We start from the raw sequence: 144,179 nt of genomic DNA on the forward strand, positions 1-144,179 counted from the left end.
ACTATTATGGGGGGATCACTATTACTACTGAGGCCAATATAGGGGCAACTGTTACTACTGGGGCCACTATGGGGGTCACTGTTATTTCTAAGGCCACTATGGGGGGTCATTGTTATTTCTGAGGCCACTATGGGGGTCATTGTTATTTCTGAAGCCACTATGGGGATCACTAATTACTACTGAGGCCACTATAGGGGTCACTGTTACTACTGCAGCTACTATACAGTTCACTATTACTACTGGGACCACTATTACTACTGCAGCCACTATGGGAGTTGTTATTACTTCTGGCGCCACTATGGAGGTAACCATTACTACTGTAGGCACTATGAAAAGTCACTATTACCACTGGGGCCACAGATGAATTATCGCTGCGGAATTCGCGGTCAGACACCCGCCGCGAATTCTGCTGCAATGTCTGTCTATAGCCATGCTGTGGTAAGCGATTCTCCCCTGCCCACGAGCAGAAATCAACTGTGATTTTTCACTTGCGGGGGAGATTTGCAGCATGTTCTATTCTGAGCGGAAAATCATGTGGGCGGTTTCCATTGCAGTCAATGGAAGCCGTCCGTCCCGTGATACATCCGCAGTGTGAGCACAGCAGAAGTACAGTGAGAATCCACGTCACAGCCCAGCACTGGCGCGTCATGCGCTGCAAGGCACATGCTCGCCGGCTCACCGGATGAGACACTCGCGGAGGATCCGGAGAGGTTAGTATGGGTCTCTGGGGGGCGCTGGGTCTGATTCCGCTGCGATATTTCACAGGCAGAATTCGACTCGGCCGTGGGCATGAGGCCTGAACGTTGGCTGTCAGAATACCTTACTAGCTAATCTCTGTTCGGCTGGGCTCACACAACCTGGTCAGATTTGGCAAGCGAGAGGCCAGCAGCAGATTCCGGCCTTGGGCCCAGCCAGTGACCCTGCCCATTGCACTTTACTATATTGCGGGTGGCTCGCAGGCGCTTATGTGCAGTACAGTTTTTTTTCCCTTTGTATTGCGTATGGGCTGCAGGTCGGACACCTCCACTCATATCAATGGAGACCATCTGTGCGAATTCCACGGTAAAATAGCTCGCGGAATACATATTTCATACCCGAAGGTGTGTAGGCAAAATCGAAAATATATGCCTTTCAATGCCTGAGTCCGACTTTAATTGCGGAATCCGCAATCCAAATCCGGCCATGTGAAACAAGCCTTTTAACACTACTAAATCATCACTACAAAGACATTCTCTCGTAACATTTGACTATCTACTTGGGGTTAACTTTTCACGTTCCCCTTCCACACTCCTCCAAATGCATAATGCAAGCTGGGCCCGCACATATGATAGAAGCGTGCAGCAAGCTAGGCCCGCACATATGATAGAAGCGTGCAGCTGCTGACCTCCTTTGTTATTCTCCCTTATCCCTGCCTGTTTGTATGTTGCAGCCTCTGTGCTTTCGAAGACCAATGATGTCACAAGGTAGCAACTGCTGGTCTACTACAATACTTACAGCACTTGCTGGGCAGGGTGCCTGTTGTAGGATAATTGCAGTATGCCGTCTCCTTGGAGGCATCAACAAAAAGGAGAAAGTTCTGCAAACAGCAGCCCTGGGATTGAATCAGAACCCTAGACCGATTTAAAGAGCTAAATGGGCACCTATCAGCTCCTGGCCATACTATCGTAAATGGCACGAAAAGTTTTCTTTCTAAACTTTTAATTATCAAGCAGCTCTGAGTTGAGCATGGAAACCATGGAGATTTCAGAGTTCAAACTGCAATGTGCCCCAGATCTCCGCTGCGAGAACCAGTCGTCACGAGTGCCACTTTGCCAAATGTGTGAGACGTGCGTATTGGCCACCAAGGTTGCTGTCACCAAAGAACTGTTTCTAAGAGCTGGGCACGGCTCCCAAAGAAAGTTCCTTTTTGGGGTAATCAGGAGGTTCAAGAGCTTGGACTTGCTGCTTTACATGGAGAAAGTGCTGGAACCAGCTCTGGGCAAGGACTTTACTTATAGCCGGTCACGGATCAACCCGAGCCTTGCAGAGGACTTCAGTACCTGCACCTCAGACCGGGCACTGAACAAGCATGTGTTGCACCAGGTTATGACAGAGACTTGGGAATGGTTCAGGAGTGGATCCTATTGGACCAAAGTGAATTATGCCTTGCTTCTTCTTCAGATGTGCAGCTCTCACCTACTGCAAAGTGCTGCCAACTTAATCCATGTACTCATTGCCCAGGAGGGCCAACAAGCAGGTATTCAACAGACTGATCTCTTACATGTCAGTCAATGGATAGATGCAACTATTTTTATATAAACTGCATTGTGTGTATAACAAGCTACCCCCAAACTGATTACCCTGAGTGCTATTCATTCCACAGCAAAAGGATATTACAGTTTTGGGTGATCAGAGCTCGTTCTACTTCCTGTTCTATCAGTGCTACTAACATTCACTTTGTGTTATTTTAAAGCTAAGAAAGCTTCTCCTTACGGTAGTAGCAGAGCTACAGCCTTTTGAAGTGGGATTGGTAATACTGTCACTTTAGTCTGTGTGCAGAGCAGAGGGCAGCAGTGCTGGATGAGCAAGCAGCAGAGAATTATCTGTGATTCTTCTAAGGCTAATTTCACACGGGCGAGAGTGATGTTGGGCCATGAAATTGAGCCTGAAATTGCGCTCGGGAATGTGCGTTTTCCCCATGGATGCAAGGTGTTTTTGGGTTAGGGAAGTAACAATCAGCAAGTGTTTCCTATTGTTTTCAATGGGCAAGGCGTTCCAAGGAAACGCCCAAAGACGGGACATGTGATGTGGAGAAAAAAATTGCTCATGTATATGACACCATTACAGGTAAATGGGGTTCATATTCGTGCGTATAGCAACGCACAAATCTTGCGTCCTTTTTCCAGCTCCATTAAAGCATCTTAAGGGCTCATGCCCACGGCTGTGATGGACTCCGCCTACAGAACATCGCAGCGGAGTCCGTCACGGCGCCCTCCTCCAAGGACCCCATACTCACCTACCGGGTCCGCTGTACTTGTCCTGCCTGACGCGCCACTGCGCATGTGCAGTACAGCATATGACGCGACGGCGGTGGGCGGGGTCGCGTATTCACGTCATAGTTCAGCTGTCTTGACAGCGGAAGTGTAGAGTGGCGGCTGGCTTCCATTGACTACAATGGAAGCCAGCTGCACGGTTTCCCATCGCAAATAGAACATGCCGCGGGTTATTTCACGCTGCAGTGGAATTCAATAGAACCTAATAGCTGCGGTGTAATGCCACGGATTTCTGCCGCGTTACACGTGGCGGAAATCCAGTCGTGGGCATTAGCCCTACGGATGGGATAACATGCGTGGACTTTTCTTCATGCTATTGTAGAAAGTACATGCTTTCCTGGCCCCTCCATAATGTCATACATGTCATGTGACATGTCTTATGTTGATGCGCTGTGCAAAAGTGTCTAGTCATTCTGTTATGTGTATTGCACAGCTGCAGCGTGTGATGGGTTAATGTCTGCAAGAGCCTGGGGATTGCCTGTTAATGTATTAATTTATGTCCTGTCATGTGGTATGAGTGTGATTATAAATAGGAGTGTCTAAGAGCGGGAAGAGTTCCATGTCTTCTGGGTGCCTGATAAAGAGTGCCGGCTACATAAGGGCTCACATCCACTGACGTTTTTTTCCTCTTGCGCTGCGAGAGCAAGTGAAAACACTCGCCTCACAGCGCAAGAAAAACGCTGTGATATCGCCAGTGTTTTCAATGGGGCCAGCGGCAGCAGCGCTAGCCCCAATGAAAACATAGGGAGAATACCGCAGACTTCTGCCACAGCTGTCACAGCTGTGGCAGAAGTCCAGCATGCTATTCCTCTTGCTTTCAATTGGGTCGGCGCTGCTGCGGGTCCCATTTGAAGCAGTAGTTTGTGGCAACCCCCGCAGCATGATTTTCAGGGAAGGGCTTGAAACATAAGCCCTTCCCTGAAAATCATCATTAGCTGGTTAAAAAAACAATAAAAAAATTTACTTACCTCTCCGCCACTCAGACGCGTCCTCCGGCTGGCTCCCCTGCACTGCTGTCCAGCACTTTCAGCAGGCGGAGATTTAAAAATCCCCGCCTCCTGAAAGGGCTGTGCTGATTGGCTGAGCGCTCAGCCAACTACAGCCAGCGCTTAGCTATTCATTCATGAAGGACGCGTCTGAGCGGCGGAGAGGTGAGTAAATTTTTTTTTGTTTTTTTAACCAGCTAATGATGATTTTCAGGGAAGGGCTTATATTTCAAGCCCTTCCCCTTAAATCATGCTGCGGGGGTTGCCACAAACCACTGCTTTCAATGGGGCCTGCATCAGCGCCGACCCCATTGAAAGCAATGGGATAGCATGCTGTTTTTTTTGCCACAGCTGTGACAGCTGTGGCAGAAGTCCACAGTATTCTCCCAATGTTTTCAATGGGGCTAGCACTGCTGCCGCTGGCCCCATTGAAAACACTGGCGATATCACAGCGTTTTTCTTGCATTGCGAGGTGAGTGTTTTCTCTTGCTCTCACAGCGCAAGAGAAAAAAAGACGCCAGTGAGTGTGAGCCCTAAAGGTACCTTCAACCCTCATGTAGTGAAGAATGAAAGAGGAAGAGAGGTTTCGTGGATTGACTGTTCTAGCATGAGAGAAGAGTAAGCCCCTAAGTGGAAACAGAGAGCGTCAGCAAACCGTGAGTTCTTCCCAAGACCAAGTGCAAAAGTACTCTTTGCTAATTGTTCACACCCAAGCTTCCTGAAGTCTGGGACTGCCGGGTGGAGGTACTCTTCTCCAATTGTTCACGCCCAAGTGACCTGAAGTCTGGGACTGCCAGGTGGAGGTACTCATCTCCAATTGTTCACGCCCAAGCATCCTGAAGTCTGGGATTGCAGGGTGGAGGTACTCTTCCCCAATTGTTCACGCCCAAGTGACCTCAAGTCTGGGACTGCCAGGTGGAGGTACGCATCTTCAATTGTTCACACACGGGTGTCCTGAAGTCTGGGATCGCCGTGTGGAGGTACTCCTAATCAAATCTGTCTAAATGCCTGCACTTGGAATATTGTCTACTTTGCCTTGTACTGTTGGAATTATCTTCAAGTAAAGTTGTTCCAGGCCCTGACCGTTCCCATGGACCTGAGGTACGTTATATCTGTCCGTGGCTCCTGTATTCTCCACCAAAGGTCATTCCGGTGTGTAGCGGAACGGTGGTCTCACCCGTAACAACTACTGTCCCTGTTCTACCATTTATTGGGCATTCCTCTCCTGGGGGTATCCAGAAGAGGCCCAGCATTGCCCTGGCCGTGCGTCCCTTCAGGAGGGAGCGTGGCAAATGCCGCCGTGACAAGCCAACATCTTTCTCTCCCCGCTCCTCAACGTATGCCCTGTGTCTAGGGTCAGCCTTCAGGACGCTGCACTATCACTCCCCCACCCTGACCAGAGAGCATATCTACTCTCTCATTGTCACATATGGGGCCTTTTTTTCCCAGAAAAGGAGTGAGAAGATGACACTTGCTCATCTAGTCACATCTCTACACTGTTTAACCCCATAAATGTTGTAGCCATTGCTGACTCCGGCATCTTAAATGTTTTCACTGGAAAGATTAAAAATTGTATATTTTCCTCCAAAACAGGAATTAAAAGCAATCAAAAAGTAGTATATGCTTCAAAACGTTCCTATAAAAACTAGAACTCATCCCACAAAATACAAAGTGTCATACTGCTACACTGATGAAAAAAGTTATGACCATTGGAGCACAAAAGGGGAAGCGAGTTACTGGTTTTTAAGTTAAAATTAATTATGTCACTAAGGGGTCAAAAATGGACTTAACGTGACTGATTTATATGCCAACCTATGAGACAAATTAAAACTCCACAATCAAAAGAGAAGTTTTCAGTTTTCCCCCCCAATTTTAATGTGACTGTTAGGAAGTTAAAGGGCCACAAAGTCTACAAATATGGACGTCAGTGTTTTTAAAAGTAGCATTCCCCTATCACCTTTCTAGGGCCCATTTACATGGCCGCAGGCGGTATATGTGCGCCTGCCAGCGCCCTGAAAATGCCTAAATGGCAAAGGGCCCGGCGAAATATGCCAAGGCTGTAATGCCACGGGGCCTGGGGAGACATTCCCTCTTGCCGGCTCACTTCCTCTCTCCTCCCCTCCGTCCGTTTGCAAGGGGAGGGGCAGGGGTGGAGCTAAATTCCAGCCACCTCTCCGCCCCTTGTCAGCAGCCAGCAATGGGAGGGGGTGGAGATTGGCTCTGCCCACATTCCGCCCCCTCCCATTGCAAACAGTGGCAAGGGTTGGAAAGGAGAAGAGAAGGGGGAGGGAGTTTAGCAGTCACGGTGCTAAACTCCTTCCCACCTCCCTTCTCTGGCAGCCAGCATAGGCTCCCATAGGAATCTATGCAGCTGCCGCCGCCAGCGTGGGGGCGCCCAGTCGGGCGCTTTGAAACCACAGAAATACGCCCCTGTGTACTGATGAATTGTAAGCCTTTAAGATGATAACAGGAAATAATAGACTGAATTCAGCTTCAAAGCAAAATAACACACGATAGTCTGCAGGTTTAGTATAGGGCTGCCTTGATCAAAGATGCATTGAGGTGAATGGGGTCATAGTGCAAGTCACAGGTGGCTGTGACTGTAACCCATAGGTTGCAAACATTGCAAGCAGAAGGGTGCCAGTTATGTGTACTATACATTGGCAATGTTTGGGTAAATGTCTACTTTGGACTGGATTGGTGCTTTAAATTGACATGTTGTACAGTGAGGAGGCCTTAGCTTACATTGAATATATAAGCCACTTTATAGGTTGTTTCGTTCTTCATATCCCAGCTGCAATAGCTGTAGTGTAGCAGGAGTATACTGAAGGGCATAACAGGGGTATTCACAGAATGTTCAGCACAGGTGATTGGGCCTAATCTGAAAAAGAATGAAATTTAACAAATATAATTAATTTTCACAAATAAACGGTTTCTCTGGATCATCAATGGGGGTAATAGGATGCATTAGATGGAGATATATATATTTTTTCAGCCTGATGACGCACGGTCCCCTCCTCCCGTCTATGATACGGCGCCTCCTTCAGTTCCAGCTGATAGTGGATCACATCTAGGCTTCGCTTCAGCCCTCCTCATCTATCTCCTCTTCCTCCTTATTTCCTGCAATTGTGTGACTTAGAATCTGTTATATATCCTGCAATGCAGGTATGTTGTGTCGTGGATGAAAAATGTCCTATATTGACACCAAAACGTGTTTTAATATTTTGGTTGTTTTGTCTGTTTCCTGTCATTAACCCCTTAGTGATCACCCTATAGTGTTTTTATGTCCTGCAGCTACAGGACGTGTATGGAGGGAGATTGCGCTGCGACCTCCCTCCATACATTGCGGATGTCAGCTGTTTCTTAAAGCTAACACCCGCGGGCAACAGCCCCGACAAGCCACACGACCGATCGGGTTGTTAACCCTTTAAATGCCACTGTCAATTCTGACAACAGCATTTAAATCCCCCGAACACCCCCCCCCCCCCCCGCCCCCTGCGATGAAATCCAAAGGAACATAAGTCAGAAAATGTAGAAGGGCTTAACATAAATGTCTATAAGTAAAGGCCCTTTTACATGAAACGATGACATCGCGGACAGCAGGGAAGTGGGCCGGCTGAGGAAGCGTTCTTCCCCTGCTCTCCCTCTTCTCAGTCTCTACATGCATTTATATGGGGTGACTATGGTTCAAAACCCTGCGGGAGCGCGAGGTTTAAACCAACTACCAACGATAATCGTCCCGTGTAAATGGGCCTTTAGTTTCAATAAGTCAGCAGGGTATGCGGATTTTGGAATTAAAGTCACATTTTGGTCTAACCCCTTAATAAGCTGGGACTTTGCAGCATACAAAATGCTGCAAATATGGCACATGTGGACACAGTGGTGGCCAGATGCATCAATACTTGGCCATAGCTTGGGCCATAGCTAGTCTTTGAAGGCAGCAGAGAAAACTCTCATAGGCTACATGCACACGAGCGAGAATCTCGCTTGAGTTTTAAGCATTGTGAGACGCACAAAACTTGTCCGAATATGAACTCGATACTTTTGAATGGAGTTATACACAAAGCGATATTTTTTCTCTCACTACATTACGAGGTTAAAATCCGCTGTGTGTCCTAACTTTTGGCGTTCCCACAGAACGCCTCACCTATTATTTTCAGTGGGACCTTTAAAGACATTGCATAGCACTCGCATGTAGTGTGATGTACACGCAAGTGCGATGTGATGTTTCCCACTGAAATCAATGGGAAGCGCTTGCAATCCTCTAGTGAGCGTGAAACACATGAAAGAGGATCGCAATTTCACAGAAGTGATGCGGTTTTGATTGAAAAACGACTCCGATCCATGTGTAAAACGTACGTTGGCAAGCGCGATATTGGTCTGAATTTCTCGCCCGTGTGAATGTAGCCTTTGTGTAACCTGACCTAAAGGAATGAGAAGTGATTGACCTCCGTACCAGGAACCTGCGACTTTATGCCGCACGCTGCCGTCAGTGACCCTGGAAATCACGTTTTAAATCTTCAATTCATAGCCTGATGCGAACATTTCCTTTGAGAGACGGGGTTTCACTTGACGTTCACTCTCTCAGTTTATCTCTCACTGCTCTTATGTTACGGCACTCTGCCCCCTTGAGCGCCAGGTGGGATGCCCTGATCTTCCCGCACCCCACTGTCCCTGCCTACTTGCCTCGGTCCTGGCTAACCCCAGGCGGACAACTGGGCGGCGGTCCCTGCGCTGGCTAGGGACCTGGCAACTACCTAGATGGAAACTCACTAACGGGGGACAGAGTGCCGACAGGAGAGGCAGGTGGAACAGACCAACAGAACTTACAAGTACAAGCAGGGCTGGAGATGGAGCTCACAGGCAAATAGACAGGACACTGAATAGCAACTAGTGCTGACTGAGACAGACCTGACTAGAGGCTAACAGGACCAACAGAAACAGACTGAGAAAGGATAGAAGGAGCTGACAGACAACTAGGGACTGGCTGAGGAAAACTGACTAGATGAAAGCAGAACCAATAACTGGCAGTGAGCTAAATTCACTGCCAGTCTTTTAACCACATGGCTGTCCAATCTGTATGCAGTGACCTCTATGGCTATGTGAAAGCAAATAGAACTATGTATCAGAAAATCAGAGCCCCAACTGCTATTAACATATACTATGAACTTAATGGGCACAGAATTTAGCTTTTTTCCGCCTGACATTGACACACTGTGTTACAAAGGGTATATTTTCCTTTGTAAACTTCAGGATTATTCCCTATATTCAGGCCAGGCGCGATAATGAAGTTAGACAGCACAAGAAAGTAGGATATTTAATACTGTACCATTCTGTTACAATATATATCCGTTACAATATAATCATGGCCCTCATTTATCACAACTGTCTAACTACTTCCCGGAGAGATGCGGTGACTTATCAGATGAGCAAAGAGAAAAATTTCACCCAGACATAGGAGCAACTGAAAACTGGTATGAAGGGAAGTGTCCGCCTGAGACGCCGGCTGATAACTGTGGGAATATACCACGGGAGAACACTGGCGGACAGAGAAGACATAAGTGACTCCTGCAAACATTACATCTAACTTCCTGGAGGTTCTCTATAATTCTCTTCCTCCATCTGCCCCCCCCCCCCCCCCCCCATGTTACCTCACTCAGGAGTTACTGTGTATAAGGACATTTATAAGACTGATTCAGTTACAATTCTGTCTTCACTTCTTTATTTTACTGTTAAGGTTATTGTCTGCAAATCTGTTCCTGCCAGTCAAAATCTGAGCATAAATTTGGAATCAGCACCCAAAGCTCTGTAAGAAACACATAATAATAATCTTTATTTATATAGCGCCAAACATATCCCGCAGCGCTTACAACAACAGGGGAATACAGAAAGTACAAAAATACAAAAACCACGGTTACATAGTAATCAGTTGATGGAGGCAGTAGGGGTGAGGGTCCTGCTTCAACGAGCTTACATACTACAAATAATGGGGTGATACAGAAGGTAAGGGGCTGGAGATGTGCCCGGTATGGCGAGGTGGGGAGTGAGGGATGCCATACACATAGACAATGGTCAGACATTAATCCATATAGTGGCTGAATCCGTGTGACTGCATGGGGCGGTTGATGGCGGATAGCAAGGTTGCCATTACTAGGAGCACGTTATCAGGCGGAGTACAGAGGGGTTTGGTTTAGGGGATGCGGTATGCCTCCCTAAAGAGGTGCGTTTTTAGAGGACATCAGAAGTTTTGTGAATCAGGGATTGCGCAAATAGTTTTGGGTAGCGCATTCCAGAGGACTAGTGCTGCTATGGAGAAGTCTTGGAGGCTTTGTCCAGAAAAAAAACTTTTGTTTTTTTAAAGTTACTGATGCAATGCCTTAATCAGTACCCTTCCAAGCTGTGACACTCCTATATTTACTCCTCTAGTAATTCAGGAACTACAGGAAAAGTCCAATGTAAAAGAATCACGTAAAAACTGGGATCCCGCTAAAGATGAACCATTTCTTATGGTGGTGCCCACTTCCTTCCAGTCAACATGCGGTGTCAGGAGATACAAAGACTTCATTCGCTGCCTCCCAGTGCATCTGTCCAAAAAAATACTAGGTAGGTCTACCAAACTACCACTGATTCTCCAACACAGGATTTGTTGCAGTCAATTATCCCAAGATGCCCTGTCCCTTTCCTTGTAGGATACTTGAAGAAGAAGCATCTCTTTAAGTGTCTTTTTGTTTCTCATCACTGGTGCTACTTGATAAAGGACCTTCTCCTGGACCTTCATGCTGAGACACTTGTGAAGAATGAAGCTATGATTCTGCAGGTATATGAACTACTGTACAACCAAAGCTGACTGAGTAACTACCGCTGTGGTCCCTCAGCATGCAATATTAATTGGTTCTGGGATGACCATTGTATGTTGAAATTATTATATGCTGAAATTATAACTATGGGAAGTTGGCGATTGGTTATGAAGCCCCCACAATGTCAATCAAAAGTTATACAAAATAAACATTACTGAAAATCTAGCAGATAGACTGCCACCATGGCCTTCTAGGCAATTTCTCTGCAGGACACCCCTACACATTTAAGAGTTATAATTGTCTATCTATCATCTTTGGTTAATTGCCTTTTTTTGCCATTAAGATAACAATGGGCTCTGTCCCGAAGAGCAAAACTTTCAAAAACAGACTGCATTACACTCCCTAGAGGGTGTAATGCAGTCTGTTCCAATACTGGTTATATAGAATCAGAGGGTTTGAAAGTAATCTACAAAAGTTGAGACATCTGTAGGAATAGTTTGCATCCAATTTCAAACCATAATTTGTTTTCTGTGTTGCAGAGCAGCTGTCCTTGATGTGTTCCCTGAAAAAAAGCCCCTTGGTTAATATCGTAATTTAAGAGTATTGTAGCATTTCAGGTTAAAATGTATATTTTAATTTAACATAACATATTTTAATGTTTTTATCACTTCACGTTATTTGTTAGACTTCAACTGTGTCAATGTCAAAAATAACCGGAAAAAACTGGTGCCCTTCATTCCTGGTGAGAGCCTCGGTGACAAGAGTCCTTGAGGATTTCCTTGGTACAAGTAGATCCACCAGGCCCAAAACACAATTCGAACGCTCCTTAATAGATCCTGACCCCAAGGCGCGCAGAATTTCGTGGCTTAGAGGTCAATTTATAGTTCCACAGGTGATAAATAAGCCCGCTTTCTTGACCTCATGGGAAAGGGAATTGGGTATCCAGCTGACATCAGCGGACACTAAGTCAATCCTGGCCTCCGCGTATGGCCTCTCTCCATGCATCCTCGCCCAGGAATCTCACTATAAATTATTGGTTCGATGGTATAAAACTCCACAATGGTTGCATGCATACAAGTTGGCTCCAGATGACAGATGTTGGAGATGTGGAGTGGAGACTGGCTCCTATCTGCATATATGGTGGTCATGCGGGAAACTTGAGACCTTCTGGAGAGGAGTGGACGTGGTGCTGAGTAAGATAAAACAGAACTTTGCTTTAACACCAGAGATGATCTTTCTATGGAGACCGTCCCAAACGTTCCATCCGTTGAGAGACAGATTGGTAGCTCAACTGATCGACGCAGCTAAAGCTCTGATTCCGTTGCATTGGAGGGAGGAGTCTCCTCCCCTTCTCTCACATTGGAAGGAGAAGGTGGATTGGATTTATAACTTAGAAGAGCTCGCTAGCTGGCAAAACAATACACAAGAGAAATTCATTACAACGTGGCACCCCTGGCGTGATCTGAGGCTCTTAGGCATACTAGCCCAGTAGTCAATGTGCTATCCTATACCCCCCCCCCCCCCCATACCCTCACCCCACCCCTCTCTACCGCCCCCGGCTTCCCCCACAAGTTGTTATCCAGGTACTGAATACAAGCACTTATCCCCGGGGCCAATAGGTCCATTCGGGGGGTGGATATACTGCGGCTGCAGTACCCTGAATTGGTGTAATACGCGTCTGTTGTGAATTATCTCGTCAGGGCAGTAGATACCTGTGTATAGGTTAATGTTTATATGACAAGTAACTTTCCTTGTATGTATCGAAAAATCTTGAATAAAATTTGATTTGAGAAAAAAAAATAAATAAATAACCGGAAAAATTGAAGGGTTTTAACACTTTTGACCTGTAGTGTATTTTGGAGGTATGTTGGGAGTTTTTCCTAAAATATATCATGGACAGATGCCTCTAAGGTATGCCACCATATAGAAATACAGTGGATAATATGATCCATTTCCTATATGTCAAAAACGTATTTCTTTTTGCGGAGTGCCTCTGTACGGAAAAATGCAGAAGACTGCATAAACACCCAGCAGAAACAAAGGTATACCAGTCTGATGGACACTCTTTTGGCCTTTATCAGGGACATGGAGCCTATGAATAAATTTGACATATGCATGGGGAGCTTGTCTGATACATATGTCAGATGGACACTGCATTTGCAGTGTGAATGTAGCCCAATACTGAACTTTTGGGTAACTTGGAGCGGATGTAGCTGAATGCTGCACAATGTATATATTTAACTAGTATACTATACTGTTACTTTATAGAAGATGCTTTCACTGAATTTAACAGTTCTACTTCTGCAGGTTGTAATTTAATTTAAGTTTTACTTTTCCTGGCTGTCTCATTTTGACAGGGAACGTCATATAAGGGGGTGAGCGTTTCATATGCCAAAATCCAACAATTACCAGTACCGAAAGTTGGTGAAGATGGCAATGCTCTGCCAAGGCTTGAGAAGTACTACCAAGAAACAAAGGTAATAATGGCTGGGAGGGGGTCACAACCTGATGGTTGAAAAAGGCTTTTTCCAGCAGCACTGATTATTTCAGGAGAGAAGTGTGATGATTTTGTGGAGAGCAGTGACCTGACTCCTCAGATGATGATGTTAGTGTAGACAGGGTTGCATGTGACTGGAGTAGTGTCATGAGACTCAAGTAAGAAGTAACAGACTGAGAGTTATATGGTAAAAGGAGCAGGGTCTTGCAACATTACAGAATATTTCAGGAGAGGAGAGCGCTGGTCTTGTGGGAGGTGACAGACTGACCGCTAAATTGTGAAAGCAACAGGGTTCCCCAGCAGTGCAGAGTATTTTATGATAGGAGTGTAGTGATATAATCTGAGATGAAAGATGTACAAAAAGTGCTAGGAAAAAATCTCCACACTTGGTGGATTATGGGAAAAAAAGTTAGCCCCCGGAGCTATATAGCAATCCGCATTTATTTACTAAAACAAACTAAAAGTATTCTATTGCGACATGTTTCGACACATACAAGGGCCTTTTTCAAGCATACGTAATACATACAATTGGAAGGTTTATATAGTAAAAACTTACAGATGAAAGATGTGAGAGCTACCCTAAAGAAGGAGCAAAGTTTCCCAGCAGTAGAGTATTTTTGGAGAAGAATCTACTAATTTACGGGAAGGCTCTGGCCGGGGCCGCTGTCACGATAGGGCAAATATTGCATCTGCATTGGATCCCTGGTAGCACCAGACCCCCCTGACCGTGGCACAAATTTCAACTGCATCTGTGTCCTTCTCAGGACGCGGATACAGTTGAAAAGTATTGAGGAGGTTAAAAAATAATAAACAGCTATACTTACCTATGAGTTAAGTGAGTTTTATGTAGTTTTAATTTTTCTTTGCCACAAAAAACAGTGTGGGACAGTGGAGGGAGGGGTGCCATTATAATACCCGTGCAGTTGGGCCCACTCGGGTATTTAAACAGCCATGGCTGTGACTTGTCCACTTCATTTTATTTCAGCAGCTTAGTAATTCCAACCTCATTAGAAGTGCTAATTATGAACAGTTCTATTAAAATATCTTCATAATCACTATTATAGTAATGCAATAGTGTAGATTATAGTACTATTAATTCCATTGTTATATTATAAAATTTATGCAACATTTTATTTTTGGCAGCCTGGAGAGAGTTTGGAGGCAGCATATATAGACATACAGACTGAAACCGTGTCCCTGGAGGAAAGAAATCTATTCTGTGGATCATATAATGTTCTCATTCTTACAGGACAGTAAGTGGCATCAGGGATTAGATTACCGCAGCACCTGAGTAGGTGGGGGCAAAAACCTGAGGAAAAATTCAAACTGTGTTGCCTTACTTTTTTTAACCTTTAGGGGTGACCCGCACAGGGTAATCGATTTTGACGGGGGGCAGCTGGTCGCTGTTGGCTCAAGAGATCGCAAAATTAAGCTATATGATATTGCAGAGATGGCACAGATTCCACCCCTGATTCAAGGACATGCCGGGAGCATCCGTGTGGTGCGGTTGTGCGAGGAAAGGGGCTTCGTATTCAGTGGAGGATTTGATCTTAGCATAAGGTATGGCAAACAAGTAAGCAACTAAAGCAGAATTGCATCTGTGGAATGCAGTCATGCCATCGCTTTGACAATAACCTAAGAGGATTGTACCACTTATTTGGATATGTCTTGTTCTTGTTATTTGGAAGGGGGAACACACTGTGGCTTTTGTGTCTTCGGTGCATCTTTAAAGGGGTTGTCCCGCGGCAGCAAGTTGGTCTATACACTTCTGTATGGCCATATTAATGCACTTTGTAATGTACATTGTGCATTAATTATGAGCCATACAGAAGTTATAAAAAGTTTTTTACTTACCTGCTCCGTTGCTAGCGTCCTCGTTCCCATGGAGCCGACTAATTTTCGCCCTCCGATGGCCAAATTAGCCGCGCTTGCGCAGTCCGGGTCTTCTGCCTTCTTCAATGGGGCTCCGTGTAGCTCCGCCCCGTCACGTGCCGATTCCAGCCAATCAGGAGGCTGGAATCGGCAATGGACCGCACACAGAAGAGCTGCGGTCCACGGAGGAAGAGGATTCCGGCGGCCATCTTCACCGGTAAGTATAGAAGTCACCGGAGCGCGGGGATTAAGGTAAGCGCTCCGGTAAGCTTTCTGTACGTCCCTGCATCGGTGTTGTCTCGCGCCGAACGGGGGGGGGGGGGGGGGTTGAAAAAAAAAAAACCCCGTTTCGGCGCGGGACAACCCCTTTAAGTTATAGGGGTCTATCATCATAACAGATTCCCTCAGACACTAACCACTGGTTAATACCTTTGCGCTCTGACATATACATCTGTCATAACTGAGAGCTACTTTCTGCTCATTGACATATATATATACGTCATGGTGATCTCCGGTATGCTGCCACTGTTTCCAAGAGATTAGCAGTTGGAGCATGGCTGATCGACATATATCTAGGCTCCTACTGCAACTGCCAAATCGAAGATAACTCCTATTCTTGCAGTTTAATCCTTTAGATACTGTAGTCAGTAATGACTGTGCCATTAAAAGGTGTGTAGACAGAATGATCATTGTTCCAAACATCTTTCACATGAACGAAAATGAATTATAAGCGTTCAGTGTAAACACAAGCTAACGACTGAATGGCAAATTAGAATCATTTGCTTCTCGTTCGTCAGGACTAAAAACCATTGTTGGCTCTTTTAAACACGTCTCATTCAGTGTTTCACACCGGGGTTCTTTCTAAGGCATAATGGAACAGATCTGAAGACGCATTTATATAAAAACTTATACACATGAAAGGGCACAGACATGGTGTGATTAACAGCACTTAGATAAATACCAGATAAAGTCCAGTGACAAGGGATGTGAAAGTTTTATGGTTTCTAAATTGATGTTAGGGGGTCACCAGGCCAGCGTGTTACCTCTGCTCTCATATTCTCCAATGATGCAAAAAACAGCCTCCGAGATTCATTCCGTTTTTGATAGTATCAAAACTTGTATTCCCAAATTCTTCTGTGACGTTGGGATTTGAAATTGCCTTTAAGTATAAAAACTTTCATATGTTGTGTCCGTGACAAATGCTTTGCCACAGGTAATTCTGTCTTTTTCTCTTTAATTGTGTGGCGATGTGATCTCATCCTTGATTTCAGTTTTTGTCCTGTTTCCCCAACATAAAGGCCCCCAACAGGACATTCACTGCACCGGATCCGGTACACAACATTGGAAGTAAAACATGTGAATGTCCCCGGGATCTTACAGTCCGGCTGTGTGTTGGAGATTTGTATCTTGTCTGTGGTCAGTACATGTGAGCAGGTCTTGCAGCTCCTTACATTGCAGGGATAAGTTCCATTTTGTGTGTCAGAGAGCAATGCACTCCTGATTATACAGTTCCTCAAATTTGGAGGTTGCCTGTAACTTTGCTGTCTGGTCTTTATCCTATGCCACTTACTCTTGGGGTTCAGCTGCCAACCACAGCGGACTATTGGTTCCCGCTGCAGAGTCTAGATCCCTGTACAGGATAAAGAAAAAGTAGAACTGACACTCAAAAATCACAGGAAAAAAGACGCGATGTTGCCGCGATTTTCTCACGCTAAAATCACGATCGCCAGTATCAAGTAGGCCTTAGTATAAGTTTTTTTTGTTAATGGCCCGAGGAAGATGACAATTTGGCACTGTAACGTGTTACTACAAATAACATGGTAACATAGTTTGTAAGGTTAAAAAAGACATACATGCATCCAATTAATGATATTATGCTCAAAACTGATCCAGAGGAAGGCAAAAGAAAACTGCAATGAGGTAGAAGCCAAGTTTCCTCATTTTAGGGAAAATAAATCCTTCCTGACTCCAATGTAGCAATCAGTATAATCCCCGGCTCACCGGCCCTTCTGAAGTAATTAGTGATATAACATATAATACTGTAATGCTCAAGAAAGGCATCCAGGCCCTTCTTATACTCTTTTAGTGAGTTCGCCATCACCACGTCCTCAGGCAGAGAGTTCCATAGTCTCACTGCTCTTACAGTAAAGAATCAATCCCCTTATATGCCAGTATAGAAATCTTCTTTCCTATAGAAGCAGAGGATGCCCTCTTGTTACAGTCACAGTCCTGAGTATAAATAGATGATGGAGGAGATCCTTGTATTGCTTCCTGATATATTTATACATAGTTATTAGAGCGCCCCCTTGCTACAGTCCTGGGTATAATAGATGATGGGAGAGATCTCTGTATTGTCCCCTGATATATTATACATGGTTATTAGTTCGCCTCTCAGTCGTCTTTTCTCTAAACGAAATAACCCCAATCTTGATAACCTCTCTGGGTATTGTAGTCCGTTCATTCAATTTAGTTGCCGCCTTTGTATCTGCTCGAGCTTTAATATGTTCTCCTTGAGTACCGGTGCCCAAAACTGTCCACAATATTCCATGTGTGGTCTGACCAGTGACTTGTAAAGAGGAAGAACAATGTTCTTATCATGTTCCCCTAGACCTCTAATGATGCACCCCATGATCTTATTTGCCTTGGCAGCAGCTGCCTGACACTGGTTGCTGCAGTTAAGCTTACAGTTAACTAAAATTCCCAAATCCTTTTCCTTGTCAGTGCTACCCAGTGGCTTCCCATTTAGTGTGTAATGGTGACACATATTTCCCCTTCCATGTGCAGAACCTTACATTTATCAGTGTTAAAACTCATTTGCCACTTTTCTGCCCCAGCCCACAACTTATTCAGTTCCATTTGCACCCGTACATTGTCCTCTCTTGTGTTAATTACTTGAAATAGTTTTGTATCATCTGCATATATTTAGATCTTACTGTACAATCCCTCTACAAGGTCGTTAATAGAGATGAGCGAGTATACTCGCTAAGGCTAACTACTCGAGTGAGTAGTGCCTTAGCTGAGTATCTGCCCGCTCTTCTCTATAAGGCCTCATGTCCACGGGGAAAATAATAATTAAAATCCGCAGCGGATCACCCGCGCGCGGATCCGCGCCCCATAGGAATGCATTGACCACCCGAGGGTAGCTAAATACCCGCGGATGGTCAATAAATGTGAATTAGAAAAATCATGGAGCATGAAAAAAAATGGACATGCTCCATTTAGGTGCGGATCACGCTCCGGATGGCCCCATTGATCTCTATGGGGTGCGGGAAATCCGCTGCGGGTGTTAAATGCCATTTATTTGGGTGCGTGAAATCTGCATGCGGATTACAAGTTTGGCTTCTTTTTCAGTGGCCTTGCATTTTTTTTCACGCGCAGATGCAAAAATGCCATCCGCGTGCATACACGCGTGAAAAAAAACGCATCCGCGTGTCATCCGCATGCAATAAAATACTATTTTAAGCTCATCCGCACTGCATCCGCGGCCCAAATCCGCGTTACAAATCCGGAGCAGATTTGATTTTCCCCGTGGACATGAGGCCTAAAGATTCAGATGCCAGCAGGGGGCGGGGAGTGGCGGGGAGGAACGGAGGGGAGATCTCTCTCTCCCTCTCTCCACCCCGCTCCCCCCTGCTCACCGCCGCAACTCACATGTCAACTGCGCCAGCAGCCGAATCTTTAGAGACGAGCGGGCAGATACTCGGCTAAGGCACTACTCACTCAAGTAGTTAGCCTTAGTGAGTATACTCGCTCATCTCTAGTCGTTAATAAATATATTGAATAGAATTGGACCTTAAACTGATCTTGTGGTACCCCACTAGTAACGGTGACCTGTCCAATACTGCCCCCTGTGGTACCCCACTAGTAATGGTGAACCCTCCAACACTGCACCTCTGTGGTACCCCACTAGTAACGGTGACCCAATCAGAGTGTGTACTCATTTTATATACCAACCTTTTATGTGGCACAGTATCAAACGGTTCTGAATAGTCCAGATCCACAAGATCCAATGACTCTACCCGGTCCCGTCTAGAAGTTACCGCTTCGTAGAAGCTGATCAGGTTGATTTGACAGGAGCGACCCCTCACAAACCCATGCTGATATGGAAATATATGGCTAGTTTCATTAGGTACTCAATAGTTTATTTTTTCCTTATAGGTTTTTAGTGCTTCTTCGCTGCCTTCTTGTTTTAGTAGTTAAGTGCTTTTGTTTTGCTGTTTATTGCCCCCTTTACATCTTTATTGAGCCACATTATGAACCGCTCTCACTGAGTATTTAAGATGTTTTTAAAAATCTCCCATTATTGCCTGTACTCTTATTTTTGAGGACAGACAAAAAGGTTACACCATCTCTAATAAAAGTGTCACAGTTGGGGAGAGGGTAGACTCGAACGATCCCGCCTGTATCATCGATTTGTCATAGATCAACTATTCCGAGCGCCTCACCACTATGACCATGTGTCATGGTCGAACCTCGATCGATCACTCTAGCGGGACTGCAAGCTTGGAGTTGTTAGAATACAGGTTGATTTGCACCCAGCTTTCCCGAGCTTCTGCGTGCATGCAAAGTGAAAGCTTAAATCACTACCTGATCCAGCCTGACACACCCCAGCACTTTACAATGCCGTACACATATGCGCTGCCATTACCAGCTTGTAAGTCACCGGTAAGCTGGAACCCAGACTTTGAATTATGAACACAATCTTTGAGTTATGGTTCGTTGTAAAAGGGACAAGACCTAACTAATAAATTGCACATTTATTCTAGAAAAAGACTAGCAGTGCAAATATATACAAAGCATATACAAAAAGGTTTTTACATGGGAGCAAGAGGGTAAACAGGTATACACAACAAGAAAATATAATTCATATCAGGCTGGGACCTTCATACGTCCAAGAATCTTTACTAAAAAAAATTCCTTTTTTTAACTGTTGGTGCCTAAATGTCTGGGAGAACTTAGCCCTCGACGAATGAGCTTCCTGAGACTTCATTAACAGGCAAATGATTCAAACAATGCCTTGTCCTCATGCTAATTCTAACTAAGCAGATATTTGGAGCCAGGAGACTTAAGGAGAATGGAGGGACTTAGTTACTTCACAGCTAAGGTGAGGTCATACAATTATCTTTCAATATGCAAACATCCAGCAGGGGCCTGAAAAATACCAATGCTATCTAACTGCACACAACATGGTTGACATACAGCCAGGCCTGAATGGGCTGATATAAAAGGGATGCTGAGACAGGTCTACCAGGCTCTATATCACAAAAAAGTTCTTAAGCCTTTGCTGACTATGGCCTTCATCACTTCAGAAGCACCAACCATCCTTTGTTTTTCTGCTTCTACATTTCACGTAAGGCATCGCTGGTCCATCTAGGGGAGGCAGCAGCTCTGTGACATGTGTTGCACCATCAGCGCAACACTTCAAGGTATTAATATTTCTTGGTCACCTGATTTTATCGATAGTCCCCTCTACACTATGGTTTGCTTCATTTCTCTTGAATCACAGAATAGCTGTAAACTTGCTATATAGTGAGCTATATTTATCATATGACCATATGCTTAATGTCAATTGCCAAGTGTAGTTCTGACAGATTTCTCTACATAAGGTGACCTTATAGTACGGTCTGCTGGATCTGTGATGAATACTTTTATACTTTACCATACTTTTGCCTTGCAGGCAGTGGGATTTGCACAGTGGACTGTGCCTCAGAATTTATCACGGACACATGAAGACCATAACATGCCTGGATGTACACGAGTTCCTGGTTTCCGGAGCGAAAGATGGACTTGTAAAAGGTTCGCCAGAACATGGATACTAGCACAGAAATAATATTACAATAAAAAATGAAGACAGGATAAATAAAATAATAGTTATATACACTCACTGTCAAAAATAGTTAATCACCTAGAAGGAGTTGTCAAAGTCGAATGAAACTTTCTCTGTGTGAGTGTAAGGGATTACAATATTAGAGCAAAAGGATCATTTATTGTGGAGAATTGACCCCTTGAAGGGAGGCTTTAGTACCCTGTTGGGCCACCTCTAGCTTGGATACAAGATGTGATACAGGCAGGCATGGAGGCTCTAGTACCCTGTTGTACCGCCTCTAGCTTGGATACAAAATGTGATACAGGCGGGTATGGAGGCTCTAGTACCCTGTTGTACCACCTATAACTTGGATACAAGATGTGATACAGATGGGCATGGAGGCTCTAGTACCCTGTTGTCCCACCTCTAGCTTGGATACAAGATGTGATACAGATGGGCATGGAGGCTCTAGTACCCTGTTGTACCACCTCTAGCTTGGATACAAGATGTGATACAGGTGGGCATGGAGGCTCTAGTACCCTGTTGTACCACCTCTAGCTTGGATACCAGATGTGATACAGGCGGGTATGGAGGCTCTAGTACCCTGTTGTACCACCTGTAGCTTGGATACAAGATGTGATACAGGCGGGTATGGAGGCTCTAGTACCCTGTTGTACCACCTGTAGCTTGGATACAAGATGTGATACAGGCGGGTATGGAGGCTTTAGTACCCTGTTGTACCGCCTCTAGCTTGGATACAAGATGTGATACAGGCGGGTATGGAGGCATACAGGTTTCATATGGTATCCCTTTAGCATATCGCTACACATTTGCTGTAACTGAGCCTCTAGATCATGGAAACTCATTGGCTGTTGAAGCTGGTGTATCTGATGGTCCCCTACTTGTTCTATTGGCAATAATTCTGGTGAGCAGGCAGCCCATGGAAGTGTGGCAATATTGTGGAGACATTCCTGTGATACTCCTATGTGTAGCCAAGCATTATCCTGCAGGAAAATGCCTCTAGGAAGCTGCCATGAGAGGCAATATTTGTGTATACAGGATGTCCTGGACATATCACTAAACTGTCATCCCACTACTAGGGGTGACCGACTGTCATATGCGGTGACCCCCAGGCCATTACTCCAGCAGTGGGGGCAATGTGTCATTCCACCGAAAAGGCAGGACTGAGGCACTCACCCTTAGGTCCTCAGATACAGCAAATTCATCATTGAAGACAACCTTTGCAAATTGCCTTAAAGGGGTTCTGTCAGCAAGACAAAAAAAAATTCTACTCCCCTCCACCCTGCCCTGCATCACTTTGCAGTGTAACCTGTGGAAAGTTAAGCAGAAAAGTTAAAAAAAACAAAGCATACTCACCTAATTCGGTTGTTCTTGGTCCCTCCGTTGCTTAGGTGCCGCGTGTGGGGTCATCTTCAGTGGCTCCTGCGCGCTCCCGCCGTCCTGGCCGCGTCTAATCTCTGCCGTCCACGGAGAGTGGACGGCGAGTGCGCATGCATGCTGGGAAGGGGGACGCATGCGCACTCGCGTTGACTCTCCCAAGGACGGCAGACGTTAGATGCGATCAGGCCAATCAGTGGGCGGGGGGTTAGGGTTTAGCGTTAAGTTTAGCGTTAGGTTTAGGGTTAGGTTTAGGGTTTGGGTTTAGGGTTAGGTTTTGGGTTAGGTTTAGGGTTAGGTTTAGGGTTTGGGTTTAGAGTTAGGGTTTAGGCTTGGGCTTAGTTGCCGACCCTCCTACAGCCCTGCTGCTGCTTTTTTAACAGGCCGGCCACTCGTGCACATCTCCAAAGGGGGGGGGGGTGTCCCCAACAACCAAGCAGGTCGCTGGAATCGCTCACCGCTACTGAACTGCGGCTGAAATCCCAAATATGCGACCCGGGCGGCAGTACTTGCCGTCTGGCAGTGGTCGGAGCAGAGGCAGCTTCTGCCCTGCAATCGGATGGCTGCCGGAGGGAGAGGAGAAGACCTGCAGGATCCCGGTGACCGGCCCCGTACGGCACAGGTGAGTATAAATTTTTTTATTTCTCCGACAGAACCCCTTTAATTAAAAATGTCCTTTGGTTTTGTGCGTACAGCTCCTATGCAGACATGTGTCCATGATTACTGACAACAAACAAACCCTGTGTAGTCTGATCCTGCAGTCGTTATCTGTTATTCTTGTCCTACTGTCTGTAGTTTTAAGAAGAGGGACTAGAGGGCCTTTTACGGCAAGAACATTCACCAGAGAGTTCATTCGCCCCAAAATAGGGCTGTGTAAATATGTCCATATCAGCCTGCAAATGAGCAAACGCGTGTTCATTGGTTGATCGGCTCCTTTATGCAAGCCTAAAAATGCTTGCTTGTCAGCTGCAAATCCCCCCATGTAAACAGGGAGATGTGCAGCCAACCGACGATAGATGTAGGGCTCCCACACACTTGCGTTTGCGTTTTTTGTTAACGCGATTGTCAATGGGACCTTCTAATGTTAAAAACGCAACGCACCAAAAACGCAAGTGTGTGGGAGCCCGTATGGGAATGAAAATTTGTATCAGTCCCTTAAAGACCAGGCTGTTTTGTACCTAAAGGACCAGACACTTTAGGGATTTTACCCATGTGGCGGTTTTACTGCCCTATTGTTTTCCTTTAGCTACCAAAATTATTTTTGCTAGTTTTTTTTCGCTGTGACATATAGGGTGATTTTTTTAATATTTTTTTTTCCACTGACTTCTTTTTCTGTTTTTTAGTTTTATTGGCGGTAAAAAGCTAAAAAAAACTATTTTTTTTTACATTAATAATTGTTTTTTTTTAATTAGTAGATTTATGCTAAAATAAAATGAGAAAATGGGTTCCTCATTTTGTTTCAGACGTTTTGATATATATTATGTATAGTTTAGGATTACAGGGCCCATACGGCGACGGTTTTGGTTGGCGTGGGCTCATTTTCTTCCTTATGCTTATATTTTTATTTTATTCTGTAATTTTTTAAACGTATTTTTGTAAGAATTTTTTTTTACCATGTATGACCCGCCATGACATCATATAAGACCTCTGGGGGTCATTCACATTGTCTTTTTTTCATACACACTTTAATAACTGCTTCTCTCCCTTCTCCTCCGAGTTTTCTCAGCTGTGACTAACAGCTGAGGACCTGACCTGCTCCTGCTTGATTGTAGAGGCTTTAATTCCATGCTGTATTTTTGTTATCGGTGGGGATGAAGCCCAGGATAAACCACCGTAGATTTACTGCGCTTGGTCCTTAAGGGGTTAAAGATCATTTTCCCCCATACTAGTGACCCCCCTGTCATGTGTGAATGGCAGTAGAGATGAGCGAGTATACTCGCTAAGGCACATTACTCGAACGAGTAGCGCCTTAGCCAAGTATTTCCCCGCTCGTCTCTAAAGATTCGGGGGCCGTCGGGGGGCGGGGAGCGGCGGGGAAGAGCGGGGAGGAACAGAGGGGAGATCTCTCTCTCCCTCTCTCCCCCCCGCTCCCCGCCGCAACTCACCTGTCACCCGCGCCGACCCCCGAATCTTTAGAGACGAGCGGGGAGATACTTGGCTAAGGCACTACTCGCTCGAGTAATGTGCCTTAGCGAGTATACTCGCTCATCTCTAAATGGCAGTAAATGAGCACCAGTTGACTTGCTTTATGCAGCGCTCATTGCATGGGCTGATTCTCGGTCTGTGTAAAAGCACCCTAACATGTAATCGCAGGATCATGAAAAGTCTGCATAGAGTTTAAATCATCTATTTGTAAAGTTGTCTCGTTCATAATATTGGATGCATGAGAGCAGTAAAAATGGTAGCAGGGGTGTATATACTCTGTAAATAACCAGTTCTATATACGCATAGTGATGTCACATAAGCTAAAAAGAGTATTTACCCCAGAAAACCCCTTTGTATATGGGGAAACCCAGGCACAGAGCCAATTGTTGCTAGAAACCTATCAAACAGTTGGCTACAGCTCTTCGGAGCCTCATTGATTACATGGAAAGTCTTTTCCAGATCTAATGATTAAATCATCTCTTCCTTTTATAGTGTGGGACATCACTACTGGGAAATGTGTGCGGACATTTAAACATAGGGACGCGGTTCTGGCTGTAAAGATGAAGGACCAGTTGGTGGTGAGCGGCTGCGAGAAGGGTCTTGTCAAAATATGGCACACTGAATCTTCTGAATTAATCAAGGTGGGTGCAAAGAATATACAAGACATTTGGTTCAGTTATACAATTCAACAAAAAAATTACATATTTTAGTAGCCATTTTCACAAATGTAATTGAATACATAAGACATAATTACCAGGTACTGCAGCAAACAAGAATTTGTCCAGTTTCTTCCACAGTTCCCATTCCAAAAGGATTTGCTGTACTTGAACCAAAAATCAGCTTCGTCGTAGTACATGTAAAGTGGTTTTACCACGAAAGTAAGTTATCTCCTACAGGATAGGAATAACTTGCTGATTGGTGGGGTCCAACCACTGGGACTTCCATCAGAACGGAGCTCCGATGCATCCCCAAATGAATGGAGGGGTGGCCTGGCATGCGCTCTTCTATCCCTTTCAACAGGACTGCTGGAGATAGTGGAGTTCACGCTTGGGAGCCAAACCCACTCCATACGCAGAAGGTGTCCCTGATGGTCGATGCTCATCTGCAACAGACACAATCAAGAGATTTAGATGCCACTGTCAATTCTGACAGCAGCATTTACATGGCCCAACAAAGGGAGGGAGCTTCCTCTGTCACCCCAAGGGCTCGCCCACAATGAGGTTCATGTCCTCTTTCTATCTGAAAATGAATCTTTCAAAAGCTGGATTTGTGTTTCCACCATCTACTAACTTACCTAAATCTGCTATTTCCATCTCAGTGTGTGATGCTCCCAAAACTCCCAGGCAGCACCCTCGCTGTCTTGGGGTCATATTTGATTCTGAGGTTTCCTTCATTCCCTATACTCAATTACAAAAACGTTTATTGTTGCTCTGATCCATTCTCCTCTTTACTATTCTAATTTGCTACTGATCAGATCCCACACTAAACTTTCCCCTCTTCAACCCATCCTGAATGCAGAAGCCAGGCTCATCTTTTTGTTCAGCTGCTACACTCATAGCTCTACTCTGTGCCAGTCACCGCACTGATGCCTCCACCCTGTGCCAGTCACTACACTGATGCCTCCACTCTGTGCCAATCGCTACACTGATGCCTCCACGCTGTACCAGTCACTACACTGATGCCTCCACCCCGAGCCAGTCACTACACTGATGCCTCCATCCCGAGCCAGTCACTACACTGATGCCTCGACCCCATGTCAGTCACTACACAGATTCCTCAACCGTGTGCCAGTCACTACACTGATGCCTTCACCCTGTGCTAGTCACTATACCGATGACTCTACCCCGTGCCAGTCACTGCACTGGTTTCCTGTCCAATAAAGAACACAATTTAGACTCAGCACTCTTATCCATTAAGCTCTCCAAGGTGCTGAAGCGCTCAATATCTCCTTCTTCATCTCTGTCTACTCCCCTACCCATGCTCTCTGGTGTGCTAATAATATTTCACTAACTTTCACTGTAATCCAAACCCCACATTCTCATCTCCAGGACTTATCCTGAGCTGCACTAATTTTCTGGAATGCGCTACTCCAAGCAATCAGCTTGATCTCCAGCACCCACAGTTTTAAGTGTGTCCTACTTACACATCTATTTAGGGATGGCCCATCACATTCCCTAATCTATCTCCTTCCCATGTGCCCCGTTTTTATGCTGTCCTTCAAAACCTGATCACAGCATCATCCACTCGTCATATAGCCTTATGCACTTAGTATCCGTACATACAGAGATACCGGCTGGTGACTGCTCTTACAGCTGGTTGTATACTACCCTATTTATTTAAAAGATGGCTGGATCAGTGTATAGAACAATCACTTGGACCTTTTATGTCACCCCTATTTTCTCATAGATTGTAAGCTCTTGTAAGCAGGGCCAATGTTAAAAATATGCTAATATAAAATCATATAAAATACAAAAAAAAGTACACAGACCACTAAGAACTATATGAAACAATATATTTATCTGGTAGCACACAGCTGAAATCAGCATTCACGGGTACCGCTATATAAGATAATCTCCACACGTGTCACTGTCCAAGTGAAACTTCAACACATTTTCCTGTATATGTGGGAATGTAACTTCAATATACTACAGATTAGCCGTATATTGCTGGGCCAACACTCAAGAGAACAAAGTATGTCAATGAACAGTTAGCAATTGTTTCACAGATTACGGTAAATGCCAGACACATGCCAATCTCCACCCACTGCGCCCAGCGTCCTCTCCAACCTGTTCTACCGGTGTTACCAAGTGTCCATGCCTCTGAGCATGCATAGTAGTCCTGCAGGTGGTTGGCTGGGTCCTGTTGCTCGAACAAGGCAATTAGTTCTACAACAGAGCTGTATAGCAAGCCGTGATTTTCAAAGCGGAGTCCTTTCATATAGAACACACTCCATGCTTTGTGGCCAATACTAGAGAAATTGCACTTCCCTCTGGCATGTGCTATAATAGCGATTTGCTCCTCCATAGTGGAAAGCATTCCTCAGGGGTCTCACATGGACATCATATTACCATATAGTCCAATTCAGGTATACTCTGGTGTTGTGACATGCCAAATACATTTCGAGGCACCCTTGACTCTTCCTCAGTGGCCAATGATTCCAGAGTAATCTCTACTTCCTTCTTATATCCATTTTTGATTATTCTCCAAACCCTAAATGGATCCATGGAATGTATAGAATATCACTCCACCTTCCTCTGGATAACTCTTAAAAGATGAAATGGTAATGGTTTTTTTAGACAAATGGCTGTGTCCTGAATGGGTTAATAGGATTTCCCGGTTTTATGTATAAAAGCATAATCCGTGTATGCGGTGCAAAGTTCTACAACTTTCTAATATACTTTGAATTTCATTTTCAAGATGTCCGTTCACTGTCAGTTGAATGGAGACATTCTTTTTTATGTTGAGAGACCGAGGACCTGTCCTGGCCAAGTCCAAAAGATACACCGCTTATCACGTATCAGGGCACGCTTTTATATTGGTTGTACTTGTATAAATTAGACTAGGTTGCGATGGATGTAAACAAGAATGTTTCAATTTCCTGACAGCAATCGCTAAACTTAAAAATGGTGAGAAATTTTTCATTAAAATTAAATGAAAACATTTTTTCAGAACTTTTCTTGACACAGTGATAAAAACGTATCTAGACAATGCAAAAATAACCTTTGGTGCAGAAAGTTAAGGCAGCAGTATGCAGTCCTAAGGTTGCGAGTTCAATCCTCACATGGTTCTGGTAGCCGGCTCAAGGTTGACTCAGCCTTCCATTTTTCTGAGGTTGGTAACATGAGTAGCCAGTAGAGATGAGCGAGCGTACTCGGTAAGGCAAACTACTCGAGCGAGTAGTGCCTTATGCGAGTACCTGCCCGCTTGTCTCTAAAGATTAGGCTGCCGGCGCGGGTGATAGGTGAGTTGCGGTGGTGAGCAGGGGGGGGGGGGAGAGGGAGAGAGAGATCTCCCCGCTCTCCCCTGCTGCTCCCTGCCCCCTACCGGCACCCGAATCTTTAGAGACGAGCGGGCAGGTACTCGCATAAGGCACTACTCGCTCGAGTAGTTTGCCTTACCGAGTATGCTCGCTCATCTCTAGTAGCCAGCTTGCTGTGGGGTAATAAATAAATTACCTGAAAACGCTGCGGTATAAGTTGGAACTATACAAATAACAAGTCTCCCCCCCCCCCCCCCTTTAAACGGGTTGTCCCAAGTTTTAAAATTATTCTCTTTTACAGCAATCCCCAGCGCTATCAATGAAGGGAATGGAGCAGTGGCACGCCTGTATGACCTCTGCTCCATTCACTCAGGGACCAACCGAACTTCCGTTCTCGGGATCCAGGCTCAGCCCACCGGAAAACAGAGGAACCCCAGGTGGGCCCCGAGCCAGGATGAACCCCCAGCCCGACAATTAAATTGCGCACATGACCTGAACATATTGGGTGAACAGGAGTCTATCATTTCCCGCTTGCTGCATTCTCCATATACTTCAGTGGAAACAGGGCCACAGGCAAACAGAACAATCTTTCTCTTGAAGTATATAGAGAATGCAAACGTGAGGAATTTGGAAATGGGGATCAGGTAATATTTGCATGTAGCGTAATAGTGGGCTTTCAGAACGAATTTTATTGGTGAGCCCTCCGCACCCTCCTCCAACACTGTTGGAACCGGTCAGAGTCCCAGCGATCAGACTCCTACTGATCATAAAGTTATCCCCTATCCCGAGGATAGGGGATAACTTTATAACTTGGTGCAATCCCTTTAAGATCAACATGAAGAGTAGTATTGTATTACTAGGCAGATAGGTGATATATTTGTATTTCATGCCTACTTATTTTGCACTCTTCTATTGGTTAGACACTACATGGCCACCAGGGAGCTATAAAATGCCTGTCGTTGAATCATTTCCACTTGGTATCAGGAAGTTCAGATGGATATGCAATTGCCTGGAGCATGATGGGAACTTTTCAGAAACGGTTAATGACCTTCAGACATCCAAAGTAAGTAAATTATCTGTTCAAGGTTACAAATAGCTAAAGCAGGTCACACATAATGGCTTACTCGCTAAAGGTAATATAAGTGAAAAATGGAAATGCCCACAGCGACCAATCAGATTTTAGTTGTGCTTTTCCTGTCCAGGTTAAATCATGTAATCAGTTTTGCACTAATTTTTAGAAATAAGTCCCATATACATTTTATCATTGACCCAGTATAATAATGTATATGGTCCCTTAGAAAGCTAGAAGCTCTTTCAAGGATTTAGGCCTCCTACAATCAGCTGTGATCGGTCAAGGAACCTAGCAAAATGGGACTAATTTCCCTACAGTGCCCCCGCAGGAAAAATGGAGTATTACACAGTGTCTAATGAAACCAATGGGCTGTGTGTAACTAAGCAAAATACATTAAATGCGGTTTGAAACTAATCCTTCACTTAATATGCTAACAGGGAGGTGATGTGTCTGGAGCTGCTCTATCTCAGGGTTATTACAGGATGTGCTGATGGCAAAATACGTGTATTTAATTTCCTCAATGGAGACTGCCTCCGAGTGATGAGAGCCAATAGCAGAGGAGACCCGGTGGCCGCGTTGTGTATTCGTGACAACAGGTAACCATATTATAATATACTAGCATCGGGCTAACCTTATCAATGATGATTTTTGTATCAAGATCGAGGAAAAATGTCACTCTACCGGTCAATTATTTTAATGACTAAATTATGGAGTATATTTAAGCAGATTTTGCAACTAGATTGATTTACTATATATACCCCCTCTGGAGGAAACCGAAATTGCCAGAGTTTTTTAAGAGGGATTTTCACTGTGGGAGAGGAGAGGGGTAATCTTTCTCAAACCGACACATTCTGGGGGCTTTTTTCTACAGTTTTGAACAATTTATAGAGCTTTAGTATATTCTCTATAGTCACTTTTTTCAGCCCCTACAGTTATAACATGCATTTGCTGTTTACGCCGGTCAGTATCTGTGTTTATGGTCCAACACCCGTTGGGGAATTTTCTTGGGTGTGCTGGAGCTACGAAGGGTGTAATATCTTGTTTATATAGATAAATGCTTTCTTACTATCTACAGCAGTTGCCAATACAGGCCAAATTAGTGAAGATAAATGGGCTGTAGTGATATGTACGATTCCAACAATATCGCCTGTATCGCCATCTGAAAGTCAACGAGTATGGCAATTGTATTTAGTGCATGGAGTTTTTTGCACTCCATTAAAGTTGTTTAATATGGGTATTAGATAAAACTCCCCGTCCGAAATGTTATATGGAAGGTGCAGATTTAATGCATATAGTCTGGGATAGTGATCCTAGAACTTGTATATTGGGTATTGTTGATGGGCTTACTCTTCTGGGAATTCAGAGGGCATTGAATCAGGCATGGAAGTTGATTTCTGCCCATTGGAGGCAGCCTGCCCCCTGGCAGTAGGAGATTTTGTGGCAAAGATGAGAGATAATATCCTTGGAAAGGGCGATATATCAAAAAAGAGGCTGATTGACCAAGTTTGAAGAAATTTGGGAAGATATATCTAATACATAGTACATATTGAGTGCTGCTTGCATTGAGATGTTGTAGAAGGTGATGAAGAGAGGTGAGAAGGTGGAGAAGGGGTAGAGTTTTTGTTTGTCTATTTGCCTGTATGTCTAAATACAGATAGTCCCCTACTTGCGAACGTCGCAAGATACGAACAACCTGTCCTGCAGTATGATGTAATGCTATGGCATTACATCATACTGTGCCGCGATCAGACAGGCAGACTATCAAGCCATGGCATAGGCACACCTTGATAGGCACTATGCATAGGCAACCTTGGTGCCTTTCAGAAGGCCCCTGGCTGCCATGGCAACCGCAAGGCATCCCACAATCTAATCACAGGAGGCTGTATGGGACCCCCGAACGTCGGGTACAGGCTGTTTCTTACAGGCAACACCCGGCGGTAGCAGTTCTGACAAGCTGCGCCGCTCGTCGTAACTGTTAACGCCTTAAATGCCACCATCAATTCTGACAGCGGCATTTAAGGCGTTAACAGTTCTGATGAGCGGCGCATAATACTGTTCATGTAGCCCCAATAATCCCTGTATGATCACCAGGTTCTGGCATCTCAATGTCATATCTTTTCTAATACTATTGACAGACCTGCATCTACAGTAAATTCATATATCCAACTTGTTTTCCTGAACTCTAGGATGGTGATTAATGTACTGACAAGCATCATGATCTTCCAGTTTGAGGAGGTCTCATGGGATTACTCACAAGCATCAGAACGAGTCAATGTTATGAAGGAATTGCAACAGTTTCAAGAAGCGCCTATCCAGATTAGGCCATACAGCTATGTACGTGCCCAGAGAATGAAACGCGTTGGCTCCAGCAACAGGAAGTTCTACCAGGAAGATGAAAATGGTCGAGATACAAAGAGCCAGCTGTCCCATCATGCTCGTAGCCTTTCTGCAAGAAGCATGAAGAGAGCGCATGGTAACATACTGCTTTTATTCTTATGTATACAGTATATTCATATATAAACTAGTAAATGAAACCAACACGTGTCTATATCTAATCCGAATATGCACCAGACGGGACACCTCCACTCTATACAAGTTCCATAATATGACTCCTCTTACACTGAAAGAGCCATACAAACCATACTATAAATGAATATGTAAATGATGTATGTAGTTCATGCTAATTATACTCTGATCAATGCCATTGCAGATTTACATGAGGAGTCCTTAAAACCAGTTACTTGGACAGAGTTGAGAAATTACCGCAGAAGTTTTGCTTATATTGATCTGCAACCAGAATTCTATAAGAAGCCTCCATCTGCAGGCAGATCCCGCACAGCAGGAGAAAGAGACCGAGAGCCATGTAGTAGGACAAGCTCAGCTCCTGCCATGAAAACAAAGGATTATTCTGGTACCAAAAATGTTACCATCTGTTCCTGTTCAGATCCAGATACTTATATAGGGGCAGTATTATAGTAGTTATATTCTTGTACATAGGAGGCAGTATTATAGTAGTTATATTCTTGTACATAGGGGGCAGTATTATAGTAGTTATATTCTTGTACATAGGGGGCAGTATTATAGTAGTTATATTCTTGTACATATGGGGTAGTATTATAGTAGTTATATTCTTGTACATAGGAGGCAGTATTATAGTAGTTATATTCTTGTACATAGGAGCAGTATTATAGTAGTTATATTCTTGTACATAGGAGGCAGTATTATAGTAGTTATATTCTTGTACATAGGAGGCAGTATTATAGTAGTTATATTCTTGTACATAGGGGGCAGTATTATAGTAGTTATATTCTTGTACATAGGGAGCAGTATTATAGTAGTTATATTCTTGTACATAGGGAGCAGTATTATAGTAGTTATATTCTTGTACATAGGGGGCAGTATTATAGTAGTTATATTCTTGTACATAGGAGCAGTATTATAGTAGTTATATTCTTGTACATAGGGGGCAGTATTATAGTAGTTATATTCTTGTACATAGGGAGCAGTATTATAGTAGTTATATTCTTGTACATAGGGAGCAGTATTATAGTAGTTATATTCTTGTACATAGGGGGCAGTATTATAGTAGTTATATTCTTGTACATAGGAGCCAGTATTATAGTAGTTATATTCTTGTACATAGGGGACAGTATTATAGTAGTTATATTCTTGTACATTGGGAGCAGTATTATAGTAGTTATATTCTTGTACATAGGGGGCAGTATTATAGTAGTTATGTTCTTGTACATAGGAGCAGTATTATAGTAGTTATATTCTTGTACATAGGGGCAGTATTATAGTAGTTATATTCTTGTACATAGGGGGCAGTATTATAGTAGTTATATTCTTGTACATAGGGGGCAGTAATATAGTAGTTATATTCTTGTACATAGGGGCAGTATTATAGTAGTTATATTCTTGTACATAGGAGGCAGTATTATAGTAGTTATATTCTTGTACATAGGAGCAGTATTATAGTAGTTATATTCTTGTACATAGGGGGCAGTATTATAGTAGTTATATTCTGGTACATAGGAGCCAGTATTATAGTAGTTATATTCTTGTACATAGGGGGCAGTATTATAGTAGTTATATTCTTGTACATAGAGGGCAGTATTATAGTAGTTATATTCTTGTACATAGGAGGCAGTATTATAGTAGTTATATTCTTGTACATAGGAGGCAGTATTATAGTAGTTATATTCTTGTACAGAGGGGGCAGTATTATAGTAGTTATATTCTTGTACATAGAGGCAGTATTATAGTAGTTATATTCTTGTACATAGGAGCAGTATTATAGTAGTTATATTCTTGTACATAGGGGGCAGTATTATAGTGGTTATATTCTTGTATATAGGAGGCAGTATTATAGTAGTTATATTCTTGTACATAGGAGGCAGTATTATATTAGTTATATTCTTGTACATAGGAGGCAGTATTATAGTAGTTATATTCTTGTACATAAGAGGCAGTATTATAGTAGTTATATTCTTGTACATAGGAGGCAGTATTATAGTAGTTATAGTCTTGTACATAGGGGCAGTATTATAGTAGGTATATTTTTGTACATAGGGGGCAGTATTATAGTAGTTATATTCTTGTACAGAGGGGGCAGTATTATAGTAGTTATATTCTTGTACATAAGAGTCAGTATTATAGTAGTTATATTCTTGTACATGGGGGAAGTATCATAGTAGTTATATTTTTGTACATAGGGGGCAGTATTATAGTAGTTATATTCTTGTACATAGGAGCCAGTATTATAATAGTTATATTCTTGCACACAGGGGGCAGTATTATAGTAGTTACATTCTTGTACATAGGGGGCAGTATTATAGTAGTTATATTCTTGTATATAGGGGGCAGTATTATAGTAGTTATATTTTTGTACATAGGGGGCAGTATTATAGTAGTTATATTCTTGTACATAGGGGGCAGTATTATAGTAGTTATATTCTTGTACATAGGAGGCAGTATTATAGTAGTTATATTCTTGTACATAGGGGGCAGTACTATAGTAGTTATATTCTTGTACATTGGAGCAGTATTATAGTAGTGATATTCTTGTACATAGGGGGCAGTAATATAGTAGTTATATTCTTGTACATAGGGGCAGTATTATAGTAGTTATATTCTTGTACATAGGAGGCAGTATTATAGTAGTTATATTCTTGTACATAGGAGCAGTATTATAGTAGTTATATTCTTGTACATAGGGGGCAGTATTATAGTAGTTATATTCTGGTACATAGGAGCCAGTATTATAGTAGTTATATTCTTGTACATAAGGGACAGTATTATAGTAGTTATATTCTTGTACATAGAGGGCAGTATTATAGTAGTTATATTCTTGGACATAGGAGGCAGTATTATAGTAGTTATATTCTTGTACATAGGAGGCAGTATTATAGTAGTTATATTCTTGTACAGAGGGGGCAGTATTATAGTAGTTATATTCTTGTACATAGAGGCAGTATTATAGTAGTTATATTCTTGTACATAGGAGCAGTATTATAGTAGTTATATTCTTGTACATAGGGGGCAGTATTATAGTGGTTATATTCTTGTATATAGGAGGCAGTATTATAGTAGTTATATTCTTGTACATAGGAGGCAGTATTATATTAGTTATATTCTTGTACATAGGAGGCAGTATTATAGTAGTTATATTCTTGTACATAAGAGGCAGTATTATAGTAGTTATATTCTTGTACATAGGAGGCAGTATTATAGTAGTTATAGTCTTGTACATAGGGGCAGTATTATAGTAGGTATATTTTTGTACATAGGGGGCAGTATTATAGTAGTTATATTCTTGTACAGAGGGGGCAGTATTATAGTAGTTATATTCTTGTACATAAGAGTCAGTATTATAGTAGTTATATTCTTGTACATGGGGGAAGTATCATAGTAGTTATATTCTTGTACATAGGAGGCAGTATTATAGTAGTTATATTCTTGTACATAGGAGGTATTATAGTAGTTATATTCTTGTACATAGGGGGCAGTATAATAATAGTTATATTCTTGTACATAGGGGGCAGTATTATAGTAGTTATATTCTTGTACATAGGTGGCAGTATTATAGTAGTTATATTCTTGTACATAGAGAGCAGTATTATAGTAGTTATATTCTTGTACATAGGGGGCAGTATTATAGTAGTTATATTCTTGTACATAGGAGCCAGTATTATAGTAGTTATATTCTTGCACACAGGGGGCAGTATTATAGTAGTTACATTCTTGTACATAGGGGGCAGTATTATAGTAGTTATATTCTTGTATATAGGGGGCAGTATTATAGTAGTTATATTTTTGTACATAGGGGGCAGTATTATAGTAGTTATATTCTTGTACATAGGGGGCAGTATTATAGTAGTTATATTCTTGTACATAGGAGGCAGTATTATAGTAGTTATATTCTTGTACATAGGGGGCAGTACTATAGTAGTTATATTCTTGTACATTGGAGCAGTATTATAGTAGTGATATTCTTGTACATAGGGGGCAGTATTATAGTAGTTATATTCTTGTACATAGGAGCCAGTATTATAGTAGTTATATTCTTGTACATAGGGGGCAGTATTATAGTAGTTATATTCTTGTACATAGGGGGCAGTATTATAGTAGTTATATTCTTGTACATAGAGGGCAGTATTATAGTAGTTATATTCTTGTACATAGGAGCAGTATTATAGTAGTTATATTCTTGTACAGAGGGGGCAGTATTATAGTAGTTATATTCTTGTACATAGAGGCAGTATTATAGTAGTTATATTCTTGTACATAGGAGCAGTATTATAGTAGTTATATTCTTGTACATAGGGGGCAGTATTATAGTAGTTATATTCTTGTACATAGGAGCAGTATTATAGTAGTTATATTCTTGTACATAGGGGGCAGTATTATAGTAGTTATATTCTTGTACATAGGAGCAGTATTATAGTAGTTATATTCTTGTACATAGGGGGCAGTATTATAGTAGTTATATTCTTATACATAGGAGGCAGTATTATAGTAGTTATATTCTTGTACATAACAGGCAGTATTATAGTAGTTATATTCTTGTACATAGGGGGCGGTATTATAGTAGTTATATTCTTGTACACAGGAAGCAGTATTAAAGTAGTTATATTCTTGTACATAAGAGGCAGTATTATAGTAGTTATATTCTTGTAGATAGGAGGCAGTATTATATTAGTTATCTTCTTGTACATAGGAGCAGTATTATAGTATTTATATTCTTGTACATAGGAGGCAGTATTATAGTAGTTATATTCTTGTACATAGGAGCAGTATTATAGTAGTTATATTCTAGTACATAGGGGGCAGTATTATAGTAGTTATATTCTTGTACATAGGGGAGCAGTATTATAGTAGTTATATTCTTGTACATAGGAGGCAGTATTATAGTATTTATATTCCTGTACATAAGAGGTAGTATTATAGTAGTTATATTCTTGTACATAGGGGGCAGTATTATAGTAGTTATATTCTTGTACATAGGGAGCAGTATTATAGTAGTTATATTCTTGTACATAGGAGCAGTATTATAGTAGTTATATTCTTGTACATAGTGGGCAGTATTATAGTAGTTATATTCTTGTACATAGGAGCCAGTATTATAGTAGTTATATTCTTGTACATAGGGGGCAGTACTATAGTAGTTATTTTCTTGTACATAGGAGCCGTATTATAGTAGTGATATTCTTGTACATAGGGGGCAGTATTATAGTAGTTATATTCTTGTACATAGGAGCCAGTATTATAGTAGTTATATTCTTGTACATAGGGGGCAGTATTATAGTAGTTATATTCTTGTACATAGAGGGCAGTATTATAGTAGTTATATTCTTGTACATAGGAGCAGTATTATAGTAGTTATATTCTTGTACATAGAGGGCAGTATTATAGTAGTTATATTCTTGTACATAGGAGCAGTATTATAGTAGTTATATTCTTGTACATAGAGGGCAGTATTATAGTAGTTATATTCTTGTACATAGAGGCAGTATTATAGTAGTTATATTCTTGTACATAGGGGGCAGTATTATAGTAGTTATATTCTTGTACATAGGAGGCAGTATTATAGTAGTTATATTCTTGTACATAGGAGGCAGTATTATACTAGTTATATTCTTGTACATAGGGGGCAGTATTATAGTAGTTATATTCTTGTACATAGGGGGCAGTATTATAGTAGTTATATTCTTGTACATAGGCGGCAGTATTATAGTAGTTATATTATTGTACATAGGGGACAGTATTATAACAGTTATATTCTTGTACATAGGAGCAGTATTATAGTAGTTATATTCTAGTACATAGGGGGCAGTATTATAGTAGTTATATTCTTGTACATAGGGGAGCAGTTGTAGTGGAAACCCAATATATCTATATTCTGGACTGTGGGCCTTTGGTAATGGACAATGAACCTGTTTTTATTTTGTATACTAAGTGCCAGTACTTTTCCATTACTGATACAAATATAGATATCCAATGTATCTACTTCCTCTTGTGAAACTTCTGTTCTCAAAACGCTGACAAGATAATATATAGTATAAACACGTTACATTTTCCATCTGTTTTGCAACTTTGGAAGACAGTATAACTCAGACATAGACAACCGCAGTCTGAAACAGCTACCGCAATAATTACCCAAGCAATTTTACTGGAAACGTATGCAAATAACATGGGAGGTTTGTGCAATTTATAGTTCATGATTAAAGATGAGCGAACACCAAAATGTTCGGGTTCACGTTATTCGAAACGAACTTCCCGCGATGTTCGGGTGTTCGTTTCGAATAACGAACCCCATTGAAGTCAATGGGCGACCGGAACATTTTTGTATTTCGCCGATGCTCGCTAAGGTTTTCATGTGTGAAAATCTTGGCAATTCAAGAAAATGATGGGAACGACACAGCAAGTTCTCCTCTGCCACAGCTGTAACAGCTGTGGCAGAGAAGAACGATGTTAGCCCATTGAATTCAATGGAGCCGTCAATACAGCCGACTCCACTGAATGCAATGGGCTGCCGGCGATCGCGGGATGAATTGTCGGAAAGGGGTTAAATATATAATTCATGAATGGGTGTGAGTGAGGGCTGGCCTCTGATTGGTCAGGCTGTGACCATTCAGAGGCATCTTATTCAGCAGGCGGGGATTTTAAATCCCCGGCTGCTGAATACTACTCACAGCTGTTCAGAGCAGTTCAGGAGAACTGCAGCCTGCCGCGCTGAACTCCGTCTGCCGGCACCAGGTGAGTATATATATATTTTTTATTTTTACACATTTCTGGATGAATTGCAGGAAAGGGCTTATATATTTAACCCCTTTCCGACAATTCATCCCGCGATCGCCGGCAGCCCATTGCATTCAGTGGAGTCGGCTGTATTGCCGGTTCCATTGAATTCAATGGGCAAACATCGTTCTTCTCTGTCACAGCTGTTACAGCTGTGGCAGAGAAGAAGGATTTGTCTTCTATATGTTCTCAATGGGGTTGGCGCTGCTGCCGCCGGCCCCATTGAGCGCATATAGAAAAGATTTCTCAGGGAAGAAAGTTAAAGTAACCCGAACATCCGAACATCGTGTGGTGTTCGTTACGAATAACGAACATCCCGAACACCCTAATATTCGCCCGAGCATCAAGCTCGGACGAGTACGTTCGCTCATCTCTATTCATGATGTAACAACCAATCATATCGAAGGAACCACACGTGGGCCAAGACAACCCACTCATCTAATCCACCACCTGATGGCCAATCACAGATGACCAGAGGATGGAAGAATTGCAAGATGCTTATCCAATAATTAAACAATACGTTGTATCTATGTAATCTTTGACCTGCCCAGATGGGCGGATATGTTAAACTCTTTAACCCTTTCCAGTCCAATGTCGGGCCTGCCCCGACATCATAATTTCCCTCCACAGCTCCGATGTCGGGGCAGGCCCGACACTGCAGTGCAGGAGTGGATCTACACCCGATCGTCAGACACATCGGGTGTAGATACACTTCTGCACTGGTCCTCATTGAGGACCCCCGAGGAGAAGGCAGAAAGGGTTTTTAACCCTTTCTGCCTTCTCCTTTACACATTACATAGCGCTCAATTAGCGCTATGCAATGCATAGAGATTCCGGCCGGCGATCATGTGACCGCCGGTGTCACCAGACCCCCAGCTGTCACATGAACGCCGAGCCGGGAGCCTGCACCGTGAGGGAACCTGCTTACCTGTCCGGTGTCTTCCGCATTCTCCCTTCTGTCTCCGGGCTCGGCGATCATGTGACCGCTGGATGCCACCTGACCCCAGCGGTCACATGATCGCCGAGCCGGGAGGCAGAAGGAGAATGTGGAAGACGCCGCACAGGTAAGCAGGATCCCCCACGGTGCAGTGAGCACCTGCACCCTCCTGAACTCTGTCAGTTCAGGAGGGTGCAGGGAAATGTATTTTTTCTCACCCATTCTCTCCAGCTCCAATTTATTTGGAGTTGGGGAGAATGGGTGAGAAAAAATAAATGGATTGGAAAGGGTTAAAAGAGGCTACACGCCCAACATTAAAGGAGAATTGAGGAAGCTATACATGCTGAACCTGAGTCAGTGTGGAAAATTCTTATCGGCATATAATCAATTCAGAATTAATATGGAAGGGTGTAAACATTCCAAATTGAGTAAGCCGTGGTTCCACAAAGGAATTCCACGACACAGTATTATAGTAGTTATATTCTTGTACATAGGAGGCAGTATTATAGTATTTATATTCTTGTACATAAGAGGTAGTATTATAGTAGTTATATTCTTGTACATAGGGGGCAGTATTTTAGTAGTTATATTCTTGTACATAGGGGGCAGTGTTATAGTAGTTATATTCTTGTACATAGGGGGCAGTATTATAGTAGTTATATTCTTGTACATAGGAGCAGTATTATAGTAGTTATATTCTAGTACATAGGGGGCAGTATTATAGTAGTTATATTCTTGTACATAGGGGAGCAGTATTATAGTAGTTATATTCTTGTACATAGGGGGCAGTATTATAGTAGTTATATTCTTGTACATAGGAGCAGTATTACAGTAGTTATATTCTTGTACATAGGGGGCAGTATTATAGTAGTTATATTCTTGTACATAAGAGGCAGTATTATAGTAGTTATATTCTTGTAGATAGGAGGCAGTATTATATTATTTATATTCTTGTACATAGGAGCAGTATTATAGTAGTTATATTCTTGTACATAGGAGGCAGTATTATAGTAGTTATATTGTTTACATAGGGGCAGTATATAGTAGTCACATTTTTGTACATAGTAGGCAGTATTATAGTAGTTATATTCTCGTACATAGGGAGCAGTATTATAGTAGTTATAGTCTTGTACATAGGGGGCATTATTATAGTAGTTATATTGTTGTATATAGGGAGCAGTATTATAGTAGTTATATTCTTGTACATAGGAGGCAGTATTATAGTAGTTATATTCTTGTACATAGGAGCAGTATTATAGTAGTTATATTCTTGTACATAGGGGGCAGTATTATAGTAGTTATATTCTTGTACATAGGGGACAGTATTATAGTAGTTATATTCTTGTACATAGGAGGCAGTATTATAGTAGTTATATTCTTGTACATAAGAGGCAGTATTATAGTAGTTATATTCTTGTACATAGGAGGCAATATTATAGTAGCTATAATCTTGTACATAGGAGCAGTATTATAGTATTTATATTCTAGTACATAGGGGGCAGTATTATAGTAGTTATATTCTTGTACATAGGGGCAGTATTATAGTAGTTATAGTCTTGTACATAGGGGGCATTATTATAGTAGTTATATTGTTGTACATAGGGACAGTATTATAGTAGGTATATTCTTGTATATAGGGGGTAGTATTATAGTAGTTATATTCTTGTACATAAGAGGCAGTATTATAGTAGTTATATTCTTGTAGATAGGAGGCAGTATTATAGTAGTTATTTTCTTGTACATAGGGGCAGTATTATAGTAGTTATATTCTTGTACATAGGGGGCAGTATTATAGTAGTTATATTCTTGTACATAGGGGCAGTATTATAGTAGTTATATTCTTGTACATAGGGGGCAGTATTATAGTAGTTATATTCTTGTACATAGGAGGCAGTATTATAGTAGTTATATTCTTGTACATAGGGGGCAGTATTATAATAATTATATTCTTGTACATAGGAGCAGTATTATAGTAGTTATATTCTTGAATGTAGAGGACAGTATTATAATAGATATACTTGTACGTAGGGAGCAGAATTACTGTAGTTATAATTCTGTACATAGGAGGCACTATTATAGTAATAGTCATATTCTTTCCATAGAAGGTAGTATTGTTGTACTAGGGGGCAGTATTATAGTACTGATAAGTGAATGACTTCTTTAATAGTAATTGTGAGTAACAGAGTTATAAAACCTGTACACACAGTAGTTGTATGTGTACTTCTCATGTAAAGTATATATGCTGATATCTTGATTGCTTGCATTTGTATTCTAGATGACGAATCAGGTTATGGATCTCCAGGGCGCAAATCTGCTCTTTCTATAAGCGAGACTGCAGTGCTGCAACGTATAAAACAACGTGGACCGCACACTCCTATGAGTCCCAATCAAATCCTCCTAAAAGTCAGTACTATTCAGAATCTGCAGAAGACAGATGTAGTTGGCTCAATTATGGAGCAGAACTCTACAATTCGAGATAAGTGGGGAGTTTTTCTATCTGGTAATGAACGGAAGACATTTAGGTCGCCTACTCTTCAAACAGAAAATCAAGACACTGACCCCCTGACGCTTCTGCAGCATTTAAAGTCTTCTAATGTACCTATAGATGTAACAACGTTTCTAACAAGCTTTGAGAAAAGAAAAGTCAGCCTGCAAATGAAAGAGTCCTTGCATGGTCCAGAGATTCATTCCACCATACCCTGTCCTATTCTTATTCGCCCACGCACAAGCTATGGCTACCAGATGTCAAAAAAGTGCAATGGTTCTCATAGAAGATCAACCTCAGCCCTTGATGCCGGTGTGAAGCAAATTGGTCTATACAGAAGTTGTGAGTCTATTCAGCCCATGCGGATGATCATGGGGCAAAATATGAAAATTAATATCCCGAAACGGAAAGCGCCAGACCATGTTGGGACAGTCAACCCCTACAGAGAATATAGCAACTTTCAACTGCTGACCGTGAAGCAACTGAAGGAATTCCATGGGGAAAAGTCATCACAGCAGAAAGAGGCAGACAGCCATGTGCAGGCCACAAAGAACAAAGAAAGTAAGAAAGCGTGGCTCAAGAAGATTAAAGGGAAAACTATGGACGACTTCACCGAAGCTGAGAAGATTGCAGCAACAGAGTTTGCGCCGGAGGTGTTTCTATGATCAGAGCTCTGTAGCATAGTTTCTGTGAAAAGTGAATATTGCAGGTATACTGATTTGGGTTACTGCTAATCAGGGCTGATAAAGCTAATTTTATTCTTTCATCTTGAAGGTTCTCAACCTTTAGGACTCCTACACACGGGCATATTTGCACACAGAATTTATGCACGCAATACGCAGAGAATAGAACATTGATTTTAATGGTAGGGCCGGGGGGGGGGGGGGGGGGAAGAGAGAGAGGGAGAGAGATCTCTCTCTCCCTCTTTCTCTCCACCCCGCCCCTCCCGCCCCGCTGCATGCTGCTCGGTCGAGTAAGCAGTTACTCGCCTATACCGATACTAGATCAAGCAGTATGCTTAAACGAGCATGCTCGCTCATCTCTAGTTAGTTCACATTTCTGTGTTTTGCACACACATTTCGGTCATGCAAAAAAAAAACATAGCATGCTCTACTTTACTGCGCATTTGCATACCAAACTTCACCATAGATGTCAATGGGGGTTCGCTAATGTGCACGCAAAACTCAAGGAGATGTGTAATACGTTGCGTAATTCTGCTGAAAAAAGAAGGCATCAGGAACTAATTAGACAAATTAGCCATTTCATTTGCAGCTCGGTAATAAACGTGCCGTGCCGGTGGAAAAAGTGCAATAAAATATGCTGATACACGGGTAAAAAAATTGCGCTACGACATATACAAATGCTTGTGTGAAGGGGCCCTTAGAGTATGTTCACATGGAAAAATTCTGAGCTGTGGATCTTCCACTGAAGATTTTGTCGTGATTCTGCACCATAATCAGCATGTAATACAGTCAAACCTCTAGTTTCGTTGGTAATTAGAGATGAGCGAACGCACTCGTTTAGGGCTATTTCGCAATCGAGCATCGCTTTTTTCGAGTAACTGCCTATTCGGGCGAAAAGATTCGGGGGGCGTCGGGGGTGAGCGGGGGGTTGCAGATGGGAGTGGGGAGAGGGCTCCCCCCTGTTCACCACTGCTACCGCCCGCTCCTCCACGCCGCCCCCCGAATCTTTTCACCTGAGTAGACAGTTACTTGAAAAAAGGGATGTTCGATTGCGAAATAGCCCTAAACGAGTACGTTCGCTCATCTCTATTGGTAATCCGTCCAAAAGTAATCGGCCAAACTTGAAACCAATGAAACTGGAGGCAATTATTTCCATAGGAATCAATGTAAATCCAATTAATTTGTTATAGATATTTCAAAAAAACAGACCAAACCCAATTTAATAGAGAATAAATATAGTTTTAAATACCAAAAACAATAACAATGAAAAATGAATGTAAAAGACTACTGTAAAGAATAAATGAACATTGAACATGTTATTGAACATGTTACTGTGTGTTATCTGTGGTGTTACATAGGACTGCAGGTCACATCTATTACATCATCTGTACTCAGCATTATCACTGTGTTCTCTGTGCTGTTACGTAGGACTGCAGGTGACATCTACTACATCATTTGTCCTTAGCATTACGTAGGACTGCAGGTGGCAGCATTATCTATCCTCAGTGTTATCACTGTGTTCTCTGTGCTGTTAAACGGGACTGCAGCTGACATCATTATCTGTCCTCAACGTTATCACTGTATGTTACCTATGGCGGTATATAGGACTGCAGGCGACATCACTGTGTTATCTGGGTAAACATGGCTGCTTACATTACACTACAGTACTGTTTTACTAGCACATAAAGCAATGCTGGAGAAGGGTGTGTAGTGTTTTAGTATCAGGAGGAGGAGACGCTGAGCAGGAGGTCACGTGGAACGGCAGCTGCCAATGAAACTAGAAGCAGCCAGTGAAACTAGAAGCAAAATTCTGGCTTGAAAAATCTGTGAAACCGGCTAAACTAGAAGACAGGGAAACTAGAGATTTGACTGTACATGGAGATTTGACCTGATGCATTACTAAGGGTGGCTTCACACGAGCGTGTGCGTACATAGGAGCGCACCGATGTACGCACAAAAACACACGTGTGTAAAGGTCTATGCATTGCCTTCAATGGAACCGCGGCTGCTGACAGCGGATCTATTAAAGGCAATGGTCTACCAGCACAACTGAAGTGATTTTCAGGGAAGAGCTTTAAATATAAGCTCTTCCCTTAAAAACCATCCCTTTAAGTGTTAAAAAAAAAGAAAATAAATAATAATTAAAAAAAAAAATTATATATATATATATATATATATATATATATATATATATATATATACTAACGTGTCTGCCGCAGCCGTGTCCCCCGCAGGGATAAAGAACACATCTGCCACATGCGGCAGATGTTTTCTTCATCCCCGCGGTGAATAAAGAATTCCCTACCACAGCTGTCACAGATGACAGCTGTGGTAGAGGATACAGCTGCCGGCACCCCTTAATTTTTTTTTCAGGGAAGGGCTTTAAATATAAATCCTTCCCAGAAAAACAACCCTAACTGGTGTAAAAAAAAAAATCATACTCACTATTTTTCAGCTGCCGAGGCTCAGCCGCATCCTGTCTCTGCTGTCCCGACACTGCCCTGAAGTTCTTTCAGCAGGCGGGGAATTAAAATCTCTCAGCCAATCACAGGCAGCACTCGCCTGTGATTCATTGAATGGCCGAGAGCTGCCTGTGATTGGCTGAGCATCTCAGCCAATTAGAAGCAGCTCTTTCAGCAGGCGGGGACAGCGGAGACAGGATGCAGCTGAGCCCCGGCAGCTGACGAAAGGTGAGTATGATTTTTTTTTTTTTACACCAGTTAGGGATGATGTTTAGAGAAGTGCTTATATTTAAATCTCTTCCCTGAAAATCTCTTCAGGGGTGCCAGCAGACCATTACCTTCAATGGAGCCGACGGCAGCAGCCAAGGTTCCATTGAAGGCAATGCGTGCAGGAGCGATGGTGCACGCATGTCTTATCTTTACAGGGGAACGTCTGTAAAACACGGACATGTGAACACACCATAGGGAATTCATTGGTTGTAATAGACGCGTGTTTTTGTGTGCGCGTATGCACGCACATAAACACGCTCGTGTTAATCCACCCTTAAGAGTGAAATCTGCAGCATAAATTGATTTCTTGCTGCATAATTTAAATTCTGCACCGTTTATCTATTTCCAGGCAGATGTGTTTCTGTGGAATGTAATTTTTCTCCTCTATTTTCACGTTCAGATTAATGAGCTCACACTGGCAATTCACTCTTAGAGCAGTTTGTGCTTTTACATTTTTATTAAGTTTTTTTTTTTCATTTAGAGAAATGTTATTTCCAAGGCATTAATTATATCCTTAGGATATTGTTGGAATGCAAACCCCAACAATGCCCCTTTCCAAAATCTCCCCACTCCCGCTCTACCCCATGCAATGTTAGATGTCATGTATAATTTTTCAGAGGTTAGGTCAACATACACAAGACGTGTCAAATTATAGCGGTTATCTCTTCTATGAAGTGTAGTATTTTCTAACCTGTGGTTCACTCCCATCTGTCATCCAGTTTCTAAAAATTAGATTCCTAGTAGAAAAAAAAAAGATTCCGATGTAGCAATCCGTTTTTCCCCTGGAGCAAAGAAGACCTGAAATATCACCAATTAAACACAGGCTTGGATAATTTATTAAACACATACCAAAAAATATTTTCCAAACATGTCACCAGTTTTGGGCGGCGCCATGAAGGATGGACAAGGTCACTCCTTTCCCTTTTACATTTAGGACATAACCATCTTGTATAATCTGCGGGAACAAAAACTGTGAAATTGTGCTGCTAAATTTAACTCCACCGTGGCTATAAGACCCGCGGTGACCAATCAGCCCACTGCTGGATCACTAAGGAAGTGGGATCAGGGGTCTCTGGATCTACCAGACCCCCCTGACTCTGGATGATAAGGTGCAGACACTTTTTATGAAGATTTTATCTTGCTGAAAACTGCATCTTATAGTTAAAAAATACGGTAATAATCAAAATCCACTGATAACTTCTCAATATCTAAGTTTCATTTATTATTAAGATGAAGTATAGATTGGTTAACATGCGCTTTAACCAAATTTGATATATTTTGAAATTACACTTTTGCTTTGTGACAATAATTCCCAATGAAAATGTGTTAATGTTACCACAGTAATTCATTAACCCCTTGAGTGGCAGGTTTCCTACCACCCTGTCGTGCCCACCAGGGCAGGTTTTTTTAAAATGGTCTAATCATTGAATTTCAACTAGTTTTGCAGTTGCGTCTCAAGAGCCATAACTTTTTCATTTTTCCATTGACATGGCCATATAAGGGCTTATTTTTTGCGGGACAAGTTGTGATTTTTTAAACAGGGGGGAGGAAAAAAAGAAATGGGGAAAAAAGAAAAAAGGGGCCATGTCATTAAGGGGTTAAATAATGTATTAACTTCCTTCTCTGGGTCATTACGACGCACACGGATACCACATGTGTGATTGTATTTTTGATTTTTTACAAAGTAAAGGGAGACAAGTGTTTTTTTTATTTTTTTAATAATTTTTTTCCTTTTTTTTTTTAATTTTTTTTAAATTTTTTTTTTTTGTCCCTTTAGGGGACTTCCACAGGGACCCATCAGGACCCCTGATCACATTCCAGGGGTCCGATGGTGACAGCCCTTTACATGCTGCAGTGACAGCCCTTTACATGCTGCAGTCACAGACTGCAGCATGTAAAGGGTTAACACAGCAGAGATCGGAGGTTTTCTCTGATCTCTGCTGTAAGAGCTAGTACCTAGCTGTCCTCTGACAGCTAACAACCAGCTCTCCCTGCCACAGAGACCATCGGCTTGCTTCTGACAAGCCGATGGTCTCTATGGCAACCTGTAAACAAAGCAGGACATTGCCGATATACCGGCAATATCTTCTGCTGGTTTTTCAAAGCCCTTGCTTTGTTCTCTGTGGGACTGTGCAGGCAGAGCACACTGTCACAGCTTGTGGCATTGTGCTCTGCAGCTCCCATAGTGATACATAGCCCGGAAATCTTCCGGGCTATGTTGCTATGAGCAGTGGAGCTCGTCACGGAACTTTTCGGGGCGTGCCACTCAAGGGGTTAAAGATGATTCCAGGTAACAGTAAATACTTTTTCTGCATTGACTAGTACCCTGTTTCCCTGAAAATAAGACATACCCTGAAAATAAGACATAGCACGATTTTCCAGAATTTTTGAGGATGCAAAATTATTTTTCAGGCTTTTTGAGGATGCTTGAAATATAAGCCCTACTCCAAAATTAAGCCCTGCTAACAGTTAATTAAAAAAGTCTATTTAAATAGTGTCCAGGCAGCTATACATGTAAAAAAGTTAAACCCTTTTGAACAAAAATTAATATAAGACACTGTCTTATTTTCGGGGAAACACAGTAGTATTTCACAATAAATAAATATAACGCTAGAAGTCTTTCTTTCCGAAGAAGTAATGTTCAGTAGGTAATAAAACTGGATGACCAGTCTCTCTCTCTTTTATCTTCTTCTTCAGAGGTTTTCAGTATGGTCTCCGCAGCAAATGATGCTAAACAGTTACAATAAACTGACTGCAGGAGTACAAGACCATTTGTGTTATTATCTTTGTTTTTCTTTCACTTTTCTTAAAGGGGTATTTAGGAGACTAAAAGTTTTTTAAAGTTTTCACCCATGTACTGGAATTTGTGATCCTCGGGTGCCTTTTTTTTCCACGTGCGTCAGAAGATCGCAAATATTCCAGAAGGTAAAATAATGAAAAAGGTTCTCAGCGCTCGTTGGATGAGCTGATATAAAGTCACCACTAGTGCAGCAAATCAGGCTCCATTTAATAATTCCAAAACATGACAGGTCAGGTAACAATTGCGACGCGTTTCGATGCTCTCCGGCGTCTTCATCAAGGATAGACTATATATTCTTATACAAAACATTTAAATACGACATGTAAAACTTACATTACAAGCTCCGGATGGTAGTGTGGCTGCAGCGGTGACGCCGACTTCCAGTTCCGAGGAGGCGGTGGGAGGGACCTCATGTGCTGCGCATGATCAGACAGGTATGATACAGATGCGTTGCACAGCACGTTCATACGGCATGCGAGAGCCATGCAATGTCTTTTAAGGTCCCATTGAAAAGGATGGGTGAGGCGTTCCGAGGGATAGAACATGCTGCAATTTTTTTTTCCATCTTTGCAGCATCGCTGGAAGTGGAAAAAAAAAATCACTCATGTGAATAAAAGAATGGAGCTCATTTCTGTGCAAGTTTTGTGCATCTTGCAAAGCAAAGAACTCAAGCAAGATTCTCGCCCATGTGAATGTAGCCTCATTGTCATTTTTCTAATTTCAGGATATTCACCTCAATATCCCCATGTCAGCCCCTCCCCTTGTTCTGACTTCAAAGCCCAATCAAAGGCTTGGCTGTCACATGGAAGACACACCGCTCTATCATAAAACACAGAAAATAATGAACTGAAGGCACAACTCTTAGGACAGAAAGCCTAATAAGCCACCATATATAATAGGGGATGAGAGTACTAATCACAAAAGATAGAAAATAATGGACTGAAGGCACAACTCTTAGGACAGAGGCTCATTAACATAAGGGACCTGATTAATCACTGCACTCTATCCAGCCATTTCTGAGGAAGGAGCTGTGTCCCCGAAACACGTCACATGGGTGTTAATTAATAAATAAGGAAAGAAACCTGGGTAATCCCCTTATTTTAATGAGCCTTCAGTTGTAAGAGTTAAGGCCCATTTACATGCAAAGATAATCTTTCAAACGATTGAAAGTTTTAGTGATTGTTTTGCATAAAGTACTAATGGGCACTAATGCCCATTAGTATTTTATCAGCTTCATTTGCGTTGCGATGATTTGGCATAATTCATCTTTCAGCCGAACCGTTCCAGAGTGAGTATGGAGATGTGCAAACTCTCCAGGCTGGCCATCCACAATGGACCCTTGATGAGGGTATTGTCCAAATAAGGTATGGCTATGATTCTCCTGGAGAGGAGTTCCATTATGGCTGCCAGTATCTTGGTGAAGACCCTGGGAGCCGTTGCCAACCCGAAACTGATAATGCCTGCCTTGAAGGGCAAACAGCAGGAAACGTTGATGCGCTTGCCAAACTGGAATGTGTAGATACGCGTCCTGGATGTCGATAGATGACAGGAATTTGTGGCGGTCCAGGGACGCTATGACCGAGAGGAAAAAGCCGTACTTAAAAGTACCCGTTCAGTACTGGATGAACTGAGCCATCTTTCTGTGGCACGATGAACAGGTTCAAGTAAAACTCTTTAAGCGCTTGCCTTGCGGGACTGGCACTATGACCTGCTGCACCAATGGATGTTCCATGGCCCCCAGGAGTTTTCTTGCTTTGGTGGCACATCCGGGAATGGGGGATTCGAAAAAACGAGCCGGTGGAGTGCTGATAAACTTGATGGCATTACCGGAGGTGACGATCTCTCAAACCCAGGCGTCTGGCACAAACTGGAGTCATGTGAACTGGAACTTTTTCAACCGACCCCTACTGCGATGATCGGCGGTGGTCGACCTGCACGCGGAGGGTTTGGACGAAGAGGGCTTTGCGGAGCGAGATTGCTGCTTCCACGCAGGGCACGGTTTTAGGAGGGACCTTTCCTTTGCTCCTGCGAACCTATAGCAAGGTCTGACAGTCGCGGGCTAGAGCGACAAACGGAACTAAAGGACTTGTTGCCTTTGTTCGTTTTGGCCTGTTTTGAGGTAACAGAGTGCTTTTGAAATAATCTTGGCCAGCTTGTCCCCAAACAAGAGCCCAGGAAGAGAAGATTAGTTAGCTTTTTCTTAGAAGCGGTGTCTGCATCCCATGCCTTTAGCCAGATGATGCGACGTGCTATCACTGATGACGACAAGCCATATACTAACCGTCAAGTGGCATCTGGGGAGGCCTCACAGGTGAAACCACCACCTACCTCTAGTTGCATGAGAAGTGTCTTTGCTTGCGGAGAGGCGTCCGCAGGCAGGACCTCTTGAAGCTGCTTGGCCCATGCGACAACGTTATGACATACCCATGTTGCTGTGAACACCGGTCGCAGAGCAGAACCCACAGATTCAAAAATCGCCTCGTAGACTGATTCCATCTTCTTATCACGTGGGTTAGCGAATGACGTGCCATCCTCCACTGGAATGGTGGTATGCCTGGATAAGCGGGCAATCTGCGGGTACACCATAGGGGAGCAGACCACTTCTGCATCAAATCCTGCGGAAAAGGGTATAAAACATCAAAACCTTTCAATTTAGCAGGTCGACCCATTCCAGGGAAAGCGCTTCCTCAAATTCCTTGTGCTTGTGAAGGAGCTTAGGAGCCGCCTAGAGTGTCTGAAGGAGTGAGCCTCCTGATTGGCAGAGGAGCTCTCCTCAGATATATGAAAGTTAGCCTGATTACCGCAATAAAAGATATCAACTGTAGCCGCCATCTTGGATAAGCGCTCCGCCTCAAACTCCGGTACGGAACGATCCTCTGAGAGTTCCACTTCCGAAAGTTCCGGATTCGCCGCCTGGGATGGATTAAGAGAGGCGGAGGATGGAGAAATAGACTCCGGAGAGACCTTGAGGCGGCTGGACCGTGAACGCCTGTGTCTACCGCGAGAGGGCATGTCAGTCAAACCTATCCACCATGGAAAGAACCGCCTGTATCAGGGGTCTTAGCCATTCCGGTTCGGAGGTGGGTTGCGGTTGACCGCATCGGCAGAATCTGATTCTGAGTGAGGAGTCGCAGGGGGCGGCTGCCGTGGAGGGGTGCAGGCTTTGCAGAGCCGGGTTACATGGCCACGGGAGACTTGCTTCTGGCAGCGTTCGGACGTATAGTAAGTGTGGAAACCAGGCATTGGCTCGGCTCTCTCAGATCTCAGTGACATGATGGTAGTAGGAACAACTATCACTGGCCCAGAACAATAAGGGGTTAACTTGTGCTGCCTAATGGCAGTCTTACCCACTGTAGACCAGCAGCTGGAGTCCCCTGAGAATGTGCCCAGCAGTCTAGCAGCACCCGAGGCGAGAGGAAGCAGCTGAAAGCAGCCCCCACCTCCTCAGTAAGCTGTAAATACTAGGCCACGTTCACGCACGGGAAGGAGGCCCGGTCTAAACTGTGGGCGTGACCTAAATAGGCCTGAAGCCAGGGGCTCAATTTTTAGCAAGGCCAGAGGCCTCCCCTGTGCTGACATCAAGCGGCTGAGGGCAGGTGGAGACAGGGCATGACGCCCACCCACAGTAAAGGGCAGGTGGAATTTCAATGAATGGCTGAGCGTTGCCTCTGATTGGTCACAGCACTCAGCCAATCAGAGGCAGCGCTTTCAGGAGGCGGGGATTTTTCAGTCCCTGGCGAGAAGAGATGCTGAAGAAGAGTGTCGGGGACTGGGAAGAAAACAGCGCTTCTAAGGTGATGTATTATTATTTTTTTCTTTTCTGCAGTTAGGGATTATTTTTGGGGTAGGAATTATATTTCAAGCCGCACCCCGAAAATCCTTGCCGCAGGGAGTCCCCTCATCAATAAACAGTGTGACAGTAATGAGGGGACAGCAGTGGCAGAGGAGTGTGATTTTGTCCCATTGATTTTAGTATGGCCAGTGCTATTGCCCTGCAGCTGTGACAGGGGATTCCTCCATCCCCGCAGGGAGTCCCCTCATCACTGTGACAGCCACAGCAGGGGATTCCTTTAGCCCTGTAGGGATGGGAGGCTGTTTCCCTGCGGAAACGCCCGGCACCCAGGGCTGCAGAAGGACTGCGAGAGCGATATCGAGGCCTTATAATACTGCCCCCTATGGCCAGGAATACAACCACTACCCCGGCCCTGTGTGTGCAGTGCTATAACTACTATAGCGCTGCTGGCCACGTCTACAGCCCGCAGCCACCAGCTGACTCTACCCCTGTAGCCTCTCCTGCTAGCTGTATACAGGGGTCGGTCACCCTCTGCAATGACTGAGGAGCACGCTTCCCGCCCTCTCCGCGCCGGCGCTTCCCAGTGGGCGGGGCTTGTAGGGACACCGGAAGTGAGTCGTGTACAGGAAGTGAGCGTCTGCCATAGATCCTGGTGGCGGCTGCTATGTTACGGCAGGTAATGTCCGGTGCCGGCGCCGTACACACCGGGCGGGTTATTGAAGTAATGTCCGGTACCGCCGTTGCACACCCCTGGCGGGTTACTGAAGTAATGGCCGCTTCTGTGTTGAGCGTTACAAGTTGTCAGTGACGCGCAAGGAATGCTGGGGGTTGTAGTTCCACTGGATGGGGCGCCTGTGCCGGGGTTGTCATGGCTGCGCAGCTGATGAGATGACCGGGTTAGAGCCGGTGTCATGGCTGCAGCTGTGGCTGGTGACCGCGGTGCCCCGGGCTGTACGTCCTCACCACTCATACTGGGTTACTAGGGCACCATGTTGTCTGATCTCCTCCCGGTGTGCTGGGACTTGTAGTGCACCCCTTTATTCGGATTAGCGGGTGTTCTGGATTATTAGATGGTAAATCGTAAAGGACTGAAGAGCACTTGTCAGGGATTGGTGTATATAATATGGCGCAGGAGTCTAAGGCCCGCCTCCCACGGCGAGAAAGTCATGTGATGCGCGCAAATCTCGTATCAATATGATCCCCGTTCTTGTCATTGGTGTCAAAGCGATGATCAAATGGTTTTTTCCCCCATTGTGGTGCGGCGAAAATCGCAACAGATCCTATGTCTGCGCCATGTCACCCCCTCACCCCCCTGCCCGCTGTATTCAATGGGGGGCCGGAGGCAGCAGCGGACCGCGTGCTCGGCGCACTCCTGCGAGATCTACCATTGAAAACAATGTGAGACGTCCTGCTCTGCTGCGCCGCGGCGGGGGGTCGCCACGTCCCCTAACTGATGCCAGGCGGTTTTATTACAAAAAGCGACTCACATCCGCGGCAGAATTGCTCGTGTGAAGTTGGCATAAGGGTGCGTTCACACGGAGCGGCGCGGTTTGTGTCCGAGGAACTCGCGCTTGTAAGACTCTCAGAATGTGCGCACAAAGCGTTTTTACTGAATAAAGTGCGTGGCCCTGTACCCGTGCGCCAGCTTCTCCAGTAGTAAAAATCACACTCGGATGCAAATTGCGTGGCGTGCGAGTCGATTTTTTTTTTTTTTTTTTTAATTTAATTTTTTAAATCTTTTTTAAATCCCTTAGGAAATAATTTTCGGTAACCTATAAGGAATCGCCGGACTTGCAGCGATTGTCATTCTCGCAGCATCATTCATGTGTTACGAATATCTGCGCGTTCTGTCCGTATCGCGGCCGGACGGAACCGATGCCTGACTCGTCCGTGTGCATGCCCCCTAAGATCCCTGCCCATCCAGTCCTGGAAGAAGCTGCGCAGGTCTTGTGCCGCCACGTTTGCCCACCCGAGCGCCGGCTAGGGTGGTGGTTTTCCCGGGATGAGCATATGGCTGCCCGGAATCGTAGTGTCGGGGGCCCAGCCTCCTGCGCTGGGCGGAGGGGCCGCCTAAAGGGGTTGTACCAGCATCACACCTTATCGCCTCACCGCTAAGACCCCCGACCGGTCCTGAGAATGGAGGCCCCGTGTCCCCTGGTAAATCTGTCAGCCCCGACCGCACATGCTCATCCAGCGCACCTTTCGTCCTGACGTCCCTGCGGTGCGAGAAGCGACCCTGTAGTGAGAGGCGCAGGGAGAAATCTGGTTAACCGTCTTTAGGCCCCCTGTCCACGGACGTGTATTCGCTGACGGTAAACCGCCGGCGAACCACGCTGGCCAACGCTTTCTATAGCATTGCTATGGAAAGCGCCGGCCCCTGCCCACGAGCGGCGGGCAATTCACAGCATGCCCCAATTCTCCACGGCCAGCCTATCAGATAGGGCTGACCGGAGATTCAGTGGCGGCTCCCGCGGCAGAGATCTGCCGCGGGACTTCGCTACGCCCGTGGACAGCCGACCTTAAGGGAATGTTCACACGAGCCAAAATGTTGTATATCTTCTGCAGCAAAATCTGCAGTATTTTCACATCAAAAACAGAGTCAAAATCTGCATTATCGGTGCAGAATTTGAGTGGTTTTAGCTGCAGGCCTGGCGATGGGGGGTGCGGTGGCGGGTGGCAGTTAGGGCGCAGGATGCTGAGCCACGCTGCAGGTAGATCTGCAGCTGAAACCCTGTCATAACTCACAACGATGGTGCTGAGTTTGACTCAGTTTTTGATGCAGAAATACTGTGGATTGGCCGCTGCTGACGACCCGCAGTATTTCCGCTGTGACTACAGCCATTAGGGGTTTTCTGAGTTTTATTTTTTTAATTACATTTTTTTCCCCCGGCCCCAAACTAGACTTGAATATTATACTTACCGGATCGCTATGGCATTGGGTGCATGACTCGCGGGTGACATCCCTTAAGCATGTCACACTGCAGAAGCCGCAGAATGCTTACAGGACGTCGCTGAGGACGCCTCCTATTGACTGCAGCGGTCATGTGGATGAGCAACCGTTTTGTCGGGACTCCTATTGGCTGCAGCGGTCTTGTGGATGAGCAGCCATGTTGTCGGGTCTCCTATTGGCTGCTGCGGTCCTGTGGATGAGCAACCATGTTATCAGGGCTCCTGTTGGCTGCAGCGGTCATGTGGATAAGCAACCATGTTGTTGGGGCTCCTGTTGGCTGCAGCGGTCATATGGATGAGCAACCATGTTGTCGGGGCTCCTATCGGCTGCAGCAGTCATGTGGATGAGCAACCATGTTGTCAGGGCTCCTGTCGGCTGCAGCAGTCATGTGGATGAGCAACCATGTTGTCGGGGCTCCTATCGGCTGCAGCAGTCATGTGGATGAGCAACCATGTTGTTGGGGCTCCTATCGGCTGCAGCAGTCACGTGGATGAGCAACCATGTTGTCGGGGCTCCTTTTGGCTGCAGCAGTCATGTGGATGAGCAACCATGTGACTACAGCTGCAAAATTAAACAAAACCACCGGAGGACGGGAATGGCGGCAAGGGAGCACGTCAGCAGATAGGGGATTCTTTATTTCAACTTTTCAATTGATGGGGTGCAGCCTGAGGCGGATCCAGGTCAACATTTTCCCCAACAATTCGTATTTTGACCCGGATTTTGGCTGAATACCCACAGGCATGGATGGGATCGGCCATTACCCTGCGTACCTGTCTTCTTTCTTCTGTACTGCAGATGTGTGCAGACATGCTGGTATTGATTGCGGCATGTAACGGGTTAACAGCAGGGAGCGGTGTTTTCATCTATCCCCGCTGGTGCCTGTCATTCACAGCCGACTCCCACTGCACAGGGTGTAAGTTTACATCCTGTTGCCTTAAGTGCTACGCACCTGGGACGTAAACTTACATCCTGTGTCGTGAAGGGGTTAACTGGGAGTGATTTGAGTATAGTTTTTCAGAAGCCGGGAGGAGTGAAGGACTCCAGGTCCGATGCGCGACGTATTCTGTTTGTTAGTGGCGATGCACCTCTAATCTGATGCTCCTTACAGGACAGCAATGATGAGACGGAGGACGTTTCTCTGTTTGATGCAGATGAAGAAACTTCACGAGGTTCCAGGAGGAAAAAGATAAGGTAAATCTCCGGTTTCTTGAGACCGAACCCTGCAACGGCCTTAGTCTTGTCATTGTTACCTGCGAGGCCGCTGTAAGGCTGCTTTCACATCTGCGGTGGGCATTTCGTTTTCTTGCTCCGTTCAGGGAGCAGGAAAAGGGGATCCCCGCAATCGAACGGCTCCGTCTCTGGACTGAACAGACCCTATTGACTGTAATGGGGGTCCGTCTGCTGTCCGGCTATTGGACGGAAGAAAAAGACCTGCATGCAGCACTTGTTTCTCCCGGTATTTTCAGCCGGATCTGCGATGAAACGTCCGACCGGAGGATCCCACGCAGATCTGAAACCGCTGTCATTGTTTGAGGCGTTTTCAGAAGATTCCACTCTGATCTCTCCATAATCGCAGTACAAAAAAGTGTCTTTAATTCAGAAAGTCTGTCAATCTGCCACCAGAACGTAATGAGGAATGTGCTTCAGGTTAGTACTTCTCCCTTTTAGGCCTCATGTCCACGGGGAAAATCAGGCCCGCTCCGGATTCTCCATGGACATGAGGCATAAAAATAAGAATAAACTCACCTCTCGCCCGCTCCGGATCTTCCCTTTGCCGCGGCTTCATCTTCTCTCCGTCGCGGCCGGATCTTCTTTCTTCGGCTCGACGGATGCGCATGATGACGTCGGTGACGTGCCCGCGGATCCGGACGGCTTCCATAGGCTTCAGCAGTAGAAGCCCGCGGGAGCCCCGCACGAAAATGGAGCATGGTCCAGATTTTTTCATGCTCCATTTTTTTTAAAATCACTTTTATTGACCATCCGCGGGTATTTATCTACCCCGCTGGTGGTCAATGCATCCCTATGGGGTGCGGATCCGCAGGCAGGAGAAGAGTTAAAATCCGCTGCGGACTTTAAGGGCTCATGTCCACGGGCAAAATGTGATTTAAAATCCGCAGCGGATCTCCCTCGCGCGGATCCGCACCCCATAGGGATGCATTGACCACCCGCGGGTAGATAAATACCCGCGGATCGTCAATAAAAGGCATTTTAAAAAAAATGGAGCATGAAAAAATCTGGACCATGCTCCATTTTCATGCGGGTCTCCCGCGGGGACGGCTCCCGCGGGCTTCTATTGAAGCCTATGGAAGCCGTCCGGATCCGCGGGAGACCTAAAATAGGAATTAAAAGCATTTACTCACCCGCAGCGGGCCGCGAAGCTCTGCTCTTCCTCACGGCCGCATCTCCCTTGCTTCGGCTCGGCGGATGTGCCCGGCGCATGCGCGCGGCACGTCGACGACGTGCCGCCGGCGTCAGGAATTCATCCGCCGGCCGAAAATGAAGATCCGGCCGTGAGGAACAGCTGACCTTCGCCGCCCGCTACGGATAGGTAAATGCTTTTAAATTTCTATTTTCAGTGCTCATGTCCGCGGGGCAGGAGGGACCCGCTGCAGATTCTCCATGTAGAATCTGCAGCGGATCTGATTTTCCCCGTGGACATGAGGCCTAATTCTTCTTTTGCCCGTGGACATGAGACCTTAGTCCTCTTCTTGCAGAGCTTTGTAAGGATATGGCCACATAGCGTATTTATGCCGCATATTTAATGTGGAACTTGCGGTTAATCCAAGTCAATGCTTTTAATAGGAATCCATGCTGCAGCGTGTGCGGCGCAAATTTTGAAATCAGCATGTAGAAATAAAAGATGTGCCGCTGCATCCGCACCTGATCCACATTAGGAAATTTGCACATGGATTTGCCCATTGAAAAGCACTCAATCTGCTTGGTGATCTGCGACACGTAGAAGTGCAGATCTGCTGATGCAATATGCACCTTGCCACAATGGTTGTACCCTGACAGAATGGAGCTCTGACCCCTGTCCTTCAACACCTTAAATGCTGTGGTCAGTAGCGAACACGGCGCCAAAGATATTTTGCAGAAGGAGGGTGCTCCCCCTGTAAATCCACTTGCTCTCTGTGACGGGCTGCTATGGCAGCAGGTGGGTCTAAGGGCGAATGCACACGGGCTTCGATTCCGCGCAGAATCTCCACTGTTGCACGCTGCCATAGGGTTGCATTGGTTTATGCAATCCTGTGCAGACAGCCAGGGTTTTGATCGCGTAAAACTTCGCGTGGTAACAGAATCGCGGCATGTCCTATTTCAGTGCCGCGTTATGCGCACTGGCACATGCGCAGTGCCGAGCGAAGATGCCAGGCAGGTACGCTGGAGGTCACTGCAGGGGCACAGGGTCCCATCCTGCTGCAAGGATCTCGCAGTTGGAATCCGACCCGGCCGTCTACATTCGGCTTAAATGTGCTTTTACACAGAACGATGATTGTTCATAAACTCTGTATCGTTCGGTGCCGTCACGGCCGATGATTGAACGATACTTTGTTCACTTATTGTTTATTAATTTCACGTAAGCATACCGCTGCGTTCACATGGGGCTGATTCCCAACAGAATGTCCGCAGCCGACATCCCACCCTAGCTAGGCTACATGTAGAAAACCCAAAAAAACAATATTTCCCACCTACCGCTGGCGTTCCAGTCCTTGTGCTGGGCTGCAGGCTGCCACGTCCTCCTTCAAGCCGACAGAGCAGTTCTTCCTGGCAGTGGGGCTTGAATACCCCGCCTCCAGCAAGTTAGTGCTCTGATTGGTTAATCCAGTGCCGCGTCAGCCAATGAAAGCCGGAGCTGGATTAACCAATCACAGCCATTCAATGATATCATTGACTATGCATAATAAGGCACTGTGCCTCTTTTCGGAGAAACACGGTAGTAACTATATCCAGTAATGTGGCGGACTCCCCTACCCCTGGCGTGTCTTGACAGCCGTGGCACACGTTGGAAACCTGTGCAAGAATACATCCCTCTCTCACAGCACGGCCTATGTAGGCCGGGATGCCATTCAGAAGGCTGGGAAAGCTGGTTGATTTAAAGAAATTGCTGCTATGTTTTTATATGTTGTCACGGCCCTTACTGAGTGAGGATATGTCTTTTATCTACGTGTATAGTATACAGAATGTATCTTTGCAGATAAGTGGACAGATATTACATATCAGTTCTTTTTTTCCTTTAGACACCCCATTGCGTCATTTTTTCACCTGTTTTTCCGAGTCAGTGCTATAATCGTATATCTCCTGTGTGAACTGGTCTTCAAGAGCTTCATTGCCTGCATGGTGACCATTATTCTGCTGTTGTCATGTGACTTCTGGGCGGTAAAGGTGAGTGCGTGTTTATAGGTGCGTATAACAATAAGCGTTAGTGATACGACTTGGAAAAATAACCTAGTGTGTCCATTCAAACAATGGCGCAAGCACATAAGTTGACATTATACACATGCACAGCACTGCTGCACGCACATTGTACATGCGCACAACATACACAGAGCTCTGCAGCATTCACACACACATGCACTGCTCTGCTACATGCGCACACGCAAGCACCTGACATATTAAACACTGATTTTATTACCACTAAAACCCCATATAGTGTGTAGTAATGCATGACCTCCTCTAGGTGCTTCCTGCTCACATGGTTATGACCTCATCTACAGTCGTGCTGCTACTACAAGACCTTTAATCTCTCTATTGTCTGTCCCTGTGTGCACAGAGTAGAGAGATGTGAGGGATCTCCAGGCCTGTGAGCCTGACTTCTATACCGGGAAAGATCTTTGAACATATTATTAAACCGCATGTATGCAAGTACTTGGATGAGAATGGAGTTATTACCCAGAGCCAGCATGGGTTTGTAACAGACAAGTCATGCCAGATGAATCTAATTTCCTTGTATGACAGAATCACCAGTTGGGTTGATCAGGGAAATGTGGTGGATATAGTATATCTTGACTTTAGTAAAGCATTTGACAAAGTATCTCGTAGAATACTTATTTGAAAAATGACCAAATCTGGGATTGACGAGGCAACTGTTAGGTGGATTCACAACTAGCTGAGCGATCGTACTCAGAGTGGTCATAAATGGCTGCACATCCAAGTGGAAGAATGTATAAAGTGGGGACCACAAGGCTCTGTCCTAGGGCCAGTGTTGGTCAATACTTTTATGAATAATCTGGAGGAGGGAATTGTGGGAAACTGATCATGTATGCTGATGACACAAAGGAGGGATAGCTAACACTAGGGAAGAGAGAGGATTCAAAAAGATTTATTAAAAAAGGAGGGTGAAGCAAGACCCAATTAGAGTGGTGAAATAGTTCTGGAGTAAAGCGTGTTTCGAATGATAAAGGTGCTAACAACCAGATAACACTCAACCAAGGTAGACGTGAGTAAAGCGAAAGAGAATGTGATAAGATACTGGTGGGGAAGGCACAACACTCTAAGTTAGTAAACTAAAGACCCAAGATGCGATCGGGAAAGCACTTCTTTTTTTTATTTAACAGCATAAAGAACCAGCAAGTGAATACGCGTTTCAGGGGTCGAGCCCCTTTGCCAGTTTGGCTGTTTTAAACACGAAGGGATGCCTGAGCGTGACACAATTCCAAAGGTTTTTGGATGTGCCAGCAGCTGAAGCACCTCTTTCCTCATTGTCTCTTTGCCACATACATGACTTCTGGCACATCCAAAAACATTTTGGAATTGTCACCTTCAGGCATCCTGTTGTGTTTAATCCAGGGGCTCAACCCCGAACCTCCTATTCACTTGCTGGTTCTTAATGTTGTTAAATAAAGAAGAAGCGCTTTCAGCTAACTTAGAGTGTTGCGCCTTCACCACCAGTATTTTACCACATTCTCTTTCAAAAACATCTAAAAAAAGCTTGAACAGTGAGAATGGCATTTAACAAGGAGAAATGCAAAGTCCAACCTGGGCAAGAAAAATGGAAAAAAAGCGCAGAATGGGAGGAATTGAGCTAAGCAGCACACATGAAAAAGACTTGGGTATACTAATAGATCATAGACTGAACATGAGTCAACAATGTGATGCAGCAACCAAAAAGGCAAACACAATTCTGGGATGTATTAGGTAATTATCCCCCTCTACTCTTCCTTAGTCAGACCTCATCTGGAATACTGTGTCTAGTTCTGGGCATCCCACTTTAAAAAGACATAGACAAACTGGAGCAAGTTCAGAGAAGAGTTACCAAGATGGAGAGCGGTCTGCAAATCATGTCCTATGAGGAACGGTTAAAGGATCTGGGAATGTTTAGGCTGAGAGGAGTCTTAATAGCCGTCTACAAATATCTGAAGGACTGTCACAGTATATATGTCCCCCAAAGTGGTGCCATTAAAAGATACAGCTCAACTTGCAAAAAAACAAACCTTCCTACAGCAATGCACAAATTTAAAAAAAAAGAAAACGAAGGTTTTTATAATGTAATGATAACATTCTGAAAGAAATTGCTTAGTCCTCAGAAAATAACCTGTTGTGTAAATCAAGTTCTATATCTGCTTTACTCCCTCTCCCTGCACAATAACCTCTGTACACTCCACAGAACCCGCCTAGAAGTCATTGGGCTCCCTCCTGCCTGTTGCATGAATGGCCAATGAGTTCTGGTGTTTAGTACCTCTACGTATTGTTAACTGCAGCTCAACCACATGGCCGCCCCAGAGTCACATGGTCATGTGCGAAACATTTACAATCAGAAAATCAAAACAGATTTTGCAAGATGAAGTGCGTTTCACTAATTGCTGAAATGAGGCAGAAATAACTGAGGGTGACTCCAGATTATAGTGCCTTTTTTTAAAAAGCAGAGGGGAGAATTGTCTAGCCTTATTTATATCATGAAAATCTATTTTTAACCTCCAGATTCCTACAAAACCAGTAATTATAAGGAAATTATAGTACCAGTGTTTCTGGTGGCGCAATGCGCCACATAGCTGTGCTACATGGTACATCACTATCCCCACACATCACACACACACAGCTCTACTACATTCATGCTGATTCCCACACAGTTGTGGTACATCCATGGTGATTTCCAGACATCACCAGCTCAGCAGACCCCTGGATATAGTGATCACCTCCTCGTCATTTGATCCCTGACCCCACCCACACAGATGATCACATGACGGTGACGTGATCACAGGTCCTGGTGGCTGGTGTTGGCTTTTTGAGTATACAGTACTTTCTGCCAAACTGCAGGATGGCTCCTCCCACAGCAGTGACATCACCGCAGGTCCTTCAGCCCACTGGATCTTTTACCAAACTGCACAGTGGCTCCTCCCACCGCAGTGACCTCACGGCAGGTCCTTCAGCCCACCTGTGGTGGCAGTAGGTCGGTGTCTATATATTTTGTAGGACCTGCGATGGCGTCACCAGGGGCAGAGCATGAGAAGCACCACAAACAAACATACAGCGCTGCGGAATAAGTTGGTAGTATACAACTAAAAGATTATTATACATACTCGCGGTCAAGTGGTTGTTAGTAGTTTGATTAATAAAAATCTGTAAGAACTTGGAATTATTTACACAGTTTGCTGCAGTTTGTCTGTATAGCTGAAAAATATCAACCAGAGTCCTTAGAGGATTGTGCAGAGCTGATGAAATGTAGAAAACCCTTAGCTGTGTGAAGTAGCAGCTCCAAACACGTCTTAAGACCCAGGAGTTCAGCAAATATTCTATCCACCGACGGCAAGCAGAGATCTTGTAAAATTACAGAACTTTTGATTGCTGCATTTAAAGGGTTAATGTGATCATAGCATGTTAAAGGCTGACAGAGTGAGGGGGCTCCCTCTGTCACCCATCATACCCCCACAATGTGATTGCAGGGTCCTAATGGGTTGCTATGGCATCCGGAGGCTTGAATATGGCCACTGGGCCTGCCTCTAGCTGAGCTTTATAGGCAATATAATACACTGCAATACTGCAGTATTGTAATGTATCAAATAAGTGATCAAAAGCTGTGAACTTCAAGTCTCCTAGTGAGTCAAAAGAAGTGTAAAAATAAAAATTACAGAAAAAAAAGTCAACCACCCATTTACCCTCCCTTAGTATGAAAAAATAATCATCACAAATTTAGTATTGCTATTATTCATTATTGGCTATTTCTAAAATGGAATAGAAGGCAAACCAAAAAAAAAATCCTATGGATCACTAAATAGTACCATTAAAAACTTCAACTCATCCTGCAAAAAAACCTCCCATCCAGCACCATTGATGGGGGGAAAAATGTTAGATGTTTTTGAATTTAGCTATAGAAAAAAAAAACTTTTTTTTTTTTTTTTTTAAAGACGTGTGAAAAAATCTATACATAAAAGTATAAATGTAGTATCTACATAATCGCACTGACTTGTGCGGATTCAGAGATATTGTTACACTATTTTGCAGGCTGTAAACTGTAAAAATGTTCGCCGCTCGGGATCTCTGCCCATTAGCAGATTCTCAGCGGCTCCGGAAGCGCATAGCGCTGCCCTTATTACACTGGCCTGGTTTAGTTCTACAGACACAGCAACCATGGAAGTGATTGTGAATTTAGTGGTGGTGGTTCCCTGTAGTAACAAATCAGGCTGCTGCAATACAGACAGCTTCCAGTGCCGTCCATACTGACAGCAGTGCTGGGAATCGGCTGATCAGCGGGGGGTAAAAGCGGTGAACCCCAACCAATTAACTATTGATGACCTATTCTGAGGATAGGTGATCTATAGAAAAAGTCCCGGACGATCCCCCTAATAGTAGACAATCTGACTATTCCTGATCATGCTGATCTCAATTCATAGTCACTACTTTATAAACAGATGGGTAATTGATTTCTCACATTTGTAGAACATCACTGGGAGGTTATTGGTGGGACTGCGATGGTGGAACCAAGTAGATGACGACGGGAAGAGCCATTGGGTGTATGAATCTAGGAAGGTAAGACTGACCTCCAGAACATTGCTGTCACTGTTGCGCTCATCGCCATAGCTAATGATCGCTCTTCTGCTTCTCAAGACAGGCCCAGGAAAGAAAACCACCTCTGAAGCAGAGTCGCGGATCTTCTGGCTTGGCCTTATCTCCTGCCCCATTGTTTGGGTTGTTTTTGCTTTCAGCGCTTTGTTTTCATTCAACGTGAAATGGCTGGTGAGTGAGTCCCTTTCTGGGATTAAAGGGCCGCTCTGGTGAAAAGTCATTTTTCCATCTCTGCTCCCCTCGCCTTATTTCCTTACTCTGTAGGTCTCCTCTGTGTATTGCAGCCACTTCCATGCAGTGCAGCTCCCTGTCTGATGCTTATCAGGCACCATCTTGAGATTTTGGTTTCACTTTCATATCAGTCCCATGATGCATTAGGACATTAGTTAAAGGGGTTGTCCGGCTGTAATAAATTCATGTGAACACTTCTCTTTGGTCATTACAATGCACTTTGCAATTATTGGCCAAACATAAGTTATATACCTACCTACAGGGGTGCCCCCCCCTCCCCGTGTTGATCCTCTGGTGGTCCTTGGATACAACAAATCCATCTTCTTTTCGTGTCTGGTCAGGACGGGACTGAATGGGGGGATTAACTTTTTCTTCCCCACTTCTGCCATAATCAGCAATTCTAGCAACCTGATTGGTTGTTTGGTGAATCAGTCAACCCGAACAACCAATCAGGTTGCTGGAATTGCTGATTAGGGCAGAAGTTGGGAAGAAAAAGTTACTGCTACTGCTCTGCCCTGAAGTGTAAGGACAGGGGCCATCTTGGAGAAGACAAAGATGATAAAAGGTAAGTTTAATAATGTTTTTGCTTGTATAATGCTGTATGTTCTAATACATTTACTTTACAGGTCATTAGTGGGGAAAAAAAATAACCATGGGCGCCCGGACAACCCCTTTAAGGCTATACCAGTTTTGCCTGCAGGGGGCACAGTTTAATTATTATTACGTCTATATACACATGAATAAGCTACAGACAATAAGTATAGGTCTTGGATTTGTCTGCAGTTTTAGTTGTCACGTTTAAAAAAACGGAAACCTAACAGAACGGAAGCGAAAAGCTATCAATTGTTTAAAAACTCCATTGAAAGCAAGGATGGTAAAAACAAAGCCATTTAATTCCATCATAATTTCATCTCTCAGAGACGGAAAGCCTGACTGCAGGCTGCATGCTACCGTGAATGAGCACGTAAACCCCTCTATCTGTATGATAATGCACACTTCCTCCCCCACAGGCTGTCGTTATTATGGGGGTCACTCTTCAGGGTGCAAATCTCTATGGCTACATCAAATGTAAAGTGGGATCTCGCAAGAACTTGACCAGCATCGCTTCCAGCTACCTTGGCAGCCATTTACTCAAACAGGTCAGTGGCGTTGCTCTGATGGGTGAAGGGTATCGTGCCGCTGTTATTACTCCCAGCGCCCCGTCACACAGGCGCTGGTATGCTCTATGTAAATGCATAGTGTTCTAGGTTCCCAAATTAGGGGTATTTTAGCTCTTGGTATTCATTATGGGGTTTGAAAAGGCCTCAAGTTATCAGTTTTAGTTAAATGTCCTGGGCAAATGCCTCTATCAGTTTGTCAGATACCTAATGTCTTATAAGATACTCTAAGGCTTTATTCACACGAGCGCTCCTGAATTCAGTGTGTAAAAAAACGGATCAATTTGAATGTTTTTTGTATGTCCATGTGACATCCATAAGCATTGCATGTGTCCGCTTTCTATATCCCAGTGTGGTCCCTATGATGGATGGGACTATAATGCGACACTGGGCAGTCGGTTGAAAATCTGGGCAGCACATGGACTTGCCTGTGTGAATAAGCCTTAATCGTTATAAAATTGGGTCATACCTCTTGAGGGCCACTGTTAACTTCACAGAGAAGTTCCTGTAGTAGAAACATTGTTGGGTCAGATAGGACCCTGTCTTTAGAATCATCAAGTAGAACTTGCTTTTGGAATTCAAAGCCAAAACACCCGTGAAACTTTGGATTCAAGAACAACGTGACCTTTGTGTCATACGTGTGGATACAGATCATGGCTGTGGTCTGTCTTAGTTCTCTCCATGATGATGAAAGAAACAAGTTATCAAAGAAAGCTGATATTGACTACAGCATCAAAAAAGGAGACACATATAATCAGTTGTGTGCCAGGCACAGTTACAGGGGAACATGAGGATGGGCTCTCGTTATTTTTTGGATTCTCAATGGTGTATTGGTCAACTCCTATTTAGTTTTGCATGAAAAATGATTGTGCCAGAAGCAATTTGATGATATGCCAACCGTAGAGTGACAAGTTAAGCAGATGATAAATCTGTAGGGCTTTGTTGAACTGACCCAGCATCCATAAAATCCAGAAGCTGACCCCCAAAAATCAGCAGGAGCCAACAAACAAGAGCTGAGGGAGATGCAGTCTCTACGAACGGAACAACGACACCAAAAACAAACAAGTATGGCGCACAGGTTAAGTCCACGGATAGAAAACACTCAAAAATACAGGTCAACTGTAAAAAGTGCTCAGATGATCTTACAGCAGAAGATCGTGATTGAGGTTCAGGAGTGATCTTCATTCCTGTCAGATTAAAACTTTTAATGGCATGTAAGCATGCAAAGTTTTGGGATAAAATGTTGTTTCGTGCTAGATAAAATGAGGTATTAAAAGGAAAAAATGAAGTGGGGTCAAAAATGACCCCACAGTAAATACTATGTTACAGTATTCCACTGAGGGTTGAAGATAGTCAAAATTATTCAACCCCTATTGTGAATTGGGTTCATTTGCCAAATGTACAAACTTTAAAGCAGTTTGTACGGTCTTCCATTTGCACAGTAAGAGTCCTCTTACACGGGCCAAGAAATCATTCAGTCTTAGTGTACTAGATAAGTTTGTTTGGTTTCTGCATGCATAAAAACTGAATGACAGATCAGCCCGTGTAACCAGGCAGTCATTCGGCTAAGAACGACTGCCTGTTTACTGTCAAAACGGCTCCGCCTCCATTTTCTAGCGATGACTGTTCCTGTGAAAAAGCACAGGAATGATCATTGCTGGGATGGCCTGTCGGGCATCTGCAGTCGTCAGGTCGTCCCATGTAAAAGTATCCTTGGGTGCATACTAGATGCTGAAGGTCTTCATGCACGTACTCCAAGATGTACAGCTCTACTGACCAAAAGTACAAGAAGAGTCACTGCCAATATGTTCAAAACCTTATAAATAAGGTTGGGGTTCTGTTCTGTGGAGCTTTTCAGGTATGATTAGCAGCAAGTCAGGGGAAGCAAGAATGAAGCATATGCTTAAAAGAAGAAGGCCTTGCCTACAGTGAAGCATGGCGGTGGATCGGTGATGCTTTGGGGCTGCGTTGCTTCCTCTTGTACTGGAAGCCTGGAGCATGTGGAGAGGGTGATGGAGTCAATCAAGTATCAGGAAATCCTAGGAGAATTTATCATATCTTTTGTGGGGAAGCTGAAGCTTGGTCGTCATTGGGCCTTCCAACAGAACAGTAGTCCCAAGTGTACCTCAAAGTCCTCCAAGGTTTGGTTTCAGAAGAAGTCCTGGAAGATTCTGGGGTGACCACTAGTCAGCTGATGGTGGTATTTGAAAAAGACTATTGCAGCACACAAGCCTAAGACTATTCGTGACCTGGAGGCCATTGCCCACGAGGGATGGGGTAAGAGTCCTCAGAAGCCGCTGACTGGCGATGCATCACATTTGCAGCAGGTCATAACAACAAAAGGGTCTCTACTAAAAAACGCTTGTGATGAATGGGTTGAGTAATTCTGAAACTGCGGTAGTAGAAAAGACCTCCTGTACACCGGAGTATTTGCATTGCAGAGTCCACGGCGGGTGTCCCTCTCCGGACTCCGCTCAAATACAGACCATAGTATTCAATGGCAAAACGCCATTTCATCTCCACGAGCGTAAATTGATTATGACTTTCTGCTCACGGAGAATAAATCGCAGCATGCGGGTTACGCATAGCCGGCTTCCATTGAAGTCAATAGAATCCGTTTGTCCCGCTGCACTTCCGCAGTGAGCCCTGTGGGAGTATCGCGGGATACGCATAACTCCACCCCATCGGCGGCAGCTACTGCGCATGCACAATGGAGTTCCGGCTGGCACATCCGCAGCGTGTGCAGAAGCTGCTGGACAGGTAAGCTGGGGTCACTGGCTGGGCATTGGATCGAACTCCGCTGCGGGAGTCCCGCATGGGGGGGGTCCGGACCCGCCTGTGTGCAGGAGGCCTAAAAGTGGCATTTTGTGTTGAATTTGGAGCACCGCCTACTATGTTAGTTGTGTTGAGCTATTTACATTTTTTTTTAAACAGCTGGAAGTTTGGGGAATCTAATTTGCAATGGGAGTTGCCATAAGTGTCTTCGTTCAGCCTATCACTAAATATGTCTGTCATGTATCTAATCATCTTTTGTTTCCTATTATGTACTGAAACATTTCCTCTGCCTTTCAGACTTTTTCCAGGGAAGCTCAGGCGGAATCCTAACCGTCCATTTCAACACTCACACTAAGCAAATCCTAACTCACTGGGGAGAAAACTTTGCCATTCGTTTTTTGTTTACTTTGTTACAATCCAAGTCTAATTCCTTTGGCTGATTTCCTCTCAGAACTGTATTTTTACTGACCCCGTCACTTTGGGTTATGCTTTGCTGGATGCTGATCACTGGACGCCTGGATGACTACTGACCCTCCATGGAGGACTAGGAGAGCAGCGGTCACTGCTGAGGAATGGACTGCAGGACTGACCTGATGAGCTGCAGGACACAACGTGATGAACCATTAAAGCAATACATTTCTGACACAAGAGAAATTAATGGGGGTGGTTTCTGGGTAACGGATATAAATATCTATATACAGATGCAATATTAAAGTATTTTATGCAAATAAATGAAGACTTAGTGACTCTTTGTAATTAAGTGATGCAGATACCAGGTATGCTTATAACCAAACATGGGTACCTTGTTTTGTTTTTTTTCCTCCCAGTCAGATACTGTGTACAGTAAGACCTATCGGGTTTTCGGGGGAGGCTTGAAATATAAGGCCTCCCCTAAAAAATAGGACCTATTTAAGGTGCCCCCCCCCCCCCCCCAAAAAAAAAACAATATTCACCTGCTCCGCGGTGTCCCAATGGTGAATGACATCACTGAATGGCTGTTGTTGGCTCATCGAGCGCCGGCTCTGATTGGCTGCCAGCGCTCGATTAGACAATCACAGCGCTCGCTTTGCTGGAGGCAGGGTATTCAAAGCCCCGTCTCCAGCAGAAGGCAGCCATGAGACGAGGAGGACGCCGAGCCGCGGGACACCATGGGAGGCATCAGGACGCCACGGATCAGGTAAGTATAAGCCCCCCCCCCAGTGTCTTATTTTCGGGGAAAACCGGTAGTTTCAATTTATTTAAAGGGGGTCTCGATCTATAATAATGGTGGCCTAGCAGTAGTGTCAATATCAGACTCTGGCAGATCTGCTTACGGAAGGGGAGTCTGACTAAACTGCACCACCAGGCAAATTTATGGCACTGTGCCTGGTAAACATTCAGGGGGTACAGCGATTCAGCTGTTTGGCAGGGGTGCTAAAAATTTGACCCCAACTATCGGACTTTGAGGCTACAGATAGGCGATCAATGCAGGAAACTCCCTCTGATCTTTTTCATATGCTTTTTCTTTTCCTTCAGAGGTTTTAAGGAGTTATTTCTAAAAAGCCATGAATTTCAAGTATTGCTTTTTTCCTTTAAATCCTGTTTATTGACATTTTCATAGGTTTTAGAGAAAGCAACCAAGGATGTATTACAGAACGTACCCTGCGTGAGGCCTCATGTCCACGGCATGCGCGGATTTCTGCAATGGAAGACCTGCGAGTTGGTGCGGGAATCATTTCTAAATGCTTGGCGATTACGGATGCAATTTCCTTTCCCCGTTCAGATGTACACACAAGCCCAAAGTGACTGCCTTCCTACTTCTCCCCACCTACCTGCTTGGTCTCCAATCAAGCAGAGGTATCCGCCTACAAATCCGCAATGCAATTGCGGATCGCTTGCTTCCATAGGGATCAATGGAGCCCATCCGGGCAGAAATTGCGGTAAAATGGAGCATGCTTCAATTTCTTTTCCACACAACAAATCCACATATGTGCTTGGAGGTGCGAACGCTCTATGCTTTCCTATGGGCAGCTTGAACTGCAGAACTTCCGCGCGGGCGCCGATAGCAGATTCCGCAAATCAAATCTGCCCGTGGGCATGAGGCCTAACAGAAAAAAAGGCCACACCATAAAGAAATGCTCAAAATGAGGCAACACTCAACACACAGGAATTAGGATTTGATCAATTGATAGTAATTTCAAACAATTACACGTCTGCTGTGGCCCAATGTACAGGATAATCACCAAGTAGTGGGGTCATAATGTTGGGCAACACAGTTGGTAACACAGCGTGGCATCAATTCACTGAGTGCTCAGAATACTGTCCTGGGTTGGTGTCTGTGGTATTGACCATAGTTCACTGTTCACCTCCATTCCAATGCCGTGGCAGAGCATTCATAGGATGTTCCGTGGGGTCCCACAGCGTCTCAATTGGAGAGAAATCTGGGGATTGTCCTGGCCAAGGAACCCCTTACCAAGCATCAATAGTTGATCGACTGGGGTGGCAGCGGATCCGTGTCAGTGGTGGCACGACTCTGCACTGCGTTCAGCACATCTGCAGAGCAGAAAGAAGACTTCAAGACAGGTACGTGGGGGTCACTGCCTGGGCACAGGGTCTGATTCTGCTGTGATATTGAGGCCTAAGGCTATTGAATATGGTCGAACAGAAGGGTACCGTAGAGAAAACTTACCCATGGCTAGTTATATGAGAAGTGATAAGTTACCGAAGTGTGAGTGTATAAAATGACCACTTGGTAACATTGGCTAGCTCGGGATTGACTAGCTGTCGTAAGATAGTTGATATATGAAGAAATTATTACTCTAACACGGTGGATTAGGTTTTAAACTAGTAGTCACCAACTTTATATCTTCACACACAGCAAAACAAATCCCCCCAACACGCAAAAATGAACCCTAGGCTGTCTAGCATCTCACTGGACATAGTGTCCCCTACTATAAGGCTCTGGGCCGTGTTCCCATCACCTGACACAACATGGTGGGTTACATCATCCTCATGGTGGCGACTCTCACTGGCCTTGGCACAGTCTGCTTCCCCATTATGGGAAAAGCTTACAACCTTCCTATTAACACCGATTGAGCTTAGTTGCCCAACTCAAAAACATGGATGGTGGAGCCCACCCTTCTCTCCAACAACTTGGTTTTAAACTCAACCCGAATCTGATAGAAATGCTTCGTCTCTGCTGCACGCACTCCCTAGTTGCATGAATTATAATGCTTTGGGGACAGAAATATGCCAATTCAACAGCTGCACTGCCACTATATACACTGGTGAAAATTAAAAGTGTTACACCCAGGAGGAAATTGTGGAATTTAATGAAATCTGGTAGATATGTACAGAGCCATACCCAGGATAAGCGATAGTAAATTGGAATGAAGTCTCTATGTGTATGACTTGTGCAGTCAGTTGGGGGTGGGTGGCCATGTGACATAATGCATCTTGCTATGGCATCCCAGACATGCTGTATTGGGGACCATGCTGGCCAATACATGGTCATGACATCTTGCAAGGCATGTCTTGTGATGGCTGCAGTATGGGGACGAGCGTTATCCTGTTGGAAGATACTCTTCTTGACCATTGTCCAAAATAGCATCTCTGTCCATATACTGGCAGGTAGTTATTGTGCCTTCAACAGTCACAAAGTCAATCATGCTGTCCTAACGGATTGCCCCTCAAAAGCATGCTTCCAGGGGTCACGGTGCTCTGAAATCAAAGCAGGGTAGGCCCTTTCTGCAAAACACTGACTAATATGTTGACTAGTTCTAGTTTGCCGAAGACCGATTCCAGACATGTCTCTAAACACAACTGTTTGCCCAGTTGTGTCTAGCGGTACACCAGGTTAGTCATTGCTGGCAGTGAAATCAGGTAAGTGTAACACTGGGGTCCAAGGATGCAACCCAGCTTCTGCATTCAATTTTAAATTCTTCAGTACTCAATATGGAGTTACTTTGGTTCAAGTTTCATATATTTTCTGCAACTCTAGCTGTGCCATTTTCAATTTCCACCAGAGCACATACATATATTTTTCTATATACACACAGCAAGCTCACTAAAGCAGTAAAGAGATGGCATTATTATTGCTACCAAGTAGAGGTACACGCTATTGTGAAAGGAGAGATGACTTAATGAAGAAACGTACTGTAAGGCCCAATGGGCATAGTGAATAGATTAAAGGGGTTGTCCAGTAGCAAATTAATCATGGCCTATTTTCAGGATATGCAAGCAGTAGTAGATTGGTGGGGGTTTGTCGCCCAGGACTCATGATAATCAGCTGTTTGCTGGACCAGTGCACTAAGTTGATTTCTGCAGGAAGCAAGACAACTTTGTTCCCACTGCAGTGGCAAGACTTGGTATTGCAGGACAAATTCTCATTGAAGTGAATTGGAACTTGGCCTGCAATTCTAAGCCTGGCCACTGCAATGGGAACGAAACGGTCTACTTCCTGCAGAAATCCATTCAGTGCAGGAGTACACTGGACAAGCAAACAGGTGATTCCTGATGAAAAAGACCCGCCAATCTACTACTGATGGCCTGTCCTGAGGATTGGCCCTCAGTTTAGAACTGGAAAACCCATTTATGTAAAGTAGGGATTAGCATCACGCATTGAGTAGCTGGGTAAATATAACACCCTGACACAAGTAGGGGATTGTAGTACACACAGGCATCAAGGGGTTTTAAGGTAATACTGCATTCTGTAGCTGATGACATTCCTTGGATTAGGGTAGGCCAGGACCCTGATCTTAGGTGTATCAAACATGATCCGCATGAGGCAGTAGCATAATTTTAATCCGTATCAAAACCTGGAAAATGATAACGTAAAGAGACTGATCATCTCATTCAGAATCAATTTACCCTAAGGTGACCTGATGTTCCGATTTAGGCGGAAGAGTCCCGCTTTGAGACTCTGTGTCCGACTTTCCCCCAAGGTCCCAAGTGGGGTAGCCATTTGTCCCGCTTTTGGGACACGGGGTCACCATGAAGGTGATTACCAGCTGGGATGCCACAGCTCCCTGGCTGGTAATCACTCACTGCTGTCTCAGGGGGGCTCTATTACTACTGGGGTCGATATAGGGGACACTATTAGTAATAGTGTCCCTTATATCAGCCCCAGTCGTACTTCTGAGGCCACTGTGGGGGTTCTTATTACTACTGAGGTCACTGTGGGGGTTACCATTACTACGGGGGCCAATATATAGGGGACACTATTAGTACCAGGGCCGATATATGGGTCACTTACTACTGAGGCAAATACGGTGGACACATACTACTGAGGCCCCTCTGCAAGTGGCAGCATACCTCGAGCTGACTTAGGGTACGTTTACACGGGGTGAAAATGCTGCGGAATGTCCACAGCTGAAATTTCTGCAGCATTTCCACATCCAAAAAACAGTCAAAATCTGTACCATTGATGTGAATTTTGACTGGAAATCAGCCATGTATCCGCAGCTGATTTCATACTATGCGGTGCTCCCCCTCACCTCCTCCGAAGGCTTTCCGCTATCAGCGCTCCCGGGCTTCCAGTTCCCAACGGTCAAGGGCAGTGCCCCATGTCAGGTGAGGCCACTACAGGCCGCTGCGAACTGGAATCCGGGGAGCGCTGACTGCAGGAATCCTTCAGAAGGGGTGATGGGAGCGCCTAGTATGAAATCAGCTGCAGTTACGCACCAATAGTACGGATTTTGACTGTTTTTTGGATGCAGAAATGCTGCGGAATTTGCTCCCTGTCTTTTTTGAAATGGCCCCGTACTTTTTATAAGGATGGAGGTAAAATAATAGGCTGTTATAAGCTCCGCCCTTGACCACACCCTTTTATCCTGCTTTGACCCTGGGAAAATCTGGTCACTTTAATCTATCGCCTAGAAATATAGTCTAGCTTGAGTAGCGTGTCTTACAGAAGACCAAAGCATCTGTGGACATGAAGCAATAGGGCTAGAGCAGGCCATAGGGCCCCATAGCCACAGGAGCAGACATCTGAGAGCAGTGTTGTTTCCGTTGCATGTCCTGACAGGTCCTCAGGGGGAGTTATTGAAAGGCAGTGAAGAAGAGCCTGCAATATTGTGAGCAAGAGCTAAAGAACTGGAACTGATGTCCATGGTGAAGTCATGGCGGTAGGAGCGGTCTGAGAAGGATAAGTCCTACAAAGATGGTCGCGCAGGAGGGTTGTGGAAAGCTTGGCAATCATGTTACTCTGTTGACTAGAGCTCAACATCCAGAGTTCGAAACGAGAGAGCATCATATATCTTTCGAAAGGAGAATTGAGAGATTTGGGGGAGAAAGTCCATGTGCTTCAGCAGTTGAAAGGTCTTTGAGGTGGCAGCAAAGATGGCGGACTGTAGTCCACAACACGCATGTACTCCTAGAGAGGAAGAGTAAAAGGACCCTTCTGGAGACAATGGTCATAGTAGGCACATCTGCTTGAATGCAATTATGGCTTCAAATATTGGGCCTCATTTATCATAAATCTAAAAGAAAAACTGTCTTTTGCTACCCATAGGAACAAATCAGAGCTCAGCTTTCATTTCTGAAACTGCTCTGGTAAAATGAAAGCTCAGCTCTGATTGATTTCTACTGGTAACAGGTTTTTTTTTCTTTTAGCCATTTTTTTAACTTGAAAAAAATGATTGTACAATGCTTTATTTCCTTTGATTTATGACAAATTCTAATTAAAAAATGTTTTAAACCAAATTACAATAAACGGATAAACAATAATGTTTGGCTTCCATGTAGTTTTATTTCTCTATGAAGTCGGGAGAAAGAATTTAGGAAAGGGAATGGGGGAAGGGAGAAAATCAATGTGTAGTGTGGAAGGTGATTTAAGCCAGGGACCCCATATTTAAAAAAAAAATGTATCAGGACAATCCCTATGCTGGTATATAACTTTTTCATTGGGAATTATTACAATAATCAATCTGAAAGCGACTCTACAGCCATCCGCTTCATAGCGATTACCTTTTGGGCCAAAACCCAAACTTCTTAAAGGAATATTCGTGTATAGTGTGGCCATAATTCTGTATCTAGCAAGCCAAGTATCACAACCTCAAGATTAAGAGGGAGAGGTAAAAGTGGGCTAGGAAGGTAAAGAGATTAGACCAGTCCATACTATAAGGACATTCCCATATTAGATGCCAAAAGCCAGCATTCACCTGATGGCATCTGTGGCAGGCTGATGTGGGAATTTTACCCATTTTATGTAATCAGATAAGGGTTAGATAAGATAGTATATAGTTGTATTAAAGGGGTTGTCTCGCGCCGAAACGGTTTTTTTTCCCCCATTCGGCGCAGGACAACCCCAAAGGATGTGTTAAAAAAAAAGAAATAATAATTACTTACCCGAATCCCCGCTCTGCGACGTCTTCCTTCTTCTTCCTTCACCAAGATGGCCGCCGGGATCTTCACCCACGATGCACCGCGGGTCTTCTCCCATGGTGCACCGTGGGCTCTGTGCGGTCCATTGCCGATTCCAGCCTCCTGATTGGCTGGAATCGGCACACGTGACGGGGTGGAGCTACGATGACCAGCTCTCCGGCACGAGCGGCCCCATTCACCAGGAAGAAGACCGCACAGCGCAAGCGCGTCTAAAAAAGCAAGAAGACATCAGAATTAGATGGATCCATGGCGACGGGGACGCTAGCAACGGAGCAGGTAAGTGAATAACTTCTGTATGGCTCATATTTAATGCACGATGTATATTACAAAGTGCATTAATATGGCCATACAGAAGTGTATAACCCCACTTGCTGCCGCGAGACAACCCCTTTAACTTTTTGTTTATAACATGGGATACAGTCAAGTGTGAAATCATTACATCTAGCCATTCTTCTGATGACATTGTGGGAATATGTGATTTCCATCTACTGTATATAGACTAGTAATTATAGGAAATTATATAGTACCAGTGTTTGTGGGGGCACAATACACCCCACAGCTCTGCTACATGGATGCCACACACACAGCACTGCTACATGCACATCACACATCACACACACAGCACTGCTACATGCACATCACACATACAGCTCGGCTACATACATTCTTCATACAACAGCAATCAAATGCAGCACAGCCAAGTCCTGCACACATTGATCACCCCCTGGTCATGTGACCCCAGACTCCTCCCACACAGGTGACTGATCACATGACGGCGACATCATCACAGGTCCTGTATGCACACGGCTGTTGCAGGTGTTTGTTAGTATTCCATCCCCTACAAACCCCCACGGCTTCAGTTGCTATGGAATACTAACAAACACCTAGCTGGACAGCAGCCGTGTGCAGGACCTGTATCATGTGATCAGGGGCAGAGCAGGTAACTCACTCGGGATGAAGGACCTTTGATTACGTCACCATCATGTGATCACAGGCGAAGCATGTAACTCACTCACTCAGTCACTTACAAACAAGTGGTCGTTAGTACTTTGATAATGGGTTATGACTAAAGCCTCATTTACATGGGATGAACGGTCGGGCAAACAATCCCCGATAATGTGTCTCAGTAATGCCCACTCCTGCACTGTTAAATTGGAGTGAGTATCGCTGGCATTCCTCAGAGAGCAGTCAGCATGGAGGCGGAGCGCCCAGGGAGTGTTCTCCCCCCATCCGCCTCTATTCACTGTAAGCAGACAGTCGTTCAGAACTGAACGTCTGCTGCTTACACTGAACGGTTCATTGTTCATTTTTCTGCATACAGAAACTGAACAACTGAATAACTCTCACTCAGTCTTTGCATACATTTACACGGGACGACTATCATTCAAACTCCCACAGGGGCACAGGATTTTTCACAACTCTGAACGATAATTCTCCCGTGTAAATGAGCCTTAACTTTGGCTGATAAGTTTGTATATAGCACTGATATTAGTCCCCCAAGTCCCTGAGATTTTAATATACATATCATAGAAGATTTGGAAATTTTGATTGAAATGGGGAAATTAAGTATTTAAGGCATGGTGTTAATGAAAGTACCTATATAGTTGGAGTTGAGGTATTTGCAAGTTCTCATGTAACTGAGCAGAAGTACATTATCTTCATATATGTCCCCTATTGTATTTATTCTAAGCACAGCCCAGTATCTATATCACTGCAGTAATTGTAAAGAGGGTAAAGGCCCATTTAGACACAACGATGATCGCTCAAAATTTGCTTAAACGTCAGTTTAAGTGACAGTTTTGAGTGATCATTTTTCATAAACTCTCAAGTAGCTACTTGGCTACTTTAGAGTTTATTAGTGTTCAAATGAAGCCTTTCGCTGAATGCAGTTAACAGCTGGAGGTCTGTTATCTGCATTCAGATACTTTTTCTCGAGTGGGACTGCAGCTGAGAGAATGCTATCAGCACTATCCCGATAGGACACATTGCTGACTTCAGCGATGAACGAATAGTGCATGAAAAGTGCAGGATGGGTAGACGTTTAGATGCAGGGATTATCGCTCAAAAGATGGCTTTTGAGCTAATTTTGATCGATAATCGTTGTGTCTAAATGGGCCTTTAGGTGGGATTGTTCCATAATGGCAGATCTAATATTGTGTCTGTAAAATTTTAAACAGCTTTAGCGATGCGCCAAACAGACAGCCAGTTTATGCAATGATAAAAGAGCAGAGGGTTTAGTAAATTCAGGGCACTCCAGAAAGCTGAGTAAACTCTTACCTACCACCACTCCAGCCAAATAATGGTCTGCAATAGGTAATTCCTGTCCCGGCTGCCCTCTGGAGCCAGCGTTGGTGAGGTGCTGCACAGGGGTGCTCCTCGGGACCATCAGCGGCTCCTGCTTCCCTTCTGGGTAGCTGCCATCTTGGACCTCAGAGGAGAGGGTTCACAGTGCTGCCCTTGAGCAGGGAGGGGGAGGGAGCGTGGAGGAGCTTTAATAAATTCATATAACTCCCTGACAAAGTGCAGGGTGAGGGAGACTGCTGGGAAACCTCCTCTCCTGCGCAACTGCACCCATCTGGGGAGTCATCAGGAGACCTGGGCGAGCAGGGGGAACCACAGGCACCTACACCAGAGATCTCAGCCCTGCAGCAGATCAGCACAAATTAAGTTTAATGTGGCTCATTTAAGATTGTTGGGGTTGGAAAAGGAGGCCAGAGTTACACCACCGAAAAGCCACTATCTGTCATGTAAAAAGGGTCGGACTCAGCCTGCCCAGAGCAGCTCAGAGCATACCCAGTTCTATTCTAAGGCGGCAATCTAATTTATCTCTATTGTATATAGGCTTTATACTATAGAGCCAGTAGTAATTGTGACCCCCCATAGTAGTCCCATTAGTAATAGCGACCCTCCTAGTAGCCCCAGTGGTAATAGCGACCCCCATAGTAGTCCCAGTAGTAATAGCGACTCACATAGTAGACCCAATAGTAATACCGACCTCTATAACAGACCCAGTGGAAATAGCAACCCCCATAGTAGTTCCAGTAGTAGTAATGACCCCCCATGGTAGACCCAGTATTAATTGTGACCCCCATAGTAGTCCCAGTAGTAATAGAGACCTCGATAGTAGACCCAGTAGTAATAGTGTCCCCCATAGCAGTCCCAGTAGTAATAGAAACCCCCATAGGAGACCCAGTAGTAATAACAACCTCCATAGTAGACCCAGTGGTAATCGCGACCCCCATAGTAGACCTAGCCGTAATAGCAACCTCTGTAGTAGACCCAGTGGTAATCACAACCCCCATAGTAGAGACAGTGGTAGTAGCGACCCCTATAGTAGACTCAGTAGTAATAGAAACCTCCATAGTAGACCCAGTAGTATTAGCGACCCCCATATTAGAGTCAGTGGTAATAGCGACCCCCATGGTACACCCAGTAGTAATCTCCCAGTCCTCAGGCTCACAGGTCCTGTAGGCGGCGACCTCCCCGCAGCGCAGAACCTGATGGCCTCCGCTCCCTTGCAGCGGTCCCGCAGTGACTGTCCCTGGCGGCATCGTTGTGGGCCATCCGTGCCCCCTGGTTCGCGGTGGGGGGAAGGTGACAGGTGGCGGTCAGCAATTCTCAGCGCTGCCCATGCAGGAAGTTGACAGGTGGCGGTCGGCAGTGGTGAGCACTGCTGTGCCATATCTGACAAGCGGCGGACTACACTTGGGAGCGGCCTTGAGCGGTGGTGAGCGCGGGGGGAAGCGCAGTGCAATGAGTAGGAGGCCAGGAGTGCAGTGTGATGAGCGGAGCTTGTTGCTGGCAGCGGTGCATTTTTGCCAAGGCTGCAAAGTTAGGGTTAGGCATTATGTTGCCTGTTAGCCTTAAAGTTTTGCCTGTTAAAGCTTCCATTTTACCGCTGTAACATGGAAGCATTAACAGCTAATACAGTAAGACTAAGGCTGCCTGTCTACGGGCGCTGCGAAATCCCACGGCGAAACTCTGCAGTGGGAACCGCCGCCCGGGAGCAGGAGCCGACAGACGGATCTCCGCGGTGAGCCTATCTGACAGATAGGCTCAACGCAGAGAATCGCGGCAATTCGCAGCATGCTGCGAATTGCCGACCGTGAGCGGAGAATGGCAATGATTCTCCGCTTGGGGACATAGCAACGCTATGGAAAGCGTGCATTGCGTCCCCCGCGGCTGGATTATCGCAGCGGGGAATGCAATTCAATAACGCCCGTGGACAGACAGCCTAACACTAACACCAATCCCTAAGCCTAACCCTGCAGTCCCGGCAAAAAGCTGTCCAGACGCTGCTCCTAGGACCTTCTTCAATATAGCCAATCGGGAGCTATGGGTGTGACAGGGGCATTCCTGCATCCAATCCCTGTCAAACCCCTAGTTTCCGGTGGCATCAGAATACAATGATACCGTATATGCCCCTATTAACGGTACATTTACACTTGCCAATTCTCATCATGATTTGCTCATGTAAGTGAAATCATAATGATCATTGTTAACAAAGGAGCAGATCAACAATACAACTATTATACCTCTTTTGCGACTCTGATAGTGACATTTACATTTTGCATTGCTGCCTAGAGCACAGCCCCGCTTCGGGTGATCAGTGATGAGTACAGTTCCCAAGATTGAAGTGCTCTATTGAGAAATACAGGACACATTAGGATGAACTACAATCTTGAATCTATATATGCGGAGCAGTCCTACTCTCAAATAATAATACATGATGACCAAATATTACCACCATACCATAACTGAATGAAAAAACCAGACCACAGGATTACCAAATATTACCATCATACTGAGGCTAATTCACACGGAATGCCCCTCATGGTTACCCACTACCATCACATATACAGCTCCTCATTGTTTTCTCCTCCATCACATATATAGCTCTTCATAGTCTTCTTTTCCCCTCTGCTCCAGTGCAGTTACACAGAATGCTCCTCTTACTATCTTCCTGACCTGTAATGTTGCCACCGTTGTGCACCTGCGGCTTCTATGTATAGTGAGTGCTGAAGCAATAATAGTGGCAGCGTACTATTTCCCTTGCTTTCCTCTCCACAGGGACAGTGTCCTCGTATTCCATACCTTCCTCAAATAAGGATGTCGGTCCTTCAGGAGATAGGGAATCGAAGGTTTGAAGAAAGAAGAAATGCTTTCCTGTTGGCGGCTCCTGCCATCCCCACAACCTAGCTGCCTTAGGCAAATATGGCCCAGTGTGTTCATCCTCCTAAATACGGACCAGCGTGTTCATCCACCTCCTCCGTTTCTTCCAGTCTTGTGCCTCAGAGCATTAGAATAATCAAGAAGGACATAGAGGAGGAGAATGCACATGCTGCCTTGCATGGCTGCAACACACTTATTCCAAATCTAAAGGTTTAGACAGTAGTGTGGTAAGGGGTCCCATGGGTGTCATTGGACCTTCCAACAGGACAATTATCACAAATATGGTTCAGAGCCTACAAAGGCTTGGTTTCAAAAATAGTCCTGGAATATTCTGTAGATTTTTATTATAAAATTCAAAAACATAACAATAACAAGAAGGCCTCCCTCACACAGACATTTGCAGAAACTTTGCGTTTTTTGCAGCGTTGTCCTGCATTTTTGACAACGTTTTGCCAGCCAAGGATGCTAAAAAAAAAATTAATACTCACCTTGCTGGCGCTGTCCGGGTCCATCCTGCTGCTCTCCGGAGCTCCCGGTACTTGTCATCGCCGACAGAGGTTTTTTTGCTTGTGACAGGGTTTGAAGACCCAGACTCCAGCAAGAGATTGCTCCAGCAGGCTGAACCAATCACAGCCAGCGCTGGATGCACCGATCACAGCCATTCATTCAATGGCTGTGATTGGTGCATCGAGTGCCGGCTCTGTTTGGCGGAGCCGGTGCTACAGAACCAATCAGAGCAATCTCTCGCTGGGAGGTGGGGATTTCAATCCCAGTAACTAGCAATAGACGCTTTGTCAGCCTGACAAGTTCCCAGAAGCCTGCCCGGAGCTCCAGAGAACAGCGGCGGGGACCCAGATGGCGGCAGCTAGGTAAGTGTTCCTTTTTTTTTAGGTAGTGCAGCTAGCACTTGTGTTTAGCGCTGCCAAAAACGCGGTACCAAGTTGTGCCACATTTTCAGCAGCACTGAAACCGCTGCCCATTCATTTCAATGGGCGATGCAAGGCTGAAAACGGCCAAAGATAGAACATGCATCGCTGTTGAGGACGCTGTGTTTTTCATGCTCGTGTGAACAGCCCCATTGAAATGAATGTGAGCGTTGTACAGCGTTTAACACAGCGCTGAAAAGGCAGCGCTAAACGCTGTACAAAAACGTCCGTGTGATGGAGGCCGAATGGAAACATTGCACAGAACACATTACATATAACACACACAAACAAATACACTGAATTATTACTTTCTCTAAGCAAAACTAAAGTAAATCCTCAGGCTTTCAGCCAACTAAAACTTATCTTAAAGGGGTTGTCCCGCGCCGAAACGGTTTTTTTTTTTTCAACCCCCCCCCCCCCGTTCGGCGCGAGACAACCCCGATGCAGGGGTTAAAAAAGAACACCGCACAGCGTTTACCTGAATCCCCGCGCTCCGGTGACTTCTTACTTACCTGCAGAAGATGGCCGCCGGGATCTTCTCCCTCGGTGGACCGCAGGGCTTCTGTGCGGTCCATTGCCGATTCCAGCCTCCTGATTGGCTGGAATCGGCACGTGACGGGGCGGAGCTACACGGAGCCGGCATCCTGCACGAGCGGCCCCATTGAGAAAAGAAGAAGACCCGGACTGCGCAAGCGCGTCTAATTTGGCCATTAGAAGCCGAAAATTAGACGGGCTCCATGGAAACGAGGACGCTAGCAACGGAGCAGGTAAGTGAAAAACTTCTTATAACTTCTGTATGGCTCATAATTAATGCACAATGTATATTACAAAGTGCATTAATATGGCCATACAGAAGTGTATAGATCCACTTGCTGCCGCGGGACAACCCCTTTAAGGCTACCTTTACAGTGGCGAGAAATCCGGCCTGATATCACACTTGTCAGCATGCATTATTATTATCCACCGATGCAAACCGTTTTTCAGGCAAAAGCGCCTCACATCACTTTTCTGAAATTCCGAGAAAGGAGGATCGGCAAGTTTTTCCCATTGTTTTCAATGTGAAACATCACATCGCACTCGCATGCAATGTGTTTGACTGTCCCATTGAAAACAATGGGCGATGCAATCCAAGGGACGTGAAAAACTAGGACATGCAGTGATTTTTTACCTCGCAGCATCACTGGGAGAAAAAAAAAAAGATGTCGCTCATGTGTATAACTTCATTCAAAAGAATGGAGTTCATATTCGCGAGGGGTTGTGCCTTTCACAAAGCACGAAACACACTTGTGTTAATGTAGCTTTAGGGTGCCTTTACACTTGCAATAAAATTGCGCGATGCGAGAGTGAGTGAGAACACTGAAATATGAAGCCAATGATTTTTAATGGTTTAATTCCCATTTGCGATGTAGCGTTAAAAATTTGCAGCCTGTCCTTTCTGCTACGTTTGAAAATGCCGATAAAAATCAAGGTAAGATGTCATTCCCTGGCTGAAGGATCGGTGCAGCCAGGAAAGCAGATCCCACATCCCAATCAAGGTCCTCCTGTCTCAAAAGGTAAAAGTAAAAGAATCTGACAACATCCAGAATCCCTCATGTGGACCTGTTCAGGGATCCCGTACTGTCAATCAGGCCAGTGACAACTTTATAATTCACTGACATCTTACAGTTCCTGTAGGGGTTGGGCGAGTGGTACTTCCCGAAATCCCTATAAAAAACCAAAGATATGTGCCTATAACATTAGCACCATTTAAGCAAAGATTGCACTCTGAAGATATCCTTGTGGCTAGCTCCAGTAGAGATGAGATGTTCCAATTTTTTTTCCTCTGACCCTGATACAGACAGTACCTGCTCAGGCTCCTAAGGCTAGAGAGTTGGCGGAAGAACTTCACCACCCTGATCTTGGACATCTTCCATCAGGTAGGTAGAATTTTATGTATTGTGTAAACAGTGAGCTTATCCCAGCATATGCACCAAACATAATGCTCAGACACAACGTGCCTTGAGACACATTATCCAAAGGGCTGCAGGTCTTTCAGGACTTGAAAAATTCAACTTGACAACCAATAGTGCGAGAGCCATATCTGAGACAGTTTTAGGCCTCCTTCACAGGGGTGACAAAGTCGCGTCGTGACTGCTATAAAGTGTATGTATGTAAAGCCCATGCTTTCCTATGGGTTAAATCACACGTGCGATGTTATGTAGAATGTGACATCCTGACCCAAAAACCTTGCGGGTCTGGTGACTCATGAGGTTTTGTAGCCCATGTTTCCTTTTGAAGCCTTCCTCTCTGTTGCATCACATCGGACAAAAACACAATTTTTGCGTGGTGCGATGCAACTTTAACAGTAGGAAATCCTGTCAAAGCCATAACCAAAGCCCTACCAGCAGACAAAAATAAAAAAAACTGTATAAATCCCCGCCTCCTAGAAGCGCTGCCTCTGATAGGCTTACGTTTAGCGAATCACAGCCAATGCTCGATGAACCCACCACAGCCATTCATTGAGTGCTGGCTCTGATTGGCTAAACATCAACCAATCACAGCCAGTGCTTCCAGGAGGCAGGGATTCTTCAATCCCCTGCCAGAAGAGATGAGGGAGACCAGTTCCGGGGACCGGGAGGAATCTGCAGCAGCACCGGACAGCGAATCTAAGGTGATGTATACTTTTTTTAAATTGCAGCTAGGGCTTATTTTCGGGGTAGAGTTTATATTTCAAGTTGCTAATAATTTTTTTTTTGAATTCTTTATTTTCCATTTTCAGATTTAATACAAAAGACATTGCGAATTTCTGCATAACATATATGCGACACAATAAAATGAAAACATTGTCAACATTCTTGGAGGCATTTTCTTTTGTGATCAAGTTGCTAATAATTTGAGTCTCATCTAATGGTATTTTAAACATGTAACCGGTATTTATACATATCAATGGGGTTTGCAGAAATTCATGCACACATTGGATAAACAGTTCAATTCAGATATCCAGAACAGAATTTACAGTTGCAAATGTTTCTGCTGCAGATTTACTGTGTGAACATACTCTAAAGGCTCTTGTACATGGGCCCATTATCCACGGAAAAAATGCTTGTTACTGGTTACTGCTCCGTGTAAACAGGGCAACGATCAGTTGACAAACTATCAAATACTGATTGGTTGGCTGATCGGATCTTCATTGTTGTCAGCTTTACATTTCCCTTTGTAAACGGGGGATGTGCTGTCAGTAATAATAAAATTGTATGAGATTAACAATCCTTCATCCACTATACAATTTGCATTTTCCAATGGGAGGCGGAGTCGAGAGTAGAGAGGGGAGAGTTCAGAGATATAGTCGGTGGAGGAGAACTTTTCAGCGGGAGGCTGAAGCTCTGGTGCTTCTGCCTGGGCAGAGCCGTTAGCCTATCATTTGCCGTGGGATGTATCCCCTCAGGAAACTGAAGTACGGTGTTTGTATACTGCTGTAGTAGTTGGAGGAAGTACCTAGCAAGCAAAAGGAATGCAAAGTTGTGAGTTGTCAGGAGTGTACTCCTGGGGATCATCTATCAGATAACTTAGACTGAGGACACCTAAACGGGAAGGAAGAATGACTCCCGGAAAGCGTGTGTGTAAAGGCTCATTTACACAGAGCAATGATCGCTCAAAAATCGCTAAAAAGTGATCCATTGAGCGATCATCGTTGCACTGCTAGCTGATCGTTATATTCAGGCAAAACTAAAAATCATTGTCCAGCCTTATCAGCAGTTCTCCACAGGTAGTGCTGATAGCATTGTTTCCCATCAGAGAACTTAGGAACTGGAAGCAGATATGAGCCTTCGGGCTATAAACTGCTTTCAGCTAAAGGCTTTATTTGCATACTAAATTGCTATTAAGTAGCTGAGTAGCTACGTAATAGTTTATGCAAAATGATCGCTCAGAGCTGTCACTCAAACTGTTGTTTGAGCGATCTTTGAGCGATCATTGCTTCGTGTAAATGGGCCTTAACACAGTTTGAAAAGGAAGGAAATTTGCCAGAAGTGTTTTGTCAACACAATCTGATCTTGGAAAATCAAAGTTTATTATGTGAGTAAGCATAAACTGTGTGCCTCCAGTTTAAAACTAACTTCTTGACTATGGACTCTCTTATTTGCAACGAGTGACCGTTCCCTGGAGCAGAGGCGCTGGCTTCCACAAGAGGCCCCAACCTCCTTACTACCATCGAGGGCTGCCTCCTCTACTTCACTACCCACCCCTCCATCCGAGGTAACAGCATATCGAGCAACTACTTCTTCACCTTCTGCAGCTCAGACATAAGCCGCCTAGGAGCTCCACCAAGATAATGACTGCTTTGAAGAGTCTGCCACTGCTCATATGCTGGCCCTGCAGCAGCAGATGAATCTCCAGCTCTCCTCCCTTCTACACTAGCTGCTAAGCAAAGAGACGTCATCTGACCAGCTTTTTAGATCCCAGGATCCAACTTGCCCCCATTGTACTGGTTTCTCTATTGGAGACAGCTAGACTATTGAACACACTTTGATGTTCTTCCTAGGAAGTATGATTCCCAGAACGGAAAACACTATTTACACAATATTACACCAATATAATTGTATTTAAGATGAATCTAAGCCAAAATTCTAGCTTGTCATCTCGATTTTAAAGTTAGGAGGATCCGTTTAGGCAGCTTATCAAAAATAAATGTTCCATAGTATAAAAACCGTCCTACAAATACTCCACATAAGGATGCAACTACAGTAAGAAAAATCCCTATATACAAATTCCCCATTGAAGGTAAATTGTAACCACCTTCTATTTGTCATCTTGTTCTTATGTTGTCTTACCTCAGATTTCCAAAGGTATTCTTTACCATAGATTACTAAAGGAGTATGGCGAGGCAAAAGAGGCTTCGTCTATTTTCTTTCTACTGAAGATCGTCTGTCAAAATCAGAGGTCACCGGCCAGCAGCTCAACACAGAGGAGAAGAGTAAACAGGTCATAAGCAGAGCCTAGAGGCTATTAGCCAAAGACACATCATACAGCCATAAACAAAGCGCAGCAGCCACAAGCCTACAGGCTAACATGAATAGGTGAGGCCCAGAGGACACAAGCCCCAGGCCAAACAGAGTCGCTATCAGTACCTAGGTCCAGCACAGAGGTCCTAATTAAAATACAAAAAAGGGTATAGGCAAATCCCAAAGGCTATAGACCATAGGTAAACCACAAACTTTAAAAGTCCAAAAGGGAAAAAGGCTGCCAAGCCACAGGGCCAAAACCACAAAGGCTATAAGGAAGGCCCCAAAGCCATAAAAGCTACAGGTAAAGGCATAACAGATATCAGGCCACATGACCTAAATCACAAAGGCCACAATGCCCCAAAACCATAAAGGTTACAGGTAAAATTATAAAAGATTTAAGGCATAACGCAGGAGCCACAACAGGCCATAAGGCTATCGGCAGAGCCGTAAGGTTATAGGTAAAGCTATGAAGGCTATTATGCTAGAAGTAGAGCCATAAAGCCTATAAACCAAGCTATAAAGGTTATTATGCTATAGACAATGCAAGAAAAAGGATACAGACAAAGTCATAAAAGGCTATAGGCAAAGCTAAAAAAGCTATTAGGCTGTAGGCAGAGCCGTAAGGCTATATACAAAACCAATAGAGGCTATAGATAGAGCCATAAGGTTATAAGTAAAGCTAGAAAGGCAATTATACTATAGGCCAAGCCATAAAAAGGCTATACACCAAGCCATAAGGTTATAGGCAGAACCATAAAGGCTATTATGCTATAGGCAAAGCCATAAAGAACTGTTATGCTAATCATAATGAGTTACAAAGGCTTCAGGGAAAGCCATCAAATTCTATAGGCAGATCCATCAAATCAATTGCGTATGTGCTGTGCATGACCATAAAGCACAAGGGGCTTTATGTCGCGGATATCTGTGGTAAAATAGAACATAGATTACGTCATTCCAACCCACTAATTGTGTAATCCAATGCATTTGATTGATCCGTGTATTACCACAGGTCAAATGCAGGGCATGCAGAATCCACAATTCCTATCCTGTCATGTGAGACCGGCCTAATGATAGATCGCTACCTTTTTGTATCATTTGATAATGGTGATCACATGACTTGGGACCACTCCACAAGGCCCCAGTCACTGCCCTAGGCCCTCGGCTACCTTTAGTTGCCAGGAGCGAGGAGATTTAAAATTTCCCAGGCCCTCACTGGCTCCTGCGCATGTGTCCGTCACTTTGCTGGCGGGTGCATGCACAGAAGTCGTGGAAGGTCCTTGGTGATCACTGCCTCTCTCTCCTCAGCGTGACGCCGATCACATGACTGGAAGAACGGCGTCATTATGGAGACGCACGCTGTCATGGGGAGAGCTATATCGGGCTGTGAGTGACAGCCCAATATAGCTCTCTCCCTCTGCGAGTCCCTTCACTGCTTTGAATGGAGTCGGCAGCCGCCCGACCCCATTCAAAGCAATGGGAGAGCAGGAAGAGCAGTGCGATCTGCTACTGCTCTGACAGCTGTAGCAGGAGATTCCTTCATCTCTCCGGCATGTCCCCTCATCACTGGACACTGTGACAATGATGTCACAGTGTCCAGTGATAAGGGGACATGCTGAGGAGATGAAGGAATCTCCTGCTACAGCTGTCAGAGCAGTATCAGGAGATCGTGATCTCTGTCATTCATTTCAATGGCAGAGGATCGCGATCCTCTGCCATTGAAAGTGAAAGTAAAGTAAAACAAAACATGTCAAACAAGTCTATGTGACAGCACCCCGACCCCCGGCAAAAAGTCTATGTGACAACACCCAACAGTGACAAGTCTATGCGACAGCACACTCAAAAGCGACAAGTCTATGTGACAGCACCCCACTGCTAAAAGTCTATGTGACAGCACCCCACTGCCAAAAGTCTATGTGACAGCACCGCACGGCCAAAAATCTATATGTCAGCACCCCACGGCCAAAAGTCTATATGTCAGCACCCCACGGCCAAAAGTTTACGTGTCAGCACCCCACGGCCAAAAGTCTATATGTCAGCACACCACGGCCAAAAGTCTATGTGACAGCACCCCACGGCCAAAAGTCTATGTGACAGCCCCCGACAGCCAAAAGTCTATGCGACAGCACCCCCACTGCAAAAAGTCTATGTGACAGCACCCCACGGCCAAAAGTCTATGTAACAGCACCGCACAGCCAAAAATCTATATGTCAGCACCCCACGGCCAAAAGTCTACATGTCAGCACCCCACGGCCAAAAGTCTATGTGACAGCACCCCACGGCCAAAAGTCTATGTGTCAGCACCCGACAGCCAAAAGTCTATGTGACAGCACCCCACGGCCAAAAGTCTGTGTCAGCACCCGACAGCCAAAAGTCTATGTGACAGCACCCCCGGCGATAAGTCTATGTGATAGAACCCCACTCCCCACAGGACCAGTGACAGCCCTGGCACACCACCCGCAGGACCAGCGACAGCCCACTCTCCCCCCCCCCCCCCAGACCAGTGTAATGCTGCCCCCCACCTCCCGGTGCCAAGTGACATGCATGCACCCACAACCCCCCCTCCCCCCCCGACCAGTGACAGCCCGGCACTTCCCCTTCTCCCCTCAAATTCTTACCCTTTAGCTGATGCTCCGGTGGCCGCGCATCCTCTGCAAGCAGACCTGGGCTTCCTGAAGCAGCGCGTGATCCCGGCAGAAGAAGCTGTACTGCACATGCGCGAAGAAGAAGCTCGTCCCCGACCCGTCAAGACCTGGAGCCGGCCCGACAAGAAGAGAAGAAGATTTGTCGTAACCATGGACGACCGGAGAAGCAACACAGGGGGGGCACCCCTAAAGGTAAGTAAATAACTTCTGTTTGCCTAATTTTCAATGCACAATATATATTACAAAGTGCATTGAAATGGGCAAACAGAAGTAATCAAATGCATTCTTTATGGCTGGACAACCCCTTTAACTTTTTTTTAACTTTTACATGATCACCCTTATCCACTGGATAAGGGCGATCACATGACCAGGGACTGCATACCGCGGCCTAGTGAAATTTCCAGGCTCTGAGATACCTTGGAAGCCAGGAGCAGGGAGATTTTAAATTTCCCAGGCAATTCTCGCATGTTTCTGCCAATTTGCCAATGGGCACATGCATAGAAGCCGGGAAAAGATCCGATAAAGAACACCTTACATGATCGCCATCATCCATTGGAATAACAGCATGATCGGAGACTGCATACCGCAGCCCCGCTGTGACTCGGCTCTCGGCTATCTTTGCTGGCTTGGAGCAGGGAGATTTTAAATTTCCCGAGCCCTCCGTCCTTCTGCGCATGCACCCGACACTTTAATTTGGCGCACATGCACAGAAGTCGGCGGCAGGTCTTTCAGGACCAGATCTTTGCAGGACATTGTGGAGACCGGAGGTGAGTAGTTTCATCTCTCCTCACAGATCCGATCCGTGACGGGAGATGAAACTTTAACTTTTTTAAACTTTAATGCAATAGCCATTATCCATTGGATAACAGCGATCATGTAACTGGGGGTCGCACAATGCAGCCCCTTGTGACAGTTCACTGCAATCGGCTACCTCTGGCAGCCGAAAGCAGGGAGTTGTCACACGCACAGAACCCAAGGCTTTACCCTGTAGGGCCGGCATGTTTTTATGGCCCTGTAGATTAAATTACAGCCCAGACACCCAGGACGTGAAAACACGTATGGGTAGTCACTAAGGGGTTAATAAATCAGCCCAATTGTGCCCCAGTCCAGCATGGAGAGGGTCCTGGAGTCGGTTTGGGAAGAGTTGGGAGGATCCCCAACCCTTATTCCATCCCATGAATTACACCTGCTGCACTGACTGAACAGGTGAGAAGAGCTGACTCTCTTGTACTAGTGAGTGATGGCTGTAAGACTGAAGCAGAAAAGAGGGGTAAGAAAGGGCATAGACTGCTGATGGGGCTGTGCTGCTAGTATGACCCTCCTGTCACGGAGAAGGTATTTGGGTTGCTGGGATGAGTTGGTTACTTATGTTGCTGTGAGAAATGTTGTCTGTCCCCCCCCCCTCCCCACACACACACGTACATACGCGGATTATATACTGCAACATTAAAACAGGAGCCTCTGTTGGACTGTATAACCCCTTAGGATATGGGAACACTGGAAATGATGTGGATTTCCCATTGCAGAGTTTGTTGGGAAGAATCTGCAGCATTGCACAGAACCAGGAATGTGGATTAGACTTCAGGAAACCTCGTTCACACGCTGGAAACATTAATTTCACTTCTGTTTTATGCCAGTAATTGGCATAATTAATGGTGGAAATGTCCAAATCTGGTGCATGGACAGGTACACAAAGATGTGGCATATCTATTAATGGGACTCTTACTAAATTTGCAGCATCTTGTGCCAAGCTTTGTAATAAATTCCAGGATTAGTAAATACCCCCTCCATAACTTTACTTTGCTAGCAACATAGCTGTGCGATGTGGAGGCTTTATGGCTTTGCTTGGAATGTAAAACAGCAGTTGCACTCTTTCTTGTTTTAATTTTCTTAAATTGTGCAGTATAAGTGCTAACTTTTATTCTGCAGGGTAAGATTAGCGCTCCCTCTGTGATGTTATCGGGCTCTGGTGATATAATCGCAGAGAGCTCAGCTGGTTGCCATGGTAACAGGACGCCACCTACAGGCGTCCTGTATTGCCTATGAGCGCTATAATAAGCGATAAGGCATTTCAGGAGAGAAGTCCTGCAATGCCTTATCATAGCGATCATAGGTCCTATGGTGTAAGTCCCCCAGAGGGACACAAATGGTGTAAAAAAAAAAAAAAGGTCAAAATAATGTACAAAAAATGAAAATGTAAAAAAAAAAAATTTGGGGGGCTTTTTCTCATAATAGCATAAAAAATCCCACATATTTGGTATCATCCTGTCCGTAACGACACGTACAATAAGTTGAACATGCTTTTTATCCTGCACGACAAAAAGCGTAAAAGAAAACGCTAATAAACTGAGACAAAATGCAAATTTTTAGCATTTTGCCTCCCAAAAACGCAATAAAACTGATACAAAAAGCCGTATGTACCCCAAAATGGTACCAATAAAAACTACAGCTTGTCTCGCAAAAACTAAGCCTTACAGAGCTGCGTCCATGGAAAAATAAAAAAGGTATAGGACTTTGAATGCAGTGATTTAGAAATTTTTTTTTTACCAAAAAAGTTTTTTTTTCTGCAGAAAAGTGGAAAACCCTTAAAATAAGAATTTTGGTATCATTGGTATCATCGTATCAACCTGCATAAAAAATGTATTGTCTCATTTATGCTGCATAATTAATGCTTTAAACAAAAATCTAAGGCGGTCATAAAAAAAATAATAAACGTTTTACAATATAGTATATATGTACCCAAAATGGCAGTGATAAAAAAAAGTACAGTTCGCCACGCAAAAAGCAAGCCCTTATATGGCTGCGTCAATGGAAAAATAAAAAAGTTATGGCTTTTGAAAAATGGAGAATAAAATCCGCCAAAAATCGTTGGGTCCTTAAGCCCAAAAAAGGCCATGTCCTTAAGGGGTTAATACAGGGCTGCTTTTGTAGATCTCATTGAGTGAATGGCAGCCAAGCCAACATCACAACCCAACACTACACTGTTATCAAAATTGTGGGAGTTAAAGAAACAGCATAGTGCACTGTGTTATACTGTATCTGTAGCTTCCTTTTTCGTCATTGAGAGCTACAGAAATAGCGCTGTGTTAAGCTCTCGACTCTCTCTGTAGGCTCTGGATGGGTGGCCGGTAGCAATGGCAGTGGTTTACCCCTTCAAGTACTTGCCTAGCACTGAATGACAATATGCCTTCACACCATCATTAATCTTGCTTGGAGGCCTGCCAGAGTATATGTCCTCAGCTTAGAGCCTAGAGGGCTCCAAGTTCAAAGTAAGAGCCAGGTCACAGGCTACTACTGAAAGTATGTCTAGCTGGATTTAAAAACAGCACACATTGTAGTAAACAAAAGGTATTTATTTGGCAGCTGAATTAGCGGTATGGTCAGTAAACTGGCTCAATTTCAAATGCTTTGGCAATGCTGGATTTACTATTTAAAAGAACAGTCTCTACTTGCCAGCCTTTGTAGAGACAAATAGTCCCTTTAACTACATGGCGGTGTCTGTCTTGGATGGAGCATGTCTGGTGGCGTCTGTCGTGGGTTCAGTGTCTGGCGTCTGTCTTTGGTGCAGCGTCTCTGGCGGCATCTGCCTTGGGTGCAGCTTCTCCGGCGGCGCCTGTCTTGGGTGCAGAGTCTGACTTGGGTGGAGCGTCTGCCAGTCTGGCTTGGGTACAGCGTGTGGCTTTACTGCAGTGTGTGGTGGCGTGTGGCTTGGGTGCAGCAGATCGGCCGGTCCCGTGCCTAAGAATACAAAAAGATAGAAAAATTAATTATTGTATTTCTCTCGGCCGTAGGGCCTCTCGGCCGGTCTGTCCCGCGTAGGGCCTCTCGGCCGGTCTGTCCCGCGTAGGGCCTCTCGGCCGGTCTGTCCCGCGTAGGGCCTCTCGGCCGGTCTGTCCCGCGTAGGGCCTCTCGGCCGGTCTGTCCCGCGTAGGGCCTCTCGGCCGGTCTGTCCCGCGTAGGGCCTCTCGGCCGGTCTGTCCCGCGTAGGGCCTCTCGGCCGGTCTGTCCCTCGGTGGGCCTCTCGGCCGGTCTGTCCCTCGGTGGGCCTCTCGGCCGGTCTGTCCCTCGGTGGGCCTCTCGGCCGGTCTGTCCCTCGGTGGGCCTCTCGGCCGGTCTGTCCCTCGGTGGGCCTCTCGGCCGGTCTGTCCCTCGGTGGGCCTCTCGGCCGGTCTGTCCCTCGGTGGGCCTCTCGGCCGGTCTGTCCCTCGGTGGGCCTCTCGGCCGGTCTGTCCCTCGGTGGGCCTCTCGGCCGGTCTGTCCCTCGGTGGGCCTCTCGGCCGGTCTGTCCCTCGGTGGGCCTCTCGGCCGGTCTGTCCCGCGTAGGGCCTCTCGGCCGGTCTGTCCCGCGTAGGGCCTCTCGGCCGGTCTGTCCCGCGTAGGGCCTCTCGGCCGGTCTGTCCCGCGTAGGGCCTCTCGGCCGGTCTGTCCCGCGTAGGGCCTCTCGGCCGGTCTGTCCCGCGTAGGGCCTCTCGGCCGGTCTGTCCCGCGTAGGGCCTCTCGGCCGGTCTGTCCCGCGTAGGGCCTCTCGGCCGGTCTGTCCCGCGTAGGGCCTCTCGGCCGGTCTGTCCCGCGTAGGGCCTCTCGGCCGGTCTGTCCCGCGTAGGGCCTCTCGGCCGGTCTGTCCCGCGTAGGGCCTCTCGGCCGGTCTGTCCCGCGTAGGGCCTCTCGGCCGGTCTGTCCCGCGTAGGGCCTCTCGGCCGGTCTGTCCCTCGGTGGGCCTCTCGGCCGGTCTGTCCCTCGGTGGGCCTCTCGGCCGGTCTGTCCCTCGGTGGGCCTCTCGGCCGGTCTGTCCCTCGGTGGGCCTCTCGGCCGGTCTGTCCCTCGGTGGGCCTCTCGGCCGGTCTGTCCCTCGGTGGGCCTCTCGGCCGGTCTGTCCCTCGGTGGGCCTCTCGGCCGGTCTGTCCCGCGTAGGGCCTCTCGGCCGGTCTGTCCCTCGGTGGGCCTCTCGGCCGGTCTGTCCCTCGGTGGGCCTCTCGGCCGGTCTGTCCCTCGGTGGGCCTCTCGGCCGGTCTGTCCCTCGGTGGGCCTCTCGGCCGGTCTGTCCCTCGGTGGGCCTCTCGGCCGGTCTGTCCCTCGGTGGGCCTCTCGGCCGGTCTGTCCCGCGTGGGGCCTCTCGGCCGGTCTGTCCCGCGTGGGGCCTCTCGGCCGGTCTGTCCCGCGTGGGGCCTCTCGGCCGGTCTGTCCCGCGTGGGGCCTCTCGGCCGGTCTGTCCCGCGTGGGGCCTCTCGGCCGGTCTGTCCCGCGTGGGGCCTCTCGGCCGGTCTGTCCCGCGTGGGGCCTCTCGGCCGGTCTGTCCCGCGTGGGGCCTCTCGGCCGGTCTGTCCCGCGTGGGGCCTCTCGGCCGGTCTGTCCCGCGTGGGGCCTCTCGGCCGGTCTGTCCCGCGTGGGGCCTCTCGGCCGGTCTGTCCCGCGTAGGGCCTCTCGGCCGGTCTGTCCCGCGTAGGGCCTCTCGGCCGGTCTGTCCCGCGTAGGGCCTCTCGGCCGGTCTGTCCCTCGGTGGGCCTCTCGGCCGGTCTGTCCCTCGGTGGGCCTCTCGGCCGGTCTGTCCCTCGGTGGGCCTCTCGGCCGGTCTGTCCCTCGGTGGGCCTCTCGGCCGGTCTGTCCCTCGGTGGGCCTCTCGGCCGGTCTGTCCCGCGTAGGGCCTCTCGGCCGGTCTGTCCCGCGTAGGGCCTCTCGGCCGGTCTGTCCCGCGTAGGGCCTCTCGGCCGGTCTGTCCCGCGTAGGGCCTCTCGGCCGGTCTGTCCCGCGTAGGGCCTCTCGGCCGGTCTGTCCCGCGTAGGGCCTCTCGGCCGGTCTGTCCCGCGTAGGGCCTCTCGGCCGGTCTGTCCCGCGTAGGGCCTCTCGGCCGGTCTGTCCCGCGTAGGGCCTCTCGGCCGGTCTGTCCCGCGTAGGGCCTCTCGGCCGGTCTGTCCCGCGTAGGGCCTCTCGGCCGGTCTGTCCCGCGTAGGGCCTCTCGGCCGGTCTGTCCCGCGTAGGGCCTCTCGGCCGGTCTGTCCCTCGGTGGGCCTCTCGGCCGGTCTGTCCCTCGGTGGGCCTCTCGGCCGGTCTGTCCCTCGGTGGGCCTCTCGGCCGGTCTGTCCCTCGGTGGGCCTCTCGGCCGGTCTGTCCCTCGGTGGGCCTCTCGGCCGGTCTGTCCCGCGTAGGGCCTCTCGGCCGGTCTGTCCCGCGTAGGGCCTCTCGGCCGGTCTGTCCCTCGGTGGGCCTGTTAATGATAACCGCCTTCCCCCAAGATCAGTGAACTTTGATCTTCATTTTTAACCTCATGCATGCCCTAATCTATTAATAACGCGGCATGGAAAGGGTTCACAGACAGAGGGCACGCCCTTTGCAACATCATCGGACCCCCGTGATGTAATTGTGGTGGGCCTATGTGTTGACATGGCAACAGGACACCAGATACTGGTGTCTCGGCTTGCCATTGCCTATGATCGCTGTTACAGGGCTACTGCCTACTGGTGAGAGCGATATCAGGCCGTGATTCACAGCCCCGATATCACCCTTGCAATACATGGGAAACCCCTGTATGCAAGGCATTTTCATGTGAAAACAGCCTCGCATCATTGCAGGGGGAACCCTTTCATCCCATTGCTTTCAATGAGGCTTCAGCCCTAATGAGAGCAATAGGAGGACATTGCGATCCTCTGCCATTGCTGTGACAGTATTCAGTGATGAGGGGACTCCCTGCGGGGATGAAGGAATCCACAGCTGCTGATCTCACAGAAGCGGCAGAGGATCGCAATGTTCTCGCTTTATCTTCAATGAGGCCAGCGCTGCTGCAATCCCCATTGAGAAGGAGGTGAAACCCCTGGATTTGACTGAACGAATCCACTGCTGCAGCTGTCACAGTATTCAGTGATGAGGGGACTCCCTGCAGGGATGAAGGAATCCCCAGCCGCTTCTGTCACAGACACGGCAGGGGATGGCGATGTCTTCCCATTGCTTTCAATGAGGGCAGCGCTGATGTAGCCGGCCCCATTGGAATCAATGGGCGATATCACATTCCTGCGATGCTGTGATTTTGTTTTCACGCAGCATCGCAGAAATGAAAACATTGCAAATGAGAATGCAACCATTGAAAGTCAGTGGTTTCATAATCATGCGTTTTCACTCACTCTGGCATTGCGAGAAAATCGCCTGATTTTAATGCCAGTGTGAAAGCGCTCTTAGCAATATAAAAAGTGGTTAAAAAATTAAAATAGTGCATAAAAACAAACCTTTTTTTGTGCTCATTCCCCTTTTTACATAAAAAAAAAACTTTTTAAATTCCACATTTCATATTGTCGTTTCCATAAATGTATAATAACCTGAACACACTATTTATCTGGCACAAAAAAACATTTAAAAAAGCCTAAAAACGGAGGCAAAATGCTTACTTTTTTTGCCTCCCAAAAATGAAAAAAAATTTATCAAAAAAGTCATATGTAAACCAAAACGGTAGCAATAAAAACTACAGCTTGTCACATATAAAAACAAGCCCTCACAGAGTTCCGAACATGTATAAATAAAAGCTATAGACTTTGAATGCAGCGATGTAAAAAAAAGATTTTTGTGGAAACATTTTTAAAAAATACGAATTTTGGTATCCTCATAATTGAACTGACTCTCAGAAAAAAATGTATCATGTCAATTATGTTGCATGACTAATACGGTAAAAAAAACGGTGGCAGAATTGATGTGCTTTCTCTCGCTGCTCATAAAAAACAATTGATAAAGGATTTACAAAATATAGTATATATACCCAAAAATTGTAGCAATAAAAACTACATTTTGCCCCGCCAAAAAACAAGCGCTGCTGAGACTTAAAAGGCCTTAATACACACCAGTCCCAGGAGCATTAACTAGGCCTCGGGTTGCCATAGTAACCCATAGGCATCCTATGGTCGTGTTGCTGGAAGGGATGGAAGGATTCCCTCTAACGGCTTAGATTGTAACATTCAGCATTGAGTGTGACATTTTAAGTTAAGCGGCTGGCATCTGATCATTAACCATGTGCTGCAGATTTCACCTTTTTGAATCCAAAGGGTGAAATCTGCAGCAAGTCCACCCAAAATGCATGACAAAATCCACAACAATAAACTGTTAATTAAACGACTGATCATCTTTGTGTGACTTTTGGTTGCTTACGACTCCAGGTGACCCCCTCGCTGGCGCTCCTTGAGGCTGACGCTGCGGCCGGCACTGGCTTCCCCAGCTGCAGTATTTGGCCCCTAGATGGGTCTCCGCTGCTCTTTGTCTGCCTGGTCTTTGCTACAGGATAGATTTCCTTGGACTCTCCGAAGGACTTGCTGTTGCCTCTTCTTTCTTCTTTATCTGCCACTCTAGTCATTTCTCCTCTTCTGGCTTCTCCAGCTGTTCCTGGCAAAATCCAATCCAGTTGGGTTAACTTCTTGTCAGCAGCACCAGCAGTTCTCATCTGGCTTCAAGATGGCGTCTGACTGACCAACTGCCGCTTTTTCTTCTGGAAGCTCCGCCCACCCCAGGCTCCGCCCACTTCACTGCACTACACAGAGGATAACTGTTATGTCTGGTCTCACAAGAACTAAATTAAAGGACCCATATCACTCCATTACAATAATGAAAGATATATATGGAAATGATGATAATCCAAGGACTGTAGGTAGGTTGGCCTCACACAGCGCTTTTTCATGTGTTTTATATATATTATCAATGCTGATTATTAGCACTGGTTAAACTTGTACAACACACGTATGTAAAAAAAAAACTTGTTTTTAATCTGTTTTTTCAGATCTTTTCCCCTTGCATTTCATAACTCAAAAAAATCCCCCAGTGAGATCTCCGCTTTAGGGCTCATTCACACGAGTGGATGCAATATTGGCCTGTGTGTAATTCATGCATTTTTCACTCACGCAAGAAAAAGTCCCAACTGGTATCACGTTTTCTTCACGCTGTCTTCTAGCATGAACGCAGTGAATACGCATGTGTTAGCCGTAGTGCTGTTTTTTAAAATTTCTATAGATTTGAATGTGCAATTTTGTCTGTAAATATGGAGCAAAATAAGACGTGCTGCAATTTTATTTACTTGTGTTAAAAAAAACAAAAAAACATTGCACATCTAATTGCACCAATCCGAAGTCCAATACTACTATTTTGCACTTCCCAAAACAAACGATACTCCTGACTTAGAAATAGGCTTGCCACCTTCGTCACAAAATAATACCGGCCATGGTAAAAAGGGGCGTGACTTGGGGGCGTGGCTTATCGCAGCATTTTTTTCCTCCTTTATCTCCTGGATCCCGTCCAGCGTTTGTGCGCATGCTTGAGATCCAGGCCAGCATGTTCTCGCGAGTAGATGACGTTTAGTGTGAATCACACATCATCTCGCGAGAACACGCTGCAGCGTCGGTTCAAATCCCCGCACCTCTACCAGGCAGTGCGATAGGGTATGGAGAAGCCTCATGTGAGGCTGAAGGAGGCTCTGTTCCTCCAGCTAGCCTGTCACTTCTGACAGACTGCGCCACTGATGGGGAATAATGGGGGTTAGGCCCGACCCATCTCCGAAGCTCCGGAGAAGTTTTTAGGTTCTAAGGAAGTGAATACAAAAGGAAAAGAAGCTGTATGACTGATGTCAGTGGCGCAGCACAGAGGACAGAGGCAGGCAGATGCAGCGTGACACAGGCAGAGCCAGAGCATCGTGGCGACGGCCAGTACAGAGGGGCTGCAGTGTGGACAACTTCCCTATGCTGAGTGATAGTGACCGCAGAAATAAGTCCTGAGGTCCGGGGGCGGCGAAGATGGAGAAGCAGCTAGGCTCCTGGGGTGAAGCACCCGCAGTGCATGGGTAGAGAGGGAGCCTCCCTCCTTGCAAGTGCTTTTTAGACCACCATGTGCACGCACTCCCTTAGAGGTCTGAAGGAGAGCTGTAGGAAAAGACTTAGATTTGCTTGACTGTGTGTGGACTTCACCGATGGACAGCGTGGGAACATGGGAGTGGGTGCTGGGTGAACAGCGGGGATGACTGGGTAAGGGCTTTTACCCACTTGCGGGTTTTTTGGTTTTTTTTGCTGCGAATTTGCTGCTTTTTTTTACTCCAAATGTCAATGGGACTTTCTAATGTTGAATTTGCATCGCACAAAAAACACAAAAATGCAAACTTGCGTGTTTTGTGTGATGCAAATTTACCCCTTTCCAGTTCAATTTGTATCCTGGTTTTCCTAGAGGGCTTACACTTTTTCTGTCATTCTACAACAGCGCTATATGCTGGCTGAAGCCAGTACTGCATGAGGTGACACGTCGGATAGGCTCCGACAGCAGAGAGGCTGGCAATATACAGTAAGAGAACCCCGACGAATGTCTTCCAACATCGGAGCTGTACAGCCTGAAATCATAATGTCTTCACAGGTTAGACAGTGGATTGGAAAGGGTTAACATTAAAAGTCCTATTGACATTTGGATTTTAAAAAAAACGCAGCGAATTTGCAGAGAAAAAGAAGCACTGGTCGGTAAAAGCCCTAAGGGAGCTTAAAAACCAGGGGCACGACTGAGATGACCATCTGAGGAAGCATAAAAACCGGGTGACTGCTGGGAAATCCGAGTGAGTTGACATGTCAGTGAGACATTAAAGGGGGTTTCCTACCATGGATATGTAATGTCTGGTGGGAGTCTGCTGGGACACCACCAGCTATCACACTGGGGGTCCAACTGACACTTCTTACCTTCATGACTAGGGAGTGGTAAGAACAGCCGAGCGAGTGTTTCCATCACTCTTTATTGAGTTCGAGGGGGTTTGTCATACATATGTGTAGTAAAAGTGCCAATGGACCTCCATTCTGATGACAATGGAGGTCCTGATGTCGGAACTCCCACCGATCATTCATGCCAGTCTGTAGAATCATTGTACATTGTGCTGTGTACTTGGTGGGTGGTGGCATGATTTATATTTAGGGTGGATGAATGACATATTTCAATATCTCTGCTTGAAATGGTAAGAAAACGGGGGTGCAGTGTCCACGGTACGGGAAAAGCCTAAAATAGTTTATATTTATGGAAAAACCTGCAAAAAGCTTCTAGTTGGCTTCTGTAAGGGCATGTTCACAGTGGGCAGATTTGCTGCGGAATGTTTGCAGCGGACATTCTGCAGCAGATCGGCAGCTGAAAGTCTGCTTCAAATGGTGCAAACTTTGATGTGGTTTTTATTGTGAATTTTGGTGCAGAATTCACCCCCTCATTGAGAAGAGAGGAATCCCACAATGTAAATGGCGATAAAATTGACATGATTAGGTTCTGCACAGCATGTCAATTTCTGAAGGGCTTTTGTGTGGATATTTTGTTACATTTTGTAAATCCTCCCATCATTTGCTTTTCTGTGGAAAGATGTATTTCATGTGAGCAGGAAATCCATTGTTCCTGATAGCAGGGACCGCATGATGAGTTTGCAGGATTGCTGATAACATTGTTTTCAGCTGCAGTCTAGTGGGAGAACAATAGAGCTGTATGCAGATAAGAGACCACCTGCGGTTATCTTCATACAGCCAAAGGAGCCTCATTTACATGCAAATGAAGCTAATAAGCCACTAATGGGCATCAGTGTACATTAGTAGCTTATGCAAAACGATCGCTCAAACTATCTTTTGAACTAATTTTAAGCGATCATCTTTGCATGTAAATAGGGCTTTACACTGGCCTCACTTCATTTTAAAAGAGTGGACATGACTTAGTATGAGGAGACGGCGCTGCCCTCGGCCCATCATATTTGCTATCATTTATACCAGAAATTGACGAAAATCCATCTTTGGCGCATAGACAACCTGAAAAGGTGCTAAATGTATTAAGAGGAATGCGGCACTCAATACATATAGTACACTTTCCGCCAGCACAATGTTTACCTTTTATAGTTTACATATAAAATGCCAGTCTAAGGGTGCATTCAGACAACCGTATATCGGCTAGGTTTTCACGCCCAGCCAATATACGGCGTCTCTCTCTGCAGGGGGAGGAGGCTGGAAGAGCCAGGAGCAGTGCTCTGAGCTCCCGGCCACTCTCTGCCTCCTCTCCGCCCCTCTGCACTATTTGCAATGAGAGGAGGCAGAACAGGGCCCTGGCTAAATTCTGGGAATTAGCTCCACCCCTGTCCCGTCTCTCCTCATTGAAAATAGTGCAGGGGGTGGAGAGGAGGCAGAGAGGAGGCGGGAGCTCAGTGCACTGCTCCTGGCTCTTCCAGCCTCCTCCCCCTGCAGAGAGAGACGCCGTATATCGGCTGGGCGTGAAAACCCAGCCGATATACGGTTTTCTGAATGCACCCTAAGGCCGACTGTCCACGGGCGATGCGGTATCCCGCGGCGAAGGTTCGCCGTCTGGGAGCAGGAGCCATCAGCGAATCTCCGCCGGTCAGCCCTATCTAATAGATAGGCTGACTGCGGAGAATTGCCTGCATGCTGTGAATTGCCTGCCGCGAGCGGAGAACTGCAATGATTCTCCGCTCGTGGACAGGTGCCGGCGCTTTCCATAGCAATGCTATGGGAAGCGTTGGCTGGTAAATCGCCGGCGAATAAACTGCCGTGGACAGGGGGCCTTAGTAAATCTGCTCCTATGTGTTTGTTCCATAAAGCACCAGATATGGCGCAGGAGCACACTGCGGCGGGCTCCCCCCCACCCCCACCCCCCAGCACCTCACTCCGTTTTCCTGGAGGCCGGCGCCCCCCCCCCCCCCCTCACACCTCAGACAGCTTTCCCGGCAGCTGAGCACCAGCGTTGACGGCGCCAGCTCTCAGCGGAGGACCGGGCGGCACAGTCAGATCCAACTGTGCTGCCGGCGGAGCACAAGCGCTCAGCACGGCAACTGTCAGCGGGGGAGCGGCGTACACCGAGCAGAGAGCCACACCGGAGGAGCAGCAGCGCAGAGAGCGGCAGCTGTGGCCAGAGCAGCGGCCACCAGGGAGCGGACTGTTCCGGCAGCGGAACAGAAGCGAAGAGGGCGGCAGCTGGGAGCGGGGGATCTTAGGGTGAGGCTAAGATCACTTCTTATACTTACATTATTACATTTTAATGCTGCCATGTTACAGCCGTAACATGGCAGCATTTATGCACATTGTCCTGCTATGTCCTTTGTGCCTTGACCCAATCGGGAGCTAGGGGTGTGACAGGAGCGTTACTCCTGTCAAACACCTAGCTTCCCGTGGCGTCAAGATGCACTAATACCTTTATTCTCTATCAAATGTGGTTTAGTGTGTTTTTTGGAATGTCTAGAACAAATTAATTGGATTTACACTGTTTCCTATGGAAATAATTGCCTCGAGTTTCATTGGTTTCAAGTTTGGCCGATTGCTTTCAGACGGATTACCAACAAAACTAGAGGTTTGACTGTAGTTATATTCCTGTACATAGGGGGCAGTACTATAGTAGTTACAGTAATATGATAATAAAAGGAAAAGTAAAATAAAAACAGAAAGTAAAAATTAAAAAATATCTACACAAAATAAATGCAATAAAAAAAGTACATAAAATGCAAAGACAGGAAATGGAGCAGACAGTGCTGTAAGAGGACAATATATACTAATGTGAGCATAAAAGTCAGATATATTTTACTAAAAAGCCCAACTCTAAAAATAAAATACAGAATACATTTTAATGATATAAAAATCCCATGTAATACATGGAGCAGGAGTGACATGACAGTTGGGGTGTATTTGTCGCAGTGTCATATGCCGAGGAGCTGAACCCCCCCTCTTTCATCACATGGAACTTGTCAACAATTATCAGCCTACTGCGGGCGCTGAAGACACTTTTCACTATCGGGATTCTCGCGGGTTAATATTACTATTTTCTCCACTTATGTAGCCCGCATAATGAGACAAAACAAAATCTTAATGGATTTCAGTGGTTTCCTTTTCACTAGCGGGATTAACTACATGCGGGAAAGATAGGCCAGGATCCTATGGGATCTTTAAAAAAAGGTAGCTTTGCCCTCACGTGCCATGATTTGCCTGCGAGTACGATTTTTACTATTGAAACTACTGGAATCACTTGCAGTTTTTGTCATGTGCGTGAAAAATGTAAGTACTAGAAGCCATGCGAGTTTGAGAGGAAAAAAAATCAGGAAGATGCATCCTGTCCCATGTGCGCGAATGATGGGGTAAGTCCTGTCCGTACTCGCCAGAAAATCAGGGATTTCTCTCTCAAGAATTTGAAATCAATGGTTTCGTCTTGTCCAGTTTTGCAGCCGAGATTTCCACGACTACGTGTTTACGCCCTCGGGGTTTATTCACGGGTTTTACCATCGCTGCGTTGTGAGACGCACAGATATGTACCCCCTTCTTTTGCATTAGGTCGCGAGCGATGTTTCCGTGCATGGCACCGCGATGTGAGAAACACATGGCAGCACGTTCTATCTTTCGCAATAGGAAATGACGGTGAGACCAGGAAGGCTGTGTCCTCCACTGGGAAGCGATGGATGAGCACTACTACACGGTGACGGAGGAGCAGGCTGCGGTGAAGGCCAAGTACCTGGCTGTGGTGAAGAAGCACGAGGGCAGGTGTGGCGCTGCTGCGGCGCTCTTGCGGCTGCCGCCTGTGTGTACGCGGCCCTGCGCTCCACTCACTGGCTCTACCACCTTGTGTCTTTCAGATCTGGACCACACTGCGGACGTACAGTACGTGCCTGTCACGTGGTATTGTGCAGCTATAGCCCCACAGATCTCCCCATACCCCAGAGTAATACACTGCAGTACTGCTGCCGCCTCATGCAGCACCTTACCACCTGGTAGTCAGCCTTCTTTCATGAGTCAGGCCATTGGGACCTCAGGAGCTGCCGATCTGGCTCAAGATACTGGAAGAAAAAGTGCTGCATGCCGGGCTTGTTCTTCCATCTAGAAGTCGGGCAGCTGAGCGGAAACTGAATGGACCGCATTATAACTAATATAGTCCGCCCGCTGCTGTTCGGAACCGTCCTTACACAGAACCACCGGATGCCGGGATTCCTTTGTCATGCTCCTTGAACAGAACAGGAAAGCAGAACCACCAGCGCAGGTGTGACACCACCCATAACGCTGTAGGACATATAGTTGCGTCCTGCAGCGTCAGGGAAATATAAAGAGTGGCGATCCCACTCCATACATTGCAGCTGCTGGCTGTTTGCTACAGCCGGCACCCACCGGCAACAGCTCCGATAAGCCGCGCCGCTTACCAGGGCTGTTAACTCTTCCGCTTAACGCTGCTGTCAATTCTGAGAGCAGCATTTAAATCCCTCAACCGCTGTTCGGGCTCCTATACGGTCCCCCGCGATGAGATCGCAGGGAGCCATGCGGGTATCATGACAGTCGGGGGCCTTCTGAAGGGCCCCAGCGCTGTCATAGCTGAATGCCTATCAAGCCGTTAGAATAGCATGGCTTGATAGACTATTTGTCAGATCGCAATATGATGTAATGCTGTGGCATTACATCATACTGCAGGAGCGATGAATGTATCAGATATTCGTGTACCCTCTGGAGACTAAAAAACAAAGCAAAAAGAAGTTTAAAAAAATGTTTTACTTAAAAAAAAAAGTAAAAATTTTTTTTTCCATATTTATAATAAATAATAAAACAAAAATACATATTTGGTATCGCTGCGTCTGTAAAAGTCAGATCTATCAAAGAAATGCACAATTTACCCCACACGGTGAACCTTGTCAGAAAAAAAATAAACGGCAGAATTGTGCTTTTTTGGTCACCCTGTCTGCAAAAAAAAATATAATAAAAAGCGATCAAAAAGTTGTATGTATTCAAAAATGGTTCCAATGGAAACTACAGGACGTCAACGAAAAAATAAAAAAGTTATTGTGGTCGGAAGCTCTAAGTATGGTATCGTAGTAATCATACTGACCCATAGAATAAAGTTATCATGTCATTTTTGTTGTTGATTGTACATTTCACACCACTTCCAATTTTTAAAAAACTTTTTCTGTACATTATATGGCACGCTAAATAGAACCATTTAAAAATGCAACTCGTCCCACATAAAAACAAGCCCTCATGCAGCGACGGCAATAGATAAATAAAAGAGTTATGATTTTCTAAAAGAGGGGAGGAAAAACAGAAAATGGAAAAAAAAACTGTGTCCTTAAGGAGTTAAAGTATGCTAAGCTCTATAGGTACCCTGTTTTCCTCAAAATAAGACCCTGTCTTATATGAATTTTTGCCCCAAAAGAGGCACAGGGTCTTATTTTTGCGGGATGTTTAATACTTGCCATTCAATGTGATGTCTGTGATTGACTGAGCCGCGACGCTCAAGAACCAATTACTGCGGCACTCGAAGAACCAATCAGAGCAATCACTTGCTGGAGGCAGGGTTTACAACCCTGTTACCAGCAAGCAATTTTCTGTCAGCGATGATAACTGCCAGGAAGCCTGCCGAAGACCAGCAGGAGGGACCCGGACAGCACCTGCTAGGTAAGTATTACTTCCCCCCCCCCCCCCCCCCCCATATAGTGTACCTAGCGCTTATTTTCAGGCTACGGTTTGAATTTCAAGCACCCCTCCCTCCTGAAAATTAGCAGAAATGAAAAGAAAAAGTAACCCCAGCGCTCACTGGGGAAGAATATTCCTCTAGGTGATAAAAAGTTCTTGATTTATCACCTAGAGGAATATTCTTCCCCAGTGAGCGCTGGGGTTGCTTTTTCTTTTCATTTCTGCTGGTGTCATTTTGGGTCCCCCAAGTTGGGTTGACCCAAAGATCTGAGCGGCTCTCCAATTAAAGGATTTGGAGGAAGAATTTCCCATATTTAAGGCCTTCTTGGACCAGGAGGTACTAGTGGGGTACCTGATATACGTGGGGCCAGGGGCGTACCTAAAGGCTCAGGGGCCCGGGTGCAAAAGTTCAGCTCGGGGCCCCCCCACCCCGGGCCTCCACCCCACACGCCCCCGTACCCATACCTAGATCGTGCTGCATACATGATCTGCCCCTTGGCGTAATCTTTCCAAACATGATGCATTTCCTGCACTACATGAAGATTTGTTTGTAGGCCCGCAGGCCACTCTCAGACACACCGCTTTTTACCGCTATTAGCACAGCGCCGCGAGCGCCGTACTAACCGCGGTACAACACTCCCATAGATTTTAATGAGGTTACTCAAATTTGTGCTCGAACACGGTGTTTCTAACGCTGTGATTTTCGAGAGCTGTCTGTTCTGTTCCTGCATTTTTGTGGTTTTTAATAGAGATGAGCGAACGTACTCGTCCGAGCTTGATATTCGTGCGAATATTAGGGTGTTCGGGATGCTCGTTACTCGTAACGAGTACCACGCGGGCGAGGACGCGGAGGCCCAAGTCAGGGTGTGGGCACAGGCCGAGCCAGTGTGGTGGCCAGGGGTAGAGGCAGGGCCAGACCGAATAATCCACCAACTGTTTCCCAAAGCGCCCCCTCGCGCCATGCCACCCTGCAGAGGTCAAGGTGCTCTACGGTGTGGCAGTTTTTCACAGAGACGCCTGACGACCGACGAACAGTGGTGTGCAACCTTTGTCGCGCTAAGATCAGCTGGGGAGGCACCACCAACAGCATGCGCAGGCATATGATGGCCAAGCACCCCACAAGGTGGGACGATGCCCGTTCACCGCCTCCGGTTTGCACCACTGCCTCTCCCCCTGTGCCCCAACCTGCCACTGAGATCCAACCCCCCTCTGAAGACACAGGCACTACCGTCTCCTGGCCTGCACCCACACCCTCACCTCCGCTGTCCTCGGCCCCATCCAGCAATGTCTCTCAGCGTAGCGTCCAGACGTCGCTAGCGCCACAGTTTGAGCGCAAGCGCAAGTACGACGCCATGCACCCGCACGCTCAAGCGTTAAACGTGCACATTGCAAAATTGATCAGCCTAGAGATGCTGCCGTATAGGCTTGTGGAAACGGAGGCTTTCAAAAGCATGATGGCGACGGCGGCCCCGCGCTACTCAGTTCCCAGTCGCCACTACTTTTCCCGATGTGCCGTCCCAGGCCTGCACGACCACGTCTCCCGCAACATTGTACGCGCCCTCACCAACGCGGTTACTGCCAAGGTCCACTTAACAACAGACACGTGGACAAGCACAGGCGGGCAGGGCCACTATATCTCCCTGACGGCACATTGGGTGAATTTAGTGGAGGCTGGGACAGAGTCAGAGCCTGGGACCGCTCACGTCCTACCCACCCCCAGAATTGCGGGCCACAGCTCGGTGGTGGTATCTGCGGCGGTGTATGCTTCCTCCACTAAAGCACCTTCCTCCTCCTCCTCCTCCAACGCAACCTCTGTCTCGCAATCAAGATGTGTCAGCAGCACGTCGCCAGCAGTCGGTGTAACGCGGCGTGGCAGCACAGCGGTGGGCAAGCGTCAGCAGGCCGTGCTGAAACTACTCAGCTTAGGAGAGAAGAGGCACACGGCCCACGAACTGCTGCAGGGTCTGACAGAGCAGACCGACCGCTGGCTTGCGCCGCTGAGCCTCCAACCGGGCATGGTCGTGTGTGACAACGGCCGTAAGCTGGTGGCGGCTCTGCAGCTCGGCAGCCTCACGCACGTGCCATGCCTGGCCCATGTGTTTAATTTGGTGGTTCAGCGCTTTCTGAAAAGCTACCCCCACTTGTCATACCTGCTCGGAAAGGTGCGCCAGCTCTGCGCACATTTCCGCAAATCCCACACGCACGCTGCCACCCTGCGGACACTGCAACATCGGTTTAATCTGCCAGTGCACCGACTGCTGTGCGACGTGCCCACACAGTGGAACTCTACGCTCCACATGTTGGCCAGACTCTATGAGCAGCGTACAGCTATAGTGGAATACCAACTCCAACTTGCGCGGCGCAGTGTGAGTCAGCTTCCTCAATTATTTACAGAAGAGTGGCCCTGGTTGGCAGCCATCTGCCAGGTCCTTGGAAACTTTGAGGAGTCTACCCAGGTGGTGAGCGGCGATGCTGCAATCATTAGCGTCACCATTCCTCTGCTATGCATCTTGAGAAGTTCCCTGCAAAGCATAAAGGCAGACGCTTTGCGCTCGGAAACAGAGCCGGGGGAAGACAGTATGTCGCTGGATAGTCAGAGCACCCTCCTGTCTATATCTCAGCGCGTTGAGGAGGAGGAGCATGAGGAGGATGAGGAGGAGGGGGAAGAGACAGCTTGGCCCACTGCTGACGGTACCCATGCTGCTTACCTGTCATCCTTTCAGCGTGTATGGGCTGAGGAGGAGGAAGAGGAGGAGGATCCTGAAAGTGATCTTCCTAGTGAAGACAGCCATGTGTTGCGTACAGGTACCCTGGCACACATGGCTGACTTCATGTTAGGATGCCTTTCTCGTGACTGGCCACTACGGATTACTGGGTGTACACACTGCTCGACCCACGGTATAAGGAGAGCCTTTGCACTCTCATTCCCGAAGAGGAAAGGGGTTCGAGAATGATGCAATACCATAGGGCGCTGGTGGACAAACTGATGGTAAACTTCCCATCAGACAGCGCTAGTGGCAGAAGGCGCAGTTCCGAGGGCCAGGTAGCAGGGGAGGCGCAGAGATCATGCAGCATGTACAGCGCAGGCAGGGGAACATTCTCCAAGGCCTTTGCCAGCTTTACGGCTCCCCAGCAAGACTGTGTCACCGCTCCCCAGTCACGGCTGAGTCGGCGGGAGCACTGTAAAAGGATGGTGAGGGAGTACGTAGCCGATCGCACGACCGTCCTCTGTGACGCCTCTGCCCCCTACAACTACTGGGTGTCGAAGCTGGACACGTGGCCTGAACTCGCGCTGTATGCCCTGGAGGTGCTTGCTTGTCCTGCGGCTAGCGTCTTGTCGGAGAGGGTGTTTAGTGCGGCTGGGGGAATCATCACAGATAAGCGTACCCGCCTGTCAACCGACAGTGCCAACAGGCTTACACTCATCAAGATGAACAAAGCCTGGATTTCCCCAGACTTCTCTTCTGCACCAGCGGACAGCAGCGATACCTAAGCAATACGTATTATGCACCCGCGGATGGAAGCATCGTTCTCTCTCACCATCCAAAACGGGGACATTTCTGCTTCATCAATCTGTGTATAATATTCCTCCTCCTCCTCCTCCTGCTCCTCCTCCTGAAACCTCACGTAATCACGCCGAACGGGCAATTTTTCTTAGGCCCACAAGGCTCACTCATATAATTTTTCTAAACAATTTTTATATGTTTCAATGCTCTTAAAAGCGTTGAAACTTTAACTTGAACCAATTTTTAGTTAAACTGGGCTGCCTCCAGGCCTAGTTACCACTTAAGCCACATTAACCAAAGCAATTAATGGGTTTCACCTGCCATCTTGGTTGGGCATGGCCAATTTTTACTGAGGTACATTAGTACTGTTGGTACACCAATTTTTGGGGCCCTCACCTACAGTGTAATCATACCAATTTGTATGTTCTTCGCCTGCACTCATGGAACAGAAGTGTGTGTGGGGTTGGCCTACACTTTAGCTACATAAATGTAACTTGGGCCTTGGCTATACTGCAGCTACTGAAATGGAACTAAGACTGCGCTCCCACTATACTGCTGCTTCGGAATTGTTACTGGGGCCTGTTTTGAGTGCTACTATTGCTGACATGGAACGAAGACTGCGCTCCCGCTATACTGCTGCTTCGGAATTGTTACTGGGGCCTGTCTTGAGTGCTACTATTGCTGACATGGAACGAAGACTGCGCTCCCGCTATACTGCTGCTTCGGAATTGTTACTGGGGCCTGTCTTGAGTGCTACTATTGCTGACATGGAACGAAAGACTGCGCTCCCGCTATACTGCTGCTTCGGAATTGTTACTGGGGCCTGTCTTGAGTGCTACTATTGCTGACATGGAACGAAGACTGCGCTCCCGCTATACTGCTGCTTCGGAATTGTTACTGGGGCCTGTCTTGAGTGCTACTATTGCTGACATGGAACGAAGACTGCGCTCCCGCTATACTGCTGCTTCGGAATTGTTACTGGGGCCTGTCTTGAGTGCTACTATTGCTGACATGGAACGAAGACTGCGCTCCCGCTATACTGCTGCTTCGGAATTGTTACTGGGGCCTGTCTTGAGTGCTACTATTGCTGACATGGAACGAAGACTGCGCTCCTCCTATAATGCTGCTAGTGATATGTTAGTGGGGCCTGTCCTAATGCTACGGCTGAAATGTTACGAATTATGGGCTCTGCCTATACCGCTGCTAATGGTATGTCTCTGGGGTGTGGAAACAGAGGCTTCCCAAAGACATGATGGCGGCGAGGCCATTTCCCACCAACGCGGTTACTGTTAAGGTGCATATAACCACGGACACGTAGTGCCTCAAAAACATCCCCCTCCTCCTCCAACAATGAAAACATTCTTGGCAAATACCTTTGCATCGGTCCGTCTGGTGGCAGTCCAAGAATTTCACCTTTACCGACACAACAAGAGAGCCCCCCCACCATCCCCCCGCCACGGCCCACTTAATCCTGGCCACATTCCGAAAACCAACAAAATACAACCGTGCTACTAGGTCCGCAGTCACCACCACATTACCACCAACGCGGTTACTGTTAAGGTACATATTACCAGTCTGACTGGGGCATGCAGACACCTTTACAGAATGAATAGTGTGTGGCACATAGGTTCCCCATTTCTATGCCCACGTGTGCAGCTCCTGATGGCGGTGGCACAGGATTCTATTTCTCATTGCTTCTGTACAGCATTGTGGGCTATCGCCCCACCACTTTTAAAGAGGGTCGCTGCCTAGCCGTGCCAACCCTCTGCAGTGTGTGCCTGCGGTTCCTCCTCATGGCAGACGCACTTCTAAATAGACATGAGGGTGGTGTGGCATGAGGGCAGCTGAAGGCTGCGCAGGGACACTTTGGTGTGCGCTGTGGGGGGGAGGGGGGGCGGTTGGTCAGCATGTAACACAGGAGAAGTGGCAGTGGAGTGTCATGCAGGCAGTGATTGTGCTTTGTTGGAGGTAGTGTGGTGCTTAGCTAAGGTATGCCATGCTAATGAGGGCTTTTCAGAAGTAAAAGTTGTTGGGAGGGAGGGGGGGGCCACTCTTGCCGGTATTGTGGCTTAATAGTGGGACCTGTGAACTTGAGATGCAGCCAAACATGTAGCCCCTCGCCTGCCCTATCCGTTGCTGTGTCGTTCCCATCACTTTCTTGAATTGCCCAGATTTTCACAAACGAAAACCTTAGCGAGCATCGGCGAAATACAAAAATGCTCGGGTCGCCCATTGACTTCAATGGGGTTCGTTATTCGAAACGAACCCTCGAACATCGCGATAATTTCGTCCCGAATAACGAGCACCCGAGCATTTTGGTGCTCGCTCATCTCTAGTTTTTAACACATCTCATCACCCATCACAATGATGGGGTGCATTGAAGAGTGCTGTCAAACACTGTAACCTGTGTTCAAAAACGCTGCTCGAAATTCTGGTAAAAATGCCACGATTTTGAGCTGCGTTTTCTGAACACGTATGTGAGAGCGCCCTCAGGGGGGTCATGTTTTTGTTGTACTTTAGAACCACAATTAAGACACATAAAAAACCTGCATGCAGTATTTAAAGACCGCGTACGGTATTAGGGTGACCGCCCACTAGAGTTTTTTTTCACGGCGAAATTCTTCAGGGGTCTATGGGACTTGTAATGTTAAAATCACGATCGCGCAAAACCGCGATTTCGCGGTAAATCATGATTTTGCGCGATCGCTATTTTAACATTACAAGTCCCATAGACCCCTACAGAAAAAAAAAACCGCTGCAAATTTTGCCGTAACAAAGCAATGTAGTGGGTAGTCACTAGAGATGAGCGAACACGTTCGGCTCCGCCCCTTTTTCGCCCGAACACCGAACTTTGCGAACACTTCAGTGTTCGGGCGAAAAAGTTCGGGGGCCGCCGTGGCAGCGCGGGGGGGTGCGGCGGGGAGTGGGGGGGAGAGGGAGAGAGAGAGGGCTCCCCCCTGTTCCCCGCTACTGCCGCCCGCGCCGCCGCGCATCTCCCCGCCCCCCGGCGGCACCCGGACACTTACGCGCGAACACTGCAGTGTTCGGCAAAGCCGGTGTCCGGGTGCGGATGTGTCCGTAACGGACACGTTCGCTCATCCCTAGTAGTCACCCTAAAGGAGCTGCAGACACTATTAATAACCTCAGGCGGTTTTGATGCATTTTTTAATTGCGTGTAAAGGGTGCAAATAAATACAGTAAATCCAGGGAGATGTATAACTTATACCAAAGAGAGAGCTAGATAGCTAGATAGATAGATAGGTAGATAGATGTGAGGTAGATAGATGGATGGATAGATAGATAGAGGATAGTGAGATAGATAGATAGATAGATATGAGGTAGATAGACGGATAGATAGGAGATAGATAGATAGATAGATAGATAGATAGATAGATAGATAGATAGATAGATAGATAGATAGAGGATAGTGAGATAGATAGATAGATAGATATGAGGTAGATAGATATGAGGTAGAAAGATACATATGAGATAGATAGGAGATAGATAGATATGAGATGGATAGATATGAGATGGATAGATATGAGATGGATAGATAGATAGATGTGAGATGGATAGATGTGAGATGGATAGATGTGAGATAGATAGCTAGATATGAGATAGATAGATGGATAGATAGAGGATAGTGAGATAGATAGATAGATAGATAGATAGATAGATAGATAGATGGATAGATAGGAGATGGATAGATAGGAGATGGATGGATAGATAGATAGATAGAGGATAGTGAGATGGATGGATAGATAGATAGATAGAGGATAGTGAGATAGATAGATGGATAGATAGGAGATGGATAGATAGGAGATGGATAGATAGGAGATGGATAGATATGAGATGGATAGATAGATAGATAGAGGATAGTGAGATGGATAGATAGATAGATAGAGGATAGTGAGATAGATAGATAGATAGATTAATATGAGATAGATAGATAGATAGATAGATAGATAGATAGATATGAGATAGGCCGCCTGCACACGGGCAGAAATCCCGCGGTGGGATTTCCGCCACTGAAAGCCTGCATAGGAGTGCATTACAATACGCACTCCTAAGCAGACGGCCGCGGTTTGGCGAAATCTCGCGCGGCAAACAAACCGCTGCATGTCCTATTCTTTTGTGGGGCTCGCAGAGCCTCGCACAGAAACGTCACTCACCCGGTTGCCGGCTCTGGTCTGCGCATGCGCCGGCTGCCCGGCAGCCGGCACATGAAAGAGCCGAGGCCGCCGGGCGCGGGTGAGTACATGCTCGTCTCTGCAGGCGCTCGGGTCGGGTCTCGCGGCGAGAATTCTCGCCGCCGGATCCGACCCGCTAGTCTGCAGGCGGCCATAGATAGATATGAGATAGATAGGAGATAGATATATAGATAGATAGATAGGAGATAGCTAGATATGAGATTGATAGATAGATATGTGATAGATAGATATGAGATAGATAGATAGATAGATAGATAGATAGATAGATAGATAGATAGATAGATAGATATGAGGTAGATAGATAGATAGATAGATAGATAGATAGATAGATAGATAGATAGATAGATAGATAGATAGATAGAGGAGGGAGACAGACAGATACACACACACATATACACTTACCCCAGGGCTCAGTCCACTTCTCCTCCATGTGACAGCAGCAGCAGGAGAGGTAAACTCAGAAGCTTGCCCGTTCAGCAGGGAGCAGGGGGGGCAGCACATGATCACTGTGCCCTGCCGTCCCATGTGACCTCCTCCCCTGCCGTCCCATGTGACCCCCTCCCTCCTCCCCTGCCGTCCCATGTGACCTCCTCCCTCCTCCCCTGCCGGCCCATGTGAGTACCTCCCTGCTTTTCCTCTCAGGCTGGCTGTTCTGACTGCTGCATCATGCGGGGGAAAGAACAGCCAGCCATTAATGCACTGAATGTGCATGGGGGTATGGCGGAGGGCGACCCCAGCACCCCCTGACGCTACGCCTATGTGTGGGGGCTCACTTAGTACGGGGTAAGTGCATTTGAGTATTTACTCACTTTACTATATGCCTGCAGGAGCGCTGGTTTGACCTCTCTACACGTCATTTTTCTCTCCTGAAAATTAGGGTAGGGCTTATTTTAGGGAACACATGGTAGCGTTCCCAGAGCCAGCATGGGGCAGACAGTTATGTCCCCCAGCTGCAGCCAGTTTACCCACAATAAGTGTAGCAGCAGATCTTTAGGCCACACCCTTTTATCCTAAGCTACGCCCTTTGTATACTCTAAGGGCCCCTGCACACTGGTGAGGGCGATATCGGATTGTGATTCACGGCCCGATATCGCCCTCGCAATCCTTCTGAAAACCCCTGGATACGACGTGTTTTCACATGGAAACAGCATTGCATCACTTTGGGGGTTCCCTTCATCCCCGCCGCAGCTAACACAGCTGTAAGAGATTGCGATGTCCGCCTGCTGTTTTCAGTGGGGCCGGCGCTGCTGCCTCCGGCCCCATTTGGTGATATCGCAAAGATAGAACATGCTGTGATTTGTTTCCTGCATAGTATCGCAACACAGTGCAATGCAGGGAAACATCGCTTATCTGTAAGACCGCATTCAAAAGAATGGGCTTCATATTTGTGCATCTCGCAACACACAAATCTTGCACGATTTTTTCGCCAGTGTGAAGACGCCGCCACAGTAAGGCTAACTTCACGTGGACAAGAGTGATATGGGGATGTGAATCCCGCTCCTGTATCACAGTGCCACCCAGATAAATTTTGCGAGGATGTGAGACGTTTTCAGGGCAAAAATGGCAGAAATATAAACCCTACCCCTAAAATCGTCCTGAGCTACCCTACGTGAAAAAAAGAAGTAATACTCACTTAGCAGGTGCCGCCCGGATCCCACCCACTGCTCTCTGGTGTTCCTGCAGGCGTCCGTGCAGTTGTCCGCATCGGTAGACCATCTCTTGCTGGTAACAGGGTTTGAAAACTCCACCTCCAGCAAGTGATAGCTCTGATTGGCTGAGCCACGGCGCTCGAGAACCAATAAGCGCCAACGCTTGATGAACCAATCACAGCCATTCATGGCTGTAATTGGTTCATGGAGCACTACCTCTGATTTTCAAACCTCATTATCAGCAAGAGATGGTCTGTTGGTGCATACCAGTGCACGGGGTATTATTGTATTTTGTCACCATCGGAGGCTAGAGGTTTGACAGGGCTAGCATGGAGGAATGCCCCTGTCACACCCCTAGCTCCCGATTGGGGGAATTCCGCAAGGTCCTGGAAGGTCTTGCAGGTAGCCACTGGAAAATAAAGCATAACTGTGCATTGCAGCCAAAATAAAACACATACATTGGCCGTGGAAAAAGCACCCACCACCACTGCATGAGCCACAGACACAGGCGCTCTGTTCACTTCTCCACCACTGCATGAGCCACAACCATCGGCACTCAGCAGCGATCACTTGTACCGCTAGCTCTTTCTGCGGGATTTTCCCCTCACTGCATCAGGTGGCCCACAGATGGTTAGCAGCGCTTACATGTGTGGACCGCTGGGTATGTCCGCTGCCTTCTCCACCAGTGCATTAGGCGGCCCAGCGGCGCTTAGCAGCACTCACATGTACCTCCGGGTCTGTCCATGCCCTTCTCCCCCCCCCCCCCCCGCCCCACTGCATCTGGCGGCCCAGTGGCGCTGTGCACCGCTCCCATCTGCCGCAGCATCGCTGGCCTGCCTTCACCACCACAGCATGAGGAGACAGATGGCTGACAGTGGCCCAGGAGGTGTCAAATCACAGCCGCTGGGGACCCTCACAGCGCGGCCGATATAGGGGACCGCAGGTGCCACACTAGTGGCTCCGGGGACACTGACAGTGGGGTCGCTAAGGGGACCTTGTAAGGCGAGATGGCCACCCACAGTGACCTGAGCTGTGCTGGCAGAGCGGCGTCGGCAACTGTCAGAGCGGCAGTGCAGATTGCATCGGAACATCACAACAGGAGACCGCAGTAGTGAATGCCAGGACCTGTGAGGCCAAGAATTGGGGCAGCCAATCATGAACTGGGGGCGTCACCGGTCTGTCAAGCCTCCACAATCTTGTCTCCACCACTATTTCCTGGTGGTGACAAGATATAATAATACCAGTGCACGGAAGCCTGCAGGAATGCCGGAGAGCAGCCGGAGGGACCCGGATGGCACTTGCTAGGTGAGTATTAGACCCTGTGCCTCTTTTGGGGCAAAAATTAATATAAGACAGGGACCTCTTTTCATGAAAACACGGTAATAGCAGCGACTACCATAGTAATCCCAGTAGTAGTAGCGACCCTCATACTAGACCCAGTAGCAATAGCGACCCTCATAGTAGTCCCAGAAGTAATAGCGACCCCTAAAGTAGTCCCAGTAGTAATAGCGACTCACATAGTAGACCCAGTAGTAATAGCAACCCCCATAGTAGTTCCAGTAGTAGTAACGACTCCCATAGTAGACCCAGTAGTGATTGCGACCCCCCCAATAGTAGACCCAGTAGTAACTGTGACCCTCATAGTAGTCCCATTAGTAATAGCAACCCTCATAATAGACCCAGTAGTAATAGAGACCTCCATAGTAAACCCAGTAGTAATAGCGACCCCAATAGTAGATCCAGCAGTAATAGTGACTCCCATAGTAGTCCCAGTAGTAATAGTGTCGAGGGTTAGTCTGTTCAAACAGACTGGTCAGTGATGTTGTCCGGTTCCAAATTGACCTAAGCAGGAGCGCTCCCTTGAGAGTCAAAGTATTGACCATTACACACGGTATATGGTTGAAACAATGAACTCTGTTTATTGTCTGTATTGTCTTGGCTTTTATAGCCAGTCCCCCTCTTGGCTGAACAAGGAAAAACTCGTGATTTTACATACATCTTAAACTCGTGACTTTTACATCTAACAATAAACTTATCACTTGACATTTAACTTTAGACTTGTGATATATGACTTTTAGACAAACACGTTAATTTTAGAGAGAGAGAGCTGACAACTTCTTTTGTGGTTAGGCCATCTCTTGCTAAATTAAAGGTGAACTTCCTGATTCCACTTAGCGCAGAACTTAAGGGAGAAACCACAAGCTACTTCCTCAAAACAGTCATCAGCTCTGTTACACAGAAAATATTTGCAATATATTCATTTTCTAAAATGGATTGATAAGCAACATATATTAACTCCTTCAGCCCCTCTTGGCCCCTATCATTCCCCCATTTTGGACATCAGGAAGGCACATGCAGGGTCCAGTTCTATTTTGAAAAGTCATAGTCGAGGTAGGTCCTATTGGTCGACTAGTCCCTATAAGGTGTCTCTAGTATGATGTTACAATACTAGTAGCGTGCACAGGTACGCACGGCGTGGGACTCCCTAATCTTCACCCACACCAATGTCCCTCCTGGAGATAGTCCTAATGGTGAACACGTCCAGGTCGCCTTACCCTGACCCTACACTACCTAGTGACAAGACTGGAAGGAACCGCCGTATGTTCTGCCTACCTCCAGCAGGGGTCGGCCTACACAGGGGCTGTAAAGGCTTTTGCCGTACATTTGCCCACACAAGAGATTATGACTTTGATTATTATATATATACACAACAGCATGACAATTATGGGGAATTTTGAGGCTGAGTTGATCCAGAGGAAGGCGAAAACCCTTTTAGGAAAAAGCCAATTATCCTTGTATAAAAGGGAAAAATTCCTTCCTGACCCCAAATATGGCGATCGGAACAAGTCCCAAGATCACAGCCGACATCTGACTTTTTAAAATGTATTATTGTTTTCCTGAATCTAAACAAATCTCTTACCATTTGTTTGTGTGAAATATAAAGTGTATGTTTGACCGCATCACAATAGGGACAATATTCATATACATTAAGAAAGGTATTTTCCTGAATAACATTGCTCTCCACATCACTATCGTTATGCACTATTGAATATATATCGCGAAGTGTCTTTATTGGAGTGGGGATAGACAGTAAGCAAGTCCCTAAAATATCTTCCCCACTCCGAAGGTTGGGCATGCACATGTGGGAGATATTCAGTACGTCTTTTGCAAAGTATTCCCACATGTTGGGGTGTCCTTCCGCCCAAACAGTCCATCTTCTTCTTACATCGACAGTTGATGAGGAATTGTCCCGAAAAGAGAGTAGTCCAAGAAAACAAAGGGTAAATAATACACCTATCCAGACTATCAATGCTGGTGTCCAGGTTGCCATCCCCCTCCCCCACCCTGGGTTGGGCTTACTCTCCACCCCCCTCGTGGTGCTGAGGCGTTGGAACTTTCTTGCAGTGTGAGGCATGGATCCAAGTGGGTTTGCCTTCTAGCTTGACCGAGGTGGGAGTGGTTAACAGCACTTGGTATGGTCCGTCAAAGCGAGGTTCCAAAGTCTTTCTGACGTGTCTCTTTACCACCACCCAATCTCAAGGTTGCAGAGGGTGGGATCCTTCCAAACTATCAGGGTCTGGAATAGAAGAGAAAACTAGGTCGTGCGTTATTTTTAGCTTTTGGCATAAGTCCTGCACAAAGGAAGTAACTTTATCATGACCCAGGGATAGAGCTTGTGGGTGATACAGTCCTAACCTAGGCACGGAGCCAAAGAGAATCTCATAAGGAGACAGTCCTGTTTTCCTATTTGGCGTGGTACTGAGTAGAGTGCCAGAGGTAGGCACTCGGGCCAAGGTTTTCCTGTTTCAACCATGGCTTTCTGTATCTTAAGTTTGAGGGTGCCATTGAGTCTTTCTACTTTTCCGGAGCTCTGCGGATGATAGGGGGTGTGAAACGCCTGCTCTACTCCTAAGGCGGACATGACTTCCTTCATTACCTCACCAGTGAAGTGAGTACCACGGTCGCTCTCAATGGTCTCTGGTACCCCAAATCTGCACACTAACTCTGACACAAGTTTTTTTGCAGTGGCCTGGGCAGTGGCCTTCGGGACCGCGTAGGCCTCAGCCCACCCAGAAAAGAGGTCAATGCATACCAGGACATACTCATACCTTCCTGACCTGGGCAGCTGGATGTTCACAAATCTGCCCATCTCATTCTGGTATCGTGATCCATCCACAAACATTTCAAGGTGGGGGTTCAGGAGTGGCTTATCTGTGACATGAGCAAATCCAGCTGTCTCCTGCTCCATCAGAGCAGCACAGTCATGCTGGTGCTCGGTGTCAAAAGCTTCCTCTTCGCCTAGGGAATTGACAAAAAGTTGATCCCCTGTGCTTACTCCCCCATTTGAATCAGTGTCACCTAATGGCAGTAAGGTGGCCGGATTCAAAGTTGTGCAACGTTGAAATGAGACATTGGATGAAGAGTGTACTGCAAGTTCCATTTTGACCTGTCTAGCAAGAGACAGATGTCTACGGCTCACCTGTGTCAGAATTCCATGTACGTCATGGGGCGTGAGGACCACAAGAGGGTAGTCTAGGACCACCTCAGACGCTTTCTCAAGTAGTGCTTGTACAGCCAGAACTGCTCTTACACAGGAGGGTGAACCCCTGGCTACTGCGTCAAGATGTGCACTGTAGTATGCTACAGGGCGCTTTTTGTCACCATGCTCTTGTGTGAGGACGGCAGTAGCATGTCCCGCCATCTCAGTCACGAACATCTGGAAGGGTTTATCATAGTCTGGCAGACCCAGTGCTGGAGCACTGGTGATCTGTATTTTCAGCTGATGAAAAGCTGACTCGGCTTCCGGAGACAAAGCAAATGGCTTAGAACTCAGGCAGTCGTACAGAGGCTGCATGGTCATGGAGGCAGAGCGAATCCACAGCCGACAATATGAAACTAACCCCAGAAATGTCCGCAACTGAGCATGGGAGGCGGGGAGTGGCATGTCCTCCACCACCTTGGTACGTTCTGGCGTGAGGTGTTTTGTACCAGGACCTAGGCTGTGACCAAGAAACACAACATGAGATTTGCAAAACTGTAATTTGTCTTTACTGGCTTTACACCCGCTGTCTGCAAGAAAACAAAGGAGGCTGAGTGAGGCCGCAACACAGGTAGGTCTGTCCGGTGCACAGAGTAGGAGATCATCAACATACTGAAGCAGGGCCACACCTGGTGGGACCGTCCATGCATCAAGTACAAGCCTCATACATCGGGTGAATTGATTTGGGCTGTTTTGCGCCCCTTGTGGTAGGACAGTCCAGCAGTACTGTTTTCCTCGGAACGTGAAGGCAAACAGGTACTGGCAATCGGGGTGTAGCGGGACGGACATGAATGCATTGGCAAGATCGATCAGGGTGTACCAACAGGTTCCGGAGGGTATGGTGGACAACAGAGTGTATGGATTGGGCACCAGAGGTGTTTCTAGGATGGTCACCTTATTAATTTCTCTTAGATCGTGAACCATCCGGTAGGTATCAGGTTCGCCTTTCTTGCCTTTCTTTTTAACCGGGAAGAGTGGCGTGTTAGCGGGTGAGACGCAAGGTTTTAAAGCATTCAAGGCACATAACTCTGTAATAGTGGAGGCTATTGCGTCTTCCTGTGCCATGGCTAGGGGATACTGGCGGATCATAGGGGCTTTTTCCCCATCTTTGAGATATACCATGACTGGGGGTACGTGGAGATGGCCCAAGTCTGTCTTCCCTTTTGCCCATAGGGTCTCTGGCACTGGTGAGAGAACCTGTGTATCTTCTGGGGTCAACACATATACAGTACAAGAAGGAGGCGGAGTGACCAAGTCTGCTGCCATGAGACAGAATACCTGGTGGTTGGCCGCAGAGGTACTGACATGAGCCTCACCGGAAGGATGGAGCTGAATGCAGCACCCCAGGGGTCCCATCACATCTGTTCCCATGATGCAATCCCTAGCGGGTGACACCAGGAAGCGAGTGAGGACTTGTGACCCTTGAAAGGAGACTTCTATGGGCTCGGTCTCACGCATGGGTGTTGGTTCACCGGACACTCCAACGGCTATGGCTATGGAGTCTGAGAGGGGAATACTAAGGTCATTGACTTGTGAGGTACTGACACATGATTTAGTAGCCCCTGTGTCGATTAAAAAGGGCACCTCCTTCCCCTGGATTTTTAGAGGCTGAAAAATTTGTGGCCCACGTGCGTCAGTAACTATAAGGGACACGGGGGAAGGAGTGCCAGACCTTCATTGGTAATTGGTATACCCGTTATTTCCCTGTGGGCGGGATGATGTGGTATTGGCCGTACTTCCCTGTTGCCCCCTTTCGTCTGACATGTTCTGTCTAGGGCGTTTAGGGGCCCTACAATTACGGGCCAAGTGTCCAGTCTTCCCGCAGTTATAACACTTACGGGTCTCCCGCCTGGGGTCGTTAAGTCGGGCTGTGTCCCCCTCCATGGTGTAATGTTTAACCATAACACCCTTTGCGTGGTCTTCTGTGTCCATGACAAATCCTACAGCTTTCTTATATAGATCACGCGGTTTGGCCTGTCGCCAATCGGGGGTACATGCTTTAACGCGGTCGGACAGGCGCTTATCTATTCCTTGCATAAAGGCTTCACAAAAAGCAGCATTGCGTATGGCTTTTGGACAATCATATAAACCCAGATCTCTGCCTACTTCCTCTAAACGGCCAAAGTAACATTCAATAGACTCGCCCTTGTTCTGTCTACACTGGGTTAGGGCTGTACGTCTCTCTTGGGCTTTATCCTTAAACCAGGCTTTAACCTTGTCCACATATTGAGTACCACTAAGTAATGTCTGGGGGTCATCTGGGCGATCTTCAAGACCACAAAATTGAGCAATACTATTGTAAAGGCCCAGAGGACATTTTACATTCATAAGACATTCCATATCTGTCCAAGTGGCAGAGTAGTTTTTCTGTATGACTTCCAACTTTCTATGAAAGCTGCTGACTCTGTCTGGGGATCTGGCAGTTGCTGACACAGTGCCATCTGGTCTGTGGCGCTCCAGGGTCGCCATGTAGTGACTGTAGACCCGGGAGTTGGTCTATGTGCGTCCGTGGGTCTGTCATTAGAAGACGATGGTCTGTCAGTGTCCTCTTGTCTGACCGTGCCCAGTGGTGGACTCGGTCTGTTTGGTTCTCTATAATGGGTAGTGGAGGTTGTAACTGGGAACAAGGGAACCGGTTGTCTACACTGGTCCCTGGGACGTGGAGTCCCACATACCGTACAGAGTTCTCTAAAACAGGCATTCTGTTGACCACAACGTGGACAGTCCCAAGCCGGACCTCTATTTACTTCAGGGCCCGGGGATCCTGATTGAGGGCTGTATGGAGGTGTATCCATCTGGGCAGTAGCCTGTGTATACGTAGGAGGCAGGGGCGGCAAATTGGGATACAGAGAATTAAAGGGATTATTTGGAGACATTGGTGGAGCGGCCGGGACGACAGGAGAGACTAATGGAACCGTAGGGGTTTCCATGGGAACGTCTATTGGTGGCCGGGCCATAGGACAATAAACTAAAATGCCCTCGCCTCGGGACTCGGAGTCCCAGTGTTCGTCTTCTGCTGTTTTAGAGCAGTCCAGAATAGCCTTCATGCCTTTTTCCAAACCCTTTTTTCTTATTTCCTTTCTATGCTTATCCTCATATTGTGACCAAAATTCATAATTGAATGTTCCCGCCTTCTTAAGGCCTATACGTTTGTAAACGTTATAGGCTTGTCTGCAAATGTCCTCCCCTTCTCTATCTTTAATTATCTCAATAGGAGTCTGATATATCTTAGATTGTTCAGAACCCATCTTGACCACTTCCAACTATTCTTCACTAAGTATACAGGACGTATATTTCACACAGTAAACTAAGATAATCACTGAGACTATCTGGGAACACACAGTTCCCTGTCCCGGAATAGATTTACAGAACTAAAACGTGGTCAACTTCAAACACTAGGATTCAGGGGAGACCAGACTTCGCCTCTTAGGGAACTTTTAGTAATATTATAACAGATCCAGAGTAACAATATGACTGCCAGAAATGAGACTATAACAATAACAATTATTTCAATCTCCAATACAGACAACATGACTCTTTAAGTCCCAATGAGTGAGTTCTTCCGTCTAGGACAGTTAAATGAACTTATTCACTCTAAAATATGGACGGGGCAGAAAATATAGGAAACAGGCAACAACTAACCTCTAATCCGTTAGAGACACACAGAGATCTAAAGAATCCAGACTGTATAATAGTAAGATAAGCTCTTACCTTTACACCGGTGTTTTCAGTCTGGGGTCTCAGGATCCAGTATCCACGTCAACGGGCCAGGAGTTTGTTTCAGTCTACTGGTTGCGATGTCCCGTAAAGATAAGCCCCGCCCCCTAGTTGGGCGCCAAGAACTGTCGAGGGTTAGTCTGTTCAAACAGACTGGTCAGTGATGTTGTCCGGTTCCAAATTGACCTAAGCAGGAGCGCTCCCTTGAGAGTCAAAGTATTGACCATTACACACGGTATATGGTTGAAACAATGAACTCTGTTTATTGTCTGTATTGTCTTGGCTTTTATAGCCAGTCCCCCTCTTGGCTGAACAAGGAAAAACTCGTGATTTTACATACATCTTAAACTCGTGACTTTTACATCTAACAATAAACTTATCACTTGACATTTAACTTTAGACTTGTGATATATGACTTTTAGACAAACACGTTAATTTTAGAGAGAGAGAGCTGACAACTTCTTTTGTGGTTAGGCCATCTCTTGCTAAATTAAAGGTGAACTTCCTGATTCCACTTAGCGCAGAACTTAAGGGAGAAACCACAAGCTACTTCCTCAAAACAGTCATCAGCTCTGTTACACAGAAAATATTTGCAATATATTCATTTTCTAAAATGGATTGATAAGCAACATATATTAACTCCTTCAGCCCCTCTTGGCCCCTATCAATAGCAACCTCGGTAGTAGACCCAGTAGTAATAGGCAACCTCCATAGTAGTCCCAGTAGTAATTGTGACCCCCATAGCAGACTCAGTGATAATAGTGCCCCCCCCTTAGTAGTCCCAGTAGTAGTAGAGACTTCCATAGTAGTCCCAGTAGTAATAGCAACCCCCATAGTAGTCCCAGTAGTAAAAGCAACCTCCATAACAGACCCAGTGGTAATAGCAACCCCCATAGTAGTACCAATAGTAGTAATGACCCCCATGGTAGAGCCAGTAGTAATTGTGACCCCCCATAGTAGTCCCATTAGTAATAGCGACCCTCCTAGTAGCCCCAGTAGTAATAGCGACTCACATAGTAGACCCAGTAGTAATACCAACCTCTATAACAGACCCAGTGGAAATAGCAACCCCCATAGTAGTTCCAGTAGTAGTAATGACCCCCCATGGTAGATCCAGTATTAATTGCGACCCCCATAGTAGTCCCATTAGTAATAGCGACCCTCATAGTAGTCCCAGTAGTAATAGAGACCTCTATAGTAGACCCAGTAGTAATCTATTTTATCTCTATTGTATATAGGCTTTATACTATTGACCTCATATCAGTGGACTGTAACACCACCTAGTGGCTGAGAACAATAGCAATTGACTTTGCATTAATTCTCTTTTAGAGCACTCTCAGTTCAGTTTCATCCTACTAGTGAGCGGAAGCTCGGGGCATATAAGAAAAAAAAGACATGAATATTCCTTTCAATCAAGCCAAAAGACGCAGCCGCCCTGCGCTCCCCATAATACGGACTGAACAGCCATTGTAGTGATTCTCTCCAAGAAATATCTGTTAGATATCACTCTGCCAATGTGAATAAAGATCCATCTCCTCCCAGCGTAGTGACACTAGAAAGCAGACACAATGGGGAAGAACACCAGATTTGCCAATTCTGAAGCAAACAAAAATTCTAAAACGCCTAAGAGACTCTTGGAAAGTGAAAAAAAAAAACATTAAAAAACTCACGCCTGAAAACACAAAAGCTGTAAGGGCAAAGATTATTACAGAAAAAGACAAAGCCACAGCTATACTAGCTTCACCCTCAGATTCGGACAGTGATCCTGAAGAAAAGGCACATGCACGAGATGACTCGGATCTAAGAGACTACATTAAAGCATTACCAACCAAAGACTGTATAAGAATTTACTCAGACAATTAAAGAGGAAATTTTGGAATTGAGAAAGGATGTCAAGCAAATCTATTCAAGAGTACAAACCCCTGGAGGACACTTACAGTCATGTAGTTCACCATTCAGAGAGAGTGACAGAAATTCTCATTGACAAACAGAAAGAATCCTATTTTCAAAAACTACAAATCGACGACCTTGAAAATTGCTCAAGGAGAAACAATATACAAATTAGGTGGATCCCTGAATCGGTCTCAGACAAAGAAATACTAATGGTCCTGTCTGCTATCTTCATTGAGCTCCTGGACAATACCGATAATTTTGACCTGGGAATGGAAAGAGCGCATTGTGTCTTCAGGCCGAGATCAATCAATGTGGATAAGCCAAGAGATATACTCTGTTGTTTGCAAAGTTTTAAAATCATGGAAGAGATCTTGTACAAAGCCAGGCTGGCCAAAAAGATCGAATATGCCGACAAAGGGATCCTGATTTTCCAAGACTTGTCCAAATTGACTCTTGACCTAAGAAGACAGCTTCAGCCTCTCACTAAAGCTCTGAGGGAAAAAGCTATAGTCTATAAATGGTTGTTCCCTTTCAGCTTGGCAATATCTGGGCCTAATACAACATGGACCATCAGAACCCCTGAAAATCTTCCTCGCGTCCTGACCAAATTAAATCTGGGTCACATCCAAATACCGGACTGGACCACCGCTGAAGGCCTCTTGAGCCTGCCCATTCTCCCAATTTGCAAAAATGGTCATCGGTGACGTCATGCAAGTCCAAGAAGTCTCGTACCCCTGAAGTGGACTCATTTAAACTCCTAGAAGAAGGTTACCCAACGATAACGCTTGAATGTTATACCATTTATCTAACTAGGAGGCGCTACTTGGCAACACCACCTTTTCTCAATTTCTCTGTCTTCTTTTCTCTTTGACGTATATTTATTTGCTTCTGCCTTCATTTAATCATTTCCCTACAGATAGCAGAGTACGCCGGGAGTCATGGATTCTCTGTGCCTTTCCATGTCCCCGCAGCTTTCTGATTCCTGCTTGATAACCTTGGTCCAAATAGGACACCGACCTTAAAATCTGGTTCAGCAGCAAAAGGTCATAATGTGTTTGTTCATTGTTGGCCCAAAAAAGGCCAGTTGTTATAGTTTTGTGTTTCTATTTTTTGTGCTTTGAATTCCTCTGACAGTTCTGCTGACGTTTGCTTAGAAAGCACTGCCCATAATTTTATTTATGGCTGATCTAGACCTAGCTTCACAAAAAGTTTTTTATTTACACTGGGAAGAGCCCACTAACTAATTTTAAACATAAAATATAACTCACTGACAAACATACACAGATATATATCAATCTAAATGATCAATTTACGATCAGTAAAGTATCAACATTGTAGTTCCAATATCAATAGATTCTGTTGGTGGACAAAAAGTATATAAATTATGCACGATCAACTTGTTTTTGTGTATCGTGCAGAAATTAATTTATTCTCCCACAGTCGACGCGTTTCTTCAGTCACCTCCAACCTGTGACTGATTCATCAGGATGGGGAGACAGTATATTACAGAAATAGGTCCACTTTGATGATGGATAGTGAGGATGTATTAATCACTTATCAAAAACTCCCTTTTTTTTCCTTTTTCCTGTGGATTTTTATATAGTACGGGAGTTTTCTTTTCCCCAAAATTTGATGATACTTGTGTTGCAAATGGTCTGAATTATGATATTAATTGGTTTCAGCTCAGTACTTGAAGTATCCAGCCCAGATTGATTTAGGTTTAATCATGGTTAACGGATGCCATCCGAGCTAGATCTCTAACCACATTAATGATATCATTCAGGAGTCATGTGGTTACGATAATACACGGACTGGCATCCAACTGATGTATGTATCTTCACTGTGACTCTGTTAGACTAATGGTCATCAGTGTGATCTTATTCCATAAATTATTCTAGTAACTTACTGGGGTACTTCTGTATAGCTGTCCCTGATGTTTGTTTATAAACCATCAGTAAGTAGCTAACAGATGTTACACAGCTACTTGAAATGTTTTTATATAGGCGGTCATAAACACAGTTGGGCCTCAATATTATGAGCCCATTGATAAACTGTGTTATCATTAGTGTCCTTAGTGCAGCTTTAGGTTAGTCTAAGTCAAAAGAGCTAGATACTTTGGCTCAATTGCAGTGACTGAACACTAAAGCTGACTTAGTTTGCTGCCCAGATCACTAAAGAGAGCTGTAACATAGTACTGGAATCGGATGTGATATCTGATAGCACCCTTCAACCTTTCCCACACAGCACAGCATGTGCAACCGCTGGGATCAATGTCCCACAATAAACTGACAGACCTGGTATCCTCTGGTTTGCCAGGGTTTAAGTATACCAAACTCCTCCCCTCTCATTGGGGGCTCGTCTCTGTTTGCACCTATCACAAGATATCCGGCCCTGAAGTGGGCGTTCCTATCTGCTGCAATCATGTGACCACTAGTGTCCCATGACTCAAATCATGTGGCTGCCGATGTCATGTGACCTATTAACTCACGAGGCGCCACACAGGTCCTTAACTATTGCAGAAATTCAGCATTATATCCTGAGTACCGCTGTCTTGCTTGACAGTTTGTTGTTTATGTCTCACTAGCTGTCTGCTTGTTCAACGCCCATACTCACTGTATTGCAGCAGATAGGAACGCCCACTTCAGGGCCGGATATCTTGTGATAGGTGCAAACAGAGACGAGCCCCCAATGAGAGGGGAGGAGTTTGGTATACTTAAACCCTGGCAAACCAGAGGATACCAGGTCTGTCAGTTTATTGTGGGACATTGATCCCAGCGGTTGCACATGCTGTGCTGTGTGGGAAAGGTTGAAGGGTGCTATCAGATATCACATCCGATTCCAGTACTATGTTACAGCTCTCTTTAGTGATCTGGGCAGCAAACTAAGTCAGCTTTAGTGTTCAGTCACTGCAATTGAGCCAAAGTATCTAGCTCTTTTGACTTAGACTAACCTAAAGCTGCACTAAGGACACTAATGATAACACAGTTTATCAATGGGCTCATAATATTGAGGCCCAACTGTGTTTATGACCGCCTATATAAAAACATTTCAAGTAGCTGTGTAACATCTGTTAGCTACTTACTGATGGTTTATAAACAAACATCAGGGACAGCTACACAGAAGTACCCCAGTAAGTTACTAGAATAATTTATGGAATAAGATCACACTGATGACCATTAGTCTAACAGAGTCACAGTGAAGATACATACATCAGTTGGATGCCAGTCCGTGTATTATCGTAACCACATGACTCCTGAATGATATCATTAATGTGGTTAGAGCTCTAGCTCGGATGGCATCCGTTAACCATGATTAAACCTAAATCAATCTGGGCTGGATACTTCAAGTACTGAGCTGAAACCAATTAATATCAGAATTCAGACCATTTGCAACACAAGTATCATCAAATTTTGGGGAAAAGAAAACTCCCGTACTATATAAAAATCCACAGGAAAAAGGAAAAAAAAGGGAGTTTTTGATAAGTGATTAATACATCCTCACTATCCATCATCAAAGTGGACCTATTTCTGTAATATACTGTCTCCCCATCCTGATGAATCAGTCACAGGTTGGAGGTGACTGAAGAAACGCGTCGACTGTGGGAGAATAAATTAATTTCTGCACGATACACAAAAACAAGTTGATCGTGCATAATTTATATACTTTTTGTCCACCAACAGAATCTATTGATATTGGAACTACAATGTTGATACTTTACTGATCGTAAATTGATCATTTAGATTGATATATATCTGTGTATGTTTGTCAGTGAGCTCAATTTTTAACAGAGTGAATAAAAGTTATATTTTATGTTTAAAATTAGTTAGTGGGCTCTTCCCAGTGTAAATAATTAAGTTTAAAAAGAACCCTACTGTCACAGTGATTAGCTTCACAAAAAGGTCCCACATATTGCATTACCTAGAGAAGCATGGTGTGGACATCAATTTCTTTCAAAAAACGCATTAAAAAACTACACCCCTATTACCAAAAATAAAGTTTTCACTAATTGATTCAATGTCTCTAGGCCATTGAAAAGGCATAGAGGTGCAGCTATAGTCTTACATAAGGGAGTTCCATTCCAAACGTTAAACACCTTAGCTGATCCTGAGGGTAGGTTTATTTTTATCATGGGTACTAATTGTGACAGAACATTTACCTCGGCTAAAGTATATGCCCCTAACTCCCATCAAGATTCCTTTTTCACTAAAATAGTAAGGCCTCATGTTCACAGGCAAAACATGATTTTAAATCCGCAGCGGATCACCTGCATGCGGATCCGCATCCCATAGGGATGCATTGACCACCCGCGGATGGTCAATAAAAGGGAATTTAAAAAAAATGGAGCATGAAAAAAAACGTGACATGCTCCATTTTCGTGCAGGTCTCCTGCAGGCTTCTATCGAAGCCTATGGAAGCCGTCCGGATCCACGGGAGACCTAAAATAAGAATAACTTACCTGCAGCGGGCCGGGCACGTCTTCTCTTCTTCACGGCCGGATCTTCTTGCTTCGGCCCGGCGGATGTGCCCGGCGCATGCGCGCGGGACGCTGCCGGCGTGCCGAGTACATCCGCCGGCCGAAGAAAGAAGATCCGGCCGTGAAGAAGAGAAGACCTGCCCGGTCTGCTGCGGGTAAGTTTATTCTTCTTTTCAGCGCTCATGTCCGCGGGGCAGGAGGGACCCGCTACGGATTCCATCGAGAATCTGTAGCGGGCCTGATTTTCCCCGTGGACATGAGGCCTAAACCAATTGTATGAATTCTCTGAGGGTGAGGAGGAGGAGCATCAGTTGTGCTACTAATAATAGTGAGAATAATAGCAAGACACCACATAATTGTGTGGGGATAGTAAATATATACTACATTTGTATAAAGCCAGTCAGAGAGTAAATGTTATTAGGCGTATGGCACTGAGGGTACTTAGTAGAGAGTGGGTTACAGAGGGGAGTTTAACCCTGTTGAGTAGCATGTGGAGAGTCAATCTGGGAGGTCAACACAATATAATATTTATCTGGGATCCTTGATGAAGATAAATAAGCTTTTTATAGGGACAGGAGTTCTTCACACTGCCCGCCCATATTGCTAGAGAGGAAATAGTATTGTTCATGCAATCAAATTACGCGTTATCGCTCTTCTGTCTTGAAAAAGTAAATAAATTAAGGGGATCCAAAAAATCCCAAGAAGCAGAATTTAATGATCCTGCAGCTTTCCTTCAAATTTCTGGTCCACTTTAAACTTGGAAAACACAATACAGAATTAAAGCAAGCCATACACACGTGTCGTCTAAGTGGCACGTGCCTTTTAGAGGCTATGTCATAAATGACTTGTTAGCCGTGGATCCTTGCTGTAGCATTCTCCATACAGTACATTTCAATGGATAGGAATTCACTTCAAGAGTCACCAAACCCCATCCTCCCAGTAGGCAAGGGTCCCAGCGGTAGAACCAGCACATTTTTGACTATGGATGTGCCATCAATGCCTATAATGGAAATACTCCTTTAATTCTCCATTACTTATGTAAATACCTTTACTTAAAGTGTACCTCTAGTGATGCACTTAAAACCTCTTAGGATCTAACCCTGTGTATAAACTACAGTTTCTTATCTTAAAGTAAAAGATTGAAAGTGTTAAGTCAGCAGAAATGCAGTCCTAAGCTCTCACTCGCGACCTGAAGGTTGTTGGTTCAATCCCTGCCTGGTTCAGGTAGCCGGCTCAAGGTCGACTCAGGCTTCAATCCTTCCAAGGTCGGTAAAATTAGTACCCAGCTTGATGGAGGGTAAAACATGACTGGGGAAAGCAATGGCAAACCACCCCACAAAAACATCTGCTGAGGAAACGTCACGTTGTGACATCACCTGAGGAGTCAGTCATGACTCGGTGTTGCACCAGGTGACTTTACCTTACCTTACTCTGTGGAGTTGCAGAGCCATTCACTTCAATAAGAGTAGGGAGACACTTACTGCAGCTCATTTCACCCTGCTAAGAGTAACTTGAAACTGATTTCAATGGGGCCTTGTAGACGCCACGATTTTCAAGCACTGTCAGCTCTTTTTTGGGGCGTTTTCGCGCTTTTTAATGCACGTTATCACCCATCACAATGATGGGGTGCGTTAAAAAGCAATGTCAAATGCAGTAACCTGCATTAGAAAATGCCAATAAAAATTGCAGTGTTTTGCCGACGCCGTGTGTGAGAGTGGCCTTACTTACTAGTGTTTTTAATTAGCTTATTCTATATATTTCTAGTAGAAAAGCCTCTTGAACCGCCGCCTCTATCCTTATTCAGTTATGCAACTGAGCAGCATTGCTAAAGCAAAATCTGTCAACTAGCTGAATTGGATAGCGAATATGGAGAACGTCCGCTCTTCACTGTCAGGTGTATTGCATGCAGCAGTGAACATAGCAAAGTTTATTCATTTCTTTGCTTTTTATGTTTAATTCATCTATTTCACCAAACATGACCTTACTGCTTCATGATTATGAGTGCTGCATACATAAGGCTTGTATTGGACCCGCTCACTGCTGAGACCAGATACAATCTATCAGTGTCCCAGTGCATTGGGTGTGTATTTAACCCCTTAAGAACTAGGCTGTTTTGGTCTTAAAGGACCAGACACTTTTTAGGGATTTTACCCTGCAGCTCTGCTCTAACAGGGAGCACCCCAAAGGTCACGTGATTGCCAGGTTGCATAGTGGAACTAAGGCCGCCTGTACACGGGATTCCAGCAGTGGAGTTTGACCCAGTGCCCAGCCAGTGCCCCAGCTCACCTGTCTGCCGGGCTTCTCCTCTGCTGCGAATGTGCCGGCTCAAGCATCGCTGCAAATGCGCAGTACAGAGGACCCCGCGGCGTTGCTATGGTGATGACATGGCTCCCGCAACCATTCTACAATGATAAAATCATAATTGATTTCCACTCGTGGGCAGGAGATCACGTTTTCTCATAGCATGCGATGGGCTGGATTTGCTGCAGAATCCAGAGGCTGAATCCCGCTCCGGATTTTGCAATGCAAATCTGCCCGTGTGAAGGAGGCCTAAAGCCACCGATAATCCGGCCGTGGGGAACGCAGTGAACGCTTTCCATAGACTACTATGGAAAGCGCAGCCCCGCTGCCCACGAGCAGAGAATCATAGCGATTCTCCGCTTGTGGGATTTAAATCTCAGCATGCTGCGATTCTCCGCGGTGAACCTATGTAGATAGGCTAAGCGCAGAGAGCTGTTAGCTCTATCCTGCTCCCTGACGGCGGCTCCCGCAGCGGAGATCTGCCGTGGGATATCACTACGCCCGTTAACCGGAGGCCTAATTGTTCCACTTTCACTTTTTAGTTAGTGCTCATTGAGGACCGCTGTGGACGCAACCTGCTCCTGCTTGTTTGCAGGAGCAGAAGTTTTAATCCTGCGCCGTACATCTGCTATTAGCGAGGATTAAAGCCCAGGACCAAGCGCCATTTATTTACCTCCCTTGGCCCTTAATGGGGTAAGTGTATGTAGCAGAACGGATTCTCCTCACACAGTGTCTGCGGCCAGACAGCAGTAATATTATCTGCTGGTGGAAATAGATAAATTAAACATAAAACAGCAGCAATTATTGGTGAACTGTGCTATGTATACTGCTGTGCTTGCACTTTGCAGCGCCCGAGGAGTGGGCCCACAGCTGAGGAGACAGCGGGGTAGAGAAAGGCCTTGTCACGGGGCTCTACCCTCTCTCCCAATCCTAAAATCGAAAGAGGCAAGGGGGATCACAACTCGTTACCCTAGGATTAACCCTTTCCAATCCAATCTGTATCTTAGTTTTCCTAGGGGGCTTACTCTTTTTCTGCTGTTATACAGCGGCACTATCTGCTGGCTAAAGCCAGTACTGCATGAGGTGACACATTGGATAGGCTCTGACAGCAGAGAGGCTGGCAATATACAGTAAGAGAACCCCGACGGATGTCTTCCATCATCGGAACTGTACAGCCTTAAATCATAATGTCTTCAGACGTCAGACAGTGGATTGGAAAGGGTTACGCCCTCTCCCCAATAGCAGCATGTGGGTGAAGCCCATCAAAGTTAGTGATTCTGCAAGCCTGAGGAGAGCGGTATCCTAGTGCTTTCCAACCAAAATCTCCTGCACAAAGTACACTTGATCTTTGCCTAAAGGCCAAGAAGCTTTAAACAGTGCCTTCCACTTCTTGAGGTGATGTCAGGCACACTGACTGTCACTAGTAAGCAACAGACCCTTCTTTAGGCTGCATTCCCACGAACGTATATCGGCTCGGTTTTCACGCTGAGCCGATATACGTCGTCCTCATCTGCAGGGGGGGGGGGGGAGGATGGAAGAGCCAGGAGCAGGAACTGAGCTCCCGCCCCCTCTCTGCCTCCTCTCCACCCCTCTGCACTATTTGCAATGGGGAGAGGCGGAACAGGGGTGGGGCTAATTCTCGGAACTTGGCCCAGCCCCCGTCCAGCCTCCTTTCATTGCAAATAGTGCAGAGGGGCGGAGAGGAGGCAGAGAGGGGGCGGGAGCTCAGTTCCTGCTCCTGGCTCTTCCATCCTCTCCACCCTGCACATGAGGACGACGTATATCGGCTGGGCGTGAAAACCGAGCCGATATACGTTTGTGGGAATGCAGCCTTATGATGTAATAAAGGTTCTATTGTGACACTTGTGGCACGTAACAAGGACTACCCTGACTCGCCTGCCATTTTCAGTCAGTCTCCGATACATGGACCACAGCGTTCCAGGCTACATTGTAACTAAAACGTACAACGATATTCTGCCTGACGAATATTGCATTGACTAACATTTTATTGGGTTTTTCAAACAAATACAAATATAAACATAGATATAATGTAATATAAGGAGTGATGAGCGAGTATACTCAAGCGAGCATTGCCCTTAGCGAGTACATGCCCGCTCGAGACAAAAGGTTCGGGTGCCGGCGGCTTCAGGGAGATGCGGGGGAGAGTGGGGAGGAACGGAGGGGAGATCCCTCTCTCCCTCTCTCCCCCCCCCCCCGCTCACCCCTGCTGACTGCCGCTACTCACCGTTCCCCCGCGCCGGCACCCAAACCTTTTGTCTCGAGCGGGCAGGTACTCACCAAGGGCAATGCTCGCTCGAGCAATTGCCCTTAGCGAGTATGCTCGCTCATCTCTAAATATAAGGCATAAAAGACCATAATCCACAACATAAGAGATGAGATGGAGGCAAATGATTGTAGGATGATCACTGAGCGGACATTAAGTGTAGGCAATCTTAGAGTCTATTATGTATAATTGAGAAGGGATAGGAAGAGTGTCCATTATATCTTGCAATAAAGTCTGTGGAAGCCGATGGCAGACATGTAGTTGCAGAGGTCAAGAAGTTTGCACAAGAGCTAAGTCATTTATAATGATCATCCCTCACATGTTGTGGATATAAAATGAGGAAGGAATTACATAGAAATAAAAATAACAACTAAAAGCAATGCATAAAAATAAAACTGGTCAGAAGTGAGCTTTTTCCTTTCTCCCTTAACTTCTTAAGGACCAGGCTGTTTTGGTCCTAAAGGACGAGGCACTTTTTAGGGATTTTACCCATGTGGTGGTTTTACTACTATTTTCCCTTCAGCTACCAAAATTATCTTTTCCGTTACATGTAGGGCTATTTTTTAATATCTTTTTTCACTAATTTTTATTTTGTTTTTTTAATTTTATTGGGGGTAAAAAAGCTGAAAAAGAGGATTTTTAAAATATGTATAGTTGTTTTTTTTAACTAGTATATTTCTGCTAAAATAAATTATAGGATTGGGATCCTAATTGCGTTTCAGACGTTTTGATATACAATATGTATAGTTTTGGATTACAGGGCACACATACGACAATGGTTTCAGTCAATTTCTTTTTTATGTATATATTTTTATTTTTTCTGTAATTCTTTATTACGTACCTTTTTTGCAACTATTTTTTTTTACCATCTATGTCCCCATGACATCATATAAGACCTCCTGGGGGTCATTCACCTTTTTCTTTTTATTTCACACTTTTGCACTGTAGTGACAATAGTTACTAACAGAGCTGATTATTGAGCGCTATGTAGCCAGGAAAGGAGAAGGCAGAAGTGGTAAAAAAAATGCTTCTCCCTTCTCCTCTGGGTTCTCAGCTGTGTCTGACAGCCAAGGACTTGACCTGCTCCAGCTTGATTGCGAAAGCAGAGGCTTAAATCTCTCACCTTACATCTGTTATCGGTGGGAATTAAGGCCCAGGACCTAGCGCTGTGTATTTACCGTGCTTGGTCCTTAAGGGGTTAAAAATTAATAACTGAAAATACAATACACATAGGTTGGCTGTGCGGTTTTGTTTAATGAGGTATATTAATAGAGTCAGTCAGTTGTTTATCTATACTAGTATATACTTTACCCAATGTTCATTGAATAAGGAGGATTTTACACGTATATCCTGAAAAATTGAGCCACTGTGCACAAAGATATCTAAGTTTTTTTGGCTGGTTCAGTCTTGTAGCGCTCAAATGTTCCATCAAGCCGCTATGCTGGACCATCAAAAATAAATTTTCAGTTAAATTCAGTTAAGAAAGGGGTAACACAACTTCTCCATTTTCTAGCTATGGATGGATGTTCTGGTTGCCGTTAGAACATGAGAACATGGCATTCAATGAATGGCTGAGCACAGCTTCTGATTGGTCATAGTGCTTAGCCAATCGGAGGCAGCGCTTTCAGGAGGCGGGGACCCGGAAGAAGACCCCGATGATGAAAGTGCTTCTAAGGTGATGTATAATTTATTTGTTTTCTGCAGCTAGGGATGATTTTTGGGGTGAGCTTATATTTCAAGCCTCCCTCCTCCCACAAAAATCATCGCTACGGCGGTTACCTTCATCCCAATGCTTTCAATGGGATGGCAGCAGCGCTGGCCCCATTGAAAGCAATGGGAAAAAGATCGCATTTCTCTCCACAATGGTAACAACTGTGGCAGGGGATTTCTTCATCACTGCAGGGATCCCCTTCTCAGTGAACACTGTGACAGTGCTGTCTTCTCCCTATGTTTTCAATGGGATCGGCGCTGCTGCGATCACATCCAGCAGTTTCACATTTTTTTGCTTTGGTCACACGTTTTTTACACATGTGATGTGCACCTAAAAACGCTGTCCTATCTTTTACAGACATGTGACCACTTCCATAGGAAAGCATTGGTTCTTATAGTTGCAATTTTTTTAGTGCACCTATACATGCGCTAAAAAATCGCTCTTGTTATTACATCCTAAGGGCGCCCACCCACTGGCGTTTTTTTTCCCTGCGAAATTCGCAGCATTTTTTTCTCTGCAGGGGTCTATGGGACTTGTAATGTTAAAATCGCGATCGCGCAAAATCGCGATTTCGCGGTAAATTGCGATTTTGCGCGATCGCGATTTTAACATTACAAGTCCCATAGACCCCTGCAGAGAAAAAAATGCTGCGAATTTCGCAGGGAAAAAAATCGCCAGTGGGTGGGCGTCCTAAAGGCAATATTTGATAAGAGCAAAATATAACATACACTACCGTTCAAAAGTTTGGGGTCACCCAAACAATTTTGTGTTTTCCATGAAAAGTCCCACTTATTCACCACCATGCGTTGTGAAATGAATAGACAATAGAGTCAAGACATTGACAAGGTTAGAAATAATGATTTGTATTTGAAATAACATTGTTTTTACATCAAACTTTGCTTTCGTCAAAGAATCCTCCTTTTGCAGCAATTACAGCATTGCACACCTTTGACATTCTAGCTGTTAATTTGTTGAGGTAAGCTTGAGAAATTGCACCCCACGCTTCAGGAAGCATCTCCCACAAGTTGGATTGGTTGGATGGGCACTTCTGGCGTACCATACGGTCAAGCTGCTCCCACAACAGCTCAATGGGGTTCAGATCTGGTGACTGCGCTGGCCACTCCATTACCGATAGAATACCAGCTGCCTGCTTCTGCTGTAAAGACGCTTAACAGATGGCGTCAGACATTCTTCCAGCATCTTTTAATTTGTTCTGCGTCTCACAAACGTTCTTCTTTGTGATCCAAACACCTCAAACTTGGATTCATCCGTCCACAACACTTTTTTCCAGTCTTCCTCTGTCCAATGTCTGTGTTCTTTTGCCCATCTTAATCTTTTTCTTTTATTGGCCAGTCTCAGATATGGCTTTTTCTTTGCCACTCTGCCCTGAAGCCCAAAATCCCGCAGCCGCCTCTTCACTGTAGATGTTGACACTGGTGTTTTGCGGGTACTATTTAATGAAGATGCCAGTTGGGTACCTGTGAGGTGTCTGTTTCTCAAACTAGAGACTCTAATGTGCTTATCTTCTTGCTTAGTTGTGCAACGCGGCCTCCCACTTCTTTTTCTACTCTGGTTAGAGCCTGTTTGTGCTGTCCTCTGAAGGGAGTAGTACACACCGTTGTAGGAAATCTTCAATTTCTTAGCAATTTCTCGCATGGAATAGCCTTCATTTCTAAGAACAAGAATAGACTGTCGAGTTTCAGATGAAAGTTCTCTTTTTCTGGCCATTTTGAGCGTTTAATTGACCCCACAAATGTGATGCTCCAGAAACTCAATCTGGAAGGTCAGTTTTGTAGCTTCTGTAACGAGCTAGACTGTTTTCAGATGTGTGAACATGATTGCACAAGGGTTTTCTAATCATCAATTAGCCTTCTGAGCCAATGAGCAAACACATTGTACCATTAGAACACTGGAGTGATAGTTGCTGGAAATGGGCCTCTATACACCTTTGTAGATATTGCACAAAAAAACAGACATTTGCAGCTAGAATAGTCATTTACCACATTAGCAATGTATAGAGTGCATTTGTTTAAAGTTAGGACTAGTTTAAAGTTATCTTCATTGAAAAGTACAGTGCTTTTCCTTAAAAAATAAGGACATTTCAATGTGACCCCAAACTTTTGAACGGTAGTGTATGTCCTGGAGCCACAGTTTACGTGGCTCCAGGTAATGCTGGCCTTTACTGGAAGGTGATTATTACATTTTATAAAAGTATCAATAAGTGTAAAATCTAAAAGCACATTTTTAAGCATACAAGACGTTTTATCATTGTTTCTACTTACTGAGTTAGAGCACCGGTGTTTCACCTTTAAAATACAATAAAAATCACCTGCTAAAATAAGTAGTTCAGAATCATTAACCCTTTCCAATCCACTGTCTGACATCTGAAGACATTATGATTTAAGGCTGTACAGCTCCGATGTTGGAAGATACCATCGGGGTTCTCTTACTGTATATTGCCATCCTCTCTGCTGTTGGAGCCTATCCAACGTGTCACCTCATGCAGTACTGGCTTTAGCCAGCAGATAGCGCTGTTTTATGATGGCAGTAAAAGAGTAAGCCCCCCAGGAAAACCAAGATACAAATTGGATTGGAAAGGGTTAATAAATAGGGATAACATCTCTAACATACTTGCTCTTTTGTCTTTATCTGGAGAACCATAAAAGTTTAAAAACTGCCACTTAATACCATTAAAAAAAGCTTTCACCAATGAAATTCTGCCTGGTAAAATGTAATTTCATTAATAAAATCAATAAAAATGTTCCCTTTTAAAAAGAATGGTGACCCCGCTGATCTGGACTCGTTCGATCCAGACCCGACTGATAGTCCACACCCCCAATCAGATTCATATTTCTTGTACTGTGCTCTATGCGGGATCCAACGCTCCTGCAAGAAGAAAATGGAAGCAGCAAAAATAGTCATGTAGTTAAAAAGGCCAACCAGTCTCACTTGCTTCTCTAAGCTCCTGACGTTGAGTGTATTTCCTAATAACTGAGGACCTGCCATAAACTTAAAACCCTCTAGCTAAGTTAGAGACCTTGCTGGAACTCTCATACCCCTCACATCCGAATCAACAGTAAGCAAGGAGGATGCTGGACAGGAACTACCATCGCTCAGTTCACCCCTTATATTACCCAAGGCAAGAATCTGCGTGACATCCCATACAGACCCCATGAGTAATGTGCCTTACCCGGGGGCGAGCAAATCAGCGACATTGTCTGCCTATATCCCCTCAGCAGGGGTGGGTACTCGGTTTTTATCTAGTACTTTGGACATAACCCCTGAGTCCCCCACCTGGAGGACAGGGGAGCGGCATTTTGAGATGACTCCTCAGGGGGAACATTTGGTTTCTCTGCTTCCGCAGGTACATCCATCAGTCCCCACTGCACTATCTCCAAGTACAACTTTCACTTCGAACCTTTCCTCCTTTTTATAGCTGCTGCTGCTCCCCCTGGGGCCTTTGCGTCAGGCACCTTCCAAGCTGGCGCCTCCTGTGGGCTGGGATCAGCTTTCTCGCGTTTCCCCTCTGAACCAGTTTTCTGTGAGGGTATGTCCATCTGCCGATCACTAGCTGTCTTCTTGTGGCGCATTTGCTTTTACAACGCTTTTCTTTCCTTTGGGGGGCTTGCTGGAAGTATCCATCTCTCGCGGTTCCTCTCCTTGGGGGTGTGGTTTGGTCTGCTGGCTGCCTTGGCTGGTTCAGGTTGTGTCTAGAGAGCCCTTGCTGCTCCGTATTTTGTAATCTATGGGCACAAGAAATATAAAGCTGACCATCTCTGCTACAAAAATTGCATTTTCTTCCCATTTGGCACTGATTTGTATTGTGATCTGCACCACCACAGTTCTTACAGGTGCTACCACAATACTCCTTCTGATGGCCATCATTTTGACAATTCTTGCAATAGTCTGGCATTTCTGCAACATAGAGGTCGCCACTCACATTACCCAACTTAAAACGTTCAGGTGGTAATTTTAGTCTCCCATGGTAGCTGGGGTCATTGATCGACATGACCTGAAAATGCCATTTTGAGGTCCAGATTCCAAGCAGGTTAAGTTCTTCCAGGGAAGGGATTACTTCCGGGTGAGGATTTTTGCCTGACCGGTGACACATGAAATGGCAGGAAGGCTTGGCCCAGACCGTGACCTTGCTGAAGCCTGTGTATTTACTTGTCATTGTTATTAGCGACTGTCTGCTCTGAAGCATGAATCCGGGACCTGACACTCATCATCTGGAAGTGATTATGGGCCACACAGGTTGGTTGAAATAGCTTAGCATGAACGATACCTTGACTGCAACATCCCAGGGTATGTTGCAACTAAAAAGTACAATGATGTCATGCCTGACCAATGTTTTTTTGACTAACATTTTATTGGATTTTTAAAGAAATATAAATATTTAGATTTCACCTATTAAAAGGCATGAAAGACCATAATCCATAACGTAAGAGCTGAGATGGAAGCAAATGATTGTAGGAGGATCACCGAGTTGACATTGAGTGCAGGCATCTTAGTGTCCATTAGGTATAATTGAGAGGAGATAGGAAGCGTGTCCATTATATATTGCAATTAAGCCTGTGGAAGCCGGCTGCAGACATACAGTTGCAGAGGTCAAGATGTACAATGAAGTTTGTGCAAGAGCTAAACTGCAAGTCATTTGTAATGATCATCCCTCACATATTGTGGATATAAAACGGGTAAAGAACTACGGATAAATAAAAATAACTAAAAACAGTACGTAAAATTAAACTGATCAGAAGTGGGCTTTCCCCCCCTTTCTCTTAACTTCCAGTTTTTTAGATCTGTTCTGTCTCCTTATATGTGTATCAAGCAGACCTCAACCGTCTTTCATGATCGTTGGAGGGATTTGGAAATAAAAATGGAGAAAAGAGTATCTTTTAAAATTCTATAAAGTGTAGCTTAAAATTCACTTGTTATACTATGAGGGATTATTGATCTCAAACACTCTAATATTTTCAGCAGTGAGGTATCTGTGTACAAGTAAAGATATAGAAGAGAGAGAAACATAGCAATAGAAAGAAAGAGGTTAGAGGGAGAGGGAGGGAAGGTAAGGGATAGAGGGATTGGGTACAGGAGGAAGAAGGAAGCTCCCGAGGGAGAGGGTGCCCACTTGCTCCTAAGTTTGTATCCACATTTGCTCTCCTATTCCAAGAATTCCTCTAACTCTGTTGACTCTAGGAAGAGGGACCATCCACTTTCCCAAGAGCTAAAGGGATTTAGAGTAGTTTCCACAACGATTTATATATGTCACTCACAGTGTGTAAATGATCGAAGACCATTCATACGATTTCTCTTAGTAACAGGTGGAAGTCTTTCCCCAATAAGAGAATGTATTTTTCTCATTTTTCTTCCATGTTACGCCTACAACTTTATGATGTTTGTAATGTAACCATGACTGTTTCTCTTGTTTAAAAAATCTTATATTTGTTCTGTTTGTGGACTGGGACCCGTACCGCCTCTTCCTCTCAACTTGGGCAAAATTGTTGGGATCTCACATGCATAGCTTCCTAATATGTGAATAATTTCATGAAATGTGAAAGGGCTCAAATTCCCTTATAAACATATGGCGGTACTCATAAAACGGTTTCAGACCGACACAGCCCTTATTCAACAGACCCATTTATTTGATGTTTTGAATATATATTTGTCAATGTCTGTTTGTGTCTTCCGGCATCACGCACAAACGGTACGACCGACTGACATGACATTTTGCACATAATATAATCTCGCCCTGGAGAAAGCTACAGGCTTATAAAAGATAAAAAATGTTGATGTCTTGCCAACCTTATTTGAATTTTTTGGCCTTTGCTTGAATTTTAATGTAGCACCCTCCAAATCTGCTTCCACCAATGGATTCCACAGACTCGATTTAGTATCCAGGTTATATCCAACAAGTAATTCCCACTAGAAGAGTCAGACTGAGCGCCGGACATTTGTGCTTCAGGACTGCTCTTTAGCCCCCATCTATTCCTGTGGAGCCGCCAATCATTTGCCCATTATGTCCTTCCTAATTCCGCCTTGGATAACAGTTTGCAAAAATGCTATGTCCCGAGACAGGGATACATGGAGCAAATTGATGAACACCGGCCCTCATTTATCAACACTGTCTAACAGTAAATCAACAAACAGGAAAAAACTGTTTTTGGTGCCCATAGCAACCAATCACAGAGCAGGTTTTATTTTACCTCCGCACAATTCCCCTATCCATAAAAGAAGAGATGAGGAGCCCTCCCAGCAGCTCTATAGTCCTAAAACCTGCAGCCCCAGGTGCCACTAGTGGGGCCTACAGAGCAACCCTCTGTGAAGAGAGGAGATCCCACTGTTCCCCTAACTGCCTAGGACAGCAGACTTTACCCCCAGGAACACTCCACTTACCACTAAGATGGGGAGCTTGTTGTCCCATGACCCGGGCAGTGGTGTAGCCTGCATAGCGCTGCTTGCAGAAGTAAGGTGCCCCCAAAATATATTGTCAGACCTCCTCCATCCTGCAGACGGACACCATTTGTGGGACCGGGGGAGACGAGAACATTGCCCCACAGGTGCACTTGTATATACAGCCGACCTTCCCCCAACATCTCCATATCAGTATCTGGCACCATCATAACCCCAGACAGCATGCCCGCTGCCTTGGGGTCACACTGGACTCTGACCTCTCCTTTACCCTCCTTATCCAATCTTTGGCCCGAACATGCCTCCTGCACCATAATATCGCTAAAATCCGACCGTTCCTCACCACTGACACACCAAAGACACTCATTGTTGCCCTCATCCAACTACATTGTTGCCATTCAAGTACTGCAACTCGCTGTTCATTGGCCTTCCCCGCACAAGACTCCCCTCTCCAATCCATTCTAAATACGGCAGCTAGACTCATCTTCCTATCCAGCAGCTTCTCAGATGCCTCTGCGCTTTGCCAGTCACTGCACTGGCTGTCCATACACTACAAAACTTGATTCAAACTCACCACGCTCACCCATAATGTTCTCCATGTCACTGCACCACCGTACATTGCTTCCCTCCTGTCCATATATCACCCGCACGCTCCACTCTGCTTACACACTCAGACTAAACACCCCTCTACTATGAACCTCACATGCTTGCCTTCAGGACTTCTCTACAGCAGCACCAATCCACTGGAACGCTTTACCCCAAAACATCCGAACAATCCTCAATGTGCGGAACCTCAGACGCGCCTCAAAAACGCAACTCGTCATAGAAGCATACCAAATCTCCTGATCTAGTCCCCACTCCCACAATATGCCCCCTGCCCCTCCCTATAGCTTTTCACTTTTGCCTATCATGAACACTTTCTGCTGCGCTACCCCACCCCGTTTATGTCCTAAAAACTGTATATCGCATGTTATCATCGCATTGCTGTGTTCCCCTTTCCTCCACAGCCTGCCCCTGTACCTTCTGTTATCACCCCCACCCCCTTAGTTTCCAAATAATTGAATACCACATGTAACTTTCGCAATTTCGGTATATTTCGTATTGTTTGTGTTCTCCATGTGCCTCGAAAGTGCTGCGGAATAAGTTGGCAATATACTAATAAAGATTATTATTATATATACAATCCAGGAGAACAGTAATTTTGCTGTACTTTGCTGCCACCTAGTGGTTTTTTACCAAGACGACATATCCTGCATTATATCTTTGTTGCAGAGCACTGTTCTTGAAATTATAACTGAAGAGTGAATAGACGCTACTGACGTGATAGACTCACAATTGTTACCATGCGGCGGTTGTGGCTCCTCCCGGGTCGACAGTGGGCTGGGTGCCGCGGTCAGGGCGCATCTCCCCAGCTCATGGTCCGGCTGCCGGGGGCGCGGGTGCCTGGCCGGCGTGGTGCTGGTGGCTTGTGGCACCGTGCGTGCGCGCACTGGTGAGTGCAGCGTCCGTGCACGAGCTTCCTTTTTATGTGCTGTTGGGAGTTGGCTGTCTCCCTCTCTCCACCTCTGGGTGGAGGC

The 144,179-nt window shown here is 45.7% G+C and overlaps 2 protein-coding genes across 2 annotated transcripts; both read left to right on the plus strand.

The window, feature by feature from the left end:
- Positions 1 to 1,566: 1,566 nt before the first annotated feature.
- On the plus strand, positions 1,567 to 43,173 carry LOC136587306 (F-box and WD repeat domain containing protein 10B-like). Its single transcript, XM_066585861.1, has 13 exons — positions 1,567 to 2,236; positions 10,445 to 10,621; positions 10,708 to 10,835; positions 13,173 to 13,292; positions 14,456 to 14,565; positions 14,669 to 14,872; positions 20,862 to 20,980; positions 25,026 to 25,174; positions 29,433 to 29,575; positions 30,022 to 30,180; positions 31,771 to 32,057; positions 32,295 to 32,495; positions 42,097 to 43,173. The coding sequence occupies exons 1-13, from the start codon at positions 1,726 to 1,728 to the stop codon at positions 42,969 to 42,971; spliced, it is 3,183 nt and encodes a 1,060-aa protein (XP_066441958.1). The 5' UTR covers positions 1,567 to 1,725; the 3' UTR covers positions 42,972 to 43,173.
- Positions 43,174 to 52,890: 9,717 nt separating this feature from the next.
- LOC136588528 (Golgi apparatus membrane protein TVP23 homolog B-like) lies at positions 52,891 to 69,156 on the plus strand. Its single transcript, XM_066587824.1, has 7 exons — positions 52,891 to 52,990; positions 56,373 to 56,455; positions 59,500 to 59,644; positions 64,136 to 64,225; positions 64,304 to 64,432; positions 65,503 to 65,631; positions 68,722 to 69,156. The coding sequence occupies exons 1-7, from the start codon at positions 52,979 to 52,981 to the stop codon at positions 68,752 to 68,754; spliced, it is 621 nt and encodes a 206-aa protein (XP_066443921.1). The 5' UTR covers positions 52,891 to 52,978; the 3' UTR covers positions 68,755 to 69,156.
- Positions 69,157 to 144,179: the final 75,023 nt, after the last annotated feature.

This window comes from Eleutherodactylus coqui, chromosome 13, assembly GCF_035609145.1.
Source record: "Eleutherodactylus coqui strain aEleCoq1 chromosome 13, aEleCoq1.hap1, whole genome shotgun sequence".
NCBI classification, from domain to species: Eukaryota; Metazoa; Chordata; class Amphibia; order Anura; family Eleutherodactylidae; genus Eleutherodactylus; species Eleutherodactylus coqui.

Bases quoted from the DNA above. Each gene is read 5' to 3' on its own strand.
- LOC136588528 (XM_066587824.1), top strand. The intron at 56,456-59,499 runs GTAAATCTCCGG...TTTTTCCTTTAG, and splicing joins TCCAGGAGGAAAAAGATAAG to ACACCCCATTGCGTCATTTT. The intron at 65,632-68,721 runs GTCAGTGGCGTT...TCTGCCTTTCAG, and splicing joins GCAGCCATTTACTCAAACAG to ACTTTTTCCAGGGAAGCTCA.
- LOC136587306 (XM_066585861.1), top strand. From the start codon at position 1,726: ATGGAAACCATGGAGATTTCAGAGTTCAAACTGCAATGTGCCCCAGAT. The intron at 32,058-32,294 runs GTAACATACTGC...ATGCCATTGCAG, and splicing joins AAGCATGAAGAGAGCGCATG to ATTTACATGAGGAGTCCTTA. The intron at 32,496-42,096 runs GTACCAAAAATG...TTTGTATTCTAG, and splicing joins GAAAACAAAGGATTATTCTG to ATGACGAATCAGGTTATGGA.